The 144,179-nt window shown below is 41.8% G+C and overlaps 1 protein-coding gene across 1 annotated transcript; it reads right to left on the bottom strand.

Moving 5' to 3' along the window:
- Positions 1-47,588: 47,588 nt before the first annotated feature.
- Positions 47,589-115,454, bottom strand: PAG1 (phosphoprotein membrane anchor with glycosphingolipid microdomains 1). Its single transcript, XM_040994047.1, has 7 exons — positions 115,398-115,454; positions 67,466-67,674; positions 65,162-65,213; positions 61,947-62,043; positions 59,437-60,041; positions 53,232-53,291; positions 47,589-51,296 (listed from the first exon to the last, which is right to left on the bottom strand). The coding sequence occupies exons 2-7, from the start codon at positions 67,588-67,590 to the stop codon at positions 50,928-50,930; spliced, it is 1,308 nt and encodes a 435-aa protein (XP_040849981.1). The 5' UTR covers positions 67,591-67,674; positions 115,398-115,454; the 3' UTR covers positions 47,589-50,927.
- Positions 115,455-144,179: the final 28,725 nt, after the last annotated feature.

Genomic DNA, 144,179 nt, shown 5'->3' with positions numbered 1-144,179 from the left:
GAACCTTAGCATAAGTAAGAATTGGTAGTTCATCCTGGGCCTTCAATACAAAGGCTTTCATATTTCATAAAGCTATGAACAAATACATTTATTATGCTTTTTTCTTGTCATTTGTTCCAAGGGTTTCAGCCATGACTGAGTCTGACGAGCACGACCCTATCTTTCTCTGAAAATCTTGGTGTTTTTGATCCTTTCTCTCTTAATCTTTTGACTCCCCCTGCCCCACACACCTATATCTCCCAAGAAAGAGTATTTTGTAACCGGTTTTGATACCAGGTGTTTTGGGGGCACCTCAGTACCAAGATGGGTTTCCTTGGGCATATACACTTCTGACATGTTCATCAGTAATGAGGCTCTTCTTCAGTAAGTCTTGCCCCAAAACAATACTCACTGAACTCAAAATGTTCATCCTAAGATTAGTCTTATTTAGATAAAAATCACATGAAGACAGAACTTGTAGACCACAGACCTTGGTGGGAAATTCTGGAACATCTTTTTTTTTTTTCTTTTTTAAAGATTTAGTTATACTTGAAAAGCAGATTTACAGAGGGAAGGAGAAACATACACAAAGAAATCTTCCATTGGTTCATTCTCCACGTGGCTGCAGTAGCTGCAGTGGAGCCATTCCATAGACAATCCAATCAGAATGCAACAGCTAGGAGTCAGGATCCTCCTCTGGGTCTACCATGTGGGTGCTGAGGCCAAGCACTTACGCCAGCCTCTGCTACTTTCTCACTCCATAAGCAAGGTGCTGGATTGGAAGAGGAGCTGCTGGAACTAGAATTGGAGCTTTTAGGGGATGCTGACACTGCAGGTAGATTATTAGCTTGTCGAGTCACCATGCTGGCCCCACGAAACCTCTTTTTTTTTTTTCAAAAAAAAAAAAAGATTTATTTATTTATTGGAAAGTCAGATATACAGAGAAGAGGAGAGACAGAGAGGAAGATCTTCCGTCCGATGATTCACTCCCCAAGTGAGCGCAACGGCCGATGCGATGCCGATCCGAAGCCGGGAACCAGGAACTTCTTCCAGGTCTCCCACATGAGTGCAGGGTCCCAAAGCTTTGGGCTATCCTTGATTGCTTTCCCAGGCCACAAGCAGGGAGCTGGATGGGAAGTGGAGCTGCTGGGGTTAGAACCAGTGCTTGTATGGGATCCTGGCGTGTTCAAGGAGAGGACTTTAGCCCCTAGGCCACACCGCTGGGCCCCCCATGAAACCTCTTTTATGCCCAAAAGTCAAAGTGCAAACTTGTTAATCCCTCTTCCCCATTTGTTTTTTCCCCTATACTCCTACCCCTGTCTGTGGTGTCAGCATCTTGAGTCATCCCTTATATTTGGAGGAAAAGGTAGTGATGTATAGAATGAGAACAGTAACAACATCAATAACATCCCACATTTACTACAAACTCAGTGTCTAGCAGGGTAGGTTCTGAGAGCTTTCTCCTTATTGTTACCATACAAAAATGAGGTCTGGGGCTGTCCCACGCAGCTCAGTCAACACACAAGAAATGAGAGTTGATTCAGAGACACATTTATCACAGAATGTCCACCCAAAACAAGGTAGACGCTGTGGTCCCAAACACATTTCTCCTTTCTTTGTAAGGATGTTTTTTAAAGGAGAAATGATAGTTGAGGAGGTAGGGGAGGCTGTAAGGGGAGACAGTTGCTCCTGAAATTTTAATTAAGCAAACAGATTTGTATCCTGATCACTCAACAGAGGAATGTGCCACTAAGCAGAAAGTATAGTATTTGAACCACGAGGTCTGATAGAGGTGCCAGGACAGATCCGGCCTCTGAGGAGGGAGCATTCAATGAATGGTAAGTATGTTACTCAGATTGTTTTATTCACATATTTATCATTCCATGTGTTGATTGAGCATTGTGGCCTGTTTATCTTCAGTTTTCACAGCAACCAGTGGATTTAGGGCTTTTGTTTTACAAGCAAGGAAACTAAATCTTAAAGGCATTCTGTAAGTTGCTCAAGATTACTCAGCTGGTAAGAAGGAAAATTCTTGAATATACTCCCCTTTTCATCTCTTCAGGGTTTGCTTTGGTGAGGATTGCCTTGAACTGAGGATTCTAATGAGGTCACATGGATGGGAGACCTTTGGAAGTTAAGGGCCTCTGTGCCAGCCTTGTCTACAGGCCTTGGTCCCTGGGTGGAGGAGTTAGTGCACTTGTGCACATCTTTCTTCTAGGAGAGTTATCTAGCTGACCACCCGAGCTCCTGCTAGTCTGATAATATGTCACAAAACAGCCAGGGTTCATTTCTGTTGCATACAACTCAGAATCCATGCACAAGGGAATTCACAATGTAAATGTGGCAAGAGCAACTGAGGACCTTCTTTCGTGTCCTTTTCTTTCCCCTCCTTCTTAGCTGCTCCTGAACCCCCAAAGGCCTTGCTGCCTTACAGCATGGTACCCAGTGTTAACTTTCTCGAGTTTACCCTCTCCAGAGCCTAGAGATCTGAAATTCTTCCACTACCTTGAATCACAATCCAAACAGCAATGTGTTCTATTCTGTTGGACAAGGCCTGCTGCTCAGATGACAGTCAAGACTATCAAAATCATAGAACTTAAGTCATAGGCTGTTTTTGAAAAAAATCTTAAAGGAGAAACCTGTGTATCAGGGAAGAGGGCTACTCATCTGGCCACACCGAGTTTGAAAACCAGTGTTATAAGCCAATCTATATCCTTTTCCTCCAAGGAAGTTCAGAACTATGGATGGTGCAGAATGGGTGGAGAGACTCTTTGATTGGGTATCAAGAAAACTCAGCTGTGCAGTTCTAATCAAATCATCAAGTTCCTTCTGGTTTTAGTTTTTGAATCTCGAAAAATAACGGCATTCAGTTTTCTGTAAGTTTCTTTTCCCACTATGATTTGGGTATTACCTGTTTTGGAGATATTTCCATTTTCATAGAAGATGTTTGAATATTTCAAGTTCTTGTGTTCTTAGCATGAAGACATAACAGGAAATCAAGCTTCATAATAGGCAAGCAGGGTGTAAATGTATTTAGATATAGTGTATAGATACAGATCCATGAGTGTATGCATTTTTTTTTTTTCTGGAATGGAGGTGAGAGGGCAGAAAAGGGCGGGAGTGGAGGGAAGTATCTGCAGTTTGACTGTTTACAGTTCCTGGCAATTGCAACTCATTTTTCACTATAGGAAGAATTCGAAGAGCCTAACCATCACACTGGCTTGCTGCAAGGGGTTCCCAGGTGTTCTTTGTTACTTGATCCCACTGCAAGACAGATGCCTTCCTGAAGTTTGTGCAGGGTTTATCAACTCATTTCTCCAACGCAGCAATGTCAGATTCCCTTGGTTCAAAACACATGTTCAGTTTGAGGAAACAACACTGGCCCCTCTCCCTATCCCGCATCTCCCTGCTTAAGAGCTGTGTGGTTGCACATCTTTGTTTTGATGTCCTTTTGTGTTGTGGGGATAGATATCCTGGTTTCAACTCCTGACAACCAGTGTTAAGTATGATGCCAGCAGTTACCCGATGCTGATGCAATGCTTGTAAATACCTTAAGAACATTCCCATTGGGTGCCAAGACTTGAATAAGAGAATTTCATTTCTCATATCACGTTAGATGATGAATAGGGGTAACCAGAAGGGCAGTAGTTTTCCAAAATCACACAGACTGTAAGAGGCAGAGCTGAAACCCAAACCTGTGCTCATTTTTTCTCAAAGCGATTGGAGCAAAAGGAAACCTTGAAAGAAAAGATTTTTTATCCCTCAAGAGTGTGGGAGATCATCTCAGGAGCTGCAGGAGGATAAGCACCTATTTATTTCTATTCATTGTGACTCAGGCCTGTCTAAAGGCAGGAAATAGAAGGCATGAGTGTTGCCCATAATATTTGCAGTTCATAAGTTAGAAATTAGCAATCAGCCCCTTTTCACGTAGAACACAATAATAGACACTGGCACACTCCCTGCAATTTGCTCGTGTAAAGAAAACAGGAAATAAGCACATTTTCGTTGCGGCTTCAGTCTGAGGGGGCTGGCATCTGCCCACTGAGGGCTAGATTTTCTTGTCAATACCATATTTACTATCCTGGGCACATGAACAGAGAGAGAAGGATGAGTCACAGCTAACTGACTGCTAAATTAGGAAAATGTAATCCATTTGTTTCTTTCAAATTAGAGTTTCCCAAAGCATTTTAGAGCTTTCTTCCTCAGCAACCATAGCCACAACCTAAACAGCAAAAACATTCCCAAACTGTGCTAAGCTGGCTGTCTATGATAAGCAAGTGCATTAGCATTTTGTAGCATTCTCATCCTAAATTAGGGCAAGATCTTGAGTTTATTCACCTTAACTACCAATATCAAACTTCTCTCTTGGCTTGCCTACTTCAAACCCACTCTTCTGTGGAAGGGAACTGGAACCAGGTCTTAAACTCTGATATCGAATGTGGGCAACCGACACATCATCTTACTGCCATACTAAGTGCCTGTTGCAAAATTTGCAATTCGTTTGATTATTTTTTATTAATTTATTTATTTGAAGCCAAAGTTACACACACACACACACACACACACACACACACACACACACACACACCCCTTCCAATCATTGGGTTGCTTCCCAAATGGCTGTAGTAGCTGGGACAGGTCCAGACAGAAGCCAGAAGCCTGAAATTTCATCCGGGTCTCCTGCTTGGGTGCAGGGGTCCAAACACTGGGGGTCGTAATCACTCTTTCCCCAGACACATTAGCAGGGATCTGGATTGGGAATGGAATATCTGGGTCTGGATCTGTGGCCTCTGTGGAATGCCAAGGTTGCAGGTGGTAACCTAGCCTGTTGCACTACAATGCTGGCTTAATATTTACATTTTAAAACAGCGAATCTAAGGGGTAGTGCTGTGGTATAGTAAAACTGCTGCCTGTAGCACAGGCATCACCTAGGGGCACCAGCTGGAGTCCTGGCTGTTCCGCTTCCAGTCCAGCTCTCTGCTAATGACACAGAGGATGTCCCGAGTGCTTGGGCCCCTGCACCCACGTAGGAGACCCGGAAGTAGCTCCTAGTGCTGTCTTTGGACTGACCCACCTCCAGATGTTAGGGGCATTTGAGGAGTGACGCACCAGATGCTCTCTATAATTTTTAAATAATTAAATAAACCTTTAAAAAACAAACTAGAGCATATACGTATCAGCTAGCTCTAGGTTCTGATTCAGGTACTCTGACATTTTGGCTTGGGAGTGGGAATTAACTTTTCTTTCTTCAACTTCAGGAATAACTCTTTTTTTCTATTTTTTTTTTTTTATTTTTGACAATCTTTACATAATGAATTAGGGTACAAAGATTCAAGGGCTAGAGGAAAGTAGGTAAGACTACTATTTCCACATTTTTTTTTCCTATGTCTGGGCTAAAGGGGGAGATAAAAGGAGAAGCCCCACCCAGTCTGCCACCCATCCCAGGTCATGTGGGGCATGCTCCGAGGGTTTTGCTCAAGTGGTTTTGATAGTTCAGCAGTTATGAATTGCTGCCAATCTTGCCATTCCAAACACGATGACGTTGCTGAGGAGGAATAACTTCATTCAATGATAAAATAATAGGGCTGCTCTAAGAGTAAAATTAAAAGTTGTATCTTCTGTGACAATCTCGAGGGTTGGTTTTATGGCCTAGCAGGTAAAACTGCTGCCTGCAATGTGGGCATATCATATGGGCGTGGATTCTAGTTCTGGCTGTTCTGCCTTCAATCCAGCTCTCTGCTAAAATGCTTGCAAAAACAGCATAGACTAGACTGAGTGCTTGGGTGCCAGCACCCACATGGGAGACCCGGAAGAAGTTTCTAGCTCCTGATTTTAGTTTGACCTAGGTATGATCTTTGAGGCCAACTAGAGAGTGAAACAGATGGAAGATTCTCTCTCTTCCTCTCTGTCTCTCCCCTACACCTTCTCTGTAACTGAACCTTTCAAATAAAAAAAAAAATTCTTTTTTTCAAAAATCTCTAGAGGTGGGCCCAGTGCAATTAGTTAATCCTCCCCTTGCAAGCACTGGGATTCCATGTTAGTGTTCATTGTGTCCCAGCTGCTCCATTTCCCTTTCAGCTCCTGTTTGTTGCCTACGAAAGCACTCGAGGACGGCCAAAAGCTTTGGGACGCTGCACCCACACTGGGGATTCAGAAGAAGCTCCTGGTTCCTGGTTTCAGATCAGTTCAGTTCTGACCATTGCAACCACTTGGGGAATAAACCAGCAGATAGAAGATTTTTTTAAAATGTTGTAAAATTTTTTTTAATTATTATTTTTTTATTTTGACAATCTTTACATAATTAATTTGGGTAAAAAGGTTCAAGGGCTACAGGAAAGTGGGTAAGATTATCATTTCCATATTGTTTCCTAGATAGAAGATTTTTCTCTCTATCTCTCCTTTTTCTATAAATCTATCTTTCTAATAAGTCTTTTAAAAAATCTCTAGAGTAATGATAAGTACTTGGCAAATAATAATTTCTTCGCTTTTAACAAGCAGACATCTGGACACAGCCAAAAAAGTAGCTTATTACTTGTAATGGATTGGGCCAGTCCTGAAGGACCAACAATTTTGGGTAAAAATTATACCAACTTAGATCCCTTTTTAGCCATGTTGTGGAAGGAGAAATTTACACAATGAGGAATTCTAGTGTAGAGCCGAGGGCAACAAAGTCAGACTACTGGATTCACATTTAAGTTTGCTATTTGCTGTCTGTGTGGTCTGAACTCAGTTCTTCTGCTTTCTTGTTTGTAGTATTATATTATGTCCACATAAAACCAAACCACCCAATCAGAAAGTACAGGAAGGTCTTACTTAGATATTCCTCCAGAGAAGAGGCACAGATGGCCAAAAAGCACATAGAAAGATGCTCAAACACTATTAACCACCAGGGAAACATGAACTCAACTAGAGTATGACAGCACTTCACACCAGAAGGATGGCTATAATTGAAGAGAGGAAACATGTCTAACGTTTCAGTGATGTGGGAAATTAGAAAACTTGCACATTGCTGGTATAAGGTAGTACAGATTCCACAGAAAAATTTGGTGGTTTCTTAAAGATTTCAATATAGAATTAGCACAGGATCCAATCATTTCACAGCTAAATATATACACAAAATAATTAAAAACAGGGGTTTAAGGTAACTTTATCAATATATTGGAAAGTAGAAACAGGAATAGTATAGTGGGTTGCATCAGTACCAAGGATGCCTAGACTTGGAAGTCTTGCCTCTACTTCTGATCTAGCTTCTGCTGACGTACCCCCGGCAGAGCAACAGACCAAAGCTCCAGCACTCCAGCCCCTCCACCAACCAGGCTCTTGGCTTTGACATGGCCCAGCTATGGCTGGTGTAGTCATTTGGGGAATGAACCAGTGGACAGAAGATCTCTCTGTTTCTGTCTCTGTCTCTCTGTGCCTTTCAAATAAAGTAAAGTGAGCAAATAAACTTTAAAAAAGGATGCTACTGAATTCTTAGAAAATATAAAAAAGTAGAAATAACCAAATAAAATACTGTGTATCCATATATTGGGGTATTATTTAGTCATAAAGAGGAATGAAATGTCATGGAGATGGAGGAAACTTCAGGATATAATGCTATCTGAAAGATGCTAGACCAAAAGCCATGTGACATTAAATCACATATGGTTCAATTTACATGAATTATCCAAAATAGGACAGCCTGTAGATATAGAAAGGTAGTTAATGTTTTGCAGGGGCTTCTGGGGGAAAGGAATTGAAGTAGCTGCATACCGGGCACAGGTGTTCTTTCGGTAGGTGATGGTAATGTCCTGATAACAATGATGGCTGAATAATATTACGCATGCACTAAGTGCAACCAAACTGTATACAGCTATAATTTCAACAAAGGAGAGATAATGGTAACACATACCTCACAATGTTAAGTCTTTTTTAAAAAAAAGATTTATTTACTTTTATTGGAAAGGCTGATACACAGAGAGGAGAGAGAGACAGAAAGGAAGACCTTCCATCCAATAATTCACTTCCCAAGTGATGACAACGGCCGGTGCTGCGCCGGTCCGAAGCTAGGAGCCAGGAATCTCCTCCAGGTCTCCCACACGGGCGCAGAGTCCCAAGGCTTGGGCCATCCTTGACAGCTTTCCCAGACCACAAGCAGGGAGCTGGATGGGAAGCGGGACTGCTGGGACTAGAACCAGTGCCCATATGGAGGGATCCTGGCGTGTTCAAGGCGAGGACTTTAGCTGTTAGGCCACCGCGCCAGACCCCACAATGTTAAGTCTTAAATTACATGGTAAGCACCAAGTTATGCTGTCAATGATACTATTGATAGGGGTGAGAAGATAAAATGAGATTCAGAAACCAGGAATAAAAGGTGGACAAGATGAATGAAAGAGTAAGTTGAGGTCTGATGGGGTAAGGACATAAGGGACAAGTATATGAATTGTGTAAGAAAGTATGGAAAATATGGTGTGGATAAATAGGGGTATGTGTGTGTGTGTGTGTGTTTATGTGTGTCTTACATTATAGGATGATATAGCAAAAAAATTTTTTTTCTGGCGTTGAAATGAAGAGTAAGCTGCCACTTGCAAAGCTGGCATTCCATAACAGAGTGTGCTACTTAAAAAAAAAAAAGCATTTTATTTGGAAGGCAGGGTTACAGAAAGGAGAGATAGAGGGAGAGATCTTGCATCTGCTGGTTCTCTCCCCAGTTGGTTGAAATGGCTGGGATTGTGCCAGACTGAAGCCAGGAGCTTGGAGTTTCTTCCTTATGTCTCACATGGGTTCAGGCACCCAAGTGCTTAGGTTGTCCTCTGTTGCTTTCCCATGTAAGTTAGCAGGGTGTGGGATTGGAAGTGGAACAGCTGGGACTCTAAGCAGAGCCCATTTGGGATGCCGGCACTGTAGGAGGCAGCTTGACTGGCATAGCACCACAGCACTGGGCCCACAAACTTTTCATGTAATTCTAAGCAATTTTATGGTGACGAGACATTTTATGATGATAAGAAAGTCAATGAATTTAGCATACTCAAACTTGAGAAGTCACCCAAATTCCAGTTTGTAAAGAGTTTCCTTTTAGAGTATCCAGCTATTTGCAATGAAAAGAGGTAATCGGAGCACTCTATTGAGAACGGACCTGTTTGTGAGGCAGCACAATGGATTACTGGAGATGAGACTACATACACCATTGGACCTAACTCCTGTCCAGCAGCAGCTCTGGTTCTAGAGCACTCTCTATATAAACTCCTTTAGAGGTAGGGCTCTGGAGGGAAAGAAGAAGAGGCATAGGATCAGTACTGCAATGCAGAGGCTGGTGGGGCCCTTCACTAGAGGCCACTTAACTCTCATTTACATGTCACCCTAACTCCCTCTCATCCCCACCAATGTTGGCCATCTTAGGCTGAGGGTGAGATATAAACACTACACTCAGGAAAAAGCTGGAAATCTCGAGGTCAAAGATAAAATGGGAAATAAGAGAGGGAATAACAGAAGGAGATAAGAGAGGGAATGAGAAGCAAGTTGCTACAGATGGTGGGGCCTGAGTTCTCTTCCTCTTATCCCTTTTTCTAAGGTTGATGTTTAGCACCTTCTTTCTGGTTTATGTTTCCTTGGAGAGAGAAAATTTAAAAAATCAGACTTGCAATAGGATAAAGTCAAAGTGGCCTTGGTGGGAACCTTACAATCTATCAATTAGCAGTTCTGTCTTAGAACTGTTGTTACGTAGCAAGCACTGCAGGTGAAATGTCTTTAGCTTTCTGCATCCTAAGTCCTTAATTCAACCATAATTTTTTCCCCCTGTGGTTCAACCTCCAGCAACTAAATGAGTTTGACTGCTTGCCTGATGCACTCCTAGCAGAGTTGGGAGAATTGAAGAGCATGGAGCAGAGCACTGGGAAGGCTGCTGGGAGCAGGTAGGATGGGGTAAATTGCCTGGGGAGAGCAATGATGGCTAAGCAATGACAAAAAGCAGAGAGGTGGGAACAGGACCCTGGGGGACTATGCTGCCAAGGAAATTCTGGATTCTGCACACAGCATCTCTGGGGGACTCTACAAGACTTGGGGACAAGATATGTGGGCAGAAAGAGTCATGGGGACTCAGAATCTCTGAGATGAAAGTAAAATTTCAACACCACTTTGGTCTTCCCTGAATATGATAATGAGACCAGGGAGATCAGCTTAGATTTGGGTTACACGAATCTAAGGGAAAGGAGCCAACAATCCCTGGTGTAAACTGCTCCTTTGTCCTGAAAAAGTGAAGCAAATGATGCAAAGGTCACCATAAAATCCTGGAAGAGAAGCCAGATCCCTAAGAATCCCTAAATACCCCAAGGCAACATTGGAAATGAGAAGGAGTTTAGAGAGAGTATCTTATCAGGGGTGCATTTTCTTCTGTCTTTGTATCAGGTGGGGCTTTCTCTTCTAAGTTTGTTCCTTTTAGGGAGATTCTCTACAAAAAAACATGAATGGAAACAGGCTCATAGCCGCAGACACAGAGAGTACCCGAGGCAGCTACAGAGTTATGAAAAACTCTGAAAAGATCTTAAATCCATTGATTTAGGAATATAAGCTACATTGGTATTTATTTACCCAGTCACTTCCTCTTGCCTTCGCAAGAATATTTCAGGGAACTTTGAATTGTTCTAAAATAGGCGAGAGCCTCATTTTATACATGTATCATGATCCATTTATTATACATAAGGATCCATTTATTATTTCTGGTCTTCAAAAAATATATTTTTTCCCTATTTTTTTCCCAAATTGTGAAACAGCATACAAAACTTTTCTACTTATTTTGATCTTTCAAGATCTTCTAACAGGGTGATCTTGTTAGATCATGATCTTAAATAAAAGTCATCTTTTATTCAATGAGTATTTCTAGTATTTGTTCTAGTATTGAAAAACTTAAACTTTTTAAAAAAGATTCATTTATTTTACACTTTTTAAACGTATTTATTTGAGAGAGAGAGAAAGAGAGAGAGAGAGAAAGAGAGACTCTTCCTGTTGATTTACTCTACAGATGACTGAGGGATTGACTCAGGTCAAAGACAGATGCTCAGAATTCAGTTGGGTGATAGGTATCCAACTTTGGGTTATTGCCTGCAATCTCCCAGAGTACAAAATAACAGGAAGCATAATAGTTGCCAGTAGAGTCAGGACCCAAACCCAACTACTCTGATATGGAAAGTGGGTATTCCAAGAGGTGTCTTACTTCTGCGTCAAATGCCTATCCCTGTTGTCTCATCTTCGGCATGATCTAAATGAGCTTATAAAAGACCCCTTTAAAACCTGGGGCAGAGATCTGAGTATTGTGGGTTAGAAAATTAAGCCATAGCTTGAGACATTTGCGTTACTTGGGGGATACGTGGATTCCACCGTGGAGTGCCAGTTTGAGTCCTCCTCTTCCACATCTGACCCAGCTTCCTCTTAATGCATCCTGGGAGGCAGCAGAAGATGGCTCAAGGGCTTAGGCCTGTGCCACTTAGATGGGAAACAGATTGGGATTGGGTCCTGGCTTCAGCCTTGTTCAGCCCTGGCTGTTGTAGACATCTAGGAAGTGAACTTAAACCAAGTGACGGGAGATTTCTGTCTCTTGGTCACTCTGCCTTTCAAGCGGATGCAAATAAATTATATAAAAATGTACATATTTACATTATATATGTGTGTATATAAATAAATAACCTGGAGCAGGGAAAGGGAGCCACAGGTACTCCTTCCCAGGATCCTTAGAAGGTGCTGATATAATTGAAAGCTTATCAGAGTTGCTCAAGTATAACTGGTAATTTCTGTGAGTGGATGGGGGAAATCTTGCTGTTAAAATCAGTTGAGTACGTCTTCTTCTGGGAGACCTCATGGCTCTTGGGCTTTCGGTAGGTGTGTCCTATGCAGGGTGGCATTTGTCCTGCATCAGGATGAGCCTTGGGTTTCTCTGGTGTTCCATTCTATACATATCCTCTGCAAGGGAGTAATAACTGTGTGTGTTTGTGTGTGTCCGCGCGCTAGTCAAATAGTTAAAAAAATAAAAAAAAGACAGAAGGCTCAGTCAGATTTTCAGCAAGCCGACTGTGACAGTCTAGACTAGTCAAACCTAGCCAATTTAAATTCTGGATTCATGATGGTAATTATTTTATTTATTTTTTACTTAAACTCTTCTCACTCCTAGCAAAAAAAGTAATGAAAAATGAGAAAAAAATCTATGAATTTATACTAAACTTACAAATGAGCATGAGCAACTAGTTCCTGTTTCTGTGACAAAAAAACCATTGTATGAATCCTTAAAGGCTCTTTTTAAAATAGCAAAAGCAACACATGCCATTGTTGAAATTTTAGACAAAAGATAAGCAAAAAAAAAAAAAAAAGATTTAAAACTGCACATAATCTCATCATAGAGATCGAAGATTACCGAGTTTTGTTAAAGCAAGAATTGATTCTAAGTGGAGCAGAGTTCAAGTTATGGGGCCATCCCGCACAATTCCGGGGCCATTAACCCAACTACTCATTATTCTCTCTCCATAAAGTGAGACATTAATCTGTAGGGGTGTGGAAGATTAGGGTAAAATTTTGAACAGAAGAATGATTGCTGATTATTAATATCTGTATTTTACCCCTTCAACCACCAATGACATCTCCCTGTTAATTTCTTACCACCCACAGTTTCAGGTAATGAGCTCATTTGATTTTTCTCAAACTGTTTTCCTTGACACAAGTGTAAGGATTCAGCTGTGTTCCTTACTGTTCCTATTGCTTGCAGTTAGGTGCAATATGACACGCAGGGAGCCATGTTTTGTAGCAAGGAAGCTTGCTTTCATTGTTCAGTTATTATGCAGCCATGTGTGGTGTAAGATTGAAATCAACTTGATTTTTCTCCTTGTCACACATTTATTTTGCCTTATAGACACATGAAGCTTTTTTTTCCAATTCAGTGTTATACCTATATATTTTGATATTGATATTCCAGTTTAAATATTCCCTTTTTAAAATCTGTAGTTCTTTTCTGCAGCTTCAAAACATTAAAATTCAGAAAATTCTCTTGTAGTACATACATCTGTATATGCATCTTCAATATTGAGCTCTTAAAATTCATATATGTAAAATGGGCCATATGTCTAATTACATTGGCAAATGTTTACCTGAGATACATTATTTCTATATGCTTGTCTTTAAAAAAATTAGTAATTTGATACTCACCAGTTTTTATTCTGCTTTAATTTTATTAGTGCTATATTGTTGCTGTTTTATCCTTCAATTTGTTCATTTTAAAAACGTGCTTCCCAGAAATCATATTTATTTATCTAGAAATATGTGCATGTATTATCTCATCATCTTTTCTGTCTTATTGATTTGATATGATCATTTACATTTACGGAAGAAATAAGTGCATATATGTTTCTGTTGCTTCTGTTGAATTTTTTTAGGGTAGGTTTTTTTTTGTGTCTTTTGCCTACTATGGTCTCAAACATTTTTTTCTTCTGCTTATCCTTTTTAGTCATATTGATTGTTTTTATTGATCATATTTTTATTTATTATTGAAATCTTCACTTTAAAATGATGTACTTTTTTATTTGAAAGGCAAAGTGACAGAGAGACGTGCAGAGAGATCTTCCATTGTTGGTCCGCTCCCAGATGGCCTGGTGCAGGACCAAGCCAGAAGCCAGGAGCTCCCTCCTGGGCTCCCACATGAGTGGCAGGGACCCATGTGCTTGACCATATTCTGCTGCTTTCTCAGCAACATCAGCAGGGAACCTAGGCCGGAAGCAGAGCAGCAGAAACTCAAACTGGCAGTGACACTGAATGCTGGGATTGCAAGCAGTGGCTCCACCCACCTCACCACAACATCAGCCCCCAGCCTTCTCTTTCTTTGATAGTAATCTTTACGTTAGTAAGGTTTATATTTTATATAAATTTCAATCTATTTTTCTTTCCTTACCTGTGCTTCTGTATTATATGTATACATACATACCAGCACAAGCTTTTTATCCAAGCTCATAAAAATTTGTCCAGGTTTTTTTTTTTTTTAATTCCATGAAACAGATAAGTCCAATTTCCTTCTCTTACCTACAGAACCTGACTTTCCCCGGGAGTCTCAGTAAGCTTCCGCTGAGTCCGACAGGCTCTACTGTGCGCTGGCTGGGTTCGCCCTCTCTGCAGAGTTCCTCGTGCTTCAGACGCAGACTTCCTCACCATTCCTATCAGTGTGCCAGTCAGCTAAGACAGAACCGGCCCCACGGACTGAAATGCATTCTAGTCATTGTCTTCCAGCTTCCTCCTGAGTTCTTCATCCTGTGGAGGGGATGAGGCAGGCAAGAGTGCAGGATAACACCAAGAAAGGTCTTATTTTGCAGTGTGGCTCTTTCTGAGCTGGGGGAGCTTCTGGGCTGCTGCAGATCCTTCACTGGGTTCTAGAGTCCCCCACAAATCTATGCTGCTGCTTTACTGCTGTGGTTCAGTGGGGAGGCCGGGACCTGGGGCTTCCTAGTCTAGGGTCTTGACTGTCATCACTATCTTGTTTTTCTGCCTGGAAGAACTACCCAGCGCGGTAGCCTAGCGGCTGAAGTCCCCGCCTTATATGCACCGGGATCCCATATGGTCGCCGGTTCTAATCCCGACGGCCTTGCTTTCCATCCAACTCCATATTTGTGGCCTGAAAGAGCAGTTGAGGATGTCCCAAAACCTTGGGACTCTGCATCCTCATGGGAGACCCGGAAGAGGCTCCTGGCTTTGAATCAGCTTAGCTCCGGCCATTGCAGTCACTTGAGGAGTCAATCAATGGGCAAATCTTCCTCTCCATCTCTCCGCTCTGTATATCTGCCTTTTCAATAAAAATAATTAAGTCTTGAAAAAAAAAACTGCACAGCTGTGTATTGTCTATTCCACCCTGTGTGGTTGTGAACCTGGCTTCTGGGGCTCAGTTAAGGCTGGAATATCCCAGGGGCTCATTCATTGCATAGTTTGCGAACTCAGCTGGAGTAGCTGAGCAGAGCACTTACAAGGAGCCTCTCCTGGGGCATGGGTCTGTCACAATGTTGCAGCAGTGAGCTTTCCAGCTTTCCAGAGGGGAAAAGGCAGGAACTGTCATTTCCCTGAAGGATGGGCCCAGAACTGGCCTTTCCTTTTATCACCACTACAAAGCGATGTGCACTCTCTCCTACCAGTAGAGTATACACGAGCACAGGTGAATCAAAGGCGTGAGAAGACCGAATTTAGTGTTTTACCAACTTTTAAAGAGTAGAGCTTTCGTTAATGCTATATTGATCCTTTTCAGACATTTTTTAAAGATTTATTTTATTTATTTTTATTGGAAAGGAAGATATACAGAGAGGAGAGACAGAGAGGAAGATCTTCTGTCCGATGATTCACTCCCCAAGTGAGCGCAATGGCCGACGCTATGCCAATCCGAAGCCAGGAGCCTCTTCTGTTCTCCCACACGGGTGCAAGGTCCCAAAGCTTTGGGCTGTCCTCGACTGCTTTCCCAGGAAGGGAGCTGGAAGGGAATCGGGGCTGCCGGGATTAGAACCAGCTCCCATAAGGGATCCCGGGTGTGCAAAGCGAGGACCTTAACCACTGCGCCATCGCGCTGGGCCCTTCAGACAGTTTTAAAACACAAAAATCGTGCTGAAAGTGAAATCTTCCTTGGAAGTAATAAAACAGCAATAATTACAATAATAAAGAGGAGCTTTACAATTTTTATTTAAAATGACTTTATTGATGTACAGTTGAACTTTACATGTTAATTTTTTCACATTTTAAAATAATTTATTTTAGTTAGTTGAAAGAGAAGAGAGAGAGCAAGCGAGCTGAAGAGCCACAGCTGGGCCAGGCTGATTCCAGCAGTCAGGACCTCCATCTGCATCACCCATGTGGTTGGGAGGGGCCAGGCACTTGGGCATCTTCTGCTGCTTTACCTGGTGCATTGGCAGGGACCGGGTTGCACTTGGGATTTTTTTTCAGATCTGTACTTTCCTAATGGATGTGTATGATACAAGCAGCAGCTAACATGCTGCTCTCTAGGATGGGCCCTTATTTATCTAATTTTAATGATTTGACTTAAAATTTTGTGATTCAGGTGCTGTGCACACACATGTTTATGGGGTAAGGTGCAACACTTCACCACATAGACATGGCGTTACCCAGTCAAATTGGGCAACTAGCTTTTCTGTTTGCTTATTTTGTTTCTATTTGGAGCCTGCCCATCCTTTTGTATTTTGCTTTTCTTTTTTCCCCCTATTTTGTTTTGAGATAGAAGTATCCAGTTCCAACATGCATGCAGCTTGTTCGGCTCACCACAACCTATAGTCGCTTTTGTAGGCTTGTTGTGGCCTAATACATCTCAGAGCACAGCAGGAAGCTCACTGATATGTAGAGTTAAAACCTCCAGTTCAGAGGTCATTCATGCTTCCTTTACAAAGCTGTGGTTGGAATGAAGTCACCCTGAGAGCATTGGTTTAGTCTCTGCACGGCTATGGGATGAGGTGGGGGCAAACACTATCCCCAAGTATGAAGCTCTGTCCCCATACCTGTGACCATGGTTGATTTCCTGACACTCATGGGGGCAGTTCCAAAGATTTCTACCCCACAGTGTCTGCCATTGCTGAGCCACAGCCTTTTCCAGAACTTTCTTTGTGGCCTCAGAGTGTACTGGGTCTTCTCCATCTTTTGATTGAGCCTCACCATGACTCTGGTGTGGCTTTTTTTTCTTGATGCAGGTGTGCTCCATATGACTTAATATCTCTTTTCTATCCCACTGGCCTTGTATGAAGTGGGAACAATTTTCGCGTTCATTTTTCTTTTTTACTAACACCACAGAATGCTGCTTTGCACAATTTGTTCTTGAAATACACGTGTGGTCTTTTCCTTTCTGTTATTTATTGTTCACCACAGCCATGTTTCCTAAGACTTTTGGCTTACAGCCCAGCAAAGTTAAGAAACACACACACACACACACACACACACACACACACACACACACACACACACACACAAACCAAAAACCACCTGACTGTGCTTTCCCTGCAGGTACAAGAGGAATCCATTCATTCTGTGCCTAACTATGGGCCTCAGCCCAAGCTTATTCTGTACTCTCTCCCCTCATAGCAGCTCCTTCCCAGATGTCTTCCTTGTTAAGAATTACCTTGGCTTGCACAACCACCCATGCGGCTTAGTCATTGCAGCTCACCATGCCAGCTGAGCCCTGTCAGACATTCCTAAAAAAACTTGCTGGGTTTTCCTGCACCATGATCAGAGAGCATGACCGAAGCAGGCCCTGCTGGTCTTCCAGCCATGATCAGACAGATCTGAATTGAATGGACCTGGCTTCGAGTTAGGAACCCTGTGATATGACTCATGACCCTTCTGAGAACAGAAGCGAGACAGCAGTTTCTCATTCCATCCAGTAGGTACGTTCTAATTGATGAGAAGGGGAGGTCTGCTATAAATTTGGCTCTGTGTCCACTTGCACAAAGACGAGAGGATGCTTGTAGCTCTTGCGTGGTGAGACGGTGAGCTGCCTTGCGAGTTTCTGGTCTCCAGTGCTGCTGCTGTCTTGGCTTGACTCTCAAACTCAAATTCTTATCAGTGGTTTCAGACCCTCTTTGCGGACACATGCTGCTCACGTCTCCTTTCCTGGCAGACTGCTCTGGGCCACACTCCACATTCCACAGCTTTCTGGTGAGAATCCTTCCATAAGCACTGACCCTCAAGCTTCTACTGTAGCAGGGTGAGGGTCCCATGTTCCTTACTCATGATCCTGTTGGATCAGAAAGATAAAGTTACCTCCAGTTCGGATGCTGTTTCTGTAATCCTCATTCCCCTTCTGCAAGTAGAGTCATTAGCTAACATTGTTCATGTTAACCAATACAGAAACACTCCTACCCCCACTTAACCTTTGTTAATTTAGGGGTGACTCCAGCCTTGGATGAAGCATTGTAAGATAAGGTAACCCTGTATTTCTTGCCAAAGTGTGTGACAGTAAATTAGTAGAAAACCCTGCAACTTGCTTATGTCCATCCATAATACGCATCACTAATCTGTCATAGCATTATTTTTCTTGTGTAACAAATTCAGCATCTTTTTTCTTATGTAGTTTTTATGTTTCCAATGTTGCTATGCTGTTCATAGCAACGATGTACCATAAATTTGATATATGGGGAGTGGGCATTGCATACTAAGGGTGAAGCCACCACTAGAGAAGCCCAAATTCTATCTCAGGATAACTGTATTTGAGCAGTGCCTCTTCTGATCCAGCTTCCTGCCAGTACGCATTCTGGGAGGCAATGAATGATGGTTCAAATACTTCGGTACCTGTCATCCATGTGGGAGAACTGGATGGAGTTTCTGGTTCCTAGTTTTAGTCTGGCCGTGCCCAGGGTGCTCTAGATATTTGGTAAATGAACCAGTAGATGGAAAACCCCTTTTTTTCCTCTTGTTCTCACTCTCACTTTTGCTTTTTCTGTGTTGCTCTACCTTTGTGTAAAAATTCACTATGTGCAATAAATGCTAGGTTGTTTTTCCTAAAGATTCACTTATTTTTATTGGAAAAACAGATTTACAAAGAAAAGGAGGCCGAGAGAAAGATCTTCCATCTGCCAGTTTACTCCCCAAATGGCCACAATGGTTGAAGCTGAGCCAATCTGGAGCCAAGAGCCAGAGGCTTCTTCCAGATCTCCGATGTGGGTTCAGGGTCCCAAGGCTTTGTATTTTCAGTCAATTGTCCACAAATTACACTGAGCTTTTTTTTTTTTTTTTGCACAGCATGACACTGCTTATATACATAGGCTAGATTCAATTGGATTGTAGGGACAGAGAAAGGCTGGGGCCATGCATGACCCCAGGGGTTCAGTTTTAGAGCAAAATCCATCCTTTGAGTCTGTAGTTTAATGGAAAGGTATGAGAAATCTACTGGTAACTTGGGATTCCGCCTGGAATCGAACTCTTTTGTCACAAAAGCCAGAGTTTGTCTATGCATCCTAGACTCCCAGAGTGGGAAACTTTCCATCATTTTCCACTTGGACGTTCCAGAACATATGAATCTGTGATTCCAGCTTTCCCCACTCCTTGCTAGTTTAACCTCCAGGTTTGCGATATTTCAGCACATTGGATACCTTGATTTAGACACTAGGCAGTGTCTGTCTAGCTGGATGAGCCACATTCCAGAGAACCCTTGGACTGGTTACTGCTGGTATTTTAATGATAGCTTCAGAGGCGGGACTTAGTGTGAAGATTTATCTTCTTCACGGTTAATTGAGTTCTTCCTTTCTTCTTTTACTGTTTCTTACTTCAAAGGTGAGTGTGCCTTGACCAGTCAGATGTATGACTGACTTACTGGGTCACACTGATTCAGCATTCAAACTGTCCCTGCATTTCTCCTTCCTCAAACCACATCAGGCTACTATTACCTTATACCTGGTCGCTTATGAATTCTCCAGGGAACTGGACCTTTCACCTTTTATTAGGTCACTTTCCGAATGTGTGTCAGATAAGGGAAGGGACAATGATAGAAAGGTAGAAAGAGAGAGAGGAGATAGATGTGGATAGATGTAGATAGAGGGATGATTTTAGATATGGAGTCTTCTTTCTGCTGGTCCATTCCCCCTATAGCTGCAACAAGTGGGATTGGATCAGATAGAAGCCATGAGTGTGGAACTCCTTTGGGTGTCCCACATGGATGGCAGGAACTCATCATCTGCTGCCTTGCCAGGGCCGTAAATAAGACATTGGACCAGAAGTGGAGCAGGTGGATCTTGAACTGGCACTGCTATAGAAGATGTGAGCATCCGAGGGACTTAATCCATGATGCCACATTGCCAGCCTCCAAGTAAGTATTCCTGAGTCATCACTTTGATCATTTCATCCTCTTGCTTAGACGCCTTTGCTGAGTTGGCATCTGGCTCAGCATTCTAAGCCCTAGGGAGCAGACTCAAACTTACCTGCACAAATTCTCTTTTTAAAGTGAAACTGAGCTGCTTACTCTTCCACATGCATATAGATTCTATTTCTTGTCTGTATTATTCCTTTTCTTTGGCTGTCCTTCTCTCCGTGTTGTAACATAGAATTTACAAAAAGCACTAGCCTGCTGTTCACGTCATACCTCAGATTAATTCAGTCACAGCCTGGTGAGATTGGACCTAAGCATTATGATTCTTCTAAATGGTTATAAAGTATATCTAATGTGAAATTTACCATTTTGACATTTTTTTTCTCAGTGTACACTTCAATGGTATTAAGTACACCTGCAAGATTTCCAGCTACCATCATCATCTGTCTCCAGAGCTTTTTATCACCCCAAACAGGAACTTTACATCCATTAAACAGTAACTCTTCATTTATTCCCAAGCCCTGGTAACCACTCCTTTATCTTGCCTTTATTTGAGTATTTGACTCTGTGCTTTTCACACCTTGTGCAAGTGGATTCATACAATATTTGTTCTTTGGTGGTTGGATAATTGCACTTAACTCAATGTTCATCCATGTTGTGATAGGTATCAGAACTGAAGCTGAAGAACATGTACTCGCACAGGGATCCTACAGAAAGTTTGCAGAAAACAGAACCCAATGACTGACTCTATTTTGGTGTCAAATATTTTTAGTGCAAATTAAAAAAAAATGTTTCGTAATATATGATGAACACATGTGAAAAATGTTGGATGGATTCCAAAATATTTTTGCCAGCCAAAGAAACTCGTACTTTTAACTGTTTTTTCATGAACTGCTGGAAGTACCCTCCTATGTGCATACCACATTTTGCTGGTCTCTGTTGATGAACATTTTTTTCTACCTATCAGCTATGAAATATGCTGCTATGATGCTGCTGTAAATTATCTGTTTGATTGTCTGCTTTTTGTTATTTTGTGTTCATAACAAAAAATGGGATTGGTGGCTCATATAGCAATTTATTTTTTTTAAGAACTTAAAATTTAATTTTTTTAAGAACTTGCCTCATTGTGCTTTAAAGTTTCCGAATGACTCCAAGAGGCAGACAGTGGATTCCTGCTTCTACAGAATCTCACCTGGTTTTGCCAGCTAGATACAAGCTGTCTCCACTCTGATCCAAGCCAGCATTGTTATGGACTTTTTAAATGGTATTTATTTATTTCTACATTATATTATTTATATTGTTATACACATTGCTTGTGATAGAAGTGATTATAGGATGTCAAGAAACTCAGAAGATACTAACTGCTCTTGTAAAGCTTGCAATTTAGTGGAGGAGACATATATAAGTGCATAAATGTATACTTCCAAACTCACCATCTTTGCAGGATAGAAACACAGCTCTCTGGAGGACAAATTAACAAAGAAAGTAACCTGGGACCAGTGCCATGGAGTAGTACTTCCATCTGCAACACTGGCATTGCATGTGAATTTCACATAAATATTGTCTAGTTCTGGCCACTCAGCTTGCAATCCAGCTCCTTTCTTGTGGCCTGGGAAAGCAGCAGAAGACGGCACAAGTCCTTGGACTCCTGCACTGAACTGAGAGACCTGAAAGATGCTCCTGCGTGCAGTTTCTGATCATCTGAGCTCTGGGCATTGCGGCTCCCTGGGGAGTGACCCAGCAGAAGGGAAGAGCTCCTTCTCTGTTTCTCCTTCTCTCTCTGCAACTCTGCTTTTCAAAACAAAAACAAAAACAAAAACAAAAACAAAACAAACAAAAAACACTTTTTGAGCAACAATTGGATTCTTCCAGATAGAATAAACAAAGGTTTGATGGATTAGAAAAGGCTGATATTTGGAGATTAAGAGGCCAGTTCTGCAAGGCGGAATTGATTATTTTTAAGATTATTTTTAAGGGACAGATTATGCAAGACCTCACTTTTTATGAATTTGTATCTTCACTCTAACAGCAATTGGTAAGTCATGGAAAGGATTCAAGATTGCAAGTGACAACTCAGATTGGGCATTTAGGAAAGGCCTTCTGCAACTGTGTGGAACAGGGTTTGAAACAGGCTATGAAAGGAAACTGTTTTATAAACATGAAAAACATGGCTAAACTGTGAGAGCCTGTGTTGTTGTTCCTGCTACCTGGCTTCTTGTTTTGAGCTTTGCATCCCTTTGAGATTACCACCAGCATTTTTTAAGATTTTAGAGGGTGTCATGAACGGGAGGCACTGTCACAGTGGGGCAGAACACCAGAATGTCAATACTGATTCATTTCCAGTGTGACATATTCCTTAAATTCCTTGAAGTCCTGTATTACATGCTTCTCATTGTTTTTATAACAAGCTTTATAACAAGTGTCTTGAATTCTGTAAACCCCATTTTCTCGATGTCTTCCTCAGTTAACACTGAGGTTGGCAAAGGGTTTTGCTCCTTTGCAGGGAAGTCTTCAGTAATATTCATTTTGCTTTTGTGTCTTCTTTTGCTCTTGGTCATTGATGCCAAAGTTGGTATTGTTTTCCTGTGGGACCAGTGCAAATGCACTGAGCTCAATGAGTTCACTCCCAGCTCAGCACATGTGCAACTCAATGTTGACCCAGCAGTCTTAAAGCCTTTGCCACGCTGTACAAAAGCAGCTCTTGATGTGCCACTACTAGAGTTCTTTATCTGCTAGCCGTCAGGTCTGAGGGCTACCCAGACCTATCTTGGGTGGAATTTATAGGATGCCATGTTGTTGCAGTTCACCGAGCCAGAAATGAGTTCACTCCCAGCTCAGGGCATGCACTGTACTGTCCATAGTCTTTGCCTCCTTAAACAAAATGGCTCCTGATTCACTTCTAGGGGATGGACTGGGCTGTGAAATCCACCCTGTTCTCGCACTGCCTGTCTGGGATCTGCTGCTCTGTCTCTGCTCCTGGTCAAATCAAACAGACCAGCAGGACTGGCAGTTCTTTGTCTGGGTTCAACTCCCACATTGCTGCTGGTGCAGTTCCGGCTGCTGGTGCAATTCAGATAGCCACTCACTGAATGCTGCTGGGGTATCAGTCACTGCAACACCACACCATTGTGTCTGCTGCTTTCCTGTGTCTGTCAGTCTCCAGGTACCCTCTGCTGTTGTTCTGTCTTCTCCTATTTCTTGGAATGTGCCCTTTCTGCTTCACACTGGCTAATGTTTTTCCATTTGTTTGAATGTGTCCTTGCCTTATTCCATCATCTTGATTCTCGTCTCTTGCTCTTGTGGTTCTTAAAAACAAATCAAAGTAACTTCAATTTCTAGTCATTTCTACCTGTCTTTGGTCATCAGCTTTGAATGTGACCTGGAGCATGTGGATGAAGGTAAATCCTTTACTTCAGGAATTTTGATTCCATGCTACTCATCTCCTAGTTAACAATGCAGTGCGATCCAAGTTCCCACCTGTACTTTAAGGAAAATTTCATGTATTTTTGCTTGAATACAAATCCTGCACAGTTAATAAACCATTGGTGGTGGGGCCCTGGCGCAGTGGCCTAGTGGTTAAAGTTCTCACCTTGAACGAGCTGGGATCCTATATGGCCGCTGGTTCTAATTCTGCAACCCGCTTCCCACCCAGCTTCCTGCTTGTGGTCTGGGAAAGCAGTCAAGGACAGCCTGGTGCCTTGGGGCTCTGTACCTGTGTGAGAGACTTGGAGGAAGTTCCTGGCTCCTGGCTTTGGATCGGCACATCACCGGCCATTGTGGTCACTTGGGGAGTAAACCATCAGACAGAAGATCTTTCTCTTTGTCTCTCCTCTTCTCTGTATTTCTGACTTTGCAATAAAAAAAAAATCTTTAAAAAAATAAAGCATCAGGGATAGGACTCTATTAATCCTTTAGGAAATGACTTCCTTTCCCCTAAAGTGAAATACAATACAAAGGAAATATAAATCAGCTTTGGATCTAGTAGAATAGATTTTATTTTCACCATTAGAATGCTAGAAATTGCAGAAGGAAGGATGTTAGGCAAACACAACATATTTCAATAAAATTTACCAGGATTTGACAAAGGAAGACCATGACTTGACAGATGCCTAGAAATTGTAGAAGGATTTGGTGCCAGGATAAACAGATAATGAAGATGGTTTGCTTGGAGTTTATAAAGACCACAGAGACTTTTCCTTTCATGTGTAAGTGGACAAGAAAGAATTTAATTCCTGATGAAGACCAATTACTGACATAGAAAGCTCCCTAACCAAGAGAATATTAACATGAAATGTTATGACAAAGCAAGTCATTTGTGAGCCAAAGGCAATGTAGGTTCAGTAACACCCTCACCATTCTGAAATCATTAAGGAAAAAGAGGAACCTCACACTATTAAGATGTTTAGATGATATACATTTGTTCATTCATTTGAAAGAATTGATTAAATTCCTACTATGTCCCAGCATATTGTCATTGTTTTATGTTAGTTCCTGCCATGTGTACAGGCAAATGCCAGTGGTAATGTACAATACATATAAACTCAGTAAACCAATAGACTGTTACTTGTAATAATTCTTATTAGGAAAGGAACTATAGGAACACAGTTGGTTGATGGTGTTGGGAGCAGAGTGTGGATATTATATTGGCTTCCTAGGACAGTGAGAGCAGACTGCTCTATGGCAATTCCATATACATCAAAACCTAAATTATGAGGTTCCGTCAATAGAACATTCTAGGCAAAGGGTCAGCAATAGTCAATGTTCTAAGATGGAGACTAGAATGAAGACAGCTATGCTTAAAGTAAAATGAAAGAAACTGATAATGCAAAGTTAGGCGTTTAAGCACTAAATTCTTTCTAAAATCACTTTTATTGGTGCAAAACTTACCTAAAATTAAATTCACTTAATTTAAGTGTAAAGTTCAATGAATTCTGGTGTATGAATTCACTTCTGTTTACCTCAAAATCTCATAGATTCTTTTTCTGAATTCTATGGTTTAAATGTTTACATTAGGATTTGTGATCCAGTTTGAAGTAATTGTTGTATTTAAAATCAGACCCATTGATGTTATCTAGTTTTCTTAGGACCAGTTATTGGAAAATAACTACCCTTTACCTCTCACCTTATTTTGATATCTTTGTCAAATATCAGCTGACCCTAGACTCACCAGTGTTTGTTTCCATCCTCTGCCACAGATCTTTACTTTTATCCTTTCACTAATCCAACAGTATCTTATTTTTGCTTTGTAGCAAGTCTTGAAATCAAGGAGGACAAATTCTCCAATTTTAAATTTATGTACAAAATAAAATGATTGCGTTATTTGAAACTCATTGATTTGAGTATGAATTTCAGAATCAAGTATAACTTTCACAAACATGCCTGACTGAAATGTTTATGAGAATTCTATAAAGCTGATAATTTGTAGAGCATTTATATCTTAGAAATATTACATATCCCAATCCATGACTATGGTATATTCTTTCATTTATTTGGGTGTCTGGTTCTTTTCACTAGTGTTTTGTAGTTTTTGGTTTACTCACCTCACAGATTTTGTTAAATATGTTCTCTAATACTTCATGTTTTATATACCTTTAAATGACTTTCCCTAAAAGCTTGTTTTCTAATATTTTTATGGTAGTACCAATGATTTTAATATCCTGAAAATTTACTAAATTTGCTTACTAGTTATACTAAGTTTTGCTTGCCTGAGATGGGATTTAAAATCCTATTCGCTGAATGATACAGGCTTATATATCTGTAACAGAAGTGTGAGGGATGACAGAGCCTATACTGGTCAGGATTCTGCACATCTGAGCACATTGGGAGGCCAGGTGCAGAATTAGCAGGCTTTGGGGCACACAGGAAATCAGAAAATCACCTGAGAAAGTCCTCTGCCTTTGAGAATCAAGTTTAGTTCAGGAATTATTGAGTTTTTGTAATGCAGGCATTGACGAGAGGCAAGATCTCTAACTGCAGGAAAGACTCTAAAAGGACTTTACCTAAATATTTTTAGATAACCCTTGATAAGCCACTGTGATAAAAGGCAACCATGAACTACAGAAACAGAGAGGGGTTCTCATTTTGTTTTACTTTTAATGTGCGTGTGTATGAAAATGAGGTGGGGGAAAGGAGAGGGGGGAAAAGGGAGAGGTAGAGGAAAAGATTGATTTGATTAGATGGTAAGATAAAAAACTAACTGGGATTAAGTGGCTGATGGAAATTCCATAGCCTTTTTTTCACCTTACTCTATAAGCATTCTTCCTCACATACCATAAATGCATGAACTCTATTGCAGTAAAAATACAAGGAGTTTTTTTGTTGTTTTTCATTTGGATACTTATGTGTCATGTATAACTGTAGAGGCAAAAGGCAAAGTCAGTTTTGACCATGAGAATAAAAAAAAAATGCTGGCAGACTTCAGATCTCTGTGACAAATGGGAAAAAGGGTCAAATTGACCTCATTTGTAGCCAAGTGGCATCTGGAATCCACACAGAGCTATCCACCTGGCTTTCTCTCTTTCTTCCTCTCTTAGCAGTGTTAGAAAATGTCAACACTTGTATTTTTGGAGATGATTCATCAATGCAAGACTGAAGGCACTGTCATAATCATGTCATCTTAAATATTTTGCTTGAGGAAGAGATCATTTAGAGTGTTGTGTAGAGAACCTTTCTCTTTACTGCTTTAATGTAGCTTTGTGTCTAGTACTACACATAGGCTTTTTGATCATTCATGTACAAATCATGGGAGACTTCCAAATGGTGATGTTAGATTTGAGTAGGATCAGCAGAAAGTAGCTAGACTTGAGAAATGGGATAGGGATATGCATATGGAAGATAGCTGTAGGTATAGCAGTCAGAAGGAACTGCTCAAGCACGGCTCTAGTGTGAGGTAAAATGGAACAGGAGGGGGGCCACATGGCATTGAAACTATTAGTCAAGTGTCACCACTGAAGGCTTTTCATGTGATGGCATGAAAAGCTTCATGTTACTGATGCAACAACTTGCCTTAGTGCAAATTTATTATCTTACAGTTCTGGAATTCCAAAACTCCAAATCAAAGTGGAAACAAGGCTGCATTCTTCTCATTTTCTTGACTCTTCCAGGTTCTAGAGGTCATTAACTTCTTTGACTGGGACCCTGCTATGGTTTGAAAATAGCATCTTCCTCCCAATTCATGCAAGAGTCTAATCATCAGATTCAACGTTAGTGATGTTAAGAGGGTAGAAGCTTAATGATGGTGTTTGTAGACTATACTATATAGGATGGAGTCCTCATGATGGACTGCTTGTGGCTTTAAAAGGAGAGAGAGAGGAGAGGGGAAAGAGAAAGAGAGAGAGAGAAACAGGTGTCTTCCTTGTCTCTTGTCATGCTTTGCATCACTTGAGGTTCAGTCAATTAAGTGGGCACTCAGAGATGGGATGCCTACCCCTGTATCTCCAGTATGTCAAGTCAAATATCAACCTCTTATGCAATAGCCTATACAAGGTATTTTGCTATAGTAATGGAAAATGGACTATTATGGGATTCTTTCTCCATCTTCCAAGCCTGTAGCACAATTTCAAACCATTCTCTTTTACTCTTCCACTATCAAAAACTCTTGTGATTGGATGGGAGTAGTTTTTACCACATTTATGTCTGTGACTAGGAGATAGAGCAGAAAGTGGCTTTGCAAATGACTACTAGCTAAATCTATGGACTATGAAAGATTAGGGGAAAACATTTGGATATATGCAGTATGAACAATGTAGCTGGAGACTGAAATTCTCAGGGTGTGTTTTCATTTTTTTTTAAAAAAGGTTACTTATTTTTATTGGGAAGCCAGATTTACAGAGAGCAGGAGAGACATATCTTCCATTCACTGGTTCATTCCCCAAGTGGCCACAACAGACAGAGCTGAGCCAAAGCTAGGAGCCAGGAGCTTCTTCTGGGTCTCATACACAGGTACAGGATCCCAAGGCTTTGGGTATATCTTCTACTGCTTTCCCACATCACAGGTTGGGAGATGTATGGGAAGTGAAGCAACCGGGATGTGAACCAGCTCTCATATGGGATCCTGGCACATGCAAGGCAAAGACTTTAGCCACTAGGCAACTGGGCCTGGTCCAAGGGTGTGTTTTCCAAAAGAAATATGCAAGATTTAGCTTCAACTTATTTAAATCTTGCAGATGAGAAACATAATTTCAGGTGTGTCCTAAAAGACACAAAATTCTTGGTGACAGCAATGGAAGATGACTCAGCCTTGGGAGTTCTTTTTAAAACCAGCAACATGTATTTGTTTCTTCATTGACTGGTTCACACTTGAATAGGCCAATGACTGCTGGAGTGGTCCAGGAGTGGGCTAGGCTGAATCTAGCAATTAGAAATTCAATCCAGGTCTGCCAAATGGCTGGCAGGAACCTGCTTATCTGAGACACCAGTCTCCCAGGGTCATATTCACAAGAAGCTGGGATCAAGATCTAGATCTAAAATCAAACCCAGGTGCTCTGATAGGGGACATGGATGTCTTTACTGGCATACTTTTTAAAAGATTTATTTATCTGAAAAAGTTCCAGGATGGGAGTGGGGCTTTATCTCCTGGCTCACTTCCCAGATGGCCCTAATGGTCAGGGCTGTGTAGACAGAAGCCAAGCCAGAGCTTCTTTTGGGTCTCCCACATGGTTGCAGAAGCCCATGCACCTTTACCATCTTCCATTGCTTTCCCAGGCTATTAGAAGAGAGTAAAATCAGAAGTGGAGCAGTTGGGACACAAACTGTAGCCCTTATGGGATGCCAGCATACCAGGCATTGGTATTACTTCCTACAACCCCAACACCAGCCCCTTAACTGGCGTCTTATCTGCTAGGCTAAATGCCTGCTTCCAGCCTTGGGGTAACCTTGAAGATACAGACATGCTGAAGTCTGAGCTGGACCACACTGTCAGGAAATGAAGGAGTCAGCAGCATGGACAAGGCATGTGCATGACATTGGACAGTCCCTGCATCTGCATCTGCAAAGAACCTGACCTCAAAAATTTCCCTTCTTCCTTGCATTACGAGCTTCAGAATCATGGCCCTGGAAGAAAACATCCAATGGGCTACAAACCCAGGTCCTGGAGAGGGAAGATTCAGCTGCCTTCACTTGGCCTGTCCTCCTACCCTATTCACAATGTAAAAGCTCCAATGAGGTAGAACATTCTGGTACATGTGTAGATGGGACAAAAGTGGTGGGTGGGAGAGAAGATGGTGTCCAGATGGCCAAAAATGGGCAACTCAAAGTACTTTGGTTGTTCTCTTTGGTCCCTTTGCCTCCTGCTGACTTCCTTCTAGTTTGTTAACTTCCTTCTAGTTTGTTTGCTATCGGGGAGATGTGCCATATCAGTTGAGACTGATGATTCAATTGGATCAGAATTGCCAGTTGGAGTCAGAAAATGAGATCTCAGGAGTCATTGATTCAATTTGAGATTGCCATTCTGATACAGCAGCTGGGCACATTGCATGTTTTTGAGCCACATCCCCAAGGCAGCTTAGGTGTAATTGTTTCTAACTATTTCTAATTTGTCTTTGTGGTACAGACACAACTTCTGGCTGCTTCTCAGCTAAGGCTGTGTGGCTTTCAGAGCAGGTGCACATGATAGGCTGCAGGATCATTTCTGAATGAAGCAATGCATTTGCAGCCATGCGGAGTGACCACGAAGCCCACGATGCCTGTCTGGCCCAATAATGTGCTTTCTACATTATAGTTTCTTCAATCAGTGCTCAGTGGTGGCAGGCATTTGCCAATGAGCTATTTTGTTGTCTGGGAATGTCTGTCAATTGGACAAGAGATAGAAATGGATAGTTGTCAGTGCAAAATTCCCTCAGGATACTGTTTGGGATTGAGAAAAATGGGAGAATCTAGATGCTTAGGAAAAAAGAGGTCTGGCTGGTAGGGGTCACTGTGTGTGTGTGTGTGTGTGTGTGTGTGAGAGAGAGAGACAGAGAGAAAGCGAGAGAGAGAGAGAGAGAGAGAGAGAGAGACTGAAGGAAGAAGAGGAGCTCATGGGCCAGGCTGGACAGCTCCAAGTTCCAACATTGTTCTCGGGATGTTAGTTGAAGACAAGCAGATAGAACAAATGTTGTTCCCTTTGAGTGAATTATTTCTTTCCATGGCTTATTCCAAAAGGTTGTACCCATACTCAAACCCAAAGATTGTGGAGTAGAAGGCAACAGTGGCAGCAATAATGCATTCATCATTGTCTCATGCTATCTGGAGATCTTAAAGCCTGAAAGGGAGAGAGAAGGCAGTCAATTTGAAATTAAATTTGACCAACTGCATTTTCCCAATGGCTATGTACTTGTACCAAAACAAGCAAAGGCTGGGGAGTGATCAAATGACCTCCTGCGGGAAGCTTAGGGTGGTAAGTGAGCTCAACATGAGTCACATTTACGCCCTTGAATCTGTGTGGGGAATCAGTGGGGCTCTGGGTGGGAGCTGCATTGAGCTTGACCATCTGACTTTCCCCTCCAGCCCCGGCCCTTTCCTTGCTGCTCTGTTGGTGGGGAGTGAAGAGAAAGGCTTTGTTTCCAGATTCCTTTTCTTAGGTGGGATCGCCAAGCCTGTAGCAGTTTACTTCTGTGGTAAAAGAAAATTAAGATGGCTGCTGTGTTCATTTGTTTCTGCTGATCAACAATCAACCTCAGGCACCCTCACCTTGCCTGTGCCAGGATCTCGTATGGGCACAAGTTCATGTTTCAGCTGCTCCACCTCCCATTCAGCTCTCTGCTTATGGCCTGGGAAAGGAGAGGGGGATGACTGAAAAACCTTGGGACCCTACACCCACACGGGAGACCTGGAAGACGCTTCTGGGTGCAGATCAGCTCAGCTCTGGCAGTGTGGCCACTTGAGGAATGAACCAGCAGACAAAGGATGTTTCTGTCTATATCTTCTTCTCTCTGTATATCTGCCTTTCAAATAAAAACAGATAAACCTTTGAAACAACCAACCAACCAACCAACATAGCCAACCCCAGACCTGCTAGTTTATAAACAACAAAAATTTTTTCTCATGGTTCTGGAGGCTGGGGCGTACAAGGCCAAGGTGCTAGCACTGTGTCTGAGGAGGGCTGCTCTGTGCTTCCAAGAGGATGCTGTGTGCCTGTGTCCTTCTGAGAGGAGGAACATTGTGTTCTCACATGAAGGCCAGCATTGAAGAGCAAGAGGGGGTCCCTTCACCCCCAAACCCTTGGATTAGACCATACCTTTTAACACTGCAGTGCTAGAGATTAGGCACCACTGGACATTTTGGAGGGGACACCATCATTCAAAGCACAGTGAGTCCGAACATTAAAGAGAAGCAATGGTGGAGCAAATACACAAAGAACTTATTGAACGGATGGTGAAACCCGCCCAGTGTCCCTCACCTGCAGCATCCTATCAGACAGAAGGCTGGAAGTGTAGAGATGAACAGCTTCAGCCATTTGGAAAGAGCCCATAAAAGAATATGGGTTTTGTGTTCTCTTGCCTTTATTTTTTTTTTTAAGATTCATTTTACTTTTATTGGAAAGTCAGATATACGAAAGTGGAGAAGCAGAGAGGAAGATCTTTGTCCATTGAGTCACTTCCCAAGCAGCCGCAATGGCCAGAGCTGTGCCAATTCGAAGCCAGAAGCCTGGAGCTTCTTCCAGGTCTCCCATGTGGGTATAGGGTCTCAAGGCTTTGGGCCGTCCTTGACTGCTTTCCTAGGCCACAAGCAGGAAGCTGCATGGGAAGTGGGGACATTAGCAACCAGCCAAGATACCAACCAGCATTCTTATGGGATTCTAGCACACGCAAGGTGAGGACTTTAGTCACTAGCTATTTTGCTGGACTCTCTTGCCTTTCTTGTATTCTGCAAGTGAGGATGTCCTCCCCAACTGAAGGTAGGCATCAAGCAGTGAGTGTGGCAGGACCCAGCACCTTTCCTGCCAAGGATGAAATCAAGTCTAGCTGCAGATTCTCAGACTCCCAGGTGCTGATGGAGGAAACTGAGACTTTCTAGGAGGAAGGGATGCTATGTCCAGAGTCCTGTGGTGGATTCTGGCCTTGAAGAATGGGAGATGTTTAGGGTAGATGATAGGGGTAGAGGTGAGAGCTATGCTTCCAACTGTGTGCTGGGACAAGAATATGGGAGTGCCCACAGGTACCCAAGAGTGCTGATTCAAAAACCATTGCCTGTTGAGACCCTCTCACATGCAGTGTGAAGCTGAGGGTAGCACCTGCAGGGGAGCTGAGGCTGCACAGGAGGACATTGTTGAGGAAGTGCAGCTGTCCCCTGTGGTCATCTTAAGAGGCTCCACTGATTCTCTGCATCCAAGTCAGCATTTGGACATCTTCCATGAGAAAGAAAATGTCCAATGATTAAGGGTGTTTTACTCCTTGTTTAGCTCTCCTTTCCCATGATTTCACACTACCTAAGGTGGGGTAGGAAGTATAGAGCAGAGGTGAGACAAGGGAAGCAGATGTAGGAGAAGCAGAGGGCAAGGACAGACACTCTGCATCCTGTCTGCCTCCCTTCTGGGCCTTGCAGAAGTGATGACCAAGAGAGAGGCTTCTGGCAGGCTGGAGAGCAAATCAGCAACTGGCTGAGATCCAGGTTAGGAGCTGGAGGCCTGAGTTCTAGAGACTGAAAGTTATTAATACAGGCCTTGGATTGGGGTATTCCCACAGCAAAATTGTGAGAAAGTAATACCAAATTGTGAGATATGGTAATACCATTTTTGTTCATTTGTTCATGGCTTATCAACTGCCTAACAGGTGCTAACACACCCCATAGATTCGGTCTTTCTTACCTGCACCTGAGGAAGGGTCAGACTCTTTCTGGCTTTCCACAGCTGCTTCTGAGATTTCTCTCAGGACTCTCAGGGAGATCCATCTCTTCAAAGACACTGATGTATGTCCTTTCTCATTGTTTCTTGCATTGCTTAATCTAAAGGCACATGGCCATCAGGTACACAGCCAGGCAGTTCTAAGTGAAGGGGGCGCTATTTTCTTCTTGTGTCCTGGTGATTTATTTTCCAAATATTTTAAAATGAGTCAAACACTCAGAAGTAGTGAACCATTAATCCCTCTCAATCCTGACTGGTACTTTGCAAATTATGGATAATACTCACCACTGCTTTCCTGCCTTCGATCCCTGGGAGAAGGGGGCTCATTGTCTCACCCCTCGATTGCTAAATTAGAATTTAGCCACTTTCTGCAGCTGAATTGGAGACTTGTTCTGCAGCCAAAGCACAGTGTGGATTAGACAACTAAAGATGTCTTTTCAAGTGAAACAAAGAAATTTAATTAAAGCTGGGCAGGAAGCATTTCCAGAGTGACAACAGGCTTTGTATCCTCTCTTGGATCTGTAGGCACCACCAAGGAGGGGGCAGTATGGCAGGTGGTTGTTGGGAAATGATGCCAAACCTGGACATTAACAGAGGACCCCTCATGGGATCTGTGGCTGCCACCAATGTTAATGCATGTGACAGGTTGGGAGGGAATCTGTGTCAAGTGGTGTGTGTGTGTGCGCGCGCGTGCTTGTGTCAGACCTGGCAAGGGAGGAGGACGGGAAAACAGTAACAGATGAGAAGAGTCTTGTTGATGATAAATGGGCATTCACCACCCCCACCCAATATCAAGGGAGTTTCTTGGAAGGAAGGAAGGAAGGAGACTACCAGTGTTGGAAAGGGTAAGTCAGGTGCTTCTGTGTTATTGTATGGAATTTTTTTGAGATGGTATAGTTCCATTTTCATGGTTAAGTACACTGAGATAGACTATATCTAATTAACCTTACCAAGATTAAGTGGTGCATGTGATATCATTGGGATCTGAATTCTAGTCTTTGACTTCAAAGGGCATCCTCCAGACATGGTCCTCTGACAGCACCATTGTAGAGATTCTGTCCTAGGAGTATGCACCTTGCTGACTTAGGAAAGTCAACTCTGAAAGTCAGTCGTTTTGCCTGTCTGGGATTCCGCATCCTCATCTATAAAACAAGGCATTCAAGTTAGGAGAACACTAGGATCTCTTCTAGCTCCAATATTTGGTTTGTGGAGTGTTGGGGCAGGGGTTGAATTTTTGTAGTTGAGGTAATTCAGACTCTGCTATTGCTAGCTTATTAGCTAGCAACCATGGGAACTTAATTCATCAAAATCACATGCTCATAAAGGCTTTTAGTTTCTGAAAAGCTAACTTGGAGTTGGATACTAATCTCCGCCCTCTTCAATGGCAGACCTATCACTTGTAGATGGAACTATAGTGCCTGCCATAGAAAACATTCAGCAATTATCTGATGAGTGAGTGAAAGATTGCTTGGTGCATTGACCCTGCGTTTCTGGCTGAGAAAAAGCAAAGGAGTGGTGCACAGGGAGAGCCCAGAGGGGTGTCTGAAAATGAACTAGTGGAAAAATACATTTCATTACCACTAGTGCCTGCCGCATGGGTTTTATTTTTCATAGCAAACAATCAAATATCCATTTTCAGTGGGTTGCTTAAGTGACTTAGTTTGATGTGGTTAATTTGGTCCAGACACACAGCACCTGCTGTTTTTTGAAGGCGAAGGAAAGAAGTGAAACTTTGAAGCTACTGCCTGTTGATTTTTGCTGCAAAGAGGGATGCTCAGAGTTAATGATATTTTGTTATCTGAAGAGTACTCAACCAGTGCTAGAATATGGAATGGGGCGCAGGCATTTAGTCCCACATTGGAATAACTGGGTGTTCCACTTTGGAGTAACTGGATTCAATTGCTGGTTCTGGCTTCTGACTCCAGCTTTCTGCCAAGTCAGATCCTGGGAAGCAGTAGGTGATGCTGCTTTAAGTAGCTGAGACTTTCTCACCCACGTAGGAGACCTGTATTATGTTTCTGACTCCTAACTTCATCCTGGCCTGGCTTACCCCCTGGTTTTTGCAAGGCATTTGGGGAGTGAACCAACAACAGAGAACCCTCCATCTCTCTGTATCTCAAATGAATAGTAAGTAAGTAAGTCAATAGATTTGTAAACCAAGGAGAATGGAACTGCACAGCTGTGGGCAACCTATAATCAATCTACCACCTCATTTTACATGGGAGCCAGTTATGTTTAAATTTCAAAAGACAGCATGACCTTGACTGAAGTCTGTGCAATGTGGATTTCAAAGTCTTTTACAGGTAAGGTATGGCCAAGTCCAGAGCTTCTATTCACTGATGCCAAATAACTGATGGGTACTGGCCTAAGGGGCCCCATAAAGGCAGGGTCTTAGTGCACATGGCTGTTTTATCTCAGGACTCAGTGAGAAGCTCTGGGTTCCAAGTGACATGAACACTTAATGTTTTCCTGAGGAAGCAGTTACTCTGTCAGTTGTACCTTTCTGCATGGAATAAGATGTGGATGGTAAGCCAGGAAAAGATGTTATGGGAAAAAATGGAGAGCAGCAGCTAAGGATTGAGGCCAGGTAGAAATAGAACGGAATTTTAGCCATAGAGCTGGAATTGACTTTGAAAAAATCTCAGAACTAAGAATTGATCTTTAAAAACTTTCAAGTAGTGAGTGAGTAGGAGAGTAGGGAATATATATTTGCATGTGTATGGGGAAATTGTCTTTATTTCATTTGAGAAGACATTAATTGGTGTTCCTGCGCTGATCAGCAAATACAGTTTAATTCCATTCAGTCTTTCTTCACTTCCCTTTGGCAGCTCTCTACTGAGGATCTGTTCAGTTATCAAGCTGGTACTCAACCAAGTGAGTGTAAATTCTTCTACCCTGCAGTGATTGTGATCATAATAATAACACAACACTTGTTTATGGGAGCCAGAGTTAAAGAAAGACAAACCATGTTAATGAAAAATAACCATGGGTATTTGGCAAATCCTTACTGAAGCCCTCATTGGGAGGACCTGTTGATTTGGCTATCTGGGTAGTCAGGATTTAGCATAGACTCTGTGGTTTCTTGATTGATAATCATTGGAGACTTGATTGCTCTCTCCTCAGCAATATGTCCTGTCTTCTACCAAGAGGCTCAAAGCAACATTATTGGATAATTATAAATTAATCAGGAATTGGTAAACACCATACCACTAGTTATGGAAATAGAGGTGTGTAGTCCAAATAGGAGAAATTATAATCTACTCTCTCCCTTCAAATCTTCTCCAATGTTTGTAGTTCATTAATATCAGCATCATTATCATGGGTCCAGCAGCTTAGACTTGCCTCTGTGTTCCCAAACCCTACATAAGTTCAGTTCCCAAATCTCTTCTGTTCTGTCATTTACATCTAGAATCAACATTTGTTTATTTTCAGGAGAGGCCCTCATTATGTCTTTGATGGTTTGAAAGAGTAGTTTGAGTATTCCCTGGAGGCCTATGAATGGGTCCTAAAATCATATGACAATAGTTAATAGGTTAAAGGTGGAGACTTGATCTCATTCTGGTCTAGGTGGTGGGCTAGTAGTGGGTCTTCAAGTGATAGGAGGTGTGTTCTTGGAAGGCAGTTCTAGTACAAGGGTGGTTATAAACACTGGGTGAGGTCCAGGCTTGCCCTCTGCTTCCTGGTTCCCAATGTGACCCTTCCTCCACAAGTGTGACACCGCCCACACCATCATCAGGCACCGGAGTCATGTAGTCACCTGACCCTATAATGTGACTGTAAAACCATGCACAGAAACACACCATTTCCTTTATAGGTTGGCTTCTCTCTGGCATTTTAGTATGGTCACAACAAACTAACAGGATGTCTTCCTCTCAAAATTGGTCTCCCTGCCCCTAAGCTCATCAACCTTTAGTAAAAACTCAATCTGATGTTCCTCAAGATATTGCCACAATATTGCAAATGTCACAATATTGCAAATACCACCCAATGGCTGTAAATTCCAAGGAGGTGGGAAGAATCTGTTTCATGTTTGTGTCACCTGCATGTACAGTTAAATGCTACTTATCCATCCACTTACCTGTCATTCCTTAGCACGTCTTTAGTGAGCTCCTATTATGTGCAGACACACTCACAGGGGAATGAGAACATGTCAGTGATCATGCTAGATATTACCATGGTAACATTGCTTCTTATGCTGGCACATACACTTAAGTGTTCATAAAGAAGTTTTATGGATTGATGGATCAGGAGTCCAGTGCTGCACCAGATTAAGCTGCTACTCGTGACTCCAGCATCCCACATGGATACAGATTTCAGTCCTATCTGCTCTACTTCTAATCCAGCTCCCTGCTAATTTGCCACAGAGAAGGGCCTGAATACTTAGACACCTGCCAACCTTTTGTGACATCCAGATGGAGTTCCAGGCTTCTGGCTTTGACCTGGCCCCACATGGCTGCTGAACCAGCAAATGGAACAGAATGTTCCCATAAACAAACAAACAAATAAATAGTTTTTTTTAAAAAAAAGTTTTATAGAGTCTATAATCAGTACTGCTTAAGATTTATTCCATTTCAAAGCACGATCAGGTCTCTCAGTGCATAGTTTTGATTTGGAACTCAGGCTTAAAATGAAATTAGCCAAGCTCATCTCAGGGACTAAAAGCTGAGTAACTTTGTTAGCTACTCTGTGTCTTAGTCTGATCATTTGTGAACTGAGAATAATGTGAGTATTTAACTATGAGGGTTGTTTCGAAGTTAAATGAGCTATTGCAATTAAATGCATGCAGAATGGGGACTTGTGAATAGTAAGCTTGTATTGTTATAGCTATTTGGTTATCTTTGTTCTCCATGATTAGCTCTCTAATCAAGCTGAAATTTATTTTCATTTATGACATAAGTTGGACATCCAATTATATATATATATGTATATATGTATTTCCCACATGGAACAGTTGTCAAACCCATTAAAAATCTCTGAATAGCTTCTCTTTGCTTTTTGAATCACAATTCTTTATCTCTGAGCACTCTGCATGGTGCTATCTGGCCTGCCTTTTGGATCCTCTCTTTGCCACCACTCTGCATTGCTTTGGCCTCTGGCCTGGCTCATAGCTGCAAAATTTCTTTCCAGCGCCTCTGCACTGGCTATTTTCTCTGCCTGCAGTTTTCTGCTCCCCAAGTCTTACAAGGCTGTTGCAGATCACTCAGGCTTTCCCCGACCACCTAAGTAAAAGGTGTCCCGACCAAGCCTTTTGCAAAGCAAGCACTCCATATTTCACCACTCTTGTATTTATTTTATCCCATCGTGTTTTACTTAGCACACTTACTGATCTGACGTTGGTTGTCATCAGTCATTTCCTTTTTCTCCTCCACCAGAACGAGGGGACAGAAACCCTTGCCTGTTTTATTGACTGCTGTATCACCAGAGTCTGGAACAGTGCCTGGGAAATAGTAGCTACTGAATAGTTACTTCACTGGGTGATCTTTTTTTTTTTTTCCCTCCTAACTCAAACAGGGTACCTAACCAAAAGCAAGGGTAGCCTAGGACTTGGCTCAGTGGCCTAGTGGCTAAAGTTCTCGCGTTCAAAGTGCTGGGATCCCATATGGGCACTGGTTCTAATCCTGGCAGCCATGCTTCCCATCCAGCTCTCTGTTTGTGGCCTGGGAAAGCAGTCAAGGATGGCCCAAAGCTTCGGGACTCTGCACCCACGTGAGAGACCTGAAGGAAGTTCCTGGCTCCAGGCTTTGGATCAGTGCAGCACTGGCCGTTGTGGTTACTTGGGGAGTGAATCATCGGACAGAAGGTCTTCCTCTTTCTCTCTCCTACTCTCTGCATAACAGACTTTGCAATAAAAAACAAGGGTAGCCTAATTTTTGAAGGGTAACTGGTTTCAGGATAGAAGATTGATTTACAGTGCCTCAGGAGTCCTTACGGTGGGGAACTAGAGATTCTTGGAGAAGGACAAGAGGCAGAGAAGGAACATCAGGAGGCCTCCCAAGCCACTCTGTACTGATCTATGTGGATTTATCTGAGAAGGTCTAGGTTTTCCATATTTGAACCTGTAATGCTTTCTCTAGTTTATGATTTGGGTTCAGATGAACTCCAATTTGCTTACAGAGACCTTTCTAGATGCTTCTAAATAGATCTTCAGGGACTTAGTTGTCAGCTGAGATTCCATGATAATTACTGCAAGGATTTTAGTATGCATGTCAAACATCTAAAAGAAGGCATTAACTTTGCTAGAATGCGACTTCTGAGGTGGGTGTCTTGTTTCACTTCTTTCCCTGGCTTTCTGTGCCTTGCATATAAGTGTGTAGTAAATACATGGACTGAGGCAGTGAGTGGTTTTTTGCTCATCTGTTTCGTTTTCCTGTTAGCCTGTTTTTCTATTTCGATGTGGTAATGCGTGTGTGTGTGTGTGTGTGTGTGTGTGTGTGTGTGTGTGTGTTTCTGCTCTGCTACAGCACTGAAAGCTGCTGGCTCTGAATGACCGGGGTATTGTAGATGATCCATTCCTCAGACAGGTGGTGATGCTGTTCATCTTGCTGTCAGGTGCTTCCCTTCCTGTCTTACCATCACTTGGGGCTATTTTAAGTTGGAGAACATCCCCATCCTGTTACCCTGACATGACTCCAGCAGTTCACTGTCACAGGAAGGAGAAAGCTGAAGTGTAAACTCATAAGATTTGATAAGCACTGGTCAAAGACAGGCTGGGAGGGTTATGGACAATGGAGTTGTGACAATTCAATCCAGATCAAGCATTTCTTCATTGCATGTTAGGGGTAGAAAAACTGTGTAGGATGGCCTGGCATGATGGCTCAATGGCTAAATGCTCACCTTGCATGTGCTGGGATCTCACATGGGCGCTGGTTTATGTCTTGGCTACTCAACTTCTCTTCCAGCTCCCTGCTTACAGCCTGGGAAAGCAGCTGAGGATAGTCCGAAGCCTTGGGGCCCTGTACCCAAATGGGAGACCCCAAAGAAGCTTCTGGCTCAGACAGGCTCAGCTCCAGCCTTTGTGGCCATTTTGGAGAGTGAACCAGTGGATGGAAGACCTGTCTGTCTCTCCTCCCTCTCTCTGTAAATCTGATCTGTTTTTCCAATAGAAATAAATAAATCTCTATACATAAAAAAGCAAACTGTGTAGTATACATCTTGGTGGATATTGCAAAGCTACTATGTGTCCCACAGGACAAACGGGGCAGCTGAGAAAGAAAGTTTCACTCCAGACTGGTCACATTTTAAGATGACATCAGGACATGCAGATGGAGATATTTTGGAAAGTGATGTGATGCCTGTCAGAGTTGCCTTTGGAGCAGCTCAAGTCTAGTTTTGAGATTTTTTTTTTTTTGATTGAAGAAGCGTCTAGGATGAAAGCAAATGTTCTTAATGGCAATCTGACAATCTTAAAGGTGGACTAAGGTCCAGAAACTATATTTTTTTTAAATGAAAAGAATCCTAGTGCAGGTGGTGCTCACAGTGGGAGAAAGGTACAAGGGCTTTGTTTTTGATTTTTTACTTTAGCAGTAAGGCAATTAGTAAAATATGCTTTACAGTAAGGTAAATTATGATTTTAAGAAGGCCATATGATTATGACCATCCAATACAGGAAATATGCAGGCCTTGATAATATCACAAGCACACACTATGGTCCTTAGAAAAGCTCTAAATGGGATAATATGCAATATTTATTTGTAGTCAACTACTGAGCAACTTTAAAGCAGTGCTCACAAAAGGTGGAGTAGAATTGGCTCCCCTTCACTGCAGCATTAGCATTCTCCACTCCCCTTAACCAACATTTGCTTAGTTTATACCACATCCTAGGGCTGACAGTGCACCTGACAGTATTGGGAAAATTGCTACATTTCCAAGGAGATGCTATGGGGTGTTACAGGTTGCAGCCAGTGATAGCCAGTACCCATTGATAGTGGGAAAATGAAATGTGTCTGTGTGCCTCACCCTCTGTCCTGAAGGTGGTCCTAACAGCACTGGAATGTTAATTCCATCCTCAGCCACTCCCCTCCCACACACCCAGGTATTTGCTCCTGCCCATCTCTGACTCACCTATCAACTAAGAGGGGACGGTATTATATAGTTGTATGACCACTCCCCTCACAAGCCCCTTTATAAGGCTCGTGAAGAGGGGACTTGCTTTCTTTCTGGTCAGGTGCTTCTGTTACTCTGGCACCTCGACTCTTGGCTGACCCAGGACAGGTAATCCCCTGAGCATGGTCCCTGTGTACTGCTTAGATGGGACAATGGATATAGCAATGTTGTTTCTGGTTTGTGTACCGTCAAGATTCCCAGGAGAGGTGAGGCCTAGCAGTGATGAAACGTGGGCAGAGAAGCCAGGGAGAGGTGAATGTCTGCAGCTTTGTGTGTCCAGGTTATTTGTTGCATGTCTCTTAGGACAGCATATATTGTTGGGGAAGCTGGGACATAGGTCAGCTTAACGAATGGACTTAAGGATAATGACCTTTTGTTCCTTTTGGAATTATGTTTGGTTGGATTATGATTGGTTGGATTGCCGTATGGACTTGTGATTTGCTATTTCTAGTGTGCTGTATTATCACCAAGCTTGGTTAATAAAGACTCCTTAATAAACCTTAGACATGTCTGGAGTGCTCCTGCTCACACCCCATAACAGTGATAGAAATCCTACCAACCTGCTGAGTTCCACAGCTCCCGTTTTCCCAGGTAGCCCAGGTGGAAACCATGGTTTTGTGATCCCAAGATTTAAGAATCAACATTTGCTAGCTTGGAGTCTTTGCGCACAGGATGGTGTTGTGACTAACAGCTCTGGGAAAGGAGAGGAAGTTCTCTCCATGTGGTAAGAAAGCAAGCCAGGGATTGAAAGCAAGATAGCCAGGCTCTTGCTCCCGTCTGCCTCTGAGTTGCTTTTGTTGCTCTATATCATATGCAAGAAAGAGAAGTCTTAGCACAAGCTTAAGTCTTGTACCACCAGGACTGACAGGCCTGGAGTTCCCAGCACAGTGGGCACTTCCTGAAGTGCTCTCTAGGAAAGTTCTGCTCCCCATTCTGTCTCTTTCAACTCCAATACTCCCAGGGACCTCTCATGGGTTTGAAATATCCATTATGAGAGCGAAGGCTGGTTTTTGGCTCAAGACAGCATAGGCAGCCACCTGCTAAAACTGCCAACAGTTTTAGAAGAAGGAAGGTATTAACCCTCTGCACGGGAAGGAATTAGTTAATTAGAAATAAGTCCCAGGAGAAATATGGAAGAGGATATTTATAGCTGTGTACGTGGAGTGGAGCACAAGGGAGGGGCATGGAGAAGGCTACCTAAGGGAGACCAGGCTGAAGGTGGGTTCTGTGTGAGGTAATCTGCCAGTTCAGGGCTGTCCTGGAGTCGAGTCAGGGGAACAGACAGAAGGGAGATGGGACTATGCCAAAGCAAGCCCCCAATGCCTCCCCTAGTGGCTCCAAGACCCATCTTGAGTGATTGGGAAGCAGACATGGAGGGTGAGAAGCAGATTACAAAGCCACTTGTTCCAGCCTTCCTGCTGTGGTTGCACTCCCTCCAGACAGGCAGATATGGTTTTTCCCTGGCCTGGGCCATGCTTTGCATGTAAGTTGTGAATCTTTTGAGGCGTTCCTGGCATGTGTGAGCAGATGTCATCAAAGATGTCCCAGGCTTGCTGTGAAGATGGTCTGTTAGCATTTACAGAGCACCACACATTTGCCAGATAGCATGCTTGATGTCTCATTTCATCCCTTAGGTTCTATTGCAATTATTCCTTGTTCCCTGATGTGGCAACAAGGGCTCAGGGAAGTCCAAAAGCTCCTGCAAAGTAAGGGTAGAGCTGGAATTCAAGCTCAAGACCTTCTCTGCAGAGACTTTGTCCCCCATCTGTGTACTCTTTTATCTGCTCATCTGGCATATTCTCCTTGTTAGAGCAGATAATTGAGCGTTGGGATTTCCCAAAGCCTGGTTTTGTACTAAGGACATATACATTAGCCATTCATTCTTGACCTTCTCAAGTGCCAAATGAATTTTAACAAGCTTTTATATATAAAATTTTTATTACAATTTAAAAAGAACATAGACAATGTGATAAGTGCCTTTAATTACAATGTACCTGGTTTTACATGTAATTATAATTTTATATACAGCTTGAATAAAGTTCATTACATGTGAACCATATGACAGGACAAGTTAAACTCCAGCTTTTTCTGAGTATTCAAATTTGAAATACCACCAGCAGAAACACACAGAAACAATTTCCGTCTAAGTTCCTTAGGTACCATTACTGGGTAAATGATTTGAATCTGGCCACAGAACAGAATTGAAAATAGGTATCAAATTGAAACCTATTCTTCACCTGAATACCAGTATTGCTATTATTTAATCCCGAAAAATAATTAATCATTAGATCATTAAAAACAATACAACTTCAATTGATATAGCACCTTTCTGCAAAGGGATCAAAGTATTCGTACTTATCTATGTTGTCTCATTTGTCCCCATACCATTTCTGTGAGGTAGGCAATGGTTGGTGTCACTGTCCCCATTTTGTCAATGGAGACACTGAGGCACAGAGAAGTGACATCATCTACTTGAAGTCACACAGTAAAGTCAGTGCTGGAACAGGAACCATATCCCTGTGCTCTGGTCTCCCAAACCAACGCTTCTCGAGACGAGACTGTTTCACTGCAGGATTTTTTCAACACCTCAATCCACTTCCCCAAGAAAAAGAAAAATGTGCATTTTTTTCCCCCATAAAAATTGCAGAAGCACTACAGGCAAGAACACAAATTCCAAGAAGGTAGGAGGCTGATGCTCCACTCTCCTACAAATTTAAATATTTGTTTTTGCTTTTTTAACATGAGGAGTTTCATCTTCTAGTTAAAACAAACTTAGAAATGTGTTTGAAAGTATGCTTATGGATAGCTACAAATTGTATCTTCGCTGGCCATCTTATGTTATCCATAACCAGATTTGTTCCTGGGCTTAGAAAAACATCTAAACAGTAAGTCCCTTGAGATAATCTCCCACAGTTGCACACATTTACTGTTTAATATGTAAGAGACTCAAAGCTGTAGGCAGAATGTTGGGAACTCGCATCTTCAGGGAGACACATAATTCAACATGCATGGGGCAAGACATTATCTCTCTACTTCATTCAAAGTTTCCTTCTAATCCTCATCTTTCCTTGGTTCCAGAGTCAAACATATGATACTCAAAAAACAAACAAACAAACAAAAACCAAAACCCTTAAAACTGTCAAAACTGAAGTATATTTGAGACTCTCAAATAGTTGTTGAACTGAAAATTCAACTTTCTTGGCATTTGTTTTTTGCATTGGTTCTCCCTAGAAGATAAGCAGCATGAAATGTGCTAGCATCACTGAGGACATTGGCAGGTGCATGTGGAGTAGCAGTGGGAATTAAGGTCCTAATGTGGCTCTGGAAAAAATAAGAGAAGCCAAAATTCAAGCAAGCCTAAAGGATCGACTGGGAATGTCAGGTCAAGTTCATTTCATCCATGGGAAATATACAAACTGGTCAAAAAAATGTTCAAATCCTTTACATCTGGACTCTACCTTGGTTTCGCCACTGCTGTCTCTCAGGGAAGCTTTCACTGACAAAACAATAATTAAAAGATACAAAAGCTGAGGGCAGGAAAGGAAACTGGTTTAACTCATGGTATGCGACTTGTTGAGTCAAAACAAATGAAATCAAACCAGACAATACAAAAATATAGTTCTGAACTATGGTCTTGGGGCACCAACGCTGCCTTGTCCTCTTAGCTTTCATTGTGTCCTACTCAGGGTACACATCCGGGATATTAGGTGAATACTTAAAATTTAGAAGTATGAAGAGAATGAGCAGGTTATCTTTCCTGTGAATTAAAAAAAAACCCTATAGAATACTTAAAAAATTGACAATGATGGTTTGGAGCAAAGCTTAAAAAAATAAAAATCAAACATGATCTCAACTACTGCCATCACCATTCTCTTGATCCAGCAGTTAAAAGGCAGCCTACTACTTGGTTCCTCATTTAGAAAGACAGATTTATTTTAAATGGCCTTATTCTCAGTACCTGACACTCCATGGCTAGATGTCTGAATATCCTGGTTTTCTTGGGACCCAGGAAAGAGGAGTAAATTGGCATTGGTACATTGGTAATGTAACTCATAATCACCATTACCTGTGTATGTGTGTGGTGAGGGGAGGAAGTCCTTACAAGAGGTATATGGTTAAAACATTTTATCCTCAATGGCTTTAAACAATGATGAAGTTTTACAAGGACCTTTTTCTTGGTTTTCTACTGTATTATTGGTAGCCTGTGGTCTGCCACAGCTGCGGGATTCACCTGCTACAAGCTGGTCAGGAACTGGAGGTGACACAGAACATGGTGGGGACGGTGAGCTCAGCTGCCACTTGGGTAGAACGCAGTGCTCATACACTTATACCTGGGAGCTGGATTTCTTCACAGGATATTTTCAGAAGCTTTTTTTTTTCATGACCCCAGGGTGTCAGCCTTTCTCATGAGGAGGATGGGCCATAGTATATGTAGTTTAGCTAAATTCCTGCCAGATAATGCTAGCTGCAGCTTCCTCAGCGAGTCATGGCAGCCTGTGAAACAGAACACAGGAGCTGTACGGCGCTGTCTGTTCACCTGTCTGGGCTCTGCTGTCTGGTAATGTTTGTAACGCTGGGCAACAATGATCAGTACTGGAAATAACACAGTGAGTGTCACTTGGCCAGGGAGGGCAGAAGCCTGGGGTGGTGCCATATCGAATGACAGGTGGCCATCAGGAAAAGCCATAATAAGATGGGAAGCAAAAGTTACATTATGCCCCGTTCTTTAGACTGGCACTACAGGAACTAGAACCAGGGAAGGCAACAGTATTATAAGATGTTGGAGCTACCAGGAGATATTATTTGACAAAGAGGTTAGACAATTCCCAATAAGGAAAATCATGTTCCCATTCTTCCCTGAACTGGATAATCTATTAAAGAGACAAGGAGTCAAAATGCTGCTAAGCGTCATGAATTAGTTTTGAATACATTTTAGCAAGTAGGGTACTTTTCATTCTGATTGGGGTCACCTAATAGAAGACAGGTCACTTCAGGGTTAACCATTTTTATGCGGAAAAAAAATGCACAAATAATGAAATACCAATTCTGATCTATAACAGACTTTGCCTGGCTATATTTCAAACTTCCCTCAGAAAAGATGAGGTATACAACATAATTATTTAAACACAATCACATTAACACAGCTCCCTGTTAACCACTTTACATATGGAAGCCTGGGACATGGCAATGACCATGTCTTTGAACTACATTATATAAAGTTGCAGGAGAGAAGCAGAGGCCCACACAGTTCTGGAGTGGCAAACACAGAAAAACCCTGTGGCACGAAAGGTCACTGAGGGGCAAAGTGAATGGTTTTCGAAATTGCCTCTTCAAAAATTGCATTTCTCATTTCTGCTGACATGAAGGACAATTTCAACTATTATTTAACAAAAGAAGAAATTAAAAAAAATACAGTGGAATATTGTTCAAATATTAGAAACTAGAGATAAACAGAGACTTTAAAACATGGAGCGTGGACTCAAAAAAAGACAAATGCTTGTTTTCTTCTGAACCGCATATTTAACATTTAATTTAGTTATTCCAGATGAAGATTCTAATTTATCATGATTTCTGGTCTGACATCTTTTAGTTCCAGCACTTTCAGTCTAAGTGTTTAATCTGTCTAATGCCACTGTCAGGAATTAGCATGTTTAAGAAGAAATATAATACAGAGCAGAACACTATAATAAGATAAGGAATTTTGATTTTACAGTAAGCTAAACCATATTTGATATTATAGACACATGTTCCTATTCTCACATCAGCCACTTATTAACACCAAACATTATATTTAGCTTTTCTCAATTACATAGAACAATAAGCCTGTCAAGATTTCCAGGAAATAACCACCAGTACCTACTGTGCTTCAAGCAGCTAACGCCAAGCTGGCTGGGTACCAAAAACCAACATTTTCAGAGAGAATGGCTCACAAGATTACACAGACACTTTATTAACTAATACAAGAAACACTGAGAAAATGTCATTTACTCATTTACAGTCTCGTAATTCAGTCTGATGTTGGAACTCTGCAATTATAGCATGGTATCATCTCAGAGCAGCTTTCTACATGACATATGCCATCACTGCCCATTGGTTCTGCTGCTAAACCATGCGGTTTTAAAAGGGAATGTAGGAAAACACGCTACCGAGTGGTGACTGGACTTTGTTACTAAAATTCCTAGGTTGGGGTGGGAGTGGGTGTCACCTTGCCTTGGCTCACGGTTGGTTAGTCTCGCTTTAGGTTAAATCTCTTCTCAAACACTTATCTGAGAAACACACCTGTTTGCACTTTAACCTTTTAGGTTAGATTACATAGCAAATCACATGGACCAGGATACTTCAAAAAGTTCATGGAAAATACTCATTACCTTTGAATTCCACTTTCTATGACACCTAACAATATGAGCTTAAAATACTGTTTTTCAGCCAAAGGAATTTTGGACACAATTTAAAATCTCAGTTATTCAGAAAAATTAAATGAGGGCAACTCAAGGTTTTCTTGTAATCACCAAATGAAAACTACTGTGGAACAATTTCTTCTAATTCTGCTTTTATGACAAAAGTTCATCATACCAGTAGAATAAACATTTTAAAGTAAAATACATTCTAATTGACATAGTAAAATATACTCTTATTATTAAGCACCAGAGTTGTGCCAGAGCCACATACACACACACACACACACACACACACACACACACACACGAGGTACTTTTTAAAGGCTTGTGGAAAAATGGAATTAAAAGATAAATTTATTTCAGTGCAAAAAAAAAATGGAAATCCATACATCTCATGAGGAGTCTTCAAGAAGTTCATGAAAAATGCCTATTATGAAAGACTTTGCATGAATTTAAACATTTTGCACTGAAATAAAATGTATCTTTTAATTACACTGTTCCATGAATCTTTTGAAGTACCCTAGTAAGAAAACGATCTAATTTGCCTAAAGAAAAGTGCAAGGTAGACAAGCAGACAATAGTGACATACTGAGGTGCATTTTAGTTCTTCACGTTGACTACTGATGTCTAATTTAGCACTCAGAATGAATTTTGGGATTTTGAGGATCAACAAATCAGAGATTTGGTGTTCAGGAAGGAGAAAACAGCATTGTCACAAAGTTACTTTCCTTTAGTACTTAAGTTTTCCTCAAGAACTTCACATAAAACAGGTTCATGATGATGATAGTTTAGAAATAACAAAAGTTAGGTAACAATAATTCTCAAGTTTCAAATCATCTGAATAAAACATGGATTCTTCTTTTAATTGAGATAGACGCACAATTTTGACCTGACCAGCAAATCTTAAAATTTTTCTAAAATTTTTTCTTTCTTTACTTAATTTTGCAGAACTTAGGTTATACCAACTGGATATACAATATGGATATCAAGTTGAATGTTGGATAGATAGTGACTTCTGGTTTTGCTAATTAGCCTTTAACATATTAAAGCTCTCTAACATTTAGTTCAAGATGACAGGAGTCATCAGCCTTTGTCTATCTCAAACATTCAAGCACAGATTCTGAACAAGGCATGATGAAACTGATGAAAAACCCTACTCCAAGGTCAGTACAGTGAAGATACATCCACACATATATTTCAGTAAAGAAGCTGACTCATCAAAGAGCTGAGGTTCCGCCCTGGAGTTTCCTCTGCATCTCTCTCCCCCCACCATAACTATCAGGACTGTGCCACCAGTCAACCTTTTCTAGGGCTTCTGCTGAAGGGCCTTAGAATCCCTATTAAAGTTACACTTAAAACCCCTCTAGCACAATGTGGTCTTATCACTGACTCTCAATTTAAGAGAGAGATTTGAGTGCAAATTTTACTGCTATATTGCATAAACCCATATTTGAAAACTCCCGGGGGGAAATCGTAATAATTAAGTTTCAGGGTGACATGATTATTTCTACTGAGCTTCTGTCTACAGAAAGGGTTCTCCACTTTAGATCATACCTGTTTCCCTGGTGATAAGCAAGACATGACCAAATACAATCAAACTGCTGTACTGTCAGGTGTCCATGAAGGTTGTTTCTACTGCATGCACACTTACTCCTAGGTGGGCAGTGTGACTATTACCATGAATTTAAGGAGCCCCACTGAGGCAGCAAGAGATCATTGGCTCAAACTCCTTAATATCCAGCAGTGAAAAGCACCAGGTGAGGGAGTACTCAGGAGGGATGGGGAGGAAGCACCTAGCACTTTCCTGATCAATTGCCCTCAGGGACTCCTGGGTGTTCTGCCATTATTTCCTAATCAGTGATGACTGTGCACAGGCACGTCAGTCCTTACGGGTGAGATGGCATGGACTGCAGAATCACAACCACCAGCCAGCTGATCCCAGTGCAGTTCATGTTACGACTTCAGAAGCATAATGCAGAGCAGTCACAAAATCAAGCTCTGGGCACACGGGTGGGAAAATACTCCAGCAAGCTAATAGCTACAATTTTCAAGATGCTTCATTCTCCCAATTGCATTCTTTGTCATGAGGGAAAACAGCAAGATTATTAAATCTTTAGAGTCCTAGATATTACAGTGGCATAATAACCACCTCATTTTTTCTTTTGCCCATGCAGCAAAAGCAACCTCTCCATTATAGCTTACACATCATACTAGCCCTTCAATGAGGCTCCTCTTCAATGAAAACTGACCAGTTTGCCGACAGTGGCCTTTGAACACCTAAATTCATGATTCAATTCACACCAGGCTGAGCTTTAACTCAGTTATTTCAGCCACTGATTTTTGTATAATGAAGGGGAAATATTTTTCCAACAGGCAATTTGCATTGGCAAGCACTGGGCCACAGAATCCATCACCATTTTGTTTTTAAAAAAATGTATTTAAGCCTTGATAGAATTAAACTTCAGGAGGTTCATAACTCATAGGCAGCGCAGGCAGACTGTATTCTTTTCATTGTTACCACCTCAAGTATGATGATATTGGCCAGGAAAAACCACTGAAAATCATGGCTTACGTCTATGTGGTATCTTTCCCTAGTGGACCAGGAGCTCCAAGTACCATTTTGAAAAGCTGAGTCCTGAAAATCCTTGGATGTTTTCAACACTTGGATAGAAAGATGGTAACAACTGTGTGTCATTATCTAGCTTATGTGCTTCACGGCGTCTTTTCAAAAGGACAGTAGAAATAACTGTACATAAAATCAAAATAGTTCATATACATTTGTTCTGGCACTTTCTAGAAATTATGCATTGAACCAAAAAACCTCTTATAAATTTATATAACAAAAATAAATGTTTACATTTTCATCTTAGATTACCTTAGGGTGGCAGTTAACTTATGAATCTCCACACTGTGTGGTTGGTAGAGCTCATGGGAAACACCCACTAGTGTCCACAGCCCTTCAGAGGGGGATCCCACGGCTGCTGTCCTCACGTGCGATCTGTGTCCCAACATAAATATTAAGGCTCGCTGACTTGAAGGGATGAACTCTGGGTTTAAACAAGTGTAGCAGTACCACAATATTCATTGAAAACACTGAAAATGCTTTGAGGAGCTGGACAAATACTGGGGGGAACAAAAACATGTGAACTAGAAAAATAAAAATAACTCTTCTAGTACTTTGTGGGGAGAGGCTGCTGATGCAGAACACCCAAAGCAAGATGTCACAAAGGCCCCAGGGACTGCAGGGATGTCCCTCTGGCATCCCCTGCCCCGAAGGGTCTGGATGAGACAGCTGGCTCGTTCTTGGCACGTGCTGCTTCTTTCCGACCTAAGACACCTACCTAGAAGGCAGGGGCCACGCCTTGCAGGAGAATTTCCTTGGAATGAACCACAAAATTAAAAAAAAAAAAAAAGAAAGAAAGAAAAGAAAAAAGTCAGGGGAAAAAGCCACATGTGTAAAGTCTGCAGCAGAGGGGCCAAGCAAACGCCTTGTTCTGCAAATGGCAGTATTCAGGTGTGTACAGCCTTCCTCCACTTTGAGTGCAGCTCCTTTTTCCAGCCTGGCTTTCCTTATGTGGGGATGAAACCCCTGGCAGCTGGGATCTTCTGCAGAGGGTAAAGGTGCAGGAGGGGCCTGTGCCACACTGTGCATGTCTCCCAGGTGGGCAGGTGTTCCCGGTTCGTACCTCACAGTTTCAGAAACTGGGAAGACACCTGGCATCCCCGGTTGCCTTCTGTTGGCTAAAGCAGCATAGGGAGTACTGTTCTGTATCACCCAGCTCTCCCAGCAAAAACGTGCCGCACTCTGCTCTCGGGCTCTCTGGAGCTGTCTTCTGAGTTCCTAGAGCCTGGTGATGTCTCGGCACTGCTGCAGGTCCCCGATGCTCTCGTAGTCATTCTCCTTGGGGATGAGACCCTGCTGGGCACTGGTCTCTAGGGGACCCTTCTCGTCCTCTCTGCTGAGCGTCTGTATCGCTTCATAGTCGGGCTCTGGCTCCTGGCGGGCTCCCCCTGCTGGTGGAAGCGTGCTGACGTTGTTTGGGGGTTTCTCAAAGTCTTTAACGGTGGCATAGAGATCACTGCAGGAGGAGGTGGACCGCTGAGGTGCTTCCTGAATAGCACTGTAGGTGGCTTCTAGCGCTTTGGGGGACTGTCCTGCTTTAGTCCCTGACTGGCCAGCTTTATTCACCGAGGAGTACATGGCTGAGATCTAGGAAACAAGTGGAGTGGAATAAAACTTCAAGCTATGACTTCCTATGGCCCCCTTTCAATGATGAACTTCATACTTGGCACTCACAGGTGCGTGTGTGTGTGTGTGTGTGTGTGTGTGTGTGTGTGTCCCTTTAGCACTTGGCTTAGCTATCTTAAGCCAGGAGCCCGTTACTAGGTTATAAGACAGATGAAGTTCAATGGATGAGTGTATCAGGCAAATTCACTTAATTCCATGGAAACTGATTTCTCTTTGGGCCCATGGAGGGTTTGAGGAGAGCAGGAGGAATGGGTAGCCAAAGAAGTCTCTTCATCTGACCAAGACCTTGGGTTCTGTTTGATTTCCCTATCAGACTGATGGCTAACTGGCAAAGGGGCTTCACTGTTTTACCACAAAGAGTGGGACACACACACACACACACACACACACACACACACACACACACACCCGCTCCAAGGCTGAGGTTCCCAGGCAGCAGCAGCAGGGCCTGGGGCGTCACCAGAAAGGCACATTCTGAGGCTGTGCCTCAGAGTCACGAGTCAGACACCTTGCGAGTGGGAATGAGTCCTGTGCGGCTCTGGCCACCCCTGAGCAGTGAGAACTTGTGTGTGGTGCCACTCCATGCCTCCTGCCTTTGTGTGGCCTGGTGTGGTGTCACTCCTTGCTTCCTGCTTCCGTATAGCCTCAAACAGGCCTTGGCTGGGCACTTCATGTGTGCAAGGGCACTGCTTACCAGCAGCTTTTGATACAGTTGTGCATTACCGGTTCATTGTCATGTACAGAATGAGCTTAGTGGGAACACCTGCCACCAGCCAGCCCATCCTTGGCTTTTGGAGACATCTCTCGGACGTTCTTTCCCATAGCAAGAGCAGCCTGTGCTTCCAAGCACATTTTCGTAGGCTCACACATTTGGATCACTTGTGCAAGGATAGATGAAATGTTCTACTGAAAAGACATTCCGAGGAGTAGTATTTGTGGTAAGAAATCATACTTGCTGGGAAGTGTACTTGACGGGGACTTGGCATTTGACTGTGTCTCAAGACAGTGAGGGAAAGGAGCTACCAAGATGAGCTCCAGGGACGTGGTCTGGGGTGTATACTCCAAGGAAGGGGACGGACACACAGGGCGGGTGTGCCGTGTCTTCTCGGGGAAGCACCTGTGTGATGTGGCAGTATGCAAACACGTGTGTTGCACAATCCAGCATTTATCATGCTAGGAAATCCAGCAAAGACCACAGCCAGAGTTTAGCTCTTTGTCTAAACTCAGATTGACAGAATAATACAGCTACCGGCTTCCTCACTTTTATGGCTTCACTGAGAGTCTAACCAGTGAATTTTTAGCCCTGGTGCTTGGCTATACACAGTCTGTTCTTATTGTTATATCTGCTCCTGGCTCCAACCTGGAACTGTAACTTCCTGAAATTACCTGCTTTCGTGCCTGAGAATTTTGTTTACCAAAACATCCTTCCTCTGTCTCGCAGGCTGGGCCAAATTCCCTCTGCTGATCTGCTCTGATGTCCTGAATTTTCCAGCCCGCTCTTCATTTCCTTCTGTGTATTCTTCCTAACTGCTGCCTAGAGCTCCCACACTGAAATCTCTCACACCCACTTCCCTCCAGCCCATTTATTTTCCTCTTCTTCCTCCTTTTTTCCTCTGCTTCCTTCTTCCTCATTTTCTTTCTTTAAAAGAATATTTTTTTCTCACTCAGAATCTTTGGCTAGCTAATCTGTTTATCCACTACCCTTCTGGTCTTACTGTCTGCCAATCAATCACTCTTTCCAGGGCACTGAACCAACTTCCCCAAATTTTGATCTCCAAGCACAGGTTGAAGACAGTATGGAAGCTCTTGCAGATAAAGGGTAATGTTACAAAGCTGAGGAAGTTGTACCCTTTATTTCCGAAGCTTTCAGAGTATTTAAACAGAAACAAAATTTACCTCTTCTTCGGTCAGCGTTGGGTCTTCCTCCCGGGACTTGTACGACAATGCACTGAATCTCTGTCAGAGCAAACATGCAAGAGAAAGCAGTATGAATTCAATGATCTGACCTTTAGTTTACATATGCTTTCACAGGGCTCTCTAAAAAAGTGTTTTTAAATGACTTCTATGGAAGCACAAAGAAATTATGGGAAGCACCTGAGAAATATGAACTTATATCAGCTATTATTGTATGATATTCTGAGAAACTCAGTTAATATTCCATGTGGAAAATTTTCTTTTAAATTTGTGTTTGAATGTAAAAGGACAAAAAAGCCAGAATAGTTAGATGAGTGCTTCAATTCCTCATTTTCAATGAATGACTATCAACCAAAGATCAATAATTAAACATGGCACATATCAAACATATGGTTTTTGCATTTTCACAGTTTACCAGCATTATCAGGAAGAGCCCTAAGTCATCTGGAAAAAACTTACAAAACCAAGGGAGAGAATCTGCACATCCCGTGGCTGCCCTCTTCCTGGTGTCCCTGATTGTGTCTCTTGCTTCACAGACTCTTTCTCTAACACGTCTCCTGCCTTGAGTTTCAGTGACCCAAGTAACACACACCCTTCCACAGCCAGCCCGCCCGCCAGTTCCTTGGCCTCCTCTCCATCCACTGGATGCCTCGCATCACTGTACCCTTATGCCTTCCTCACCGTCAGTCTCAGCTCCTCCAGGCCCAACTCCTTGCAGTCCCTTTTAGAACAAAAGCACTTTTCCTTCAAGCTTTCTCCAACCATACTTCAATTCTGACTATCCTTCAACATTGTTGGGACCAACCATCTTTTCCATGTCTCCCCATTTCCTGATGTCCTTTCTTCCTACTTTATCATGCTGAAAATCTGAAATCAACCATCATCAGCATTTTTACATGCCCCCTCCTTGTTACTGGTGAATGTAGCCTTCAAGAGAGCCCTAATGCAGCTACATGACATATGAGATTCCCCGGGGACACCCAGTCCCAACTGTGTTCCTTTCCCTCTGTCCTCAAACCAGGAACACCTTCTCATCCAGACTAATTCTGAACTGGCGGCTCTTCCTCTTAGGTCACTGAAAAAATTTGCAACTCACTGAAAAAGAAAAAAAAAATCAAAAGAAATTTCTATGAGACCCGCCTCTGGATTTATTTCTCTTCCTCCCTGTCAACCACACATGATCATGTCATGTTCCCTTGTTAAGGCAATCCCCTCCCTCTACATGCCAGATCCTGTCCCCTCACACCTACTCATGAAAATGGCTCCAGGAAGTCTGCCACTTTGTGTCATCAGCTTTCAGTTTTCTACGAGGCCACTGCCATCATATGCACACTGTGATTTCTCTATTCTAAGAACAAGGAACTAACAATCCTACTTCCAGTCCTTGTACTGCCCCAACTCACAGCCAACTCTTTCAGATTAGCTATAAAGTCACTCATGTGCTATTCTCCTATTCTTTCAACATGACTCACCGTAAGAATTCCTGCTTCTATCCTTTACAAGAAAATTGCTCTTGTATTATGGTCATGTGATGTTTCCTGCCTGATTCGTTTACTGCATGTGCATAGTGGTTATTACTGAATGCCTGAACTCTGCCCTGTTGGGGCCAGGATAAGTGGGGGACCAGGGATCCAATCCAGGTCTTTCACATGGGAGGCAGGGATCCATCATCTGAATCAGTATCTGCTGCCTTCTTGTGTGGGCATTAGCACGAAGTTGGAACCAGGAGTTTGGCAATAGAACCATGGTTTGAATCCAGGTAGTCCAACATGCACAGGAGAATTGTAAAAACTAGAACAATGGCCTGTGCTATCCCAAACACTTTCTTGACTTGGCTTCTGAATGAAGCTTGATTTTCTTTCCTATTTTGGTATTTTCTGCTGTTTTTTTTTTTTTCCCTGCAGATCTCTATTTTTTTTTTCTTTTTATTAAGTATATGTATATGTAGTTATTTCAAAGGCAATGAAACAGAGGGAAATATTCCAGGTACTTGTTTGTTTTTCAAATGGTTGCAACAACCAGGGCTGGACCAGGATAGAACCAGAATTCCATCTGGTCCCCTACTTGGGTGTCAGCAGTGCAAGCACTTGCATAGTCACTGGCTGACTGCCAGGCACGTTGGCTGGAAGATAGATTGGGATCAGAGTAGCAAGAAGCTGAACTTTAATATGGGATGGCAGTGTTACAGGTGGTAACCTAACCAGCTGTGTCCTACAATGCTGGCCCCTAGATCTCTATTCTATTTTTTGTTTATTTTTCCTTTTTTTTTATAAAAAGGATTTACTTATTGCTTTTGTTGGAAAGGCAGATTTAGAGAGAAGGAGAGACAAAAATCTTTCATCCACTGATTCACTTTCCAAGTGGCCCCAATGGCCAGAGCTGAGCTGAACTGAATCCCAGAGTCAGGAGCTTCCTCCAGGTCTCCCATGCAGGTACAGGGTGTCAAGACTTTGAGCCATCTTCTTACCACATTTTTCAGATCACTAGCAGGAAGCTGATCAGAAGTGGAGCAGCTGGGAGATGAACTGGCATCCATATGGGACCCTGGCATGTGCAAGGCGAGGGTTTAGCCACTGAGTCATTGCCTCATGCCCAGATCTTTATTCTTGGAACTCCTCTAGTTGTTACTTACACAAACCCATCCTGTAACTTCAACCAATCATCCTTCTGGTGGCTCAAGCCCTATTTCTTTGGACTCAATATTGTTCTTCTTTTGCTCAATATACATGTGATCATAAGCAAGCGTCTGGCCTCAGGTTCTGCTTCTTTCATTCCTCTAGCTCCCTCTGCCCTGGGCCAAGCCATCAACAACTCTTACGGGTTCATGAGAAGGGCTATCCACTGGTCTTCTGCTTCCTTCCCTTACAGTTTATTTCAAAGTTGTAGTCAGAAGGGTACTCCAAGATACAGATTGGCACGTGTCACTTCTCTCAAGGCTCTCTGATGACCTTGTCAGGATTCTGAGTACTGGAAAATCAAGGCCATCAAGATGAAGCCTGGTGGTTACCCTTCTCCCCACCACTCGTATCTCTGCCCCCTCCTTTTTGTAGCTACTGCATCCCTTTAAGCTTCCTGGACAGGTTTCACTCAGGAAGCCACAACCCTGCTTCATCTGCTCTTTTCCCCAAACGTGTGCATTTCATTTTCTCCTCTCCTCTAATTCTGCTTCAACGTGACTTTCACAATTGAGGCAAACCTTGGTTAACTTATCTAAAGGTATACTACCCACCCTATTTTCCCAATCTCTTTTAATATGTATTCTGTTTTTCCTGATAAACTTCAAACTTTCTGTCTCATTCAACTAAAATATAAGCTCCACGGTGGTAGAAATCTGCTTCTTTATCCATTTTTAACAATTTTTATCTAAGGAGCTGACATGGTGGCTCAACTGAATGGGTACCAGTTTTAGTTCCAGCTTCTCCACTTCTGATCCAGCTCCTGTTTATGGACTGGGAAGGCAGTGGAGGATGGCTCAAGTCCTTGAGCCCATGTATGACATGGGAGATCTGAAAGAAGCTCCTGGATCATGGCTTTGGATCAAGTCAACTCCAGCTGTTGTGACTGTCTGGGGAATGAACCAATGGAGAGAAGATCTCTCTCTCTCTCTCTCTCTCTCTTTTTCTCCATTAATATGCCTTACACATAAAAAATTTTTTTTAAATCTTTTAAAAAGAGGCCATCCTCTGAATACAATGCCTATGCATACAATGACTGAAGCTGAAGTAGAAAACTCAGCCTAAATCCTTCCTGTGGGTAGCTGAGACATGACTACCTGCGCTGTCTCCAATTCTCTCCCAGGATACATATTTGCAGAAAGTTAGAGTCCTGAGTGGAGATGAGACTGGTACCCAAATTCCCTGATATGGGCGGAGTGTGCCAATCAGTCCCTAAATGGTTAAACCAAAGGTCCATCCTCTCACCTCATCTGTTTTTACACTGTAGATTTGGTTCCCAATTTCGATATGAATTCTGAATTGACCATTAGCAATAATTAGACAACTGACACTCCTATCTTTCAAATACTTGTAAGTAAAAAGCTTTACTTGATTTAGGGCACATGAATTTTATACTGGTTCTATTATTTTTAATTAAATGAAAAGTAAAACACTGGGCTACATTTTGCCTCTGACAAACATGTTCATAAACATTTTCATTGATGCTTCAACTGGTGATTTTACAGATTAATACAAAAAACTGAAAGACACTGGAGTGACTGGTTCGCCTTCTAACCATGAACTCTAGAAGTATTTTAAGGTTATCAATGAATGCCGAAGTGTCCTTTCTACCAAGATCTGAATATAAGTGATCCTAACTTTTTTCAGTGTAAGAAATAGAAAGCAGGTACTGGTCATCTGAAGCACAAGCAGGCCTGGTTAGTTCTCAATAAGATTTGGACGGCTAGAGATGTGAAGCTCATTGTAGTTCAATCATCAAGTTACCAGCCATCCCTGCTTGTGGACTGTGAACACGTTTTAGATCTTGAAGGAGTAACTCTAAAGTTACAGGTTGCTTCTGCTGCAGGTAAAAGCTAAGTGTTTTGAGAGCAAAACTCTGGTAGGGCATTAGGAGGCAAAAGGCAGAAGGCTTCATAGGGTACTGTCCTTAAGATAGCAGATTCAGACCTTGGAAGTCATTAAGGAAAGCTGTCAGCAGCCAGAGAAGAATGGAGATGAACTAGTGCCAGGGGTCTGGGAACAAAAGCTGTGGGGAGGAAACTGTTGACAAGGTCCATGGCAGACAAGGCCAGAATGTCAGGCAGCACACAATCCTAAGACATTTGGCCATGTGCTCTGCTGTCCTCTTCCTCTGGGCATGTCATGATCCACATGAGGATCTCCTGGCTGGGACAGTGCTAAATCAGAAAACAACAGACCCACAAATCAATCAATGAACATCAAAGATGGTTTGTCTAATGAATAAAAGCCACCAAAACAGGCACTAGGCTGGCCTACTCTCACGGAGAGAAGATCCCGCTGGCTGTCTCGCTTTCAAACACTTCTGTTTTTTTCCTTCTTATTACCTGGGGTCCCATCTTCAAACCCTGAGCCATGCTGCATTGGATGTGGCAGCTTTTCAGAAACTGTCATACATCAAGATCTCTCAATTGAATGATAGAACAATACAGCTGGCTCCCTGCATGCTGTGGCTCTACATTCACAGATGGAATTAATTTGAATAAAAAATATGTGTACTGGGCATACAGATTCTTTTTTCCTTGTCATTATTCCCTAGACAATCTAGCAGTTCAATTATTTGTACAGCATATCTATTATATGAAGTTTTGTAAATAACCTGGTCATTTGGTGCATCAGTGAAGGCACCATGTGGATGCCTACAACCCATAACAGAGTGCCCTGGTTTGAGTCTTTGGGGCTTTGTATGATTCTAGTTTCCTGCTGCTGGACCTAACAGGCAGTAGTGATAGCTCAAGCACTTGGGTGTCTGCTACCTCCATGGGAGACTTGACTGAATAGATGGCAGCCTTTGAAATTTGTGTGCATTTAGACTTGATTCTGCATCCACAGACTTTCTGATGTACTTGGTATCTTTTTCCAGTGTACTTAATAAACTCTACCAGCTATACTTTGGCTCACTGTTACTGTCCCTAGTTTCTTTGGGGGTGGGGTGATTGAAGGCATGGACACTCTGCCTGTCTGGTTCTCAGGTCCATAAAACAAATCAAACTATTTACATGGGTATAGGCAAAATTTTAACCAGGAATTAAAATTCCTTGTGGGTACTGTGTGAAGACTATCTATACAATCAGATATAACCAATGACACAGTTGTCTCATCTCCACCAGGTATGTCACTACACTTTCATTGCCAGGTTCCTTTCAGGCTTAAGGTCACCATGCTGTGTCTAGCAGCAGCAAGCACTGGAGGTAAAGTATGTAGCAGGGAGCTTGTCCTCTCCATGCAATGCGTGGTCTTCAAAATGTAAAAAATGGTATGTGGCCCTAATCACCTATGATGTAAAAATTGGACAATATCCAAAGATAGATACTGAGAAAGAAATATTTTATAAACACGAGGCTTTTACATTTTATTCCTTAGAAGGGGAAAAGAGTCAAATACAGCCTATAGTAAAATCACTTTAATTAGTCAATAAACTTGAAAGTTTGCAAAAAGAGCCCAGCACAAGCAGGGGTTCCTAGTGAGGGAAGAGAAGCACAGGTGCCTCTTACCTTGTTGGTTTCAGGGATCCCCTCGGAGGCTTGCTCTTCTGCAGCCTCTAGCTCTTCCTTCTCCTGGAGGTTTTCATTTTCATCCAGAAGTTTGATGGGGACAGGTGGTGGGGCTTCCTCCTCTGGGTCACATGAATTTCCCAGAATACTCTCCACATTAATACTCTGCCGGCATTTTTTGTTCCTGTCCACTGAGGCATACTCAGCAAACTCAGCCTTGACCTCGGCCTGGTGCCCTGGAGGCTCCTTCAAGGCTGAGTTAGACCTCGACTTGCTGTTGTGCCCCTTCTCCAGGGGTGTGGCTGCCACCACGTCCTTGATCTCCTTCACCGTCTCATACAAACAGTCCTCCACCATGTTCTCCTGGGAAGAGCTGTCCTTCAGCACTTCATAGGGCCCCTCCATCCCAGGCCCCTGGTCCCCATCTGCATTTCTCGTGTTGAGCATTGTGTCTACTGTGCTCTCAGGAGGAATTCTAGGGAGCTCACGACTCTGATGACATCTGGGCTTCCCTGTGCTGTCCTGGGAGTCCAGCAGGTCCGAGGCTGAGGTTTGCACTTCCTCATAGTGTTGCATACAGGTCAGAGTGCTGTCTTCTGAAAGGACTAAAGCAGTGCAGGTATTAAAGGGAGAGGGGACTACAGTGACTCAGGTAGTGCGAGGTCGCATGAAATTAAAACACTTGTTTCTTACTTGATCTGTGGCTACAAATTAGATTGTTCATACCTTACTTCAATCACAGTTTAAGATGGAGCTATCTAATGTATGAGAGATTTTTTGAAACTTTAGGAAAAATGCACATTATGAAAAGACTTGGCATAGGTCTTAAAACCTGCATTCTTATAAAAATTTATTTATTTGAAAGGTAGATGAAAGGAGGAAAATGGAGGGGAGAGAGAGAGAGAAAATGAGAGAGTGGGAGATGGAGGGGAAAGAGGGAGAGACAGAGGGTGAAAGACTGATTTTCCATTTGCTGATTCATTCTCCAAATGGCTGTAAAGGCCAGATATTGGCGAGGTTGAGGCCAGGAGTCCAGGACCCCACCTGGATCTCTCACACGGGGGTTAGGGACCAGTCCCTTGGGCCATCTCCCACTGCCTTTCCTGTTGCATCAGTGGGGAGCCACATCAGAAGTGGAACATTCTGGACTTGAACCAGTACTCTGATATGGGAATGTCAACAAAACAGGCCATGGTTTTACCTGCTTCACCACAATACCAGCCTTGAAATTTGTTTGCATCCAGATAGACTTTTGATTCTGCATCCACAAACTTTTTGATGTACTTGGTATTTTTTCCAATATGGTTAACAAATTGTACCAGCAATACTTTGGTTCACTGTTGCTATATCTATTTATTGTTACTTCTCATGATACACCCAGAGATAGTGTTCCTTGTGACCAGGGGAAGAAGGTAATATTCAAGAGGATCAAACTGTGGGAGTCTAACACTGTAGATGGGTGCATATGTCCCTACAGAGTCCTGTCTGTTGGGATGCAATAAGCAACAGGTGATTCTATTCAGATGTTCCTTTCTCCTTGGGCAGGTATCACAGAAACAAAGGGCAAAGATAGGTCTCTTAAGCCATTGTCACATCCCATGAATCCTTAATTGTCTTTCTTCTCTCTTACTGACCTTCTGCAACCCTACCTCTAATTAATAAAATCCAACTGTAAAATGCCTTGATTGACACAGAAATGTGGTATGAGGCCAATTTTTTGTTACCCTCTACCAAATGTTTCTTGAGTGCCAATGATGTGCCAAGAATGATTCACAGTGCAGAAGGCACCTCAGTCAGCAAAAACAGTCCTGCCCCATGGTGCTCGTACACTCTCATGAGCCAATGGGCATGTTACTGCTTTGCTCTGGGGACAACTGGAACTAATTTGCAAAGGGAAATTATAATGCATCCCGCAGCCCTTTAGAACTTAAGAGCACCCTTCTGTGTTTTAAACACCTACTCATCACAGGCCAGGGGGAGATTTTACTCCATGGTTCTGGTCACCTATGTCATAGCGGCTGGAGTATGGATACCACATTTGAGGATCCTGTGCCAATACTGACCATCCCTACAACAAATTAGGGCACCAGGATCACCAGTTGCTTCAGGTAAAAGTGTTTCTGCAGACTGGAAGCTATAAGGTGAAGGTAGCAGCTGCACCTGTAAGCAGGTGATGCATGCATGGAACAGATACTGCAGAATCTCTCTGAGTCTGTGCCCAAGACTCAGACTTCCTGGTACAAACCTAGGATCCTCAACTCAAACTATATGAGCTTAAGCACATCGTTTGCCTTTCTGTGGTAGGAAAAATGGGCCCTTATGATGATTACATTACTCAAAAATACTATCCAGTGTCTAGTAATTGATAGCCTTTATCTGAGTGAGGTGCGTTTTTTTTTGTTTGTCAGTAAGAAATATATTTCTTAATTTTGAGACTATATTTTTTGAAACCTAGTATTTTTGTGGCAATGAGGCCTGTATGGAAAGCTGGTATTTTTTGAGTAACTTACTGTCCCCATTGGTGAGTGCTCCATTCTGCTCGCTGCTAGCAAGAGCGTCTGTTGCCAGGCTGGTAACTGATCGGCTGAACATCTCCTTGTCTGAAGGCTGAAAAAAACCAAATGCATTCCATTGCTAAGAATATGGACTTCAGAAAGCAAAGCAGAAACCAGAATCCACTATTTAGATTTGAATTAAGTGAAACAAAATAAAATGGAGTTCCTCAGTTGACAAGTCACATTCCAAGTGCTCTGTAGCCACAGGGAACTAGCACAAATATGTCATACAACACAGATTTAGAACACTTACACCATCATGGAAAGTTCCATTGAACAGTGCTGTTTCAGAATCCAAGGGGTGCTAGAAATCTTTCAGGCCATTTGCAGCACTCCTACCTGGTGATCTACAAATAGGCCATGGTGAGATTAAGCTGTGAGGTATATCAGTTTTCCCTATAAATCAGGCAGGGGACCTCATGTCTGTGCTGGTTGGAATTCATGGCAGCTGTGAGGAGTGCTACCCTTGGGGGACAGATGCTACAAAACGGTACTCTTAGAGGTGTACTATGGCATAGGAAACACGAGAAAGCCTCATCCTAGGTCACGTGAAGGCAATAAGCTTAAGTCTGGGCAAAGATAAGGTACTGATTTCTGACAATACTTCTGAACCAACTCCAAGATTTGCAACAATCACTTGCTAAAAAGGTAGCTTTGAAAAACTTTTATCCTTATGAGCAAGCTTGAGTCACTGAGGGTGAAGAATGGTACTGTTTGCTGCTGGGCTAGATATTCACCTGGAACAACCGGCCAGACTGAGTGATAGTCTAGAGTAGTCAGAAAGCAAGCTGACCACATGTGTCTTTCTTTGAATACCAGTTGGTCCCAAGCTGTCTGAATCACAGCAAACATGATCTGCTCCCCATTCATGTTATAGCCTCTAGGCCCCAAGAGTCTACCATACGCTCTAGGATTCCACATGGAATGTGCCAATGCAAACATCACAGGAACCCTGGCTAGTTGGCCTCACAAACACAGATATCTCATTTGGAATCAAATAATAACAACAGACAGCAATTGGCTCACATGGGGTCATGCTCCAAAGTTTATTGACAATTGGCTCTTTCAACACAGCGCAGCTCATATCCTCTGAGCCATCCTATGAGAAGCTGACTAACGTCACCAGGAAGTTGAATTGCAGGTGCTCATATCCCAGGTATGAGCCCACAGCAGTGGGTGTGGAGCAGAAAGGTTTCCAGATAGTCCCAAAAGGGCATAACCAAGAGCTGAAGTGACCAGTCTACATCCTAATCCCATGTCTCATCTCAGCTTCTAGCAGCTGGACAGTCTGTAGGTTGGGCAAGATCTTGGAGCTGAGAAGCTCTCAGGGGATGGGGGTGGTTTGCCTGTGTGCATGCAGTGCTGCAAGCATAGGCGTGGGTCTCTGTGTGTGACCCCTCTCACATATCCACATTCCTGTGGGTGAGGTGGGAAGGGGTGGTGATTAAGGGTGTAAGGAAAAGAACACAGAAAGCTGGCTCTATCTTTTCTTCCTCTGGCCTCTCTTCCCACCTCACTTGTGGCTGTGCAGCTGAAACTGCAGCTTTAAGACTCTCACATTAGAGCATAAAGCAGCGTCACCTGGGGTGGGGGGCAGGCAACCAGCAGCTGAGCCCCACCATCAGGAAAATTCATGTCTATCAAGCTCCCAGGCAACACTGCTACAGCTTCTGGGTGTGTAGGTCACAGCTGAGTACCCCACTCAGGAAGGAAATGCAAGAACAGCAGAAGTAGCCCTCTTCCACTCCACTTTACTCTACCTCCCTGTCCATCTGGCAAAGTGGAGGGTGGTGAGTGGAAAGACAGGGCTGGAACAAGTCACAGTAGAGGGATTCCTTGTCCCTCCCACCTTGCATCCTGGTGCCCCACAGTGGTGCCAGAAGAGGATTGCAACAGATGGAGGTAAGGGCATTGTGGATGATATGCACAATCCGAGATAGCAATGGAGTGGGAAAAGGCATTAAGAGAGGGCCCCAGATAGCAGCAGTGGGTATGGTGGTTGTATGCATGCAGAGGGGAAGTGAAGGGATATGCTGGGGTCCCTAGGAGGAACAGGGGTTCCTGACAGCTACCTTCCTGCCTAAGCTGGAAGAGCCTTGTGAGCTTCTAGGTCATGCAGCATGGGTTGGAGCTGCCTCTTTTATGAGCTCTGACCACAGCAGCCTGTTTGATACCAGACTTCAGGTTACACATCTGAGTCTTCCACTCTGCCTTCGCAGTACTCTTCCCCATCCAGTTTTGGCTTGACCCAGAGAACCAAAGTTTACCATGAGGGAGTCCTGGAGACTCATCTGAACCTCTAATTGCTTAGGGCTGGGGAAGGTCCAACAAGGGTAGGCCCACCCTTAGGTGTTGCGAGTCCAGGCACTGGTTGGCTTGAAGATTGTGTCTCACTGGCAACTCTCATGTGAAGGTTTTAAGTTTAAATGTCTCAAAAATGTGATCTTATTTGGAAATGGCATCACTGCAGATGAAACTAACCGTGATGAGGTCACACTTGAGACAGTGTCCCTGTCAGATACATGTGGTATGTTTGCAAAAAGGGGAAACTTTATGCTGATACAGACATGCATGGAGGGAAGACGAAGAGAAAGAGAGAGAAGCATCACGTGGCAATGAAGGCAGGAATGGGAATGATGCATTTACTGACCAAAGAGTGCCGAAGGTGCTGGGTAACCCCTCCCTGGCTGGGAGCGAGGCCTGTCCCAGGCTGAACCCAAGAGTCCCTCAGGGGAAAGAACCCTGCCAACATCTTGAATGTAGACCTCTGGCCCTAGCCCTGAGAGCCACCTCATCTGTGTGCCTTTGCTGGGACAACCCCAGCAGACTAATGCAGCAGCTAGAGCTGGGTAGAGCCATGGCATTTGAATAGCAAGGTGCAGCCACCTGAGGATCTTTCTGGAAGTAGCACAAGCATTTCCACTTCAGAAGTAGTCCAGTAAACCTGAGTTAATGAAAAGGTTTCTCGTGATGGTGGGTAGAAAGCTACCCAGAGTGTGCAGCCAAGGCCAATATCAGCTTAGCTCTTCCCTAGGTTCTGCTAGGACCATAAACAGGTGGGAACACATGAGTAAGTAGCTGATGTTTTTAAAGTACATCCATGGGCAGGCATGCATGCACATGTACACACACACACACACACACACACACACACTCACTCACTTACTCACCACGTTCATCAGGTTTTCATGGTCTCCACTGGGTTGTCGTGGCTTCTTTTCTCTAAAATGGAAAAGGAAACATTGTTCTGATATGAAATGTGTCCCCTAAAGTTAACAGACACTGCCCTTTCCCACTCTAACTCTAATCAATGTATAAGCCCAACTTGTTTTAAGAACTTTGGTTATTTTGCCAAGAAATAAAGACTGGGCAGTTGGTCACTCATTGGCAGGTCTTCGGGGATGAGAAAGTCCAGTCACAGCTGGGGACTATGTGTTTCTCTGGAGCTCCGCTTCTTCCAGGGACACAAAGTCCAAGTTCACAGTGAAAGGGATGACTAAGGCAGGTTCCTGAGTAGAAACAGCTTATGTCCGGGATGCTGGAAGGAATTATCCCACTTTATTTAGAAAATTCAGTTTTCTCATGTCTGAGCAGCTTTGCACAGCTATGTTCAAAGGAATGGAGAAATGAAGGACAACAGAAATTTTGTCACACCAGGAAGTACGTGCTCTCAAGATGGGTCATGTCCACTTCCCGTCTTGGAAGAAGTCTGTGGACTCAACATAGAATGTGTTTTCACTCAGGACAGTTCAGTTATTTTCCATCTTGTATAAAGGGAGAGTGACATCTAGTGGGAGACTTGGTAATGGCAGAGACAGACCCTCTCCAGTCTTAACCTTCTGTCTCCATGTCTTTAACCTCCATGTCTTCTGTCTCCATGTCTTTTAACCTCTGGGTCAGTGGGGCCTGCCTTAGCTATGGAGGCCTGGCCCATACTGGGCTGGGATTACCAGGCTTCCTGGGTTCAGAGCGTCTGGGTTTTCCTCTGCTGACAGATTTTAGGGTAGGAAGCCATATAAACCTTTTAAGTGACACTCTTCTAGTTTCCGCTGAGGTTGAGAAGACAGTTTGGAATGGGGCTGGCCAACCACTGGCCAGTCTATGATGCCTCCTAGGTATACCCCTTAAGCAAGCTGAATACATTTTTAAAAGAGTTTTTATTTTACTTATCTGAAACAGGGAGGGAGAAGGGGGACAGGGAGAGACAAAGTGTCTTCTATCTGCTGGTTCATGCCTCAAATATCTGCAACAACTGGGGCTGAGCCAGGAGTCTGGAGCTCAATCCAGGCCTTCCACATGGTGACAGGGAAGCTGCTTGGACTAACACCTGCTGCCTCCCAGTCTTAACAGGAAGCTGCAATCGGAAGTGGAGCTGGAACCTTTAATCCAAAGGTTCTGTTGTGTAGTATAGATGTCCCAAGTGGTGAAAACACTGTGCCCATGTTGTACGCTTTGCCACAGTGCCCAGTGGGTACTAACATTTTACAAAAGAGGAGAGAGAGCATAATCCTACAAAAAAAAGACACTGATGACCACTTCACATACAGAACATCTCTCTTCAAGGCTAAAGAATTTTTTTTTCAGAAAGCACCATGTTGCTTTATAAATATTTAGTAATCAATGAGCCCTCCAATGCCAGATCCACAGCAAAATGTCTCAAGATGTAGGCAAGAGGTGTACATCATGCTTAGAGTTCAAATGAACATATATGGGAAAAGACAATATAACTTTGATAAGGAATTGCTAACAAGAACACTGGAGCATTTAAGCTATAACAGCTCTTCCAGTTGCTGTCTAGAAGAGCCAAATACAGGTTTTTACTTAACAAAGATTATTCTAGGACTCTACAGAGTCGTTTAAGGTGATCTTCGTGAAAAGAATACTTCGTTTATTTGAAAGGTAAAGAGAATGAGCACCTTCCAACTGCTGGTTTAGTACCCACGTGGCTGGTGCTGGGCCAGGCTAAACCAGGAGCCTGGAGCTTTTTATGGGTCTTGTTTAAGGACATAGATGTACAAGCACCTGGGCCATCTTTTACTGCTTTTCCCAGGCACATTAGCAGAGAACTGGAGCAGCTGGGACTTAAACAGGTGTTCAAACTGGATGCTTGTGCTGCAGGCAGTGTCTTATCCTGCCTCTCTGATAGGGCCGGGCCCTTTAGCTTATCTTAAAGCACCTGTGAACATCTATGCAGTGTTGTTCCATTCATACCAGGCTTTCTTCTTTCCTTCTATTATTATTACTTTTCATGATACAGTTTTGTATCATGAAAGGGATCTCCCTTTTCATATTCCTTTCCCCTTTCCCCTGTGTTATTACAGTAGTGTAGTCCTGTAGTAACAGTTACAAGTTTAACATTCTGTTATTTAAGTGTATCATGGCACTGTAGGTCATACCAGGCTTTACGCAGAAAGCCTATCCTGGGTGCTGGGCCATGTTATTTTAAGGTTCTGATAACATGCCTTGGTTCTCACCTGTCACAAGTCAAGCACAGAAATATGAGGAAGCTGATGATGAAGATAACGGCGACAGCTGTCAAAGTTCCCCACAGGACAATCTGCGCATGTCCACCACTCAGCAGGCTCCCCGTGGGTCCCATGGCGGGAGCACGAACTGCCACAAGCAGGTGGATGAAGTCAGTCCTTCAAAGGTGACCGCATGGGAGGCAGCAGGCTGTGTCCTCCTGTGGAGAGACCAGGGCAGTTGGAAACCACTTTTCTTGTGAAGTTCCAGAGTCTTGTAAGGGCTGGACATTTGTATTCCTCCCAAAAATCTGAAACCATTTGGGAACTGACACAAGCAGACAATTCCACCTCTGACCTCACAGGATGAGCCTTCACCAGAACAGGTACACTAAGAATATTGTGTAAAATTACCTTTAAGGCTACATGTATAGGGTACATATAAAGCAAGTGAATTTCCTGTCTAGCTTGGATCTCTCCCCTAAGACCTCCATCAATGGGCAAAAATACCTGAAAGTCTGAAAAAATCCAAATCCAAACACATCTAGTTTCAATGCATTTCCAACCAGGGAGCCTCAACCTACAACTAGGTTCCCATAAAAAGTGAAGCTTTGGAGCAAGGTTGGGCAGATGATGCAGAAGTGATGCTGGCATGGGTTTGAAAGCGATTCTGCAGATTTCCTCCATGGTTTTGGTCACTGTTTTCCTCGGCTATGTAGGTAAAGTGGGAATGGACCAATACTGATCAGACTTGAAGTAATGGATGTATTTAGGGCATAGACCTAATGGTTTCAAAAAAGTTTCTGAGTATTCCACAGCAAATAAATGTATGCCTATGACACTTGAAAACACTCATTATATGGCTTCTAGAAAATGACAATTTGTTATTTTTTGCCTCCTCCCATCACCATTGACACCTGTTATTTTCCCCAATCCACTTTCACCTTAGAAAGTTGAGGGTCAATATCACTAAGGAAATAGAACATTACAATATTCACTTGCAGACGCACTTGTCTATTCTGAGTATTGGACTATTTTCAAGGCCAATTTTCATCAAGCTGCTGTGACCATCCAACAAACACATATCCCAATGAATAAAGGGACATTTGTACAAAGAGCATGTCCTCAGTAGCAAATAAAACCTACAAAGGGTCTTTCAGAACTTCACGGGAAATCATGTACTATGGAAGAACTACTCATGAGCTGTAGGACAATATTGCACAAAAACTTTCTTCCAGATCTTTCATTGTACAAACTTTTGGAAATGCCTTTGTATTTATAAGCAATTGCAAATGAATCCCAAGAGCTGTACTTGGTACACTGCAGTAGCTGGAACATGCCATGGGCTTCACCAGAGCTTTTTCTCCATCAGCTGTACAGAGGCGACACTAAGCCCTGATTCCAGAAGACAAGCAATATCAGTGGCAGGGTGGAGTGAATTCAACTATCCTGACTCCAGAAGCTTAGGCTTTGAGCCCTTGAAAAAGCTCCTGCTTACTAAAGGCAATTATTCCAAAGAAAATAAGCAGTTTACAGGCTACAGATTTTTTTTTTTTACATTTCATTTTATGACACAGTTTCATAGGCTCTGGGATTCCCCCAACTCCTCCACGAGTCCTCCCACCATGGTGGATTCCTCCACCTTGTTGCAGTATTACAATTCAAATCTAGTCTTGTTTCTTTCATTGCGAGCATGTACCATGCATAGAGTCCAGCATCTTATTGTCCAGATAAATTCAACAGTTTCTTGGGGAGACCATCTCTGGTCTGAAAGCAGAGCTGGCAGATTATCATCCCGTCCAATGAAAAGCCACAACATAACATCAACAAAAATTTACAACATTATGGAGTTAATTGACATGGTATTGAGTGAATATGTTAGAATATGTTAGAAAATGCAAGTTATTAACCACATTCTGTGATTACTTCATTGACATTTCAATTTTAGTTTATACACAACTGGCTGCTATACACCTTAAAATGGCTATAGGGTACTACTATTCAGCTTGCTCGTGTCTATTTTCATTTTTGTGTTTATGCTACAGAAATTTTTAAAACACAGGAACATGGGGGTAGAACAAGATAGCGGCTGAAAAAGACTTGATGCTTCCATGGAGCCATCAATGTAACACTTCTTTATGCACCAAATCTCCCTCCCAGAGCCAAGCAAACTAGGGAAGAGTACATAGCACCTGTTTATACTATAATAACAGCAAAGAAAATGTGGCCAGGCCTGTCCTACCCTGACTCCCAGCGGTATAGTGTGGAAGATGCCTCTCCTTCAGAGGAGAGACAGCAAATACAGTTCAGACCTTAGACTTCAAACTCAGTCCAAACTCTGCTATTGAGAAATTTAGAGTTGATCAGGCTGCCTTTCTCCTGATCCCAGGCAGATACTTCCACAAACAGAGCCTTGGATCAGAGGCCTGATTTCATCTTTCCTCCCTCAACCTTGGGTGGACAGCTGGGAGCAAGACTTGAGCCACAGTGGAACAGGGCAGCAAAGGAGCCAAGGGCTTTGACTGGAAGCTCAGGGCTAGTTCAGCTATATTGGCTGGAGACCTGCGCTGGCCAGTGGACCAGTGATTTAGCTGGCATCAAATGCAGCCTCTTGCATGTTAAGTATGCACCTGCAAGACAGTGCAGGACCTTGTAGCTGTTGAGATTCAGGCATTACTCCTTTTAGTGTCAGCCTCAGTGGCCAAGCAACTGCCTTTACCCCACTTCTCCCAACTGTGAGCAGAGAGCAAAGGGCAAGACTCCAATCACTGGGAAGCAGGACATGGAGTGAGCACAGCTGGGCTACAAACCCATGTGAATAGTTAACAGCCTATAGCAAGGTGGACTTTGATCCTAACTGTGTTGTGTTGTCTTGGCGGATTGTGGATCTGGCATTGCAGCTTAAGTGGCCACAGGACTGTTTCCTTCATTCCTCCCCCAACTCCAGGCAGTATAACAGAATGATTGCTTGGGGAAGAAAAGATTGTGGCTGCCAAGACACTGCATAAAAACGGGCACTGTGGAGGTCTGTGTAGCCTGCTGGGTTCTGGGCTGTTGCTACCGTTGCCCCAAGTATGTTACCACCAATATAGGTACTGCAGCAACATATCCAAGTCTCCAGGCAGTGCTCCTATGACTCCAGCCACAGCAGAGAGCTGAGTGTGGGAGGCCCAAAGGACCCCCACCCCAACATGCCTAGAAAAGAGCCCCACCCCCACTCCCCTGTGACAATGTAATGTCCAACTCTCAGAGATCCAGCACAAGAGAGAATTCTAACATTTGTGAGAGAAAAATCCCAGATTGCTTTTAAGGGAAAGCCTACAAACAGCACAGTTTTTAATAGAAACCCTATAGGTGAGAGACAATGGAATGAAAAACTCCAAATTCTGAACGAAACCACCAACCAAGAATCCTTACCCAGTATAGTCATCTTTCCTAAATGAAGAAAAAAAATTCTCAAGGCAAGCAAAAGCTAAGTACATTAATCAGTACTAGTCCACCCTTACAAAAGATGCTGAGTGAAGTCTCACGTACTGGAGACAAAAGACAGTTATGAAACATGTGGAAGTATAAGATCCCTTATAAAGTAGCAAAGGATATATAAAATAAACAGGAAATTTTCAAAATGAAAAGACTGTCATCACCTTCCAATGAAAATTTTGAATGTAAATGGGATAAAATCCCCAATTAAATAATATGTTGTTTGGATTAAAAAACAAGATCCAACAATATGTTGCCAATAAGAAACTCACTTCATCAATAAAGACACACATAGACTGAAAGTAAAAAGATTGGAAAGATTTTCCATGAAAATGGAAACTAGGCAAGCAGGAGGGGCTGCTTGTGGCCCATCAGCAGGCTGAGCTGTGGCCTACAATGTCAGCATCCCTTATGGATGCTGGTTTGAGATCTGGTTGGCTCCATTTCTGATCTAGCTCCCTGTTGGTGCAGCGGGGAGGGTAATGACTGACGGTCCAACCACTCATGCCCTTGACTCCCACATAGTAGATCTGGGTGGAGTTACAGGATCATGACTTCAGCCTGGCCCAGCCCTGGCCTTCTGGCCACCTGGGAAACAAACCAGCACACAGAAAATATCTGTATCTCTCAGCATCTTCCTGTAACTCTACATTTGAAATAAACAGATCTTTAGCAGGAAAAAAAGGAAATAGGCAATTATTATTGGCATACATATATATTTATGTGTGTGTGTGTAATTACATCAGCAAAACAGACTTGAGGATTAAAATTGTGAAGACAAAACAAAGATCACTCTACAGTGATGAAAGAATCAATCCAAGCAGAAAACGCAGCCATTTTAACTGCATGTGCACCTAATACCAGGCACACTCAACTTTATAAAACAAATACTGTTAGGTGTATAGGAGAGACATGTGGAACGCCCATCTGCTACTTCACTCACTACAGGGCTTCAACAGCCTGGGCTGGGCTAGGCCAAAGTCAAGAGCCAGGAGTTTCATCCAAGCCCCTATTGTGGGTGCAGGAGCCCAAAGACATGGGTTCTTTTCATTGCTACTCCAGGCCATTAGCAGGGAGCTGGATCTATAGTGGAGCAGATGCAATATGAACCAGTGCCCACATGAGAAACCAGTGGCATTCTAGGTGACAGCTTAATCTGTTTAGGTCATAATGTCTAGTCCCAACCTGCATTTTTTTTCTAACTACCCTCGTATTTAGATAGAAATCAAGAACAAAATAAACTTCAAATTAGTCACATACTAAAGAGACTAAACAAGCTCTTGAATGAATAATGAATGGGTCATTTGAGAGATCAAAAGAAAAAATAAACTAATGAAAATGGAAACACAAAATATGAAAACATACTGATACAACAAAAGCAGTATTCATGGAAGTTTATAGACGTATTAAGTGTCTACATTAAAAAAAAAACTGGCAAGATCTCAATAAAACAAGCTAACAATGCTTTTCATGGACCCAGAAAAACAAAATAAACTACACCCAAAGTCAATTCAAGGAAAGAAAAAAGAGCAAAGCAGAAATACGTGAAATAGAAACAGAAAACTCACAAAATATCAGTGCTGATTTTTGAAAAGATAAAATTGATACACTGTTAGCTACACTGAGAAAATAAGACTCAAATAAGTAGACACATGTTAAAGGAGATGTTACTAAGCCACAGAAGTAAAAGGATCATTAGAGACAAATAGAAATAAAATATCTGTCAATTAATTGGAAGACTGTGAAGAAATGAATACATTTTTAGATATATGCAAGTTACGCAAATTGAAATGTGAAGATACAGAAAACCTAACTCAGTGCCCAATGGTCTTCCAGCAAAGAAAAGCCTAGGACCAGACGGCTTTACTCCTGAATTCTACTGAACTGTTAGGAAGAAGCAATAGCAATTTTATTAAAACCATTCCAAAAATTTGAGAGAAAAATCCTTTCAAGCTCATTCTAAGAGGCAAGCATCATCTTGGCTTCTAAATCCGGCAAGAACACCACAAAAAAACAAAACTATAGGCCAATACACATGATGAATACAGGTACAAAAGTTCTCAACAAAATACTAGTAAATCAACCCACCAACATATTTGAAATAGCATTCATCCTGATCAAGTGGGATTTATCCTGAGAACATAGCAATGGTTCAACATATGCAGGGCCCTAAGCATAACAGATCAGATCAACAGGAAGAAGCATCAACATCCTGAGTGAAGGTTAAAGCTGCTGCTTGTGCTACTTGTATCCTCTGTTGGAGGGCTGGTTTGAGCTTGAGATGCTCTGCTTCTAATTCAGCTTCCTGCTAATATATACTCCAGGAGGCAGCAGATGATGGCTTAAGGGCTTGAACCCCTGGCACCCACGTGAGGTGTCCTGAATGGTGTCTTGGGTTCCTGGTCTTGGTCTGATCCAGCCCAGTTATAGACATCTGGGGGAAATGGCCAACAAAGGAAAGATTTTTCTCCTTTCTTCTCTCATGCTTTGTCCCTGTCATTTTTCATTCTGAGTGGATAAAAAGAAAATAAACATTAAAAAAATCACAGGGCCATCTCAATAGATGCAGAAAGCATTAAAAACATCTCAAAATGCTTTCAGGATGATATCACAGAACAAATGAGATAGAAGGAACATGCCTCAACACAATAAATGTTATGTATGACAACCTAACAGGCAATATACTGAAAAAGAAAAAGCTAAAAGCATTTTGTCTAAGATCTCTCTTTTCAATGTACTGCTGGAAGTCTGATCTAGTGTTATTAGGCAAAAGCAAAAAATAAAATACAAATAGGAAAAGAGGAAGTCAAAGCGTTCTTGTTTGCAGATAACATGATTCTATACAGAGAGCAACTTAAAGACTCTGCTGTTGGAATTGATAAATAAATTGTGCTACATCTTAAGATACAAAAGCATCATATAAAATCAGTAGCATTTTAATATAGCAACAACAAAGGCATTGAGAAAGAAATTATAAGAACAATCCTATTCATAGTAGCAGTAACAACAAAAATATGATGGAACAATTTAACCAAGGATGTGAAAGGCTTCTGCACAAAAATTACAAAACACTGATCAAAGAAATTGAAGACACACTCAAAATGGAAAGACCTCTCGCATTCACGAAAGAATCTGTATTATTAGACTGTCCATATTACCCACAGTGATTTACAGATTCAATGGAATTCCCATCAAAATACCAATGACATTCTTTGCATAACAAGAAGAAACAATCCTACAATTCATACAGAAGCACAAAAAACAAGCAATAGTCAAAGCAATAAGGAACAAAAAAAGAAGTTGGAAGCATCACAATACCAGCTCTGAAAACAATACTACAAAGCTCTTGGTATTGGCATGAAAACAGACACATAAGCCAAATGCAACAGAATAGAGATCCCAGAAATTTACTCCTTACATCTACAGCCAACTAACATTTGACAAGGATACCGATCCTTACCCAAAAAATGCAGTCTCTTCAGTAAAGAGATGTCTATATGCAGGGAACTGAGCTATGACCCCTACCCATCATCCCATACAAACAAATCAACTCAAAATAGATGGAAGTTCTATATATATAGAACATGAAACTACTGAACTAGTAGAAGAATACATAGGGAAAACACTGAGGACACTGCATTAGCATTAATATTTTAGATAAGACTCTGAAAGCAACAGAAGTAAAAACAAATAGGATTATATTAAACCAAGAAGCTTCTTCTGCAAAGTGAATGAAACAATCAATAGTGAAGGTGTAATTGAGAGAAAGAAAATATTTGTAAACCATGCCTCTGACAAGGAATTAATATATAAAATATACAAGTAACTCAACACAATCATGCTAAGAAGTGGCCAAAGGTTCTGAATATCTATTTCCCAGAAATACATTTGGTAACAAATACATGAAGACATGCTCAGGAAAATACAAATTAAATCTACAATGAATTATCATCTTATTCCAATTAGGAGGTTTATGACCAAAAAGCCAAGTCACCCCCCCCCCCAAAAAAAACACTGGAGAGATTGTGTAGGAAAGACAACTTTGGCACATTGTTGGTGGGGGCATGAAGTGTTATGTCTATTATAGAGAATGAATGGGAATTTTTCTAAAACCTACAAGTAGATCAGCCACAAGGTGCAGCTTCCTACTTCTGGATTTATAGCCAAGGAAATGAGGTTGGCATATGAAATACCTGCACTCTATGTTTACTACAATGCTATTCATGATAGCCGAGATACAGAACTGATCTCAGTGTCCAGCAATGGCTGAATGAATAAAGATGTAGCCAACATAGCTAATGGGATTTATTTAGCCAAAAACATAACAGCATTCTGACTTTTGTAGTACAGTAGAGAATCCAGAGATGCTTAAGTGAAAACAGAGGGGTGGAACAGTGGGAGGCCGGACAGGGGTACCAAGCACAATCAGATGGAATTACCAAGTTCTAGTGTCCACTAGAATGGGATGATTATGGTGAACACGAATGCATTATACATGTATTCCAAGTTGAGACAAACTTTTCTTTAACTTCCACCTGTGACAAAGTATACATAGCACTTGTCTTTGTGTCTGGTTACTTCATTTAACATGATCATACTTATAAGTCAATTGTCTTCTTTAGTCTTCAAATCAACACAAATCTCTTCTGATGTCCTATAGACCTGTAGATAGAGGGGTTGACGTTGTGATGCAGCTGGCTGAGGCAAGGCCCGTGACACTGGAATCCTACGCTAGTGTTGGCTTACGCCAAGGGTAGTCACTGCCAGCCATGCGGGAGACAGGCTGGGGTTTCTGGCTCTTGGCTTCAACCTGGCCACAGCCTTGGCTGTTGGGGCCTTCGGGGGATTGAACCAGCAGATGAAAGACTATCTTTTCCGGTCTCTCTCTCCCTGTCTCTGTTGTTCTGCCTTTCAAATGACAACCCCATTTTTTTTTTAACATTTAAAAATTTGTCCATGATTTGGTTTTGTAGACAGAAATTCCCCACTCCATCTGCTACTCCTCCCCCCTCATTTTTACACAATATTACTACAATAGTATAGTGGTTCAACAATAGTCACAAATGCATCATGGCATTGTAAGGATGGACAATGGTAGCAAGTCAAGTATTCTAATGTCAAGATATGTAACAGTTTCACTGGGAGTCCTTCTTTTATTCAGGAGCAGAGATTGTATACTGCAACATATCCTCACTTCCTTGTATGCTGGTCTCCATTATACAGTTAATCTATGAGAATCAGGCATATACATGGTTAAATAGATATAAACATATTTCTACCTGTTTGCTTTGTATTTTGTGTGAAGGGCACTTTAAATCAGAGGAAAACATATGATCTGGTCTTCAGTTGGGATCATTTTATCTTTTAAAAAGAAAGCTTATGAAAGTACAAGTTCCTGTGTAATGTAACATTTCCTCCTATGTTTGGTTTTACATTATTCCTGTGAACGCTATAGGCACACAGCAATAAGCAGTCAAATTACTTTTACCAGCTTGCTCCCAGAAAGCTATAACCAAATGAAAATAACCATCACTTTTTATGCTTTGTGGATGCAAAGAATAATTCACTTTAAACTGGGTCTATAAATTGGTTCCATAATAGGTTATTAAAATACATTCAGGCAAACACTTAAATCACAGTGACCTATGGAAAGTTATGAAAAACATTTCTAGATGCAGGTCCAAGTGATAAAACAGTCTAGGAAGCAACAAACAAAATATCCATCTTATATAGACATTTGTTTGTTCCTTCACTCACGCACACAACAGATTAATCAAAGCCTATTTATAAAGTGCGATGTTCTTGGAAAATAATTTGCTGTGTGAATTATTCAAAAGCAGAGATGTAGCCAGCAAGCCTGGTGTGAGAGCCCCAGCACATCTCCCCACCATTGTCCAGATTTCTCTGTTTTTCTCTATTAGCAGAGAGTTGGGGCATAATGAAATACATGCATGCTCCATGCATTAGGACAGGGCCAGGAGAAGGTGGATGGAAAGGGATCAGTACACATGACTGGATAAAGGATGCAAAGAAGGAAATTGTGAAAATTCCTGGCTCACTCCTCCCCCTTAATTATCATTTTTCTGAAAAGCTATGGAATAAAAATACATTTCCCTAAAGAGTTCTTGCTGTGGGGAAGTTTTTTTGTTTGTTTGTTTGTTTGTTTTTTGCAATGAAAATAATGGAGGTTTCCTGCGACATACTTCTGAGTCAGATACACCATCTCTTGAGGAGATGATGCACCAGTTTGGGCAGTGCCCAGCTCCCAGGAGCCTATAGTGTCAGGCCACAGGGCCAGCCGTGAGAGCAGAAGCAAGGGTGGTGTCGGCGGTGTGCAGCAGTAGACACCATGAGTGAGATCCCTGCTAGGGGATGGACAGTGGGTGGGGGCAGAGTGGGGGTGTACACATAAGTGTTTCCTCCTTTTCCAGGCCCCTCCTAGGGGGCTCACACCTGTTCTGCTATCTCCCCTGCTCGTCTTTGCTGGATTCATCCCCATGAGCCTACTGCTCTTTCCTCCTCGGGCTGTCACCTTCAATTCTGACAGCTCCTCTGCACCAGGACTCCTCTCCCTCAGTATCCCAGCCACCTGTGTCCCCGGAATGCAGCCCTTTCTGCTGGATGTCTCCCCTTCTTTTTCTGAGGGCATTCACTTTAATGCATTCGTGTGGATGACTTTTGTGCTCTGCTTCCTTGACAGGAAACAGGGCTACACTCCGTGTGTGAATGGTCCGAGGTCTCCTCTTGGAACCACATTCTCATGCATAGTTCTGCTGCACCTAGATGCAGGTTCCAGGTTCCTGGGATCACTGTGCTTCACTGTAGCAGAGGCTTACCTTAAGATGGGTCACACAGTAGCAGACAGGGTCATGGGGGTGAGAAGGAAGGGCTCTGTTGTAATCGTGGCACTTTGCAGACACTGCTGCAACTCTCAACCAGCTAGCTCCACGTGTTCAAGCACAGTGTCCTCTGACACAGTCCTGTGTCCTGTGACACAGTCACGGGTGTATGAGGGCCTTGCTAGTTCCTGCACCAAATAAGCCATTTTCAGACTCTCCAGAGTTCATCTGTACCAGCAAAAATACAAGAACTGTTTCACAATATTCCTTGATGATTAAGTCTATTTTGTTCAGTTCCATTCTTGTCTGACTCAATATGCCAACACACTTGACTAAACAATAGGTCCGCTTCCTTCAGACAGACACGCGGCTGTGAAAAGTTCTGTGTTCAGATCACTCGTGTAAGTATGTTTTGAGATTTTCAGCACAGGACAAGGAGGACCACTTATTTTCACTGTTCTTCATTTAACATTTACTGTGGCGTCTGCATGTCCCAGTGTGATAGAAATCTGAAGATGGTGATGCTGGCACGATTGCAGATTCAATGTAACAACTGCACACCACTTATTTTCACTTCAGGCTGTGCTACTGGCTGCACTGACAGAAAACCATGGCTCAGGCTGTAACTGTACAAATACATGGAACAAAGGCAGAGGTGCTCCTCCCGTCTTCTAATTCCTTACAGTTTTGAACTCTCAGGGGATCCTGACATTTGAGGGAAAAAAAGTCAGAGGTTCTACAATCTCTGTTATGGATCCTTTCAGAAGTTGGCCTGGTTAACTATTTTTTAATTAATTTTTCTCTGTGTGTGTGTGAGAGAGAGAGCAAGAGAGATTATCTTGAGCGCTCCCATTCATGGGTTCACTTCCCAAACACCTGCAATGACTGGGGATAAAGCCAGGACCGGGAACTCAGCTCTAGTCTCTTATGTGAGTGTCAGGAACCCCACTACCTGAATTGTCACTGCTGCCTCCCAAGGAGGGTCTGTTTGGGCAGGAAGCTGGAGTCAGGAGCTAGAGTTGGGAGTTAGACTTAACTACTCCGAAGCAGAATGCAGGTATCTTATTGGATAGGCTAGATACTCCATAATGCCTTATCACCCTTTTATATCTACTTAGCCCATGATTTTGGTGATGCAATTGCTATTAGCAAAAACAAACAAACAAAAGAACACAACAACAACAAACCCCCAAACCACCCAGAAGTTGAATTTCAAAGGCAGGTGCCTATTTTAACCACAAGGTGGCAGCAGAATTCTAGTCTCAGCCGCACACAGCAGGCTCCTGGAGGAGAGATGCTGGCCTCTCCAGCTGGCAATCTCATGGTCTTCTTTTAACCGGGGCTATCAGCCACCAAAATCAAGTCCAAGGAATGACAGCTATGTATTCAGCCAAACTCCCTTAGCAGGCAGGTGCTCTGATCACAGCGAATTCTCCAACGAATCATTTGGTGGAGCTGGGATGGGCAGCGCGATTACCTCTAGAGGCAGACACTTTACGGTGCCTTTGAAGCAGGCGTGGGTCAGTAATGATAGTGATTACCATTTCAGAGCTGCCCTGATTGACTCATAATTAGGCATGAGCGCAACCACCTCCACTGAGAGTCTCAGCGACAGACGAAGGGACCAAACCCATGGGAATCCCTCCTTCCTGCTCACCACCAGGCATGGGAACCAAGCCACCCAATGCTGTTTTATGGGTTACCAATTAACCAAACAAACTTAACAAGGTGGAGGCGCCAGATCTGGTGCGGAGCCTCTGCTTTCTGAGCAAATGAGAGCTAAACCCGGCTATTCACAGAAGCCCTGAGGCCCCTGACAGAGTTCTGGAGGAAGGGACTGTCATCTGAAAACCAGAAAACAACAAATGCTGACAAAGAAGTAAAGAGAGAAGTACCCTCATCTACTGTTGGTAGCAAGGTAAACTGAGGCAACATGATGGAGGATAGTCTGCAGACTCCTTGGAGATCTGACCCTAGACCTGTCATACCACCCTGCCATCCCACTCCCAGGATTCACCCAAAAGAACTGAAATCAGCATAGGAGAGAGGCATTTGCACCCCCATGTTTATGACAGCTCAATTCACAAGAGCTAGGATAAGGGATTATCCCAGCTGCCCATCCACAGGTAACTGCAAAGGGAAAATGTGATCTGTGTATCCTACAGAATATTACTCAGCTAGGCCTATTGCAATGGCTCAACTGGCTAATGCTCCACTTCCAAGTGCCGGGATGCCATATGGGCGCCGGTTTGTGTCCCAGCTGCTCAGCTTTCCATCGAGCTCCTTGCTAATAGGTCTGGGAAAGCAGATGAGGATAGTCCAGGGTCTTGGGACCCTGCACCCATGTGAGAGATCCAGAAGAAGCTCCTGGCTCCTGGCTTCAGATCACTTCAGCTTTGGCCGTTGCTGCTATCTGGGGAGTGAAGCAGCCTATGGAAGGTCTCTCTCTCCCTGTTTTTTTCCTTCTCTCTGTAAATAAAAATAAATAAATCTTAAAAAAATACTCCTTAGCTATGAAAAGAATGAAACCCTACTTTCTGCAACAAAATGGATGCAACTGGAAACCACTGTGCTCAGTGAAACAAGCCAAGTTCCTGAAGTGTAATTTCTATGAGTGATACTGACATGAGATTTCATGATTATTTACAGCCTGTGTTTATAGTCTCAAAGAACAGCAGGTTTTGTTTTTTGTTTTTTTTTGTCTACTTGCTATTTGTTGGAATCTTTATCCCATGGAGCGCTAAGCCTCTGATAGTGAAGTGAAATAAAAGCATGCCATTATAAAAATTAACCATAAGAAAAAGATATTCATGCAGACTTGTCTTCAGATGGAAGCGGCTCTGCTGAGGGAAGGCTGCTCAGCCCGGCGCTGTGACTGACTCAGGTCTGTGGAACACACTGGGACAGCTGAACCCAGGGTCCTCGCTTCACTCTGCTTGGCAAAGCCTGCTACCAACACCTCCATCTTTGTGAAACCTGCACAGGGTCTGTGTGGAAAAACATCCCCAAAGGGTCAAGATGTTGCTACAGAGGAACACCTAGAGGTGCATGAAGCCACAGTGGACACAGGCGAATTGGCCTCAACCTGCCCGTCATGCCCTGCTGTCCATGGGGAAGGGCTGGGACAGCATGCAAAAGCAGGTTATAAATCCTCCCGGGCCTCTGTCACTGTAACCTTATTACTTTCTGCACGGATCAAACAGATTGATCTGCACAGGAAACAGGAAGGCTGACCCTCTTCAGGGGGAGGGTTGTGTGTGGCTGTCACTTGTCTTTGAGAATACACTACACTCACATCACACAAATTGGACAGTTTATTGGTGATAAAAGACTGGCCATTTCGACTTTGCCCTCAGGGACACCAAAAGGCCAACGCCTTCAATGGGTTAGGAATGACCTTGAAGACTGCTTTTATTTGTATGTTGACATGCTAAGATTCTTTTTAATGTAAATGGGGCAAATTGAGAGAGGCAGAGAGGAAAAAAGGAGTCTAGATCTTTCTAGAAGTTTCTATTCCAGGCATCCTGGCCAGGCCAGGCCCTGGTATTTTTTTTTTTTTTTCATTTAGGTTAACATGACATGTTCTACACAGCATAGGTGAAGTGCATTTCTTATCTTGCAAAGAAATCATATAGGCTGGCTCAGAAACAGGACACTCAGACTCCAGGTTCCATCTTTCTGCCTGCTTGCATATTTGCTCATCTTGCCTGATTTCAAAGCTCCCTGGGGGCATCAATGGAGTCACCTTCTTTCCCACCATATGCTCAACATCCACATGACCTAAAAACTAGGATCCAGTCAGAAACCTTTTATGCAAAATGTGTTTCTGTTTACCAAGAATGGTGAGTAGACTCCCAAGCTGACTCATCATGCTTACTCCTCATCTAACTTATGGGAATGAAAGAGATGAGCATTTTAAGCAAACAACTGAAAAATGACAAGCTCAGACCTCTGGCTGGCCAATAGCTTGCCATGGGGGAAGCCTGCAGCCCGTGTCGCATTGGAATGTTGGCTTCTCATTCCTGCTTCCTGTTTAAGCTCATTCTGGGAGGAAGCAGGCGATGGCTCAAGTATGTGGGTCCCTGCTACCCACATAGCAGAACTGGATTCAGTTCCTGGCTGCTGGTTCCAGCCTGACCCAGTCTTGGCTATCTGAGGGTATTTGGGAATTAAGCAGCAAATGGAAAACCTCTCTCTCTTTTCTGCCATCCCTCCCTCCCTTCCTTTGATGTGAAGCATTCCACATTGTAAACTAAGCAATCAGCCAATTGTGTCTTCAGTAAAACCTTGCCTCTGGAATGAATGCAGCCATCTGGATTCTCTGCTCATTGAACCAGGGGCCACTGGGATTAGAACTGGCGCCCATATGGGATCTTGGGCAATGCAAGGTGAGGACTGTAGCTAGGCTACCAAGAGGGTGCAGTTTTGAGTACTCTTAAGAATTTCAAAACAGCCACTTAAAAATAACTGACTTATTAATTATTACTATTGCACAGGCACACCTCTCAGCCCAATCATGGTGCATAGCTCATGATATTTATAAGATCAAATTCAGCTGAATATTTGCTTAGATGGGCTGATTATGAATGCTCCAGAATAGCCCATACTTCAACTATGCTAATTCATGGAGACTGCACATCAAAAGACACTGATACTGGGAAAAGTAAACTCTGGAGAGGTAGAACCAAAGAGCACATGATGGTATAAGTCATGTAACAGGAATGTCAACAGAAGTGTTCCAGGCCGTAACACCGGCTCACTGTGACCCAGGGCAGAGTCTGATAAAGGCAGTTGCTGTGTCTACTCGTGCACAGCTGGTCTTCCATTGTATGGGCTTCCGATTTAACAGTCCATAATCTACCCAGGAACTGGAAAGAATGTGACTCAACTTACTGACATACTACCTGGTGCTTCAAATATCAAACTTAACTTTGATCTTCATCTAACATTTTCTACATATTAAGAATGGCTTAGTGCATTAAGCTGCCATTTACAACACCAGCATCCCACAATGGGGAGCCAGATTGTGTCCTAGATGCTCCGTTACCAATCCAGCTCCTGGCTGATGTGTCTATGGCAGCATTAGAATGTGGTTCAAGTGCTTGTTCCTCTCCTTCCCGTGTGGGAGACCCTGATGGGAGCTTCCAGCAGGTCCAACTTTGGCTGTTGCGGCTATATGGGTTGTAAATCAGTAGAAGGAATCCAATCCCAGTTTCTGTCTCCCTGCCTGTCTCCACTGGTTTGTCTTTCAAATCTTTTAAAAATAATTATTTACAAGATAGATAAAAATATTTCTTGAGTCTTCAACCATGGTACATGACTTCTCAAATCTCATTCCCTCTAGCTGCTTATTGCTGTGACCATAAGCTGCCCAGGGCTGGGGTCATGTCTCCAGAATGACTGAGGAATCAGAGCTTGAATCGGATAACACAGGGTCTCAGGATTTGTCCTCAGCAGTTTCTACCAGGGGAGGGTGAGGAGAAGGGCAGAGGAACTGGAGTAGGACTTTAAAGCCCACTGCCGAGGAAGGCCAGGCTCATGGCAGAATGAAGTCTCTCAATGGGCACTCATGGGAACCTGCTGGAAAGGCAATATTGTATACCTGCTATCAGACTTCAAAGCAGGCACAAGTGCTCTGTTTTAACACCTCCAGGTGGCAGTGGTGCTCCTGAAACTGGGCAAGAGTGCCCCAGGGCAGTGCTTCTCATGCCTGAAGATGACTACAGGTGATGAGGGGAATCTGTGAGGGGATGGGTTCTGATCCAGCCAGTATGGAGTGAGGTCCTGGCACTGGACTCCAGCTGCTACCTGTGGGATGTGGCCACAGAGGCGACAGTGGAGGTGTTCCAGGCTCCTTCCTGCTGGGGTTGAGCCAGCCAGATCCCCAGGGCTGGAATGCCACCTTCAACTCTCAGTTTAACAGCAGACAGGGTTGGAGCACGCTATCTGAGAGGCCCCTTTGATGTCCACACAGGGACTGAAACATATGGCAGTGCTTTCTCAAGCTGGAGTCTATTAAGAAGAGTTGTGTGGGCTGAAGCAGGTCCAATGGGAAAGGTACTCATCCTAACATGTCTAAATGAAGAATAGCAACAGCAGAGAACTCATCCCTGAGCCTCATTTTCCCTTCTTGACATAGCCCTTTGTAAGGTTTCAGCTTAGTCCTCAGCTTTCATCATTCTCTAAAAATAATCAGTGATTCCTAATACCTTAAACAATAAACAAAAAATTTCTGGACTTCCCACCAACAGGCCAGTGCTGCCCCAGCAAGAACCTCAACTTCTCATCGTGATTAACAGTTTGAGTTCCACAGAGAACTCACATGCAGTGCTGGGGGCCCTTCTGAAACAGCAAGCAATCTCCAGCAATGTTACTACATGTGCTGGCTTCTTCATTAATGCGTCATTGGAATACCTGCATGTTTGAGATCTACAACAGCTTTCCACAAAATGCCAAGGACAGACCCCAAACACTCAAGCAGTATGTTGGGAGACACATCTACTGAAAAGCTTCTGATGCTGTAAAAAAAAAAAAAACCAGAAACGAAAACAAAACCCACTTTAAATAAGGAGACACACACAAACACACACACACACACACACACAGAGAGAGAGAGAGAGAGAGAGAGAAAGAGAGAGAGAGAGAGAGAGATCTCTCCCTTTTGCTGATTCAGTCTTAAATGACCATAATAGCTAGGGCTGGACTAGGCCGAGGACAGAAGCTGGAAGCTGAATCTAGATCTCCCATGTGGGAGTCAGCGACCCAAGACTCAAGTCCTCTCCTGATGTCTCCATGGTGTGCATTAGCAGGAAGTTAGGTTAGAAACGGAGCCAGGAGTTGAAGCTAGACACTCAGATGTGCAATGTGGGAATCTCAAGTGGTATTGTAAACGATATACCAACATGCTTGTGCCAGTCTAAGATACCCCAATTCTGGAAACTTCTATAGAGAACAGCAAAGCTGAAAAGCATCCATTTCGTTTCTAGTCTCCTATTTGACAATGTGAGGAGGTTCCAAATGTGATGACACTGCTCTCTTGCCTTGACTAATTCCTTTGCTACTTCTTGAAACATGTAATTCCTAAGCAACTACTATGTGCCAAGCATGACACCATCTTCTGATCACACTCTGAATAGGAACTGCACTTAGCCACCTAGAAAGGGCAGAAATTGGTTAGAATTCAGTTCTTGATGCAAAGATACCTTTTGAACATCAATGAAAAATAATTGAGGACTTAATTCCAAGTGTGTGGAATGAGACAAAAAAGAAACCATAAGTTTTTCCACTATTGCCATCATGCATCGGGGCAATATTTCTCCACAACTACAGCTTGGTTCCCTTCAGTGTGGTGGCACAGGCCCCATGGAAGTAGTGCAGCTGCAGTGGCCTGCACTGACGTTTCCAGCTGAGAACTGCCCTCAATGTGTCTGGTGGATTCCACAGAAAGTCTTTGTGTATTCACGGAATGGAAAGGCCCACTGCAACACACAGCAGGGTCAGCTGGCTTCTTAGGATGGGCCAGGATTCCAAAGAGCAGGGGGCTACCTACAGGGAGCCATTCTCTCTGTTCTTCTGAATGGCAAAACTGCTTTCATTTTAGTTAGAGCTACATTGTTTAACAAAGCAAATCCTCATGGAAGATGTTAGCACATGCATTGAAATCACACCAGGGCACAGACAACTGGCAACAGATCAAGCCACCGAGTCAGGAAAAGGGAGGGGAGGAGGAGGAGGACCACAGGGTTGAGGTCAGAACGCAGGGCCACTGTGCGTCAGAGGCAGGCAGGATGGTGGCACTGGACTTGGGGCTTTTCACGTCACTCTACTTCAATATAGATGGCGGCAACCCATAAGGATCCCTGTGAACTGAAGAGTGACACATGCGTGTGTGATGTATATATAATGTCTAAGTACTTCAATACACTGACCTCCCTCTTCAGGGAAGATAAATCTATGTCAGCCAAGGCTGTAGAAAACAAGTGGACAAGAATAGCAACACTCACATAATCCTCCATTCCTGCACAGTCTGACATCAATGGATAATCGAACTTAATGACTGGAATCAGCAGCAAAGGGGTCCTTGTGCATTTCAAAGACTGTTAATATGTTGCAGAGATTAAAAAAAAAAAGACTAGACTTTGGGTAGATTTAGAAAGCAACATGGAGAAGACCATAGGATCTCAAGAAGAAACATTAATGTAAGGCAGAAAAGCATTTCACTTTTGAGCAAGAAAATATCTACAGATGGAGCTACCTCACCTAAATTTGTGCGAGAGGGCCTTTGCCATGTGTCCCTGCATTTATCAGCCTTATCTGTTTTTCTTTTCCTCCTTCTCAGGAAAATCTGCCCTCTAAAGTCTCCCATTTCTTGATATGTTCCCAATCCTGCTCTGCAATACCTGGGCCACTTGTTAAACTGCTGATGTTCAGCTCTGGCCTTTACACATTCTGACAGAACAGATTTGGAGCATGGCTGAAAAATCTACTACCCTACTGTTTTTTAAGTTTTATGTATTTATTTGAAAGGTAGAAAAATAGAGAGAGAGAGAGCGGTTACATTTGTTGGTTCAGTAGCAAACACCTGTCACAGATGGGGCGGGGCGGGGCGGGGCCCAAACCAGTAGCCAGCAGCAATTTCATCTGGGTCTCCTTCATGAATGGTAAGAGACTAAGTACTTGAGCGATCATCCACTACTACCACGTGCACTGGTATGAAGCCAGATTTTTAAAAGCAGAGATGGGGTACAATTCCAGGTACCCTGATAAGGTATGTGAGCATGGCAAGTGCTGGCTTGACCAGTTGCATCACAACATCTGCTTCAAGTACAACCCACCCTTGAATCTGTCCCTGCTCATCCTCAGGCAAGCAACAGAAGTGCCAATCCCTCCAACCCCTGTCCCTCTCACTGGTTCTGCAGCCAGCCTCACCATGGCTGTGGATGTGTAATGAGTGCTTCAGCTGCTCCTGGCCAAGAAACCAATGGTTCTCAGTCCAGTGATCTGATCTGAGCAAAAGTTGTTTGAGGGAAAGAATGGGGGAATCTTATTTCACCAATGCACAGTCCTTAGCTGTTTCTGAAAGGCTCTTTTGTCTAGCTGGAAGCATCAATGATAAATATATTAACAATCTGTTACAAGACCAGCAGAAATCTCAATGAGGTGGGTATCATTCATCTCACTAAGACTTTCTAAGTCTTGGCGCCAACACTGTGGCAATGGCAGGTACAACCTGTGATGCTGGAATCCCAGAGGGGAACTGTTTTGAGTCCTGGCTGTCTCACTTTTGAATTAACTCCCTGCAAATGGCTTGGGAAAAACATCACAAGATAGCCCAAGCATTCTGTCCCTGCCACCATGTGGGAGGCTACGATGGAACTCCTGGCTTTAGCCTGGCTCAGCCCCAGGGTCTGTGTCCACCAGGTGATTGAACCAGAGGTTGGAAAATCTCTATCTTTCCCTCTTTCTCTATAACTGACATCCAAAGACTTTGCAAGTTCAGAATTCATCAAAACTGACATATGGAACAGTCAGAGGAATCTTCAGAGGGTGAGTGAATATTTTTGCCACACTGGTTTCTACATGCAGAATTGTTTTCATGGCTTCATGCTGTGAAGGAAAATATAATCCTATTGTGGGTCCCCACAGGCAGACAGCAAAACTCCAGTAAGTCCATGGGGAGAACTCTAGAGGCTGGCTCTTCTAACAAGGCCATGGAGCTAATGCGATTACGAGATCTAATGAACTGAAATGAATACAAGTTGGAACATCTTCATAGCTCTTGGCAATCACATCTTCTCACTCAAAATTTTCCATTTTCTTTGTAAATCATGAATAAAATTAAGGCTATGGGTTAAGGCTGTGTTTATGAACAATCTTAGTATATAATGAGCAAAGTTTTGTATTTTGAATGTTACATGTGTTTCCAAGTTGAGAGACCACAGAGAGAACTTAGATTTTCTGTCACTTTTTGAAGAACTCAGAGATTTTAGACTAAGGGATTCATTAAACTAACATTTTCCAAGATAGCCTTTTCCCCATGCTGAGCTCAAAGTGCTTTGAATACAGGAAGTCAACATGGTTGCTTTATTCCAATTTCCATTTTCTTTGAATGTAAAGAACAGAGAAAATCTTCAGATTGCACAATGATAGCTAATAGCACAGGGTGGCTTTGACACACCTGCCTGTCTATGTGCTTAGCTTTCAGTATGCTTTTTGGATGGGCCATTTGAAAGGCATTTTAAGGAGATGGCAGTGACACACTGCTGAGTGGCAAGCTTTGCAGGGTGTGAGAAGCCCATCTTAGAGATGGTGGTGCTAAACTCAGGAAAAAGGAGTGGCCACATCTTTCTGAAGCACAAGAGTGACCAGATTTTACCTTTGTTAATTTAATAATAAAGGAAGCATGGGTACTTTTAAAATACAAGGCTCTATTGAGAACTTTAAAAAATAAGCCATGAAGAGGCAAGATGGCAGCATAGGGCACAGACAGGTTTGGGATGACAGAGAATCATTAGACAGAGTGAAGCACAAGGAGCAGATTCCAGGAAAAGATAGAGGTCAGGCAGTTGGTAGTGGGTATCTGGAGACCCCCTGGACACAGAGAATTGGAGGCAATGGTAGAGCAGTGTTGCAGTGAACAGAAAACTCAGCAGCAGCCAGTGAACAGCAATCCAGACTCCAGTGATCCAGGCTCCAGCGGCAGCCAGGGATCCAGTGGTGGCCACAGCTCTTGTCCCAGCCAGGTGGGAGAATGGGTTTGCATAGGGAGCTTGGGAAGTTAATGCAGGCAGAGAACTGCCCATTCTGCTGAATAGTTGGTGAATAGCAAGTGGAGAAGGAATGGGAGATTCTGGGGGTGAATCAGTGGTGGGGTGGATCTCACAGCATGGAGATCAGGAGCTGTCTTGTGGTGGGACCAGGTGTGTGGATTTGAGGAACGGCCCAGGATAGGCTTGTTTCTGGCTGTTCACACTAAGCTGATCCCATGGGGAGGGCAGCACCAGCTTTGCCTCCTGCAGGGTCTGTGTGGTTCCTGGATCTGAAAGCCAGCAGCCTTGGATCTGCAGCAGAGCCCTTCTGGGTGCCATCTTGCACAGAGGGGTGAGGGCTCATAGGTTGGGACGAACAGTGGTAAACTGTGCATGTGCTAAATCAGTAAGGCTCAGGTGCCATTTTCATGAGACCACGCTCTGTTAGACTGAAGGGAGGACAGCTGAACTGCACAAGAGCTAAGCTGGGAACAAAAGCACTCCCAGCTTAGAGCATTGTGCAGGAATCCTTCCCATGCTCTTTTTGCTGCATCCTGTGTGTGCTGATGTTTTTGTTTTAATTTCTCCCAAATATATTTTTTTTCTCTTGTCTAATTCACTGCTGGCTCATTGTTTTCACTGTGGCATTATTTTACCCAAGAGGTCTTTGTGTTTTATTTTCTTCAACCATGCGTTGGTGAATCAATGACACGTTTTTCAACTCCATGGTATTGTAATTTTTGTTTGTTTTAACTTCATACCTGTTGTTGACTTTGTTTCGTGGCTTCTCATTTAAGGGGAATGTATAGTGATGGCATAATAGAGACTATCAAATTCATATGTGAAGATACAATGCAATATGCATCCCTACTTCCAAATCAAAGATAAACTCCCAATGAAAGTGTTGGACGTATTTAGACAATGGGACTGTCGGTCATTGTCTGTACCAGCAATGTTGGGGCATACTTAAATAACGGACTGATAGACATATGACTGCTTATGAGAGACTATACTACTGTAAAATTATGGGGAAAATCAGTCTGTGGGTTGGACTTTGGGGTAGGTGGGGAAATCCCAGACCCTACAGAATTGTTCCATAAATCAAAAAAGTCACACGGTGCCTCATAAATATGCGCAATTGTTTCCTTATCAATTACAAATACAGAAATTTAAACATAAAAAAATAAGATTTTCCCAAGCAAAGAAAAAAAAATAAGCCATGACAGGGTGGTTACTCTGGTAAGGTAGGTTAGGCTACAAAAGGGCTGGTTGGAGTAACAACTGCTCCAATATCTTCCCAGCTTCCTGCTTATGCATCTGGGGAAGCAGTGGGAAGATGGCCCCTGTGACTGGGTCCCTGCCACATATACAGGAGACCCACCTAGAGCTGCAGGGTGCTAGTTTCATCCTGACTCAGCCCTGGCTGTTGAAGCAATTTGGGGAGTGAACCAGAAGACGGAAGATCTTTTTTTCTTTTTCTGTCACTCTGCCTTTCAAAGAATAAAATAAATAAAAAATAAAGGAAACATGAGAACTGAAAGAAATTTTGCATAGGAAATTAGGAATGTTAGTTTGCGTTTCTCTGTCACTGAGGCTCTGAGGTCTGGTTGTACTGTGTACCAACACAGAAATAGTGCCCTCTACTGGGGGGAGGTCAGCTCTGTGATGTCACAGCGACACCTCCGCCAGTGGACACTACTGGAGACAGAAGGTAGAATTTGTTCCTGGAAGGGTCACTGTGCACCTAGTTACCAGGCTTTTATTTAACATCAAGTTAAATATTTACAGATGAGATAAGAAAATGTGTTTTCAGGACAAACAGAAATGCCAACTAGGAAAAACAAGAGAGCCATGACACGTAGCAACTGCTATGAAAACAGTAGTATTTGCCATTTTTGCTCCCTCAACTAAATAACCAAAGTTAAGTGGCTTCATTTCTTTTTGGAAGCAATTATTTGTAATAGCTATTACTTATCACCACTAATTGCAAACTAATACATTATTATGCCTGAAGTGAGAGTCATCTCTCTTTTTTCCCTATTACATTTGTTAGGCCTTTGTCTAAAACTCTTTAAAATTCTATTTCATCCTTACTTCTTAATAAACCTGTGTATTATATTTGAAACAAGCAAATTATAGGGCTAATTGGCCACGAGCAGTCACTGCCACACTCTGTTTCTCTTACTGAGAACATGATTAGGAAGGAGGTGAGCCATTTTGCAGTGTTCATTGATTTGTTCTGATTTTTGCTTCCACAGGAAGGCTCCATCTAAGATACCAAGGTGCATGATCTCTGTATGGTTCCCAAGCAATGAGCACTCTCTGCAAAAACGGTATCAGAACACTAAGCCCAAGAGCTGGAAGGGGAAGCACTATGCTATCCGATCCCATTCCATGTTCCAGGTTCCCTGATGGCATGGTGTTCTGCTGTAGTTTCCTGCAGGGACCGATTTTCTGATGGACCGGAGGCTGCCCCAGCTAACTGGAATACTTACACTCTTTGGCACAGCAGCTGGCATGGCTCCCTTGTCGTGAGCTAGGAACTATATTAAGTAGCAGCTGAACCTATTGGTTATTAATGGCACAAAATGGCTCTTATGAAATACTAATGTAAGAAACTGCGGTCTCCGTAATGCTATTCAGGGTCGTGTTCTACGGTGCGGTATCTAAAGCTTTGCATCTCTGCATGATGAACTTGTAGAAATTTCAGTTCTTGAAAGCAGCTTTTCCGCTCTGATGAATTAGCTTCTTTTATGAAAACTAAATGACACATAAAAAAATCATATTTCCTTTTTTCTTATCCCTTCACATGGCTGGCTGGAAGCTCAAAGCTGTAATTATCTTCAATTATCATAATTATCTCAGTCTAGCTCTTTCTTTCCTCTCTCCCTACCAAACTCAATTACTAGTTTTTTTTTTATTTCATGTTTTGAAGAATCTTAGACATGTCTTTATTATAACGTCAATACTTTCTTGCAGCAGATCTTGATTTCTGCATATATGAAGCTTCACATTTCATCACTATGGACTTACTTGTTTACAGAATTTAAAAGTTCAAAATGTCCAGACTAGATTTTATCACTAAGAAAAAAATTTCAAAACAACAAAGAGTAGAAGAAGGAAAAGGAAGGAATGAAAGAAGGAAGGAAGAAAAGAAGGACAGACATAAGAAAAAAGAAGACTTTCTTACTTAATTACTTTTTGGAGGTTCAACTGGCTAATCCTCCACCTGCAAGTGCTGGCATCTCATATGGGTGCTGGATTGTGTCCTGGCTGTTCCACTTTCCATCCAGCTCTCTGCTTATGGCCTGGGAAAGCAGCAGATGACGACTCAAAGCTTTGGGACCTGAAGCCATGTGGGAGACCAAAAGAGGATTCTGGCTCTTGGCTTTGGATCAGCTCAGTTCTGACCATTGTGGCTACTGGGGTATGAACCAGCGAACGAAACATCTTTCTGTCTCTCCTCTCTGTAAATCTGCCTTTCCAATAAAATGAAATCTTAAACAGAATCAAATCAACTTTATCCTAAAGGTTAAAGGGAGTTACTGAGTTACATTTTTGGTCTGTTCCTTTGAATAGTCCACACTGGTGGAAAGCTGGAATCGGGACCAGGAATGGGAATCAAACCCAGGTTCTCAGACTAGACACGCAGTGTCTTAGCTGCTCTGCTACTTGCCTGCTCCCATTTGTAGTTCTAAACTTACTAGTAGGAGATATTTCACTTTTCCCAATTCTCCTTCCATAGCAGCTCCCATCTTACTCAAGAGAGACAATCACAGCAGAGATATATCTCACTGACCCACTTCCTTCATGGGTCTACACTGGAAATTACAAAAGTAAACTTTGGCTTGTAAAGATGCTCTCCTGTCGCCAACTAGCAGTGATACTAACGACGAGGCACACTCTTGAGGGTCTGGGAAAAGCCAAAACCACAACCGGACCCCTTATTGCCAAAAGCAACTGCTTTTGTACCCTTTCTCCGCTGCTTTCTCCCCTGTAGGTCTTAGCTTTTCTACCCCTCTCTGCTGCCCCGTTCTTCTCGTTCCATCCGTTGTTCTTCTCCCCGTACTTCTCTTCATCCACGTTATAGCTTTTAGTGGATGCTTTTATACCGCTCTCCACCAATCACTTCTCCCCGTGGGTCCACTTGGCACTACCTGATAGACCGGTAGCAATGACATAATCGCAGCTAGGGCATCAGTCTATCCCTGTGACTTCCTGTTTACCTGCTGGCGAGACCAAACCCACCTCCTGGCCCTGGACCAGCCACCATCCTGCGATGGCATTTCCTATTCCTGAGAGTGGCTCCGGCAGCCCGCTCCCCACGCTTCCTGATTTATGACAGTACTTACTTGCCAGTAAGCCCATTGTAAGATGAAAATACTATATTTCATCCTTCAAGCACCTAACCCAGGAAGCACCACAGTTGCAGCAACCAGGCACCCAGCTGACCTTATATTGGGGGTGGCTGATTGGAAGCTGGGGACTGCTGACCAATATGGCCAGAGACGAACATAACTCATATTGCTGGCCAAAGATCCACACTCACATTCCAAAGACATTTTCTACTCAGTTGTATTCCTTTCTTACCACTGTGAAAACCGAAACAAAGAAACAAACAAACAAAAAAGCATGGAAGCTGAGTCATTGTAAATTGTGGACCATGCATATCTTTATGCATTGTCTCTTCTGGAAACCTATTCCTGTGCTCACAATACAAAGATTCAGCTATCTTCTGCTATCTTCTATGTATTTTTCTCTGCATCTCTGAAAATACTATCCTACAAGTATTATATTTATTCATGATTTATTAGAGATAAAATAGCATACTTTTAAAGTATTTTCAAATATAATATTTTTCAAAGGTGAAATCCACTGTCCCTTTCCTGTTTTGAGGCCCACCTACTAGTGTTTTCTGGCTGTATGTCAAAGCTGATCTAAAACACATTTATTATCGACCCACTTACAAAACAATCCATAATTCTCACATGAAGAGTGTATTAGAAATCAATCGATTATTATGGTCATAACTTTTTCCTTATGCTTCAGTCCATTGTAGCTTTCTTATTAATCTTCTCTGCTTACATGGACACAATGCATTTTGTTCAGCTTAGTGTTGACACACATTCATTGAAGTACCATGTCAGCCAGCTGGGCCTATCTCCTCCTGCCTAAGCTTGTTCCTAGTCTCTTCGACCATGACCTTCCCTGGGCTTTTTCTTTTAGCCCTTGACCACTGCAAGTTTCACTCATTTGGAAATTTTATGTTAGCTGTTTACTTCCTGGAAAGAACATCCTTCAGGTCATTAGATGGGTGGCCCTTCCTCATTTATTTGCAAGTATTCATGCTCTAGCAGAGGCTTTGTCTAACCTACCATTTGCTAGCCCTTCTCCGTACCCCCAGTTCAGCCTTAATTCTATTGCCCTGCCTTCTTTTCCACTCTCTAAAAGCATCCTCCTTTAGAGTCTCTGTGCTTATTGCTGTGTGTGCGCGCACACGCTCTAAGGCTCCCATTTGTCTTTGCAGCTGTAATACCACCACTTAAAACAGTAGGAGACAGCTGATAAATACTAGCAAACAAATGCACATCTCTGCATTCTTACCAAGAACAGCACTGATGATAGTGCTATATTCTTCAAGGTTTAAACTACTGGTGGTTAACAGATAATAAACAACTGTGTACAGTTGTCATTTTCACCTCCAGCTCCCCATGCAATATGCGCCTGTTGGGATTTTAATTAGTTCCACAGAGCCTGCTTCTTTTGCAGAACAGGCAGGCTGCATCCTGTGCCCTGCTGACCCTTGGCTTGTTCTCAGTTCCTGCAGGGAGTGGAGTGTCTCCCCATCTGTGCATCCTGCCACCTTGGCTGCTCCTCCCAGTCTTCTATGTGAGGTTTCTTTAGAACCTCTGTTGAGAGTAGTAACATCACATCTAACTGGCATCTAACTGGCATCTAAAGCCTGCCATAGGAAATTTTGGAGATGCTTGCTATTGTTCATTCCCACTTATCCCTGGTGTGAGATTGCAGTCACATTGCAAAAGGCATCCATTTCACACTAGTGAACTCATGGCCATTGGGGCTCCTTTGTCAGTAATCTTATCCTTCTACATACTACCACATGAAACCATAAACACAGGCCAGGAAGTCAGCTGTATTGTCTGAGGACGAATCCACCGACATATGGGAGAGACAGTTGGGTACTGTCACAATTTTGAGGCACTTCTGTTTGGTCTAGACTTTGAGCCGGACTGACAACACACTCTGCCAGCCTCCCAGCCACATGCCCAGAATGCAGCACCTCCTTCTAGCATCCTCAGCATTCCAACTTTTTATCCAGTATAGAAATGCCTATTTGCGCTCTCTCTCAAAATGAGGTACACTTGTATCTTGTGATACAGCCTTGTTCAGTAGCCTTGTCCAAAGTAAGCATGTAATAAATATTCCCTCTCTCCATTTTTCTTGATTCAACAAAATCTTATTTTATTACAAAAATTTACTTGAGAAGAATTTGTGCCCAACTGCATTCAAAAGCTGCTGCTTCTGATATTAAGGTTTGTAATTTATCATTTGAACCTAATAGAGCTCTAACTCACAAATGAAGTGAAATAAATATACAATTGAATACTTTGTAAATATAGAAGATTTAAAAGCAGAAAGTTCTTTGGAATTCAGTGTTGAATCATAAAACAATTTAAAACTTTTATTTACTTGAGAAGCAGAGAGAAAGGGATACACACACACACAAACTTCCAACTGCTGTTTCTCTCCCTAAATTCCTTCCTAGCTGGAACGGAAGTTGGGAGCCAGGAACTCAATCGAGGTCTTCCTCATGGGCGGAAGGAACCCAATCACTCGAACCAGCTCTAGTCCCTTGCAGGGTGTGCACTCGTAGGAGTGGAAGTCAGGAGCTGGAGTAGATGTCAGAGCACATGTGCCCCAATCACAAGCTTGAACGCCATCAAGTGCTGAACCGTAACTGTATAAAGAGGTGTAACTAGAACCTGTGGTTTGGGGTAAGAAGGATTGAGTGCGAGCCGTAAAATCTAACTATAATGTAAACCCAATTGATCAAGATTCTAGATCTAACCACCACCATCTTTCATTATGATTTTATTGTTTCTATCCTTTATATTGTGGATAAGGGAACCTTCTGGGCCTTTCCACCTGGGTGTCTCCCAGAACCTCTGTTTTATAAACCCAAGGCTGGCCACACCATCTTCCTTTGCGCTGGGGCCATTGGCCAGGGTTTTCTCTTTCTGTGACTGGTAACATCATCAGATGCATAAGGTGGAATCTGCAGACATCTCATTTATAACCCTATCACAGTTCCTCACCTTATCTAACTCTTAATGTTACCTTTTAAGTGATTTTTTTAAAAAAAGATTTTTTAAAATTAAGTGACTTTTAACTCTGCCTCTCTGATTTAGTCTTGTCATAGCATCCCAGGGCCGGTGCTCTAGTATATTTCTCACTGTGGCTACTGTAGGAACCTTCTGGTCTCCCTGCACTCACACTGACACTTTTCGATCCCATCCCTTAAGCCTCAGCCAGAGAGATCTTTCCATAAAGGAAAATGTAATTATACTTAGCTCCTTGCTTAGAACTTCTAATGGCTTCCCAGGCATCTAAAGATAAAGAGAATGACATCATATAAGGAGTTCTGGCTCTTGTCTGGCATCCTCTTCACCTCCACACTCTCCAGGCTACCTTCCTGGCCACTTCCTTCTTACCTGGATCTTCTTAGGCACTTGCACACCAGTACCTGCTCTCCTTTTATTCAGTTCCAGCCTCCATCAGATACAGGGGAGCCTTCTCATGGACAAGGTCACTGCCGTCTCTCATGTGCTTCCCTCATTCACATTCTCTCTTTTCCTTGAGCCTACTTAATGGGGTGCTGTGAGCTCCACGCCATTAGATTGTACAGAAAGCTCGTTCTAACCCATCTTGAGACACTGCATGCTTTCCTCTGGTCGTACCATATTCTCTCTTCCCTGAGGACTGTTTTATAGCAGTTTCAATCACTTATTATCAATCAGAGCCCCAAAATACTAAATGGAGGATTCCAGAAATAATCAATCCATAAATTTTAGATTGCGTATCTAGTGAGTAATGTGATAAAATCTTACCAATCTCACTCTGACCTGCTTACCACACAAATCATTACCATGTCCAAAATATTCACACTGTCCACACTGCCCTTCAATTAGTCACCTGGTCGTTATCTTAGCCATCAGATCCACGGTTGCAGCATTACATTGCTTGGGCTCAAGTAGCCATTATTTTACCAAATAATAATCCCAAAGCACATGAGTAGTAATGCTGTCCATTTATTACAACATCCTGTTCTAATGGTTCTACTTTATTATCAGCTATTATTGTTTGCTTGTGTTTTTACAGGTTTTTAAAACATGAGTTTTTTTTTTCAAAAACACACTATTGAAAATTATCACATCATGCTTTAATTGGTAATAAACCATTTGATTACTTTATCAGCTTTAAAATTCAAGATATTACAGAAGTATTAAGAGCATAAAAGGTTTCCATCTACTAAGGTAAATTTATATAAAGCATGTGGTATCAGACTGATTTTACACTCTTCATGGCAGACTGGGAAAATGGCAACATGGGTAACATTATCACCAACATCATGGTGATGACGCAGTATGGCAAGCTTGAGTGGTGACTTATCATTGCCCCAACCACAGTGACAAAGGCCCAAGAGTCTTCTCCATCTTCCCCATCCTGCTTTCAGAACACCTGTTACTGCTGTGTTTCTGTGTGATACCCTAGCACTTATAAGATGTTTTCATAGATTTTACTTCTTGTGTAAAAATCTTGTGAGTAATACATGGCAGGCTTTTGGATTTTGCTATTTACTTATTTTTAAAGACTTATTTGAAACCCAGCATTAGATGGAAGGAGGGAGAGAGAGAGAGAGAGAGAGAGAGAGAGAGAGAGAGAGAAAGTGTGCATGCAAGAGCTTCAACTGCTGATTCACTTCCGAAACTGGCCATAACAGCTGAGGAAGGGCCATGTCAGAGCCAGGAGCAAGGTGTTTCTTCTGGGTTCCTTGTGGGTGGCAGGGACCCAAGTTCGATCATACTCCACTGCTTTTCCAGACACATTAGCAGGGAGTTGGATCAGAAGTGGAGCAGCTCGAGCTTGAACTGGCATCTGTATGCAATGGCAACACAACAGACAGCTGCTTGGTGCCTCAATGCTGTTCCCTGTATTTTTTTTTAAATAATGACTAGGCTTTTAACACAGATACAACAAGCCAGAGAGGGAAGGGGCTACCTGAGAGTCTAACCTAGGAAAAAGCAGAACTTTTTCTGATTCTAGTTTTTTCATTCCAGATACTTTTCCCCATAAGTATAAGGGAGATTCAAGAAGTCAGGTGAAATGCTTATTATGAAAAAACTGCATGACTTTTCAAATAAAATCTATACCCAGATAAACTTGTTTTAATTCCATTTTTACCATTAACTTTTTGAAGTACCTTCACATTTGTATTAAGAGATAATGTGGGTTCCAATAACCTAAGGTTCTCATCAAAAAGTCAAGGCAGACACGCAAAACACAGCTGCTTCTAACCACAAACTTCAAGGCTGCTGGAGCACAGCAGGTGCAGCAGTGAGCAAGGCAGGTTAGACAAATGCTGTGTGACTGCTGGCAGAGAGCACCCATCTCTGTCACTGAATTGGAAGATCAGGATCCACTTGGTCTAGCTTTTGCTTTTTGAATTTTCTGTTCACAGCAACACTATCTTGAGAGCACCACAGCACAATGATCAGGGAAAATGGTAGTCAATCAAGTTGAGGTCTGGGAAGTCACAGAGCCGGGGGAATATGGGGGCGAAACTCTTTTTCCATACTATCCATGTTGGGTGCTACTGGCTATTGTTTGAAAAGCCATACTTTATAAAGGGGACAAAGTTCTATACTTTTATTTAGTTTACATTTAAAATGTTTTAAAAAGATTACTTTGAAAGGCCTAGTGATAGAGATAGAAAGAACGAGAAAAAAAGATAGTCCATTTGCTGGTTCACTACATAAGTGGCCACAACAATCAGAACTGGACCAGGCAGAAGTCAGGAGTCAGGAACTCCATCTTTGTCTCCCATGTAGGTAGCAGAGACCTAAGCATTTGGGCCATCTTCCCTGCCCTCACAGGCACATTAGCAGGAAGCTAGATTAGAAACAAAGCAGCTGGGATTTCAACCAACACTCTGATATGAGAATGTCAGAGCTGCAACCAGTTGCATAAGCCACTGTGCCACATGCTAGCCCAAAATTCGATAGTTGCAGAAAGTGGAAGATTGGGGGTCCATTGCTTAGAATAAAGCTTTGGGAACTATGTGAACACTATGGCGTATAAGACAGAACTAAAAATTGGACTTGAAACAGATAATGCTTATTAGTTTATAGATGACTTTCATCTGAGTAGATAGCTTTCAATGTGTGTGCTTAATAGAACACGTCTGTCATATTACAAATTCTTTTTTTAAAAAGGATATTTATTTATTTATTTAATAGGGTTACAGAGGCAAAGGGAGACAGGCCACCCACTGGTTTACTCCTCTCCAAGTGACTATAACAGCCAGGGATGAGCCAGGCCCAAACCAGGAGCTAGGAGCTGCGTCAGAGTCATCCACATGGGGAGCAAGGACCCAAGCACGTGGGTAATTGCCTCTGCTTTTCCCATGTCATTAGCAGGGAATTGGATTGGTAGTGGAGCAGCTAGGACTCGAGCCAGCATGCATAAGGGATACTGGCATTGCCGGTGATGTCTTTACCCATTCTGCCCCAATGCTGGCCCCGATATAGATTTTTTTACAGTACTGACAGAACCTGAGAATGTCCAGGGATCTTAGTGATCTGATTTCAAAAATCTTCACTGATACAGTTTTAAAAGATTATTTTTATTGGAAAGGCAGATTTACAGAGGAGACTCCCCAAGTGGCTGCAACAGCCAGAACTGAGCTGACCTGAAGCCAGAAGCCAGGAGGTTCTTCTGGGTTTTCTATGCAAGTACAGGGTTCCAAGGCTTTGGGTCATCCTCAACTTCTTTCCCAGGCCACAAGCAGGGAGCTGGATGGGAAGTGGAACAGCCAGGACATGAATCAGCAACCATATGAGATCCTGGCTTGTGCAAGGTGAGGATTTAGCCACTGAGCCATTAGAGCTGGCCCTGAATTTATATTTTTAAAAATCATAGTAATGAAAACTACTTGCAGGGTTTTCAAGAATAAAATTCTCTTATCTTGGGCTCATAAATCTGTACACAGCTTCTGGCTTGGCCAATACATGCTAAAAATTATGGAATTTCCCTTGAAGATATCATGTATAAATAGAATCCTCAAATTTAGAATATCCAGCCCCAGATGGTCTATAAGTATCAACAAAAATGATTTTCCCTGCCAACATGAATCTCATAAACCAGAAATCATTTTCTGCGTTTGCAAAAACAGATAAAGCAGGTCCACAGATAATTTTAACTACATGCTTGGCACTCTGTAAGGAGCTTCATTACAAGGCCTGTAAAGCATTACTTTAAAAACAAAACCTGAGTACTCCTTATAGCACAGGCACTGGAGCCTTTCCATGAAGAGGTCCTGGTATTCTTGCATTTTCCAGTGAGATGGAGCAGCAAGTATAGAAGTAAACATTAAAAGCAGAAACAACTCTGTGAAAATCTTGAGCTAGGCTCTCTTAAACATTTGAGCTTATTTGTCCTTTTTTTTCCCCCTGATGATCTAAATTTCCAAGATTCAGTATCTGTGTTGCTGTTAACCATGCAGTGACTATCAATGCAGTGGAATGGCCATGGAAATATAAATACTTGGATGCAATGATTATTGACAAAACAAGAAACCGGTGTTTACAGCTTCAGTAGCTTCCCCATTGCTCAGAAAGGAAGAAAGTGAAAGAGAAGGGGATGAGTTTTTCATCACTCTACCAAGCAGAGTTTCTAAGATAATTAAAGAGCCTGCAGCACAAAGGAAATTGTTTGAAAATGATGGGCAAAACCCTTTTTAATGGCCTTGAGGCTTCTGAGGGTGGTGAGTTAGGTAAGGCAGGGTCATTAAGAGGCAGAATCTAGAAAACAACCTGAGACCCCTTGATGGAACTTAAATGATCCATATTTGTGAAACACAGACATTCTCAATGAAAACTGCCAAAATTCAATACTACATAGTTTTGAATAACTTTAGATGTTCTATTTATTTCAAAGAAGAGAGGTATTTTTTTTGACCCAGTTCACATCACTGACCAGAGTTGCTCTATTTGCCAGATAAATAAATCTCCATTGAATGCAATTTATGGAATACAAGAGCAATTTGCAGATCAATTTAGAGCTGTATGTGGCTTACCTGGCTTTGTAAAACTACTTATGAGAGTGAAATAAATCAATAAAGATTTATTAAGGTTTTCATTCTTAGCATGGGTTTTGAAATGGTTTCTTACCCATTATAAAAGAACATTAACATTTTTTTTTGGAATTGAAATATTTTACTTCCCATCTCAGAGATTCTTTTCTTGCGTTGACCCTTTTTGTTTAGTAAGTATATTTTATACACAGTCACGGTCAGGGTGTCACAAAATCATTAGTAGAGGGTGCCCAGGTTCTGTGCCAAGACACATGCTTGGAATTACAATGAGCATTAATGATGTACATCATGTTTTTGAAAATGGAAAGAATATATAACATTTAACCTTTATGAGCAGCATTTGCAGGCTCATCTTATTTTTTATAAAAAAAGAAATCAATTGAAGAAATTGGCTGAAAATCCAATTATTAATATATGTAAGAAAAATTTAGTAGCTTCCCCATATTGGCACATATTATTTCCAACTACTTTTAACTTGGAACTTCATCCATGAAAATTAAGGTATATTTACCTGTTTTATCATAGGATCGCTGTGAGTTATAGAAGGTTGTTTAAGAGTTGTGTAGGCAATCATAAGTATCACTAGTTCTTATAACATGACTTTGTAGCACCTTCCAGCCATAAATGTAGTCTATTCCTCTACTATTAATTCTACGAAAGCATTGTAGAAAGAACTCAGTGGAAGAGCCAATATATAGCTTATGAACACACTTTGCACACTACTGTTTTTTTCTTGGAACCTGTAATTGAATAGGTCCAACGGCCTGCTGGACAATGGGACACATGAGGTCCAGTTGTCCCCATGATCCGTCTACCGCCAGTTCCTAGAAGCAGCAACACCTGGCTGATTATAAGGTCACTTAGACCCATATGTGAACCCAACTGAGACTAGAACAACTGGGAAGTTAAGCTAACTCAAAGCATGAAGCTACAAGTTTAAGAGGTAAGTAAAGGCTATTGTTTTAAAATTGTGGGGTAGTTTATTACACAGCAAAAGCTAACTAGCACCTGAGTGTATGACCCTCATTGTAGTCAACAGAGGTACAGTAAATTGCCTGAGATCAACCAGCTGGTATATAGCAACACACTGCCGTTTAAGGGCCCACACTCTTAGCCACTGCACTATACTAAGCCCTGAGCCCTTTTCATCTAAATGAGAAAGCACATATTGTGTGCCTTCTGCATGCTTATGTGTTTGCCTAGACATATTCCCTATACTTAATGGAGCATACAACATCTGTTTTGCTTTTTTCACTAATGAAATTGCAATTTAACATTTTTTCTCACACCACTGCCCACACCTAAAACGCATTTTCACATTTTCCCCATTTTTGAAATCTGCTCAGATGTAACCACCTCTCTGGCATCCTTAATGTTACAATGTTAAAAATTTCCTCATGTGGAAAATAGCTATGGTTTCTCACTTCTTCCTTTATCCTTACCTAGTGTGATTTTTTTGATAACTTCCCAACACTCTGAATTCAGACCAGCCTTATGAACTGCACCGGGCAAGAAATGTGGCAGGAGGGATGGTATGCCAATGAAACTAAGCCGGAGTATCCTGCATGCTTTTATTCATTCCCTAGGGAATATTAGCTCCATGATTCCCACAATCCCAGGCTAGCCCCACTGAGGGATAAGAGACCACACGGACCACAGTGAGCTCAGATGCCTTTTCTCAGCTGATGCCCCAGAAATGCGAGACACCTGTTAAGACAGCAAAGCCAGAGCACGGCTGAGCACTGTTGTATGATGCAGCCTCACTGAGATAGATGAGAGGACTCACTATTCTGCTCAGCTCAGCCACTTTATTTAGAATTAAGAGCTAAATAAATGGTCATTTAAAGGTGCACAGCTTGTTATGAAGCCACACATGATGGATCTCTATTGTGCTCTTTGTACAGTGCTCTTTTGCCCTCCTCTGACATTTTTAGACTTCTTGTTGGAATAGAACACGTATTCACTATATGGCCCTGAGTGAATGACTGAATGACTAAATATTCAATTGCACAGATAAGATTTATCTGGCAAGAAAGAACTCTGGCTTTATGTTTTTACTTTGTAGTGCATAACTTTCATCTTTCCTGGCAGAGTGATAGAACAATGTTTAGTTCAGGACCCGACACACTTAGCAGGTGTTCTCGGCGAATGTTATCTCCCATTGATCCTGTATGTGAAATAAGAACCAAACAAAACAAAAGCCATTTGAGGCATGCAGGGTGCTTTTCTTAAATGCTTTCAAAATCATAACACATTCTGCTGGTATTTTTAGGAGGGAGATTTAGGGCAAGCGACATGCTGATTTTTTTTTCTTTTTCTCAGATGTTGGCAAGTTTCTTACTCTTTGATAGTATCAGGGAACGTTAAAAAGTTCACGGAAAAATGGAATTAAAAGATAAGACCTTATGGTTCCAAAATTTTGAAATCCATACATGGGTTTTTCTTTTTTTCTTCAGCTTGCCTATTTTTCAGCAACTTTTTCAAGGCTATGCATAGATTTGAAAGATTTTTGCACCCAATTTAACTTGTCTATTAACTTCACTTTCCATGAACTTTTTTGATTTACCTTTGTATACCACTTGAAATAATTGCACAGCTACTTAAGCCACCCACTCAATCACCAGAGTCACAGAGTTCTGCTAAATGAAGGCCAGCCGACTCTCCTACTCTCTCTCACAGCCGGGAGTTCTTAACTCGAGTTGCATATTGGAAGCATCTGGAGAGCATTACAAAGCCTTCAGAGATTGATTTAATTACTTTGGGGGTACCGCCTGCATGTATGTGGAGACTTGAAAGAGTCTCTAGGGTAATTTTACGGAGTAGCGAAAAGTTGAGAATCACTACTCAACTTTTCTGAATGTTTCTACCAGTCAAATGGTTATTATCAGATTTTACTGTAAAGGCAACCCTAAATTAACCTCTTCTATATGTTTGTGATTGGAATTTAGCACTCCCGTCCAAGTACTGACCAGGCCCGACCCTGCTTAGGTTTCGAGATCAGGCGTATTCAGGGTGGTATGGTTGTAGACTGAAATACTACAGCTGGAAAATAATTTCTTATAATAGACAATGATTGGCTGAAAAGGAATTACAAAACGATTATTAAGTGAGTAACTTCCTGATGACTAACTCAATAAGCATAACTCAAATACTTGATAGAGCTTAAACATCTAAAACGTAATTAGATATTCAAAATTTTACTGGTCTAATTAAATAAACCTAACACTATAAGCTGTTTTAAATGTTATATTGAGGCTAAATTGCATTTAAGTTTTATATATACAATATGAAAACACATTAGTCTAATATCTCTCTAAAAATGTACCTTAGCATGTAAGTTACAACACTTGCCACCAGTAAATGCACATCTGGACATCTTCACGTGATTTTTGAGTTCAGATTTAACGTTGCTATGTTTAAAATAGGTGGCTTCATCTTCCTAGCATGTAAAAGTGACTTTTTACATAGGAACAATGTTCCTTTTAGCAACTGCTGGATTCCTTAACTGGGGTGGGGCTGGTGGGGATGGGGAGAGGAGGGTATGTGTGGAGAGGACAGGGTAGGGGTCTGGGGTTGACTTCAAACGTGCCAAAAAATGGTAAATCATCTTACGTCACAACCTAGAGAACACATGCAAATATACAACCTGCTTTAGTACCCACATTTCATCCTTCATAAAATCCATAGCTCGAATCACAAACAGACCTCCAAAACATACATTCAGACTTCAAATGTCTTAAGTTCCAGGCTATCCAAGAGAAAAAGGGTGTATAACCCTCTGACTGCACAGACAGCAAAAATGAGGTCTGGAGAGGTTGAACCAGTCAAGCAGTGGCCACGAGGACGTCTGAACCGTCATCCTCTAACCTCTCAGGAATCACCTGGAAGCTACAGCAGAAAGTGTTCAATCCCTACAAAAAAACAGGTGGCAGGGCTACATTTGATCTCCAGTTTTCTCCAAATACTTGACTTTTATCAACTCCGCTGTAGCTGGCTGGGTTCAGTAGAGAACCCTGGCACCTGGAGAAATGATCACTTTCTAAATTCTTCTTCTTGCAAAATGGCCTGAGGCCAACTAGAGTCATTTATAATAAATACATTAGCTGTAGCTTTTCTAGCCTCTTATTACATCTTACATTAGCGTGCAATATCTACAATCATCAATACTGGTCATTATTATTACCTAAGTCTACACTTAATTCCAATTTCCTTAATTTTTACCTAATGTCTCCTTTCCTGTTCCAGGACCCTATCAATGATAACATGCGTTTTATTCCTTTTTTTTTTTTAATTTCAAGCATGTGTATATGTGGAGGGAGTTGAAGGGAGGCGGGATGTTTCTCTTCTGTTCAGCCAACTAGGGGCCACATGCTACAAATTCCTATTTTTGTGTCCTCTAATGTAAAAGAGAAGGGTATATGTTAACGGAGTAATCTGGAGTTTTCATTATGAGAAACATATGGTGGCTAAGAGGAGGGTTAGATGAAAAAATACCTGACATTTGAATGGCTGGATATAAAAATTCGGTCTCTGATTTGAACGTGAATTAACAAAACCTGCCAAGCAAGGAATAAAGCAGAGCAGTGTGAGAATTCAAAGTTAATAAAAGGCAGTTCATATAGAACCACAGTAATGCAGAATAAATAAGTAATGGCTGTTCCATTTGTCATCATTTACTTTTGGGGAGTTTGCATTAAAAAAAAAACTCACATAAATGTAATGATCATCTCCTTGCCAATATTTGTGCAAAACATTTTCCAAACAAGACTGATTCATCTTACTTTGAAATGAATTGTTAGATCACAACAGAGAATGTTAAAGTGTTTGCATCCCTTATAGAAATGCCAAACATTTTACAGTGCCTGATGCTGTACTATAAATAGGGAAATTCAAATGCTAAAAATGTTCTCCAAGTTGCCAAACATAGTTCTTCAGCATCCACTTCCTAGTATAAATGAATAGTTTGAAAATGAAAGTTAGTTGCGATTCACATGCGGATGCAGCTTACATCAATAAATTAAGTATAAAAGACATTTCCTTTACATGCATTTTTTCTTAAATCATATCCATTGAAATGGTTTTTCACACATTTACTAGTTCTATTCAGCAACAGTGAACCAGAAGACAACTTGGATTTCAGTTTACAATCTGTACAGCCAAGCAATATCAACATTGCTGAAAAACAAAACAAAACAAAACAAAACAAAACAAAACAAATCACAAGGCTAATCTAATCAATCTAAACTTGCTAGCTGCATTGGGATCTAATGATAGATGGAAATTATAAATGGCAAATCCAGAACTTGAGAACTACTAAGCCTACCAAGTAAAAGATAATAAAATCATGCCTTACTATATAAGAATGCAAAGACATAAAATTCTCAGAAATGTTTTTCTGATTAAATAACAAAGGATTTCTTAAGGAAAATCACTTTTTGTGGTCAAAAGAACAATGCATTGGAAATGCTATTGGTTTAATGGTTGTTATTTTAGTAAACATAAATATCTTGCAGCAGGCAAGGAGAACCTAAGTAGATAGGGCTTGCCATATTTAGAGTCAGCATCATCCTAGGACAGGAATCTAAAGAAGATGCTTCTATGATGTAGACAGAGCAAGGCAGGGCAGTAACAATTTCATAACATTTTCTTCTAACCAGCTAATTCTCCCCTGGGTCTTTAATCTTCCTTCTGTACTGACCAGACCTCACATTATCCAATTATCTATCATCTACTGGAGAATGGCAAAGTTCTCCTTAAACCAAATACAAATAATCATAGCAACATCTTATCTTTATTTCAGCAAAAAAATTCCCCTGTTTTGACTTTGCCACCCTTCATAGGCATATTTTAAATTTTTGTAGTATATATATGTGATGACTCAAGTAAAAGGTGGTTTTTCTTTTTTAAATTTTAGGTAAGTTATTGCTCAATTTTGTACTACCAAGTTCATTTAAATACAAGCTGGCAGGGCCAGTGAGGTAGCTTATCAAATTAATCCTCTGTTTACAGTGTTAGGATCCCATGTGAGCACCAGTTCAGGTCCCAGCTGCTCCTTCTTTGATTTAGCTCCCTGTTTCTGGCCTGGAAGAACAGCAGAGGATGGCCCAAGTGGGGCGATCCACATGGGAGACCAGGAAGAAGCTTCTGGCTCCTTGCTTTGGATAAGCTCAGCTCTGGCTGTTGCGGCCATTTGGAGGGTGACTAAGCAGACAGAAGATCCCTCTCGGTCTCCTCCCCTCTCTGTAACGCTTTAAGTAAAATAAATAAATCTTTTTTTTTAAAAATACAAGTTTTTGTAGTTACACTGTGAAATTTTTCCTACCTAACCAGTGATGTGCTATTTTACCTAAATGAAATCTCTTACAGAATGAAGCTCCTGACTGGCAGACACATTTTGAAATGCCATTCTTGTATATTCTTGGTATAGGGATCAAATATGTAACATTTGATATGTAACATAACTGATGGGCACTTCAAACGTTTCACGGAAAAGTGGAATTATGACTTAGGAAAAAGGTATTTACCCTACCGGTTAAATTTCCCTACACAGAGGAACCATGTTTAGTTCTGGATTCAGCTGTTAACTCCAGCTTCTTGCTTAGGCAGATCCTGAAAGTAAATGAGATCCTACAACTATCAACTTTCAGCTCTTAGTTGTGGCCATGGCCAAGCCCTGGGTGTTAAAGACACTTGGAAACTTTCAAAGTGTCTTCACCAACCTACAGTCCCACCAGCAGTGGAGCAGAATGCCTTTCCCCAACATCCCCGCCAGCAGATGTTGTTGGCAATTTTCTGTATGTGTGCCATTCTCATTGGGGTTAAATGGAACCTCAGTGCGGTTCTTTTTTTTTTAAAGATTTATTTTTATTATTTTTTAATTGGAAAGGCAGACATACAGAGAGGAGAGACAGAGAGGAAGATCCTCTGGCCGATGATTCACTCCCCAAGTGAGCGCAACGGCTGATACCATGCCAATCCGAAGCCAGGAGCCTCTTCCGGGTCCCCCACACGGGTGCAGGTTCCCAAAGCCTTGGGCCGTCCTCAACTGCTTTCCTGGGCCACAGGCAGGGAGCTGGAAGGGAAGCCGGGAAGCCGGGCTGCCGGGATTAGAACCTGCACCCATATGGGATCCCGGGTGTGCAAGGCGAGGACTCAACCACTTGTGCCACCGCGCGGGCCCCTCAGTGCGGTTTATATTTGAATTTCCCTTATTGCTAGGGGACTTGAATATTTTTTCATATGTCTGTTAGTCATTTGGATTTGTTCCTTTGAATAATCTTTGCTCATTTTCTTCACCTTTTTCTTTTAAATTTTTTATTTTAGATGATGCTTATATAGTTGATCGGTTGAGAAGGATTGAGGGTCAGAGAAAAGTGGGTGGGAGCATTGTTTCCAAGTTTTCCATTTCTTTTTCCTGTATCTGGGGAAGAGGGGAGAGACTAGGAGAGAAGCCACACCCAGCCTCCCAACTGCTCCAGTACCTGGGGATGGGGAACGACCACCCAATATTGACCCAGTGTCCTGATGTGGTGTATGCTCAGAGGATCCTGCCCAGGCGGTTTCAAGAGTTCTGAAATGTTGTTGATCCCACTGATCCAAGGATGAGTGAACACTTTCAATGTCCATTGACTGACATTGTCCACCTTAGAGTCTTCATTGCCCAAACATTTACTGTCATCATTGGGTTAGGATAGTTGACCAATCTGTTCTATTCTCCTTTCTCTGCTATCCTTTGTTAATGGTTTGCTCACTTTGTTGTTATATTTATGGAGTTGTTTGTATATTCTGGTATCAGTCTCCTATCTGTTGTGTTGTGTGCAAAGATTTTCTTCCACTCTGTTGGTTGCTTTTTTATTATGTTGCTTGTTTTCTTTGCTGTGCGGAAGATTCTTAGTTTGATGCAGTCTGATTTGTTTGTTTTGGCCTTCACAGTCTGAGCTTTTGATGATTTTTCTAGGAAGTCTTTGCCTATGCCTATATCTTGTAGAGTTTTTGCTATATTTTCTTCTAGTAGCTTGATAGTTTCTGGGTACAGGCTTAGTTCCTTTATCTGTTTAGATTTAATTTTTGTGTATGATGAAAGGTGAGAGTCTTGTTTCCTAGTTCTTCAGGCTGCTATCCAATTGTCCCAACAGCATTTGTTAAAGAGGCCTTCTTTTTCCCCTAAACTGTTTTCTGTTCTCTTGTTGAAGATAAGATGGCTGCACATGTGTTGGCTCATTTTTGGTGTTTCTATTTTGCTTGGTTAATCTTCCTCTATGCTTCTGTATCAGTACCAGCCTGTTTTGATAATTACTGCCCTATAATATGTCCTAAGGTCTGGAACTGTGGTCTCTCCAGCTAGATTCTTTTTCTCCAAGATAGTTTTGGCTATTTGTGGTCTTTCATGTTTCCAGATGAATTTTTGAAGACTGACGTAGCCACTTAGAAGTATGGAGAATACTCAGGCAACTAAAAATTTACCTACCACAAAACCCAGCAATCCCACTCCTGGGAATATATTCAAAAGAACTGATATACATGAGAAACCAACCTGTACCCCTGTATTAATTGCATCATAATCAACAATTGCAAAAACATGGAAACAACCTAGAAGCTCATCAAAGGAAGAATAGATAACATGGTATAGCTACTCCATGAAATACTACTCAGCTATTAAAAAAAAAATAGAATGTTACCATTTGCAACCAAATGGTCCCAACTAGAGACTCTTATGCTCAGTGAAATAAGCCAATTCCAAAAGGACAAATATCAAATGTTTGCTCTAATATAAGAATATCTCCACTGAGAATGCAAAACAAAAACTAAGGTAAACAAACATATGCTTGTAATCTTACAAATGAAGGATATAATGGAGCTCAGAGTACCAGTAATTAACGAAAATCAACAGAATGGATCTCTACAAGTGAATAAAAGCAGACCCCCAATGAACGTTCTAAATACACCTACACAACAAAATGTCAACAGTGTTAGGACTCACATAAAGAGCAGAAAGTTGGAGTCAAAGACTACATTTGGCAGACTATTTTACGGCAAAGGACAATAGAGGGAAGATATTACAAATTTATAATACTGTTTTTGCTACATCTCAGAGGATCTGATTTTTTTTTTTATTCTCATTTCTTCAAAAAGTTTTTTTTTTCCTTACTAATTTCTTCAGTGACACAGAGGTCATACAGTACCATCGCTTTCCTCAAAAGGGCTTTTTGATTTTCCTTTTCATTTCTTCAGTGACATATTGGTCATTTAGTAGCAAGTTACTTAACTTCGTGTTGTAAATTTTCTTAAAAAATAAAGACACTTGGAGAGTGACATAGAGGATATGCACTCCCTTGTTCTCTCTCTCTGCCTCCCAACTACATAAATTTAAGTATTAAAAAAATTTTTTTTTAATTGTGAAGGCAAATTTACAGAGAGGAGACACACAGAGAAAGATCTTTTGTCTCTTGGTTCATTCCCCAAGTGGTCTCAACAGCCAGAGTTAAGCTGATCCAAAGCCAGGAGCCAGGAGCTTCTTCCAGATCTTCCACATGGGGGCAGAGTCCCAAGGCTTTGGGCCGTCCTGACTGCTGTCTCAGACCACAAGCAAGGAGCTGGATGGGAAGTCGAGCAGCCAGGATATGAACTGGCACCTATAGAGGATCCTGAGGTGCACAAGGTGAGGATTTTAACCACTGAGTCATTGTGCCAGGCCCTTAAGTACTTTTTATAATATGGAAAAATTGATATTATAAAAAAAATGCGTAGAATAACATTTTTAAGTACCTTCATGAATACAATATTTACCTAAGAAATATAAAGCCAAGTTGTATATGATGATTAGCATTTTCCTATTTTTAATTTTATATCATGCATATATCCTTAGGGGCCAATATTTCACAAATATATTAGGTTTTTCAGAGCCTCTAAAAGAATAACACAACAAATAACCATGTATCCAACACCCAGTTTGGGAAATAAAACAGTGTTAACACCATAAAATGTATGTAAATGAATTTTGCTGCAACAATAGAAGCTAATAACAGTACTGTTCCTTGTGTTTGCTGTCTGAATGGTTTAAACAAGTTACCCATTCCATGTATAAAGGAACTGCACCTAACAAATTATAAAAATGAATTAAAACCTCTATGGGAGCCTGCTGTGTTGATATGAGTCACAAATCTGCTTGTCAGTGATGGCTTTACATCCTCAAAGAGATCTTGAGTTATTAACTGCTTTCTGAAGCAGTTAGGTAATCTTTTAAGAATTAATATTATAGAAATGCAGGTTGGATTTGAACCTTTATTGTGCTGAATGATATAAAAAAATCCCTGAAAGACTTCTGAATCCCAAGGAGTTTGTCAAGTAACTGTCAGGAAATCATGGCCCATCCTCTGAAAATGGTGAAGTTAGAGACGAGTGATGGAAACAGAACCCAGGATCATGATAACACAGAGATGGTGGAAAGATGCACAAAAGAAGTTATGCCGACAACAACCTCTGCTATGGACACCTTATCCTTGGAATAGCAACTGAGACTCCAAGCCTCCCAATGTTTCTGCACATTTTGCAGGTTCTGGATGAATGCTTTTGAGTATAGAGAAACAAGAGCCAAATACCATAGTGCACATAACGGAGCTTCAAAAATGTTTATGGAAAGATGAAATTAAAATATAATTTTAGTGCAAAAAAACCCTTTGGAATCCACGTGTAGTTTCATCTTAATAGACACTTCTCCATGAAGTGTTATAGAAGATCCCTCCTATGCCAAAGCAGGGCAGGTTTACTACATGTGAAGGATGATAAAAGTGGTTGCAACCTGCCATGTTTGTACAGCATACTTTGGGAAGTGCTGTGTTAAGGCACAAGCCTGCAGAAGTCTGCCTGTGTCCTGACGGCACATGGAGAGAGGAGTGATCTAACATTCACCACCTGACACAAGAGCCTTTGTCATTGGCTGTGCATAGGGCCATGCCAAATGTTACTGGACCCATGCATAAAAAGTCGATAAGGAAGGGACTGAGCCATTGCCTTCAGCCTTTCCTTCAGTGAGGTTCATGGGACTTGTTCATCCTGAAAGCTGTCAGATGAACACCTGCTGCTCTGCTCACCACTCAGCATTAACCTGCACCCACTTTGAAAACTGGAAGAACAGGATTTACAAATTCTTTCTTCACACAAGTAAACAACAATAGAAGGGTATTCACTTCCAAAAAGTAACATGGTACACCATGTACCACGGTGTGTAGAGGCCAACATGACATGGTGTGAAAGTGGCAGTGTACTAGTGTCTGTGCCCCTGAGGGGAAAGCATGTGTGTTTATCGATCATGAAGAGATGTGACAGTTGAGCAAGCTCTGGTGTGGTCTAGTAGGTGCTGCCTGAGTTGGAATCTTAATGACCAGGCCCCAGAGCAGATGGCTGGATGCCAGTGCTGACTACATCCACTTGGCAAGCTACAGATATTCTCTGAGCTTTCGTTTCCTCTTAAGTCAAATGGGAAAACTAACAATAAAGTAGGGTAGTCAGGTGAATTAAATTTTCAACGTCTGGAAAGTGTTTAGAAGAGTGCTTGTGTCACAGTGTGCATGACATAAACGTTTGTTCAACAAAACAGCATCAATATGTGCTCACTCTGATTTTCCACAAACGATATGCATTTCGGCTCAAAATAGACAAAACCAACACATGCCACGGCAAACATAAAATGCTCACATCCCTCCTTTTAAGCAGCCTCCTTTGACCAGTTACAAGGACACTTAGGAGGCCAGTGTACATGCTGAATTAGCTGTCTGCCAGTTCCCATTGCTTATGGGAGAGTTGTGGTCACATTCCAAGGACAGCTAGGCTGTCACTAGGACATGCTAGAAATCAGGCCCTGCCTAGAGTGGTCACAGGGGGTTTTGTACAGAGAAAGGGTGGCCAGAGTCACAGATGGGCCAGCAATCACCATATATGCGCCACTATCTTCCTCTCTCCGTCTAGTCCCTCTGCCAGAGGCTGTGTGACTCAGATGTTGCAAAGAATGAAATAAAAATTACTTTTAAAATGGATAAAAATGTACCAAAAACAAACAACAAAAGGAAAAAGGTTTGGTAAAGTTTGATTTTTTTTCTTGGTTTCTTTGCTGTTATTTACTTGAATTTGTCATCTCATATATATATATATATATTACATGCACATTTTTAAGAAGATAACTTTCACAAATGAAGTCAAACAAATATATTTTTAAAAAGTGAGAAAGCTAACAACAACAAACAAGGAATATACATGAATCATGCCACAGGAATGGGGTAAAAGATAATTTTAGTTGCACAACAGAAACTTATAGAAACTACATAAAAAGCTCAGAGAAGTTTGCAATAATTTAAAGACCTGTCACAAACGTAATTTTAGCAATCTCATAATTTATACTATGCATTTTTTGGTATAAATATCCAGGGTATTATAATTACAAACATGATGCAAGGTGAGTTTTGGGAGTAAGGATAAATCTCTCAGCACAAGATTGATGAGCAACTCTTAAACTTGGAATTGGCAATGGCCCCTATACACCTGCAATCAGGGTTGCTTTGTGCAGGCTCTCCAGGGCTCCAGCTTACACTCCCTGCTTGGGAACACAGCAGCCTGCAACCTGGTGGCATCACGTTCTGTCTGGTATGAAACACACATGCACACCCATGAAGTTCCTGGGCACCTCAGGGGTTCTCAGGGACCACCGTGCGCTGAGGTCAGCGAGAGGCGAGAACATGTCTCACCATCTGGTACATTTCTGCCTCGTTATGTCCCAACATGGAGTTTGCACAGTACTGTCACCCCTTTTCTCCACACTCGTTGCCTTTGCGGTTGGAACATTTGGGGACCGAGGTTCCTCTCACACCATTTCTAGTAGGGTACACTTGCCTCCCTGCATTGTTTCAAAGTGTCTCTGCCTCTTAGGCACCACAATCTTGATTCTGAGAAACAACAAAAGACATGCCTGTGTTTTCATGTACAACAATGTGAGTGCAAATGTTTCAGGAGCAACAACAGAGCAGGACTGGAGTATCCAGAAAGTATTTCTAAACTCCCATGATTTTAATTCTTATCACCACATTACTTAGCTGGGCACACAGAGCTTTTTAAAAGATCTCCCTCCAACAACCAACGCAATGCATAAATAATTCAGTCATTCTGAAAGGGAAATAGTTCACCAAAGTATGACTTGCATTTATAGTAAGGAAAAACTATTAAAAATATATATGCTAAACACTTCCAATGCTGAACTGTTGCTTAGATTTAGAGATTCCCCACTGCTCTATTTTCCCATTCTGTATGCACAGCATAGATTCCTGCCAAGACTATTACAGTGAACAAACAATGTCCTCTCTGTCAGAACAGAGAATGAATAGTATCCCAAATTCTTTTCTAATGTACAGCCTGCATTCTCACCCCAGCCCCTTCACAAGAGAATAACCAGGGTAAGAACACAAGAGGAAAACATGACTGTCCCTTGCCTCTCTAAAATGACCTTCCAGAAGGCCGGGAGCTGAGCGATGCCAATCACACACCCACTTTTCATCAGAGAAAGCTGGCAAGTGTACTTTCTTTTACATCAGATCTTACGGTTTTGCATTTCTTTATGTACAGGTAAACAAATACCCTCCTTAAGAAAAGGAGGAGGTGTTTCATCAGATAAACTTTCAGGAGTTAGCTAAAAGCTGAAAACTGAGCAGCAACAGGGAAACTTCACGAAAATGACACAGCAATGTGTGTTAAAATATTGGCAGCTAACTCATGAATGCTGGAGCTGTGTATTAAGTTCAGCCGCTTCTATTCAGCCTTATTCCTACCAATCCACAATTTGTGAAGTGCCAGAGTTTCTACTCTGAAACTCACGGTGTGTGCATACAGATTCTATTGAAGGTTCCCTCCCTGCGGGCCTCTCTCGCTCACAAACACACCTTCTCTTCCAGAAACAGGTATTATGGGCATGATTTTTCCTAAAAAGGATTTTCTCATGAACCAAGCAAAGGATAACTAGATAGAGCTTTTCAGAGAAAAATGTAACATTTCCTAAAAACTCATACAGATAGAAGTCTTTGTGTAAAATATTTTAAGTCAGGTTGTTTCCTTTCCTGTGTGGCATGAATATTAGCAAATATTTCACTTTAACCTTTAGAGGGGATTACCCAACTCTGCTTATACAAGAAGGGACGCTGTATCTGCAATCAAACCACAGGGGTTTTGATTTCCATAGATTCTGAAACAGGAGGGGAAAACATCACGTTTCTCCTCGCCTCCCTTTTTCCCACACAGTGAAGCAGTGCTCCCACATTCTGCCCGTCTTCTCCTGGTAACACATTGAGAAGGGGCTGCAGGACATCGCAGGCTGTCTCCTTACCCTCGCCCTCTTCTTCTACTTCAGTCTGAATCAGACAAAAACAATTAAACCTTTGTGCGGTACCACCGCAATCTGAAACTTTAAGGATGTGTCCGCTTGTTGGTACGATGGTAATATTTACCTTGGCAAAACGTTTGTCCAAAAGTGTATTCCAAATTCTGGCACTGTCTTCCCTTTGGAATCTTGTTCGACTGAAAGTTGTCCTTTCCTTCTTGGTCTGGAAACAAAGGGAAACAGTTAGAAAAAAGGCAGACGGACACTGTGAGAAATACTTGCCTGATCCACTGTAAAAATGATAGTGGTTTTGTTTTTTTTTTTTGCCACATGAACTTTTTATTTCTTCCCAAACACAGAAAACTACAAGGTAGCGGCAAAACTGCAAATAGTAAGGCATAAACAAAATTGTTTTAGCAGTCAATTCCGTGTCTAATTAAACACATTTCTCTCATAAGACAAACAAATCTGTTTTTATAATAGAATTCAAGTAACTGTTACCCAAATCTGAAATAAAACATGTGACTTATTTGAAAGGAGCATCTGTGTTTTGTGGTAAGATGTGATTCAATTGTGAAATTTTTATTTATTTTTAAAGATCTATGTAATTATTTGAAGGCAGAGCTTACAGAGAGAGACAGATGAGAAACAAAGATCTTCTATCCACTGTTTCACTCTCCAAATGGCCACAACAGCTGGAGTGGGGCCCATCCAAGGCCAGGAGCTTAAGTCTCCCACCTATGCTCACTTGAGCCATTCTCTGCCACTTTTCTCAGGCCAACAGCAGGGAGTTGGATCAGAAGTGGAGCAGCTGGGGCTTAAACCACCACCTATATGGGATGGTGGTGTGGTAAGTGGCAACTTTACCCACTGTGCCACAACACCAGACCCTGAAAATTGTTTATTAAAAGGGGACACTTAAATATAAGTGAACAGGGTGGTCCGTGTGACATACAGCCTTAATCCCAAATTATCCCTTCACACATTCCACTGTGGAAATTGGGATGATGCATACAAATAGAGGAGACCACAGGGATGACTTCCCTTGTTCCTCCTGAGTCGCCTGCAGCCTAATCTCATCTGTGGTTCTACTCTGTCTTTGGTAACTGGTCCTTCCTCTGCTCCCTTCCTCTCTAGTTCTCTCTCATCTTCAGACACCTGTCTCCTGAATTAAGGGTTACCCAAGACACCACGATAGGTGCAGAGTGATAGAGAGGAGAGACAGATGGAAAGAAAGCATGAATGTTTATAATAAAACAAAAGTATCCTAACCACTGAGTAAGATTCCAAACCTTCTAATCATTTTAGCACACTGAAGCATAATACCTAATTTTCAGTATTAACAGAACATGAGCCCTCTAGATTTGCATCTGCTACTGACTTTTTAGGATCACATACTATCATCTTAGCTTGAGTGTTGCATCTTATCATGGTAGGGTAAGCAGATTGTTGTATCTTGAGGTGCATCTACTATTTCCCTGGCAGATATATGAGAAATGGCTGCTTTTTGTTTGTCATTACATTCAGCTACATTATGTTCTTTCTTCCCATCTCTTTAAATCCATAAAGATTAGAATAAGACACACACAATCATGGGCTGTCTTCCTTCAATGTGACTGCAGCCTTTTCTGCCAATCACATAAACAAAGAGAACAGAGCTTGTTGAAGGCTCAGCAGACAACTGAATTTCCATGCAACGCTTCTACTCTTTCCTAAGATCTCAAATCAAACCTGCTTCCAAATCTTGGCCACACAAATTTAGACTTGAATTTCAACTGTAAATGCCACTTTTCCATTTCTTCATGGAGAATTCTTCTGAAGTAGTTAGAAATACAAGCAAGCTTAGATGCTCTAAAGCAAAATGCTAAAGAAAAAAAAATAAAATGAAAACATTTTTCTTAAAATGCCAAATCCTATAATCTTGTACCAGCAATACATGTTTTTAAAATTTATTTATTTGTTTTGAAAATTAGCCTAACAGAGATAGAGAGGTATCTTCCATCTGCTGGTTCACTCCCCAGTTGGCTGCAAGGATAGCTAGTGCTGGAACAGGCTGAAGCCTGAGTTTCATCCAGTTCTTTCACATGAGTAGCAGGAGTCCAAGTACTTGGATTATCTTCTGCCCAGGAGCACTAGCAGGGACCTGGATTGGAAGTGCAGCAACTGCGACTCAAACTGGTGACCATATGGGGTGCTAGTGCTGAAGGCAGCAGCATTACCTGCTATGCCACAATTCTGGCCCCAGCAATAAGGATTCTTTCATTACTACGTGAGTAGAATCTGATTTGAAAACTGAACATGACAGTAGATTTAGCAACATAAAATTGATGCGTAATTTTATATCTTCAGAATAGACAGTTCATGAATAAAAAATATTCTAAGGAAACAAAATAATCAAGACAGAGTGCTACCACCATAAAAACATAGATCAATGGACTAGATAGAACCTGGCATCATATAAGCTCATTTATTTATGTACCTTCAATAATGTGGTCAACTCATTTTTTCAACAGGGATGCCAGAGCTAGCTGATGATGTTTTCATAAAAGAGGTCTGTAGTTTTACCTTCTACATCTAAGTTTTATATACAAATTGAGCTGTTTTTCCTGTTGTCTGAGTCCAGCTTTTCTGTATAGGGCTCTCTAGTTGTTGAAATGATTATTTCTCTCCATGGTATACCATCATTTGTAAGAAATACCTAAACTGGGCAAACATACAGCAAGCGTACATTTGTGTTTTCTTAGCTAAGGCTGCAGGATTTAGGAGGTAGGAAGGGGATGATAGCTAAATGATAATCAAAAGTTAAGGTAGATGGCTACACAACTTTTCAAATATATTAAAACTGCTATATTTTTAAAATAGACTTTTTTTATCTGAAAGGGAGAGTGACTGAGAGGGAGAAAGAAGCAATGCTTCGTTTCCCAAATGACCATCCAGGTAGGGCTGGCCAAGGCGGAAGCCAGCAGCCAAGAATCAGGGTCTGCCACAAGAGTCTCAGGCACCCAAATACTTGGTCCATCAATGCCTGCCTTCCCAGGTGTGTCACCAGGAAGCTGAATCAGAAGGAGAGCAGCCAAGCCTGGAACTGTCACTGTGATGTGGGATGCTGCTTTGCAAGCACTGGTTTAGCTTGCTCTACCACAACACTGGATATCACCCCTCCTTTTTTTGTTTTGTTTTGCTAAGAGTTTGATTGAGATACAATTCACATATCTTACAATTCATCCAATTAGCACCTGTAATCTGATGATTTCCAGTAATATTGTGAGTAATGTTTTTTTCTTGTCTGCTGTATGGACAATTTTTGTGATGACTGCTGGCAGATTCTTTTTTTTTTATTGTTATTAACATTGTATTATATGATACAGTTCTTAACACTGATGATGACATTCATAAGAAATTCAAATAAGTCAATTTTGAGAGTTCATGATGTGCTTTGTCAAATAACCTTAAGACTTGTTCTAGCAAAAGCCCCTCAGAACAGCTGAAATGAAATCCAATTCCTGAAAGACGAGATAAGCAGCTGATCAATGATTTGGAGGGAGTCATTGGCACTGCTCACTTGTTCCCAGCTCATAATTTAACAGGGTTGTTCAGAGTCAGAAAGGATTCCTTTGGGTGGGGGAAGCCCTTTATTATGAAACGGAATTCCAAATAGGTGACATTAGCAGGTCTAAGTTTTGTTTACTGGATTTTTCACATTGCAACAGGGAAAACGAAAGGTGTCTAATTAGATGATATTTGCTTGTGTGAAACGTTGCTTTGGTAGCCTGTCCATTACCAGGCACCTGTCAGCCTATTCCCCTCTTCATAATCTGGGATTGTAGGGATAGCAGCTTTATCACAGCAATACCCTCATATTTGCTTTGAATTTAAAAAATTAATTCATTTAAATCAGCAAGTAGATGCTAAATGATTAGTACATTCTGGTTGCTGAGATTCATTCAGGGCTTAGTACTTGGATATATGAATGAATGAAACTTGGATGGTTAGACATAAGTATCATGGGAACTCAGGAGTCATTTCTGAGACAACAGGTACTATATCTGGAGGATAATAAGGGCCTTCTAGAACACAGGTGGCTATCCATCCTAGTGGCCAGTGCTGGGGCAATATACCGTCTCAGTATGGAGATTAAAGTACAGTATGTACATTCTGCCAGCCTTGGCAAGGCTATACTGTGTTAAGCCACACATAGGGTGTGGTCAGTGGCATACTCCAACGAATGGTAGGTTAGGTTTAAGCATCTTCAGTGGTTCCTTCTTTTATCAGGTTCTGCAAGGCCAAGATGACGGCTGTTAAAAGAGCAGTTAATGAGAAGAAAGGGAAGGCAGAAAGAGGAGATCCTCTAGGGGCATGTAGTTTCACTTTCTGGTTTTCTAAGTGATTAAAGGAGAATCAGAACAGAGAACAGTTTATTTGGACAGCTGGACAAGAGTTTTTTTTTTTTCTTTTTTTCAAAACCTGCTCTGGTACCCTGTTGACACACATGGATTTCATACTTGACTAAAATGCAATCTCAGTTTCATTTCAGCACAGTGTTGCTAAGCCACTCTACTCATTGCCTTTCTATAATGCAGCATGGAAAGAGGGAAGGAAGGGGGCTTCCAGTGATGCCAGTGCAGTTACGTTTCTTGGATTTGGGTCACTGTGTTTGTATTCTCTTCAGTTTTTCTCCTGTCATCTGTGACAGTAGCTATTTCTCCTGGCTTTGGTTCACACACTTACAGAGTTCTATCAAGCGAGCTCTGATGCCCAGTGTTGACTGAGATAGGAGTAGGCTCAAACACCAAACACCTCCTTCCAGAAAGAGAGCAATTTTTTAGTCAGGTCCCTCTGGGTGCAACTACCAAATCAGTTTTTAATTCTGCTCATCATATACAACTCCTGTTTGTCCAAATAGCAAATATTTGATATGCTTTTCTAATATACTTTCGATAGCAAAAACATTATCTGCAAACAAATGATGTTATTTCCCATGCACCTACCTAAATTCCATGATGGGTTTAATAAATTATCAGTACACTAGAGATCAAATTCAAAGCACAGATACTTCCTTTCATTAAAATTTTAATATTCAGCTCTCCAAGTAAGCACTTAAGAAAGCTATATTAAATATGCTCATGAGTACAGCAAGGACAGAGGTAGCTAGACAGTTCACATGGGCTGAGAAGCACTGTGCCAGGCAGTGTTGGAAAACCATAACTAACAATGCATTTTTCTCCCTCATCCGAGGAGTCTCATTTTCTCAGGCTGCTCTTCTTCCCTTGCAAAAGCTCCCTGGTGCTTTTTGGCCAGTTCTGTTTGCTGGTTCGCCCAGCTGTGCCTTTCCCTCTCTCCCTTCCCCCAGCCCCCAGCTGCTATGGCTCACACTTTCAGCCTTGCTGGTATTTACTGTGTTAACAGTTCTAGTCTTCAAGCCATCTGATGTCTCTTGCTTCATTTCTCACACACTTGAACAGCTGAACTTCCCCATGGATGCAATGCAACAGTCCATTAAGAGAAAAACGCTTTCTGGGTTGTACTCTGCATAGACAACAGGAAAATGAAACAGGCAAGAAATGATGAGAGGAGCCAAAGAGAGGCCACTGGGAAGATAAGATGAAGGGGGGAAAATCAGACATATTTTTTCAGTCGTCAAAAAGAGTATAAATATGATACTGGAAAAACCGTTAATTCTGAAAATCCTCTTAAATGGTGCATTTTTAAAGAAAAGAATCCTCTTTCCAAGAGGAACACATTTTTCTTCAATTCTGGGGAGCTGAAGGTACAAATGCTTAAACATGTATCCTTCTCCTATCTACAGGACTTGGGGAAAATGGATCCTATTAGAATAAATAGATTGAGTTATTAACAGATGCCATTTTATTGCAAAAACCTTCAATTGGTAAGTATGTTACCTGGAAAGAAGCTTAAAAAGCACTGATTTAGTACAAGGCTCATCTGTATGCATGTACCCCAGGCATGTTCCGGTAAGTGTTCCTTGAAGCTCCAAATAAGCAGGGAAATAATCCAAATGGCCAAACTGCTTAATGGGACACACACACACACACACACACACACACACACACACACACACCTTTCTCGTGGGCAAAGAATAGAATAGTTTATAATATGTAAAACTGATGTATTTAGAAAAGTTAACAATAGGCCTCTCAGACACCTGAACAGAGAGCAAGGTGATATTCACAGTGATATTAAAAAGATGAACTTCAGTATTTTAATGCTGCTTTTGAGAACAGAAACTCCATGAAATGACTCTTTTAATTATGGCTTTATGAATTGGTAAGAAATGTTGGAAAGCATTCTTCTTTAGACTGTGTCAACAGGGCCACCAAAGAAATTCACTCGCTTATTTTCTTTATTCACTTGTCAATGTTAATTCCTCACTCATGACTAAAAAAGAACAAAAGTAGGGATACTTCTTGTCCCTTCCTCTCCACATCTTTGGGAAGCTGTTCTCGGCCTGGGACTTCTGCTGCCATTTGGAGAGCCACCTTCTGCCCTGACACCATGCAAATGCTCATCCCACCTCTGCTCTGTGAGGGCCAGCTCACAGCAGCTCCTGGCACACCGCTCTCTCTAAAACAGAGCCCTCACACAGCTTTGCATGCCCTGAGTTCATGGGAGTCCACTTCCTCTTCGAAGTTCCAGCCAGAGTTAGTTCAGCACAGAAAGTGGCTCTCACACAGTTCCTGGCTATGCCATTGATGTGGACCTGGCTCAGCCTGCAGGATCCTAGAAGAAGGGGCACGGGAGTCCCAGAGATTTGCCTGGCAGTGTGCCACATTCTGCAAGGTCTGTGTGCTTAGTCTCTCAGCTTCAGAGTGGTGGTGCAGGGCTGTGTCTGAGTGGGGCATGTGATAGTTTGGCATTTGGCAGATGCACCATATGGACCCAAGTAACCCCATAGTCTCTTCCTCTGAATACGCACACATGGACTGCACACAGCAGCTGCCCATTATCCCACAGGGGACACATCGTAGGGCTCCTGCTGGGTGCCTGAAGCACACAGCATTCTTTCTTCTATACATGCACACCCATGGTAAAGCTTAATTTATAAATTAGACAAGGGATGAACAATAACTAATAGTACAAGGAGAACAATATACAGTAATAAGATCTATGTAAAATCTATGAACTGTTTATTTCTGGAATTTTCCATTTAATATTGTCAAATTATGCTTCATCATGGATAACTGAAACTAGATAAAAATGGATTCTATCCCTCTCTCTCTCACACACGCACACACACACCCAGCCACTTGAATCTTTGACATCGAACACTGTCTGCTAACACCCCACCAAAAACTGGGTCATTAACAATATGTTCACGTGACTGACTAGCCCTTACAACCTAGGCTGGTCTCATGAGCTGCTACTAAGCATTATGACATTTCAGTCATTTCTCTGAAGAAAACTAATGACTACAAGGCCTAAGTTGAATTTCAGAGAAATTCACACTCAGTACCAAGGACATTCTTCAGCATATTTAAGCTTCTTAATAAAATTCTTGCAACAGTAAGTGCTTAGTAAATGGGGACTATATTATGATTTACAAAACATGGTTTCTTTAGCGGAAAATGATAGTCTGACATGCTATATTTCTGCAGTGGCCACACTTAGAATATGGTTATTGTATGTGCACAAATACATGTGTCGGGTACCATCTTGGTGAGCTGAGTGAAGGCAGTCCCCCAAAATCATATGCTGAAATTCTAATACCCAGTGCTTCATAAGTGGTCACTGTTGACATAATTAAGATGGGATCACACCAGAGTACCCAGAGGAGGGCTGCAGCAGATTCTCACTGAGATGTAGGACAGGCCCTGGAGACACCTGGGTATCAGGCCTCCAGCCTCCAGAACAAATGAGATCATCCATGTCTGTGGCCTAAGCATCTCAGCCTGTGGTACTTGCTGATGGCAGCCCTAGGGAACTAATTCAGGGCACACATGATGAAATGATCCTACTTCCTTATATCCTAATCCTCATAGCAGACAGATAGGGTGGTATTGTGACACAGTGAGTGAAGCTGTGGTGACATCCCACACTGGAGTTCAAGTCTGGCCGCTTTGCTTCTGATCAGCTCCATTTGATATGGCTCAGAAGCAGTGCAAGGTGGCCCATACACCAGGGCCCCTATCATCCACATGGGAGGTAAGAGTAAGACTCTTGATTTCTGCTTTGAGCTGATCCAAACCTGGCTATTACAACCATTTGAGCTCTGAACCAGCAGATGAACCAGCAGACGGAAGATCTTTCTCTGTGTCTCTCTCTCTTCCCTCATCCCTCTCCACCTGCCTCTTTCCACCTCTCTCTTTTCCCAGTGTGTTTGCTTATACATACCTACATATAGAAATCTAAAAAAATCCAACAAAACCATAGCGATTAGGGTAACGATGAGGTCTTATTACCTCACACCTCATATCAGGAGGCTTATGTATCAACCCAGCTGCTACAATGGAGTTATTTCCTAATTATACAAATAATTCAAATAAACACTGAAATAACTGGCAGGTTCACCATAGCTCATTATACAATTCTGAAGAGGGAGTTTATGTTTTGAAACATTGTTTTCAGTAATAGCTCCAGGGACTAATTACCAAAGCAACATGCAGCAGAGTTAATGAGAAAACTTTCCGGATTTCTTTCTTTCTTTCTTTCTTTTTTTTTTTTGAGAAAACTTTTGAAAGAATTCCCTATGAATTTGGATTCCCTAGGGAATGTATTTAATTTATTGGGATGCATTTTATGTATTACAATTAATGCTCCAGATCATTTATTTTCTTTGACCCCTCCTCTTCTTGGTTAATTTGTATTCTGCCTTGTCTTTGAAAAGTCACAGAAAAATTCATGCTTAAGGGTTGGTCATGATTCTCCCTGTATGCTTTCCAGGCCCTTAGTGTCTAAGTCTTTTTGTTCCATTATTTAACATCTGTGTATATTTTAAGAGTTAGATGAATTGACTTCTAATTTTATTTAGTTTGATCTAGTCCCATTTGTTCATTTTGGATTTGATTGCCTTTGCTTTAGGCATCTTTTCTAAGAGGTCTTTCCTTGTCCCTATATCTTGGAGTGTGTTTCCTATGTTTTCCTTTAATAAGTGTGATGGTTTCTGGGTTTAGATTTAGGTCCTTGAGCCAGTTAGAGCTGATTTTTGTATAATGCAACAGGTGCAGGTCTTGCTTCTTTATTCTGCATAGACTTCTAATTTTATTCAAGACTTATTTATTTACTTATCTTGAAAGAGTTATAAAATAGGGAGATCTTCCATGCACTGGTTGATCCTAGAGAAGGTCACAATGGCCAAGGTTGGGTCAGGAAAATGCCAGGAGCTAGGAGCTTCCTCCAGGTCTTCCATATGGGCAGCAGGGACCCAAAGATGGGGGACATCTTCTGCTGCTTTGTACAGGTGCATTACATGATAGCTGGATAGGAAGTGGAACAGCCAGGACATAGACCAGTGCCCATATGGGATGATGGCATTTGTAGGTAGAGGATTAGCCAATTGAGCCATTGTGCTGGTCCACTAGTTTCAATTATTAAGCTGTACTTATTTGATAGGCAGAGAGATAGAGAGCAAACCCTCCATCTTTGCTCCACTCCTCAAATGCTTTTAGCATCAGCTAGGACAGGGTAAAACTGGGAGCCAGCAACTCAACTAAGGTCTCCCATGTAGGAGGAGTGAAGCACTGGATGGGAGACTGATCTTTCTCTCTGTTCCTCTGCTTTCCAAATCCATCAATAAACAAGGGTTATTCATAGTATGACTAAGTTTCTGTAATAACAGATGAGCAACTGATGGTGTAGTGTGGTTTTTAGTACACCGTTATTTTCAAAAAGTCATTCATTTTATTTAACATATAGAATATATTTTTGTGACATGTTTATAGTAACAACTGGCCTTCTATGTAGCTAAGATTTTATTTTCTGTGCTGCATCTCAAGATGGAGGACAGAAAGCAGTTTCCACATCAATCTACAAAAGTAGAAAGAACTGGTGTTGCCTGCAACTCCAGAAATAAGAATTCCAAATAGCTCAGCCTCTAACACAACAGCAAGAAGCAAGCAACACAGCAGTAGCTGTGAGAGAAATACATTTTTTTTCTTGGTCAGTCAGCAACAAAGTATTTGCATGGTAACTACCCTGTTGTCAAGCAGTAGTAGAGGCAGAAAAATTTACACAAAACCACCACATGAGGAAGTAGCAAAAGTAGCCTGTGCAGAGAGAATGAGTAACCACAGACTTGAATGCTACGGGCTTTGGTTATTTGAAAGGAGATGCTGCAAGGAAGGAAGGGCTGTTGGTCAGGGGCACACCCCATGGAAGATCCAAGGCCAAGAGACATTCTGCTTGTCCACTTTGCTCCTCTGTATCCCTCTGCTCATCTGTATACTTCCACCCTCTGAGGACTTCAGTGGTGAAGATAGTAGTGGTTGTAGTATAATGTCTGGATTGGAAGTAAAGCAGCTGGAAGTCAAACTGACACTCATCTGGGATTATGATGCTATAGGTAATGGCTTAACCTACTGAGCTACCATGCCAGCTCTTGAAATTTTTGAGTATCCTTATCTGCTGAGGGTGCATTTCCTTAACTTTTTGGTGCTGCCACAGATTTGCAGATTTCTTTCCCATTTCTTCATTTAGTTTCTTTCTCTTTTTAAACATTTATTTTTATTTGAAAGGCAGTTTTGCAAAGAGAAGAACTCACACACACATATATGTATATATATATAGATGTGTGTATATAAGTACACACATATAGAAAAATGTACACATATAGGTGTGTGTGTGTATATATATATACACAGATATATATATTATCTGCTGGTTCACTCCCCGAATGGCAGCAATGGCCAAGGCAGGGTCAGGCTGAATATCCTGAAAGTCACTGAATTTTAGCTTTTTTTAACATTATATTTTTGATAGGCAGAGAAATAGACAAAATGAAGGGGAGAGGGAGAGAGAGAGAGAAACAGAGAGAGAGAGAGAGACTATCACCTGCTATTCATTTCCTAAAGCATTCAGCATTTCAACATTCCTGGAGCCAAGCCTGGGAAGTGGGGTCAATTCAAGTCTCCCGTTAGGTGGTAGGAACCCAAATACTTCAGCATTATTGCTTCCTCAGTGTCTGCATTAGCAGGAAGCTGGGGTCAGGATCAGACCTGGAAACTTAACTCCAGCACGAGAAGTGGGAAGACTAACTGGCATCTTAACCACTAAGCCAAACACCTGTTCCACAGCAAAATTGCCAGTCTATGAGTAATATCTCAACAGAGTTGTTCAAAAAAATCCCAAAAAGAATAGTTCATTACATTCACCCCTTTCTACAAGGATTGCTGTGTTAAAACAAGTCTGCTATTTTAGACAAGTATCTACACAGATGAAAAAAACAGACATTCTGCATTAGTGAAGAAATAATTACCACCAACTACATGTTTACAGCAGCCTAATGAAAATACGGGAAACACGGGTATTTCATGTTGGGACCACTGAGACTAACCATCAAAGCCGCTCAGCTATAACACTTTAACTGTATTTAACAGCCTTCCTTTGTTCTCAGGATATTCTGATTCTCTTGGTCTTCCTCTCTGCATCATTAAACTTCTACTTCGTTCAGTACATTTAAAGCTAGGAGGCATCTAAACACATGATAGCCAGGAAGGGAACCCTAAAACTCTACCAACTTTGCACAGTGCAGCATTAGCAGTTCCCTGGGGAGTCCAATGGTCTCTGTGCTAAGTCAAAGGCCATAAGATTTATCAGGATGGCAGGCCAAGGAATAAACCATATCTAACATTTACCAATTGCTCTGAAAAACGAAGCATGAATGCCTAAAAGCAAACATCCAGTGCTTACGCATGTCCTGAAGTGCTTTTACCACCCATATGTGAACAGCTGTCACCTCTTCCCAACAAAACGTCAGCTACCCTGATGGTAGGAAAGGTAGCTGATGGCTGACACTTTCTCCATGCCCACACTCTTTCTCTCATCACCATCTCATATCCAGAGCATTCAGCAAAGAGTTAACAATTGCTTCTCAGAGTACAAAGTAGACTGATCTTCCAGTTTACTGTATTAAAGGGATTTTTTTATTTTTTAGTAATACTGTTTTAAGGTAAACATGAATTTGTGCATTGAATAGCAAGATCTGCATGATGAATTATTCCACAATTGACTGTTTCTAGTCTTTGAAACCTCATTTCTAAGGACCTCATTTCAGAGAAATATGTACTATAATCACTTGAACAGAAACTCTGAAAATCAATAGGCTCTTGGGTCATAAATATACTTGTGCATAATCTAATATCCCACCAGACTGATAGATGTTACATACTTTAATTTTGAAAACCAGCTCAAAACTAAATCTCCTTTATGGGCTAGTGTTGAGACAGAGTGGATTCAGTTCCTACTTATGATGCTGACATCCCATGTGGGAGTGTTTGCTTGAGTTCCAGCTGCTATGTTTGTAGAAAAGCTTCCTGCAAATGCACCTGGGATGGTGGTCGAAAATGCAAGAAGCACTTGGATCCCAGCCACCGACATGAAACACCTGCACAGAGTTTCAGGATCCGGACTTGGGCCTTTCCCAGACTTGGCTATTGTGGGTATCTGGGCAGTGAACAAGCAGCAGAAGATCACTTTCTCTCTTTTCTTTCTCTCTCTCTTTGTACCCACACTCCATCTTTCAAATGCATAAATACATCTCAGGAAAAGAATTACATATCTTCTAGATGCAGTCTTTCACCACAGATACAGTTTTTGATCATGGAAAAGGAGGAAATGATTTCTCTTTGTAACTGTCCTTAGATAGATCACACATTCCAAAAATTACAGGCTCTGTTATTAAAATGTGATGATTAGTCACTGAGTTTAATATATAATTAGAAAGCCTATAGTTAAACATAATTAGTCAACAGCCATGAAAATATATTAAAACATTTCGAGGGTCCAGGGTGCTAACATACAAAAATGCAAAAATAAATCTCTCTTATACATGATCACAAAGAAGCTCTCAATGTGCAACATGTGCAAGTTCCTTGGGTAAGGAGGTAGCTCCTCAGTTCGAGCAGTCAGGACTGGCCTGCCCTTGAACCTGAACCAGCCCTAGTTTACTCAAACACAGACTCACCTCCTTGGCATCTGTCTTTGCTGATACCAGTCATGCCTGGAAGGGTCCCCCTCCTTCTTCCCTAACCACTTAGCTCTAAGTCCTGGTCATTCTTCTTAGCAAGGCTTGCTCTTCTCATGCTGTCCTTAGGTTCCAGGCAAGTCATCTAACACCAAACATTATGTTATTTATCCTACAGGGAGTGAAATCTTTCCCCTCACCTATTTTGGGCGTATCAACTTCTGGCTCTGTTTTCTCATGTGCTTTCTCATGGGAAGTCATCAGGCGGGCAAGGCTGATTCTGGGCTGCATTTCTGCCTCCTCCCTCTGGAGAGTTGGGCTGCTCTCCAGGCATCGGAGTTATCAGATCTTTAGGTCTTCAGTTAAACTGAGCCTTAGGTCCCACAGGGACATCTCCCAGCCGCTATGGCCTGCACTTCATTCTGGTGATCACATATCACCAGAACAAACCACCCAGCCCCCCAATATGGCCTTTATCTGTAATGGAGACGATGCCTGAGCCTTAAATGCCAATGACTTTATCTTATCCCTTAATTTTTCTCAGAACATAAGAAAGTCCAAGTAGCAGCACTGCTGTGGTTTTCATCAAAATTCCAGATTCATTCATACATATGAGAGTGTGTCAAATAGCTTATGGGAAAAAATGGGTTTATTTTGGGTCAAAAAAAACACCTTGGTGCTATTTTTCCCCTATAATGTGAAGAATGCACATCCTGAAAAAAAAAATGCCTGGATTTAAAAAAAACTTCTGCACCAAAATAAACTCATACTTTTCATTCCATGTTTCCACCTAGCTTTTGAAGGCCCCTCATACAAGTAGGTATACGTGGGCTAACAAAATGGTTGGCCTTAACAACTGATACAAAATTCTGCCCCATCTCCCTGCCAGGCCCAAGGCTGGGATCTTGTTTCTGGAGTGTTTTGTGTCCAGTGCTTAATCACAAGAGATCATGCACGCAAGAAAAAAGCTCAAATGAGCTCAATCATTAGTGCATCATCTAGTTGCACATATATAAAGAGGATGCAGCAAAATTTAGGACCACAGCACTGCGGCTCTGCCTAATTGTTATGACTTTATTAACGCATTTCTGGTGTCACCTATCAGCAGTGCTATCATAAAATTCATGTAAGCAGAGAGAGGATAAAATTAACACGTACCACATACTGTGACCCTGCAGAGCCAATCTAATTGCACACTGAGCAAGAATAAGACATAGTATATACTGATTGATTTTCTTCAGCAAAACCCATAAGATCCACAAGATCTTGTTTCAACAAAACTGGGGCAAATTTTATGTGATATACACCCTAACATTACTTCAAAAAGAGTGAGCAATTCATCAAAAACCAAGTTTTCAGTTACCCATATCTTAAACCTTCACATTATACACAATATTATCCTTTATGGACCCTCAGTTATATACACATAATAAGTTATTCATGTACCGTGTTGCTGGAACACACTCATTTAACATGTTTTTGGATGGTCTGTCACAGGGAGAAATACAGAAAGAAATTACAAATTGTCTAAAGAAATGTGTTTCAAAAATGTTAGATCAAATTTATGAAACATTACTAATACTTCCTAAGCTCCAGTGTCCACACTCGCTTTGTTTTAACTCAAATATATATTTATTGAATGCAAACAAGATGCTGATTAGCAAATACCTGGTACTGACAAGTAGATAACCACAACATAACAATGCTAATTATGATTCCTTCCATATAATCATGAGCTAGGTTTCAAAGATGCGGCAAACAGCTTTCCCTTGACTCAGCGTCAATAAAACAGCTGAGCAAATAGTGTTGTTCGTACATTACAAATGGGGAAACTGAGGATTGGCAGGGCCAGTTCACGAGTCAAGGTGACTTACTCTCAATAATAAATCATTCATATGGAGATTCAACAATTATTGAGTGTCTGCTATGTAACAAACTCCATGTAGGGGTTGGGGTCAGAGAAGGTCTCTGTTTTTTTGTTTCCTCAGTTCACTGATGTAGTCTTCATCATGCATATTGTACATTCTATGTATTATTATTACTTTACATATGAGCAAATAAATCAGTAAGCATTTTTCTTATTTAAAACATAACCAGAGAAAACTGTCATAACATTATCACGGCTCAACTATTTACCTTCAGCATGTTTCATCGCTACTCATTAGTGCTTGAAACGGAATAATAGTGTTTCAATTAAAATTGAAGCTTCAAATTAAAAATGTCCTCTGGCATTTTGCAATGAAGCATTTAATCTTCTATCAAATGAGTGAGAATTTACTCACATTTATTAGTCTACCTCATTCATATACTGAATGTCAGAATTTATCAAATGAAAATAACTTAAACATTAATAGGAAAAGTTACAATACTGCTGCTGGGGAAGATGCCCTGTGAGATTCAGAGTGAGTTCATGCCTCTCAAATGATCCAAGGTACCAGGATAACTCTGAGGTTCTCAAGCCACAGTTTCAGTACATGTCACAAGATGCAGGAGAGGACTGGAGTCTAGGCCTGGAAAGAGCAGGAATGTTACTCTCGCTGCCTGTGCTTTTTCTTTGCCCACTAGTGAACCCATGAATAACAAATGTAAAGTTTAGATTTAGGACAGGTTTCTCTCCATGTTTGAAAACAGACAAGCAGACATGATAGAGAAAAACCCAATTTATTGAAAGGTAAACAGCAGCTACCCAAGTGAATCAGCCGATGAGTCAACTCCACAATGATATCCTCTGCTTTTGCTGAAGAAGCCCAAGGAATGCAAGCTTGTCCCAAATGAGAGGCAAGCGCATTGCCCTGTGCCTGCTGGAGTCATCCACCTTTTGAACAAGTAGAATGAACAAGTAGAAAAGCATGTCAAAGTGAATTGTTCATATTCTTGCACCAGTCTTTTCTCTTTGTAAGGACTGTAACTTTGTATTTGTCACTGGAGATCCACTCTTCTTGAGCATTGGTGTTTCAAGAAGCTGTTCATAGGACTGGTGTTATGCAATAGTGGGTAAAGCTGCTGCCTGAGATGCGACCACCCTATCTGGATGCCAGCTCAGGTCCTAGCTGTTGCAGTTCTGATCCAGCTTCCTGCTAATGGCCTGGGAAAAGCAACAGAGAATGACCACTGTGTTTGGTTCCCTGCACCAATGTGGGAGACCTGGAAGAAGCTCCTGGTCCAGCCCTGGATGTTATGAAGATCTGAGGAATGAACCAGTTGGTAGAAGATCTCTCTCCTCTCTCTGTCTCCCTGTAACATTGTCTCTCAAGTAAAAACACATCTTTTAACCAAAAAGCCTCCTGCTGAGTATCCCATCATTTCTCATTTGGTATTTTCCCCTCTGCCTGTTGGAGACGGGCCCTGAGAATGTTGGAGTGCTGCAGTAGACAATGTGATGTCAACCCTATCACATGCCCAAGCTTATCCCCAGTGCCTGAAGGTTGTGTAAAATGAACACTCCTGTATTTGGGTTCCTAACAGATGCAACAAGGGGAACTAAAAAAAAAAATGAAGCACAGAAAAAATGTCCTGATTCATGTAACTCCTTGGCAGGTCCCCTTTTCAAGCTGCCTGTTTTTTCATGCCAGCAGGCCCCCAAGTGCCACATAAATTGCTAAGGAAGGATGCATCTACTTCAGCATTTTTCTTTCTGCTGGATAAATGAGAAATCTAAATCTTCTGCTTAACTTTCTCACCTCCTTTAGCTTACTGTTCATAGGTGGAATTTGGAAATCCAGAAAAGGCAAAGAACCAAGGAGCAGCAGAAAAGGACAATTTACATAAAAATTTTACTCCCGGATCTCGTCTTCAAATCTGCCATCCTTAACACTGAATGCACTTTCTCATTAGAGTGGAAAAAACAGGAAGGCTGTATTACATTTCTAAGACAAATATTGCATAACAATTGATTTAAACATAAAACATAGAATCCAATGAACATTAAATTCTATTGTATTCATTTTTATTTTCAATTTTATAGAAATTTATACCACATTGCCAATGCCAAATAAATGCTGCTATGTGTCATTTTTACTTGTGATGTAATAAAACACATGTCCTTGTTTTAAAATAGCCTGCATGTGTTATTCACTTTTTAAAAGTAAAGATTGGTGTTTGAAAGGCAAATTTTACAGACAGAGAAGAGAGGCAGAGAGAGGTCTTCATCTGCTGGTTTATTCCACTAAATGGCCACAGTTGTCAGAGTAGAGGTGATTTGAAAGGTGGGTGCCAGAAGCTTCTTCCGAATTTCCAATGTGGGTGCAGGGGCACAAGGACTTGAGCTATTCTTTCCAGCTTTCCCAAGTCATAAGCAGAGAGAATTACTGAAGGTGGAGCAGCAAGGACACAAGCAAGCACCCACATGGCATGCCGATGTTAGCAGGTGGAGGATTAGCTTGCTAAGATAGTATGCCAGGTCCCTGAATGTTTTATTTGGAAAAAAAAAGTATTTATTTGAGAGGCAAAGAGACAGAGAGAGAGAGAGAGAGAGAATGAGAATGAATGAATGAATGAATGAGAAAACGAGCTTTCATTACACCCAACAGCTGGGTTGGGCTGATGTTGGAGCCAGGGGTGGTAACAATCCAAGTCCCAACCACTTGAGCTATCACCTGCTGCCTCCCAGGATTCTCATTAGCAGGAAGCTGGAGTCAGGAACCACAGCTGGGAATGAAATCCAGGCAGTCTGCTGTGGGATGTGGACATCTTAACTGCTAGGCTAAACACTCATTTTGTTGCATGTACTGTTTTAACAAGTTATAACTGCTATATAGGCTTATATCCTCATTCTTGAGGCAAGCAGTTTTCCATTTTTCAGTTTCTGAAACATGCCATCATAAATACTTGTACAATGAACTTTACATTTTCCTCACTGGCACTAAGTTAGGACCTGATATGACTGAGAAGAGCATCCTGGAGAAGAGTCATTTACGATCAAGACTGAGCTTACTCTCCTTCCACCCAGTGATCTGAGCACCGATGAGGGATCAGGAAGACATCAGAAAATCACACAGCTGATAGATAATCCATGAGCTTCAAATATAGTGGTGGTGGTAGTGATAATGGTGGTGGTGGTAATGGTAGTGGTAGTGGTGATCATGGTGGTAGTGGTGATGGCGGTGGTATCTGCTTCCTATCAGATGCTTTTCAAACATTAATCATACTTTTTAATGACAAGTTTTACAAAGCAGGTGTTATTTGTGTTTTCAATATGAAGAGGGTTAAGCAATTCATCTAAGGGTATACAGTCTACAGCTAAACCACTTGGCTAAGAGAAGTCTTCAACTCTTGGTATGCCCCACAGTTCTTAGAAAAAGATCACTGTATGAGACCATTGCTCTGCTCAAATCCTGAAATCGATTTCCATGTGAAACCTTGAGATGAGATTCATGGGTCACACCACAGGTGGGAGGTCCCAGGAGCATCTGTGCCTGGACCAGACCAGCAGGACACCAGGACACAGGTGTCATGGCTGCAGCCACCAGCAGTGCAAGAGGCGAGCTGATAAAGATGGCAATGAAACATTTAAATCAGCCATTCTGAAGTCAGAAGGTGGGTGGCTCTTTCCTCTAAATCAGAATGTGAAATCAGGCTTAATTCAACAGTAATTGAGCTATATCATTTCTTTTTAAGTCTGATCAAAACACAGCTTTGAAAGTCTACAGATAATTAAAACTTCAGGAAGTATTAGAAAATCTTATTAATGTCCTATATAATTATTAATGAAAGATAAATATTAATCTTTAAGATTGTAGCTGAGTATGGAAACTATTATTATTGAGATTACTTTGTGTGAATAAACTCAAATCCTTATGTTATTAATGTCTTTGTTCAGAGGATGAGAATTAGTTTATGACCTCTACTTTTGACAACTAGTATAAACATCTTTGTTGTTCTTGGAACACAAAGGCTGCTTCTGCATAATTTTTAAAATGAAGCTGAATTGAAAGTATTATGAAAATATTTGCTGGATGACACAAATGTCAAATTCAAAGATACTAAGACATTGACTGGATAGTTATTATCCCCACTAATCCTTTTGTATTTCAAGGTTTATATTTACAATGCTTTTTTCATGCTCTTCATTAGTTATTATAGCATAATTTAAAACTCATAAAGAAGAATGCAGATTTAATAATAACATGAGCTTTAGAATAATAGTATTCAAGTAATACTGGTAAGGACGAAAATGCACTTATTTTCTGCATATATTCTTTGCATGAACAACAGAAAAACAGTAGTCTAACATTGCAGTTTTAATTCCCTACATCCCAGCCAATGAGGCTTTGCATAAAGGATAATATTCCCAAATATAAGTAGGCCCCCTTGTCTATAAGATACTAGACACTCTATCATTGTTCATACTTACATTATCATGGCACATGTAAAGAGCAGAGTGCTAGAGCTGAGACTACATCTGAAGGACTGTATTGCTATATAAACAGGGTTCAATGGAGAGGGGGAGAATGGAGAGAAAAGAAGGGGAGGGAAAGGGGGTGAGCCTTATACTTACAAAACTGTATAATGGAAAATAAGAATATATAAAAAAATTGAGTCTGTCTTAATGTGACAAATCAGCAACTACATAGCCACTTTCTTTTTATTACATTCCAGTAATGAAAGTACGCATTTTATGAGTCTTACTTTCTTGCATTCCTAAATTTTTACTTGGGATACAGTGACTAAGGCTGAGAAACTGGGGCCAGCGCTGTGGCACAGGGGTTAAGCCACCACCTGTGATACTATCATGCTATATGAGCGTGGATATAAACCACAGCTGCTTCACTTCTAATCCAGCTCCCTGCTAAAGTGTCTGGGAAGGCTATGGAAGACAGTCTGGATGCTTGCGCCCTGCCACTGAAGTGGGAAACTTGGATGAAGTTCTTGGCTTCTGGCTTTGTTCTGGTCTAGCTCCAGCCACTGAGGCCATTAAGGGAGTGAATCAATAAATGGAAGATTGCTCTTTCTCTTTTTTCTCCTTTTCTTTCTCTCTCTCTCTCTCTATTTATATATATATATATATATATGAAATACATACATATACATATGTCTGTAACTCTACCTTTTTAAATCAACTAATTTAAAAATTAAGTTGAGGAACAGACCCATCTATGCATAGCTAACTTGACGGAAATATGTGAATAGTTTCTTCTCATTGAATATGTCTTTTGGAAACTGACTAAGCACTCTAATGGACCATTCTCACTAGCCGCAGTTGAGACCTAAAATTTTTGTAAAGATTACTGCTGGTTACTTAGAAACCTAGGTCACGGTCCTCAAGGAGTTTACATGTTCAGGATAACCAATGGGCAGCTCTTGGCCACAGATCAGGTATGAGGAACATAGAACAAAGAAGTACTATGGGTGTCCATTTGCTGGGACAGAAAACTCAGGAGGAAGAGATCTGACTTCAAGGCTGGAAATACATGAAGAACTCAAAAATATTTGGTGAATTTTAATTTATATTAAAGATGTATTCATTTGAGTCACAGAGAAAGAAAGGGAAGACAAGAGAAAAAGAGGTCTTCATCTACTGGTTCACATACCAAGTGGCCACAACGCCGAAGCCATGAATCAGGAACCTCTTTCAGATTTCCTATGTGGATGGAAGAAGCACAAACACTTGGGGCCTTCCCGTGCTTTTCCCAGTGCATTGACAGGAAGCTGCCTGGGAAGTGGAGCAGCTGAGATACAAACCATCGCCTACATGGGACGCTGGCGTGGCTGGTAGTGGCTTTACTGGCTATGAAACAATATTGATCCCTGTTGCATGCTGGTTTTAAGTGGAATGTGGAGGATTGGAAATAAAGTAATTCAGTGTGGCCAAACTTAGGAATCAAGATTTTGGGAAAAATATTGAAAGTGGTAGACAAGAAAAAGATATGCAAATATTTTCTGTAAAGGATCCAAAGATGAATGTTTTACAGTTTGTGGGCCATAAGATCTCTCACAATGTCTCAACTCTAAAAGCAGCCAAAGAAAACAGTTAAAGAATGAGTGTGCCAGTGTCCCATGTAAAAACAGAGTCCAGGAGGAGTCTGACCTAAGGTTCATAGTTTGCCAATCCCTGAAACGACAAATGAAGCTCAGGAATGGAGATTTACCTGGGAAGAAGACATGGTAAGCAAACTTGTAGGCCATAAAATTGGAAAATCTGTAATTTTAAATTTCTGCACAGGTCAGTAAGGTTGCATGTGTATACTATTAGGCTTGCAGATGGCTCCAAAGTCCCGACTCCAGTTTATACTAACTGTGTGTTAAGTGGCACAAGTTATTCAACTTCAGGGGCTCAACTGTTGTGACTGCAAAATGAGGATAATTATAGCGATAGCCAACACTGGACACAGTGCTTAAAAACATACTAATATTTATACTAGTCCTTAGAATTATATTCTATTATCTCTCACTTTTATGAAGAGATAATGAGGCATGGAGTAGCTACAAATATGCTGATAGCTAGAAAATGGTGCATGAGGGCTGATCCAGGCAGGGGTCTTCAGAGTTGATCATGCCCACCCTTCAAAAGGTCAAGTGGAGGATTAGATGTGATAGGAAGAGCCTTTATTATGACTGCACTTTGTTTATTACAGCCTGGGCTGACGTTAAAGCTAAAGTTACAATTGTGACTAAATCAAGATCAGTTTTGCCCAACATATCATTGTTACTAAATCTTTAAAAGGATCTCCAAATCTACTGGGTTACCAAGTTTCAACCTGCCTTGCTCTTGAAGGAGTATTAAGGAAAGAAACAGCATCACTTTTGTTACCACCTGCCTGGCATTACATTGTTTCTACCAAGTGTTCTTGGTATATTTTGATATATTCTTAGTGTATACTCCCAGTTCTGTTTTCTGTGTTATTGGTGTTCAAATGCTCTTTAACAACTCAGAGATTCTATTTTGAGTTGTATGTGGTGGATTATATTTTAACAAGTAGTTTATCTTGGCAGGAACTAGGATTACAGTCATGAAAAATAAAATGTGCTTCCCCGAAGACATTTTTTTGGTGAGCCACTTCCTTTTTATCTGGTAAGGTTCAGTGTGAGCCTCTCTGATCTTCACAGTTTCTTCATGCTTCCCAGGTCCCTGCAGGACCACCTCTTTGGGCATGCTTTTGGTATGTCTCTTGAGGCAGTGTTTACTGTTACCCATTTATTTCCTTCCTTCTGCTAAATAAGGAGTTGCATGACTAATGAATGGGTTTGGAGTTATTTTTGCATATTTATTGCTATGTAGAACAATGACTAGTAAAAGGATTTACACACACAGTAGCAATCAGTACAGAAAAAGTCATTAACTAGAAAGGAAAAGTGGTTTAAATAATAACTAAAAGTAATGAACTTTCCATATTTTATTTAACCAAAAACACTATTTTCCAAACATTTTTAAAATTTGAATAATCACGTGAAACATACTCAATTATTTACATATCAATTATCCCTATCTGGGGTGAATTATCCCTAATCATGAAATGAATAAAGCATTTCTATCAAAGGGACACAAAGTAAGGTATTGCAAGAGAAAATATGGAGATTGGGTTTTATAAAGGTAAATAGCATTCATAACATTTTAAAATGTACTTGCTAACTTCCATAATAAGAATTCTAGAAACTATTTCTTTAATAATGATCAGCATCTTAAATATATAGCTCACCACATAATGACTAAACAAATGTGATTTCTGTTGAATAAAGATATGGGAGTACAGCGCAAAGTTTAAATTGGATGGTATGCTAATGCCAGGGATTAAAAGACAGTATTGACAGTACAAAAATTTACACCTAGCCCCTTCTGGGAAGACATAAATTAGCATGTCACAGAGAGTCATGAATTTCTAGCCAGCTTTAGGGAGATCTCTGAGTTACCTGCAATTCTTATATGTAAGTCTTTCTGCAGATACTTTTTTCTTCATTCTAGAATTGACACTAGAAAGTCCTGAAGGACTCTACCACGTGCAGGAGTCTAAATCAGGCTCTGCAAGGCCTCCCTGGAGCAAACATACATTGCTTTAAAAGCCTAAGTATTTTGTTTAGTCACCCACTTTTAGGAAAGAACAGTTATGTATGCTTAAATTAAGCAGGGAGATACTTGTGCTTGTGTACTAGACCTTTGGCATTAGATCCAACCTGAAAATCGTGTCCAGTAATAAGAAGGCAAATTCTATGTCTACTGCTTATCCAGGGTAACTTACCACAAATGTAACTATTTTCAGAATTCAGGCATGTTTTACAAAGCTCAGATAAAACATTAAAATCAATAATAAGCACCCCACTTTTGAAATCTTTACTAACAAGTGTACCTTATCTTTCACTTGGTTATTTTTCATGGAAGTCACACCAAGTTAATGGCAAAATTAAAGCAAGAAATTAAAGCAAGATCTGAGAATTCTTGCTATTCTATTCATAGGCAAATAGTCTCTGCAGTTAATAAAGGAAAGGAAATTCAGCACCTCTTGGGAGAGAGATCCATTCTTTTTAGAATAAAATACATTTCTTTCAAGGATTATATCTTTAGAGACTTTCTAGCACTTATAACAGATTTTTAGCTTGTCTCCTGCTAATTCACTTTTTCTGTTTTTTTTCTCCTTTAGTAACCAGGATCAGCTTAGAATCCCTTTCCCACACTACTGAAAATCAGAGAGCAGGAGTGTCACCTGGGTTTTGAGCTGTCATTACTTTAAAGAATAATGATAGGGCCCAGTGTCATAGTTTAATGGCTAAATTCCCTGCCTTGCATGTACTGGGATCCCATATAGATGCCGGTTCTAATCCCGGCAGCCCTGCTTCCCATCCATCTCCCTGCTTGTGGCCTGTGAAAGCAGTTGAGGACTGCCCAAATCCTTGGGACCCTGTACCTGCATGGGAGACCCAAAAAAGCTCCTGGCTCCTGGCTTCGGATAGGCGCAGCTCTTGCCATTGAGACCACTAGGGGAGTGAATCATCCTTGGACAGAAGATCTTCCTTTATTTCTCCTCCTCTCTGTATATCTGACTTTCCAATAAAAAAATAAATATTAAAAAAAAAAGAGTAATGATGCTCAGAAACAAGTTAACTCTCTTAAACAAAAAGTTGCAGCAAAGGCCCTGTGATTCTAAAGCTCTCTGTTGTTTTACTTGACACTGGTCAAGAAACATGGTCTTTGATGATCACAGAACCAACATTTCATTATGCTCACCTGACAGGAGGCCTACAAATTGTATTCCACTCACTCCTCAGCAGCTTCTCTGCTCCCCGAAACAATAGATTGATTCATACACAGTCCAAATTATATCTGCTTTGCATAAATGAAGTAGACTTTGTGGAAAAGAGTGGATTCATTATCATGTAAAATATCACCATTAGAGAAAATCTAGTAATTATATTCCCAGACATAACAAGATCAGATTCTTAGGCTACAGCAGGATGGAGATGAGGGAAGAGAAGCACAATGTTCTTTATAAAGGTCTATCCTGCTCAAATAGTTGTACAATGGGTAAACAGCAATACCCAAAAAGGAGTTACAGTAAGCCATTCTACAAGCATTTAAGAACATTTAGTTCAAGTAACCCTGGTGCTAACACCAATGTAGAGAATTCTTAAATGTATGTTCTTCTCTCCATAACCTTCATTTTCATTTTTTTTTTGTTGGTAAGTTTTATTTACTTATTTGAAAGGCAGAATTACAGAGAGTGGGGGAGGGAGATAGGGAAGGAGAAGAAATAGAGAGAGACACAAAGAGAAAAAGAGAGACAGAGAGAGAGAGAAAATCTTCCATTAATTGGCTTACTCCCCAGATGACTGCAATGGTCAGGGATGGGCCGGGCTGAAGCCAGGAGCCAAAAGCTTCATCCGAGTCCTCTTTATGAGTTTGGAGGTCTCAAATACTTGGGTTACTTTTTGTGCTTTCTTTGGTTATTATCATGACCTGGATCGAAAGTAGAGTAGACAGGCCTGGTGTGGTGGCAGATCCTTGCCTTGCAGCTGCTGGAATCCCATGTGGATACCAGTTCATGGCCTGGCTGTTTCATTTTCCATCCAGCTCCCTGTTTGTCGCTGGGAGGGGAGTAAGAGATGGCCCAAAGCCTTGCAACCCTGCACCCACATGGGAGATTCAAAGGAAGCTCCTGGTTCCTGGCTTCAACTCAGTTCTGGCCACAGTAGCCACTTGGGGACAGAGGAACCAGCAGACAGAGGAGCTTTATCTTTGTCTCTTCTCTCTGAATTTGTGTCTTTCCAAAAAAAAAAATCTTAAAAAAAAATAAAGAAGTGGAATAGATGGAACACGAACCAGGATCCACATAGGGTACCAGCAGGATTGCAGTGAATGGCTTAAGCTGCTGTGCCACAAGGCAGACCCTATCTTCCCAGCCTTCCTTATACTATCTTGCAATTAGACAATCTGAAAGAATTATTCCAAATGCCTGTCATGGTAACACACAGTGAAATGCATTACTGTCACATCAATTAGCAGAACCAGGAAAAAACTGTTGATGAATATCAGCAGAGTGCCATAGATACCAAAGCTAGTAGAAGAGATAAGAAAGCCTTATTCTAGGAAGTGATGGAGAAACGGCTTCAATGCTGGTCATAGAAGGCAGCATAGGAATTCAAGGAACGTCTAACAGATGCCAACCAAAATCCTATACTGGGCACAGAGTATTACTGTCAACAGTTAACTGCCTCCCCATCCTCTTTTTTCATTCAAGTGAAAAACAAAATGATAAACCTCAGTGAGTCACTTGTTCTGTCAGTCTGGGCACAGCCATGTCCACCTGTGTGGTCTTTTCTACTCAAGGATTCCATCAGAACCAGGTGCTTTCTTCTTAGCACAACATTGGTGAGCAACTTGAGAGGGTCTTTCATTTCCAAAGTGACGGACTCCTAATGGAAAGGGCTTATCCCCCAACATGAAGGAATGTGCATGGAGGTACCCACTGCCACTGGTGGGAAAGGAACTGGAGATGGAGCAGCCTTTTCCTCCCTGCTCACGAGACTGGCTTGAGGGCTCTGTGGCTGAGCAGGGAGGGTCCAGTGAGCATCTCTGCTATCTGCAGCTAACAGAGCACCTTGGGGAAATGCCTTCTTTGTTGATGGAAATGGAATTTTCCCAAAGATGTAGTGGAAGAACATGTGTAGTGGAATAAGAGCAAGAGGGGCTAGGGATGGTACCAGCAAGAGGAAGTGAACACAGAGGAAAGAATATCAAGGTAGAGCAGGGATAGGATCTTCCTGACAACAGCTGTGCGCTGGTCTGAACAGGTTTGGACTTCCAAGCTCACTCAGGGGTCCAACTCCTACTAAAGTCTTACATTAATGGACTAATTTAATGGAACAAGAATGGAGAATACTGGATCTAACCACATTGTCTAGAAGGTGGGCTCCATGAATGTTTTTAAATCACTGGAGATTTGCCCTCTAAACACAGTTCTCACAGGACTCCCAATGAAACTGTTAAATATATCTTCACAATGGAATGATGGACTTTCTACCACTGTCTATGCCTACAATATCATGGTATACTTAGCAAGCAGAACAATGGACTTCTCACTATTGCAGAAGGTCTGCACTACTGTAATAATGTGGAGAAAAACAGTGGGAAGACAAAAGAGGGAGGGTTGGAAGGGAAAATCCCTATGCATATAGAATTATATTATGAAAGACAAAAAGATAATTCTCACAAGGGTTTGATTATGTAAGCCAGGTTTGGCCAAGCTTCCCCAACTGCTTCATGCTCATCCTGTGGTTGTCCTTTTGCAAGTGCTGCACCCGTTAGCCTCCGCCTGCAAGCCAAAGCAAACCTTTTTCTCTCTGAAACTGTTCTTCTTAGGTATTTTAGTTGAAGTAACAAAACTGACTTTACAAGTTCAGGCTGGAAAGTTTTCCCCAGGGCTGAACATGGTCTAGTTAGGGTTCAAAACTCTATCTGTCCAAAATCTAGGCCATCATCTTCCCATCTAACACTGTAGGGTTTGGTTTGAGAGAAACAAAGAAGGCTCAGAGGAGGGTGGGCCCTCCATACCCAATGCAACATCTGTGAAGCTTTGGTGCCATGTAAGTTTGTGCCAGTGGGAGAAGGGCCCCTGTGGCCTGCAGAGGTGAATGAGACACCACAAGAAAAAGAGAGTCCTCACACAGCTGGAACCAGAAACTGTGGTTGACCTGAGAGATCCACTGTTCAAAGTCATCTAACACTGGTAATTTGGAAGTGACAGCTGTGCAGCTGTGACACCTGCCATTTCATGGATGATCATAGTTGATTTGAGGTAAAAGGGCCTTGAACAGAACCAAACACAGGGTCAAGAAGCAGAATTTTTCCCTCCAATGTCCTAGAGGAGAGTAATCAATTAATTTAAAAAGAGGAAAAGAGTAGTAATAAAGAATAGAAAGTAGCCTGCCTTGTAGGAATGTTAAAAAGACTTTGGAGGACTTAGCTGCAACTGGTTAGGAAATATAACAAATACCCTTCACCTAACAGTCAGAGTTGAAACAACCACGTCTTCTGTGTTCTTCCACAGGCCTCCAGTGTACCCTCTGTGGCAGGCAACTCGGGTTTTTCCTGAAGCGAAGGCCTCAGACTGGGGCCTCCAAAAAGCAGATCTTAGAATCTTCTTATTTTTGCCAAGTAAAGCATCCATTCATGAAATGAATAGCAACATTCTTGGAGCTTAATGGGAAAAACTCTAAAACATCCACATGCCACCAGCTTGTCTCGATGCCCAGGACTGAAGAGGCAAAGCAAGTGTGACTGGCAGTGCCAGTTACCATGGAGACCAGTGTTTATGTTCTTTCCCTTCTAATTCCTAGATCCCTCCTCTGAAGAGGTCTCCATTTTTTGCCACAGATGAGAAAAAAAATGTCCAAGAGCTAATGGGATAGTATTTTAAGGATCCTCTCAAGCTGCCAGGGATTGATTCAGGCCCCCAGGAGGGGGTATGGGAGGTGGTCATAAGCCTGCTGGAGCACCCAGCTTCTCCTGGAGGCAAAAGGACCAAATGCTGAAGATCCAAATCTCTAAACCCAACTTGTTTTCACTGGCCCCAAAGTTTCCAAGAAAATTTTTGGCTATTGGTAGCCAGCCTAATCATGTGGAAATCTTTGGACAGAAAACCATGAGAGTTTAAAACCTGAAGAATCCTTATTCTTTTTTAGCTTTTTCATTTCTTCTTTGACTTTCTGTTTAAAAATACCAACCAGTTTCTTTTAAATGGAAAAAGTATCTTGATGTATCACGATGAAATAAAGAACTCCTGCTAATTTCATGCCATTCCCTACCTTCCCCACCACCTTCCTGTTATGTAAGCAAGCAACTAATTGGCAATATTACCATAAGCCTTAGTCCAGAGAAGTTCAGAAACTAGCCTTAGGTCACCCAGCAGCCAAAACTGAGATAATGAAAGCAGAGTCTAGATCATCTGATACCTCAGTCAGTTCTACTATGGTAAACCCAGCCAGCTAATTAAATAACTGCATATTTAGAATCCCAAACTCTCACATTGAAGTCATTAGATATGTATTTTTTAAACACTAGAAAAATATGTTAACCCTAGGGAAAAAAATCTAAGTCATTCTTTAAGATAAAATATCTAATAGTGATTTCCATATAATGAGCACTTCTAAAACACACACATGTTGGTCAACAAATGGTGAATCGTCTTAGGATTACACTTCATTTAACTGGCTGTGTGATGTAGACAGCTGCTCCATAAACCTGAATACATCAACAAGTACACAGAAATACTGAAGTAAGGAAAGGGATGGCAAAGTGAACATGCTCCTATTCACTGTTCCTTGGGCACAAAAGCCCACACACATGCT

Source organism: Ochotona curzoniae, unplaced genomic scaffold (genome assembly GCF_017591425.1).
Source record: "Ochotona curzoniae isolate NIBS_2020 unplaced genomic scaffold, NIBS_Ocur_1.0 contig_1071, whole genome shotgun sequence".
Lineage (NCBI taxonomy): Eukaryota > Metazoa > Chordata > Mammalia > Lagomorpha > Ochotonidae > Ochotona > Ochotona curzoniae.
This window is presented reverse-complemented; position numbering and strand designations above follow the sequence as displayed.

What these genes read in the sequence shown, in the direction of transcription:
- PAG1 (XM_040994047.1), bottom strand. Translation starts at nt 67,590, where the DNA reads ATGGGACCCACGGGGAGCCTGCTGAGTGGTGGACATGCGCAGATTGTC. An exon ending in GGATCCCTGAAACCAACAAG is followed by an intron (nt 53,292 to 59,436) that starts GTAAGAGGCACC and finishes TTGCTCTGACAG; the next exon opens with AGATTCAGTGCATTGTCGTA. An exon ending in CAACGCTGACCGAAGAAGAG is followed by an intron (nt 51,297 to 53,231) that starts GTAAATTTTGTT and finishes CTTGTTTCCTAG; the next exon opens with ATCTCAGCCATGTACTCCTC.